The sequence below is a fragment of the Lithobates pipiens genome, unplaced genomic scaffold (assembly GCF_037356315.1).
Source record: "Lithobates pipiens isolate NorthernLeopardFrog02 unplaced genomic scaffold, aLitPip1_a1.2 Scaffold_28, whole genome shotgun sequence".
Taxonomy (NCBI): Eukaryota; Metazoa; Chordata; class Amphibia; order Anura; family Ranidae; genus Lithobates; species Lithobates pipiens.
This window is the reverse complement of record NW_027507789.1, coordinates 20,201,260-20,343,943: the sequence shown is the minus strand read 5'-3', so window position 1 is coordinate 20,343,943 and position 142,684 is coordinate 20,201,260. Positions and strand designations below refer to the sequence as shown.

Genomic DNA, 142,684 nt, shown 5'->3' with positions numbered 1-142,684 from the left:
GGCTGCAAAAATGCTTCTTGAATCCGAACAGCATCCTGGGCAGTTGAAGGATAACGTTTGCTCACCAGGGGGCGCTACCATTCATGCTCTGCACTTCTTGGAAAGCGGAGGATTCCGGTCTCTTCTTATTAATGCTGTGGAAGCATCCTGCATCAGGACCAAGTCAGTCATCTCCTGAAAAAATTAATAAATATGATATGAAACAGAATTGGGAGGAGACTGATGACCCCCTCAGTATTCTGCTGCTCCTTTATTATCTAATCACACACTAGGAATGTGTTTTTGTTTTGTTTAGTTTTTTTTACCAAGCTGTGCCACTGCATTTGAAATCTGGGTTCTGGTTGTGTGTTGGATATGAGTTTCTGGAATACTGAACCAAATTGCAAACCATTTGGCAAGTAAAACGGTTTCTTTGTATGTGCAGTTCAGCTGCATTTTTGGCTTCTTGCCTGAAGTTACAGATTTGGTAAAAAAAAAAAAAAAAAAATATATATATATATATATATTATAGAGTTTAAGTCTTTTTTTTTTTTTTTTTTTACTTCTATTATATCCGTTTTCTATTGTAAAATTCTCTACTACTTTTCCTGGTATAGATTTTGCCCTGGTAAGTACAGTAGAATGTGTCGCCACCCTGGTACATGCTAGGAAATTGCTAGTGTTGCATGCAAGGTGCTTAAGGCCCAACTCCAGCCAAAACTTTATTTTTATTTCTCTCTATCTCTATATCTGGAAAACCTGGAAGCAAAATTATTGCTAAATAACAGAACATCATAATTTATAAATGACTGCATTGCCATCAAGTGGTCAATTGTTGTATTACAGGGTGACTCTCACTTTTTGTCTATACCAGGGGTCTCCAAACTTCCTACCCAAAGGGCCAGTTTACTGTCCTTCAGATATTAGGGTGGCCAGTGGGAGTAGAAGATCTGGCATCAGTCAGGGCAAGGCTTTGGTGGTCTGTGGGAGTGAAATAATTACATAGCGTATAGTACCACATTGTTGGTGTCAGTGGCAGAAATAGTGTCACGTCATTGGTGTCATTGGAAGGAATAATGCCCCATTGTTGGTGTCAGTGGATGGAATGGTGCCCTATCATTAGTTCACAGTGAGAGGAAAAGTGCCCGATCATTGGTGTCAGTGGGAGGAATAGAGCCCCATCATTGGTTTGCAGTGGGAGGAATAGTGCCCCACCATTGGTTTGCAGTGGGAGGAATAGCGTCCCACCATTGGTGTCGGTGGGAGGAATAGCGTCCCACCATTGGTGTCGGTGGGAGGAATAGCGCCCCACCATTGGTGTCGGTGGGAGGAATAGTGCCCCACCATTGGTTTGCAGTGGGAGGAATAGCGTCCCACCACTGGTGTCGGTGGGAGGAATGGCGCCCCACCATTGGTGTCGGTGGGAGGAATAGCGCCCCACCATTGGTGTCGGTGGGAGGAATAGCGCCCCACCATTGGTGTCGGTGGGAGGAATAGCGTCCCACCATTGGTGTCGGTGGGAGGAATAGCGTCCCACCATTGGTGTCGGTGGGAGGAATAGCGTCCCACCATTGGTGTCGGTGGGAGGAATAGCGTCCCACCATTGGTGTCGGTGGGAGGAATAGCGTCCCACCATTGGTGTCGGTGGGAGGAATAGCGTCCCACCATTGGTGTCGGTGGGAGGAATAGCGCCCCACCATTGGTGTCGGTGGGAGGAATAGCGCCCCACCATTGGTGTCGGTGGGAGGAATAGCGCCCCACCATTGGTGTCGGTGGGAGGAATAGCGCCCCACCATTGGTGTCGGTGGGAGGAATAGCGCCCCACCATTGGTGTCGGTGGCAGGAATAGCGCCCCACCATTGGTGTCGGTGGCAGGAATAGCGCCCCACCATTGGTTTGCAGTGGGAGGAATAGACGCTGTCACACTAACCTCCTCACCTTGGGAAGATTTCCTTTCACTGCCTGTTGGGTCTATCGGTCAGGAAGTAAAGGGACATTTTCCCAAATGGGGAAGAAGAAGAAGAGAGAGCAAATTATGCTTTAAGGTTGAACTCCAGCCTTCTCTCCAGTCTTGCACAGTTGTACCGACTCCTCTCCTGTACTGAGATGGCTTGCTCTGATTTCACTGCACACTGAACTTTTCACAATGTACATTAAAAGCTGCACAAAGTCTATAGAGCCCATCTCCTTTTTTGGCTGGAGGACATCCCAGCATCATCTAGCTCTTTCCTCCTGAGCCGAAGTGTCCCTGGCCCACCCACTTCATTCATTGGATTTCAGTTCTTTTAATAATGAAGGCTCCTCATCACACAAGGGGGTTACCTAGGGAAGTCTGTGTGCAAATGCTGCCTGCCTAGGAGCACCCACTCCTCTAGGTTGACATCCACCCATCAAGGCATATTCATATTTGCATAGCCAGTGCTTGTATCAGGGCTGGAGGCTCTTGGGACTCCTTTTTTAAGAGCCCTAAGCCCTGAATGCCCTGCACACTGAGGCAGGGAGCTGTGATGTTTTTCAGGAAGTCATCCACTGCACCCTGCTGGCCCCTCCCACTAACTATGATCTGCATTGCATAGAGAACCACAGAGGCCCTGTGATGATGTCACCGGGACTAAAATAATGGAATGAAAGCTGGTTTTATTTAAAAATTTGCATGTTCGTGAGGGGAAAATGAACTGGAGAATGCAAAGAAGCACAAAATGCACTATCTATGGTACAGTGATGTGCCGACCAATCAGACATCATCTATTTTTTATTTTTATTTTTTTAGCTAATTTGCATATTAAAAATGCAGTACATTGACCTAATTTTTTTTTGTCCCCCCCCCCCAGAGAGCTCCAGTATTACGCAGACCAGGAGAAGATCCCAGCAGCTGCCATCAAGAAAACGACGCTCAGTAAAGTGCAGCAAGAATCTCCAATGATTTTCCACCGCTTCCCACGGGGTGAAAGTCAGTCTGTTCAACAACAAGTCTCCAGGAGCCCGAAAATTCTGAGAGGGGTCAACTATTCCAGAGCAAAGCCATGGACCAGCTGGAACGGGATGGACAGGGTGTGCATGTGAGGCCAAGAGACCCCCCCCCTATATGGGCCTGATGGGCTAAGAACCCGCCCACTGTGACCGCTGTGATTGGTTCTCGGCAGATCTCTGGTTATAATGAATAGATTTGTATGCAGAACACATCAGATGTCGGCATGGCTGTACACATCCATGGTGGCCTTCACACGTTCCTAATAAACCTTTTTTATTGCCACTGATGTCATTGGCCTGTAAACAAACTCCTGGCTGCTTCAGCGGCTGGTCGTTTTATTTACATTTTCACAGCCACATGTGTATAGAAAAGGGAAAAGCGCCATCTAGTGGGCAGCTCATTAACCACTTAAGGACCGAGCTTATTTCTGAGGTTTGGTATTTCCAAGTTAAAAAGAGTTTTTTTTATTTTTTTTGATAGAAATTACTTGGAACCCCCAAACTGATGGTGAACCTTGGCACCCAGATGTTTTGGAACTACATTTCCCATGATGCTCCACTACACTGCAGAGTGCATGAGCATCATGGGAAATGTAGTTCCAAAACATCTGGGGTGCCAAGGTTCACCATCACTGCCCTAGAGAATAAACTGGTGGTGGTTGCAATACTTTCTGACACACCATATTTGAGCAGCGGTCTTACGAGCTCACTTTTTTTTTTTTTGGAAAAAAATACACATTTTTTTAATTAAAAAAACAAGACAACAGTAAAGTTAACCCATTTATTTTATTCTTTTTATATTGTGAAAGATATTACCTTGAGTAAATTGATACCCAACATGTCACGCTTCAAAATTGCACCCGCAATTTCGTGGAATGGCGACAAGTTAAACTCCACAGGTTGCATGTTTTGAGTTACAGGGTTCTAGGGCTAGAATTATTGCTCTCGCTCTAACGATCACGGCGATGCCTCACATGTGTTGCTTGATCACCGTTTTCATATGCGGGCGCTACTCGCGTATGTGCTCGCTTCTGCACGCAAGCTCAGCGGGACGGGGCGCTTTCCTTTTTTTGTATTTTTTTTTTTCTTATTTTACCTTTTTTTTTTTTTTTTTTTTTTATTTATAAAAAAAAATTAAGTGTCACTTTTATTCCTAATACAAGGAATGTAAACATCCCTTGTAATAGAAAAATAGCATGACAGGTCCTCTTAAATATGAGATCTGGGGTCAAAAAGACTGCAGATCTCATATTTTACACTAAAAGGCAATAAAAAAAATAATCATTTAATTGTCCTTTGAAAAAAAAAAAATGCCCCTTTTTTTTAAGGGCTATGGGCGGAAGTGACGTTTTGCGCCTCTGGCTTGGTATCGTCTCCCTACCAAGCCAGAAGAAGGATCCGATCGCCTCCACCGCTAACGACGGCTCTGGTAAGCAGCAGAGGTCACCGGAGCACGGCGGGAGGGTGCCCCTCTCCCGCCACTGATAAAAGTGATCTCGTGGCGAATCCACCACAGAGACCGCTTTTATCTGAAAGCAGACCGTCCGCTGAAGAAGAGGATACCGGGGTTATGATAGCTAGTTGCTGCCATAACAATGATATTCCTCTTCAAAGTAGCAACATAAAACAAAGGCAGGCGGTCCAGAAGTGGTTAAAAATGTTAGAACTCTCAGTATATATCTGGCCAAATGCAAAATCTGCATAAGTGTCCCAGGCCCGCTGATGGCGGCAAATCACAGGCCGCTGGAGGTGCTCACAGGGCTGGAAGAGATATAGAGGCAGTCCGCCCCCCAAGCTGACATCACTTCTGCTCTATACACAGGGGGGCCCCGAAATGTCCCCTCCAGCTCTGTGAGCACCTCTGGCGGCCGTGATTTGCTATCATCGGCGGGACCGGGACACCTATAAAGATTTTGCAATTGGCCAGATATATACTGTGAGTGCTAACATTTTTAATAAACTGCCCGCTAGATCGCGCTTTTCCCCTTCTACGCACATACGCAGAAATCGCATGCAATTCGGACAGGAATCGCATCGCATTCCTGTTCAAGTCACATGCGATTCTTTGCAGTGCGATTTGGAGCAATTTTTTTCCCGCATTGACGCAAAACTACTAAAATGAATGGGTGCAAATCACACTACAAACAATTGCACATTATGAGTATCTTAACTTTATAGAACTAAGCCCTCCAGTGCCGCAATGTCAGCGCTGAGACAGCTGACCTCTTCCCACTGGTCTTATTACCGGGTTCACGCCCTCCGGCTACATGAATGGCCGGGAGCGTGATGACGTCACTCCAACGTATGTGCACATAAGCCGCTGTTTCCATCAGGGCCTCTGAAGGTCGGGCACTGTAAGCTGGACTCTCGGAGCGCATGTGGCGATGATGTCATCAGCTGCATGCACTCTGAATATATTTTTTAAATGGTGCAAGATTAGGAGATAGTCAGTACCTACAGGTAAGCCTTATTATAGGTAGTGGTGCCACCTACCCTCTCCCCCAGCTTGCTGATTGAATAATAAAGGACCAGCAACATACTGATAAGTCATCAACTTTTCCCACCCATCCTGCATGTATGTCTCCTGTTGGCACAGGTATGTACAGTACACCTGATTGGCTCCTGACGCTGCCCCGCCCTCTCACAGTGCTGCTGTGTGGGTGATTCTGGTACTAATGATAGTCGTGTGTAACAATTGCATATGTGCAATTCGTTTTGTGCCGAATTAGAATTTTTTTGACAAATTTGTTAATTCGGAAACATCCGAATTAATGAAAACCTGGTTAACTATTTATTTGAAAATTCAAAATGATAACGAACGTTTAAATTATAGGTAATGGAATTTCCTTTCAAAGGAAAGCTGGCTGTTGGTGAACGTAACTAATACCAAGTAAGTTACCAATTATCTGAAATAAGGAATGCTACATCTAAACGAATGGAATGAATTTAATAATCCTAACAAAAACATTTTTTTTTATTATTAATTCGTTACATTAAATTAGTTCAGATATGGCATTTGTTATTTTGGATAAATTTGTGTTCGTTACGTTAACTAACGGCCAAATTTAAAAGGAAATTCCACTACCTATAATGTAATAGTTATTATTAGTTTAGAAGTTATTTCAAATTTTCCAATTGTGATTATAATGAATGACTTGAAAAACTAAAAAAAAGCAGTGCGCAGGTCTAGTAACACTACATAATGTCCAGCATAATAATAATATATATATTTATTTCTTTTTAAAAAAATGCATATATATAATAAAAAAAAAAAAAAAAAAATTATATATATATATATATATATATATATATATATATATATATATATATATATATATACATTTTTTTTTTTATTATTATTATATAAAAAATGTCTTGTATTTCTGCAGAGAACCAGTTATGGCTGTCAGAGTTGGCACAGGTCTGGGCCTATCGTAGCCAGGCTCTGGGGGTACATGGGAGGTGTGTGAGCATGTCTGCCCTGGCTCCTGTTCTATTTGGATCTTCTGTTTTTTTGTTTTTTTTTTCCTTTTATTATGTCCAGGAAGTGATTTAAAATATTTTGGTTTTTTAAAAACCTGTTTATTCCTAACCTAACGGTTCAAAATGAATTTGGTACATTTGGGAGTTGAAAAAATAAATTTTGTAAATAATCCACTCCTTTTTTCCTGTTTCATTCACTGGGAAATCTGTTAACATTTTATACATATAAGGATCAGAAAGTTCAAGGTACTTTAAATCTGACCTCCCAGCTTTTCCTTCAGTCTTGCACGCTGTGAGCTTCTCACAATATGCACTAAAAGCTGCAACAAGTTAGATAGAGCCCCGCCTCATTTCCTGGCTGGAGGACACCCAGCATCATGTGGCTTCTTTCTCCCCAGCCTGACTGTCATTGGGTCATATCATTTGTTGCATTTCAGTTCAATCATGGAGGCTTAGCATCACAAGTAGATGTACAGAATTTTCGGCGGCGGAAAGAAATCGTCTGAAAATTGTGTTTTTTTTTTTTTTTTTAAGAAAAGAAAAAAGTACTGATAATGACACCAAAAATGCATGCAATTTTACCACGCTTATGGTGTGTTTTTCACAGGCCATGTGACTGCATCAATACAGGTGTGGTCTTGTGTTTTTCAAAGCATTTCAATGGGGAGGTGCATTTTTAGTGCAGGTGTTTGTTTTTTTTTTTGTGAGAGAGAGAGAATGAATATTATTTATTTATTTTTTTTTTTTAAACGTAGTTTTTCGGCCAAGTGGACAAAGCTGAGGAAGAAAAATACAGTGCATCTGGAAAGAATTCACAGCGCTTCACTTTTTCCACACTTTGTTCTGTTACAGCCTTATTCCAAAATGGATTCAATTCATTATTTTCCTCAAAATTCTACAAATAATACCCCATAATGACAACGTGAAAGAAGTTTGTTTAAAATCTTTGCAAATTTATTAAAAACAAAAAAAATCCCATGTACAGAAGTATTCCTAGCCTTTGCCTTGCCATTTAACCACTACAATACAGGGCACTTTCACCCCCTTCCTTCCCAGCCCAATTATCAGCTTTCAGCGCTCTCGCGCTTTCAGTGACAATTGCGCGGTCATGCTACACTGTACCCAAATGAAATTGTTATCATTTTGTTCGCACAAATAGAGCTTTATTTTGGTGTTATTTATTCACGACTCCGTTTTTTTTTTTTTGCGATATAAGCGCAAAAATAGCGGAAATTTGGAAAAAAAACAATATTTTCTTTTTTCTATTTGAAAAGAAATCCAATAAAATCAAATTTTGTCATAAATTTAAGCCAAAATGTATTCTGCTACATGTTTTTGGTAAAAAAAATTCCGTTAAGTGTATAATAATTGGTTTGTGTGATCACGGACATATGTACGCAAATGATCATGTACATATGTGTGCAGGTGATCACGTACATATGTGTGCAGATAATCATTGGGACATGTGATTTTAGTGGGACATATGTGGGGGACATGTTTTTATTATTAGGGACATGTGTTTTTATTATTTGGGGACATGTATGTTTTGGGGACATATGTGGGGACTGTGTTTGTACTGTGTGGTGTGTTGTGTGTGTACACTACACTGATGATCAGTGAGTAAAAAGCAGCCCATACTCACTGATCATCAGCCGGCTGCAGCGTTCTGCTCTCCTCTCCTCAGCGGTGACTTCCGTGTGAGGAGAGGAGAGCCGATTGCCTAGCAACCGGCTGTTTGTTTACATCACATGACGGCCGTGATTGGACACGGCCGTCATGTGATCAGGAGGGCCAATCACAGAGCCCTCCTGCCGATCTGAGATGTGCCGTGTCCGGGTGACATGAGCACATCGGGATCGCGCCGCTGCGCGGGCGCGATCCCGCTACTCCTGAATGACGTTCCTGAACGTCCTATCAGGAGTAGACGGCTCCCACCCGGCCGTATATATGCATTGGCCGGGTGGGAAGTGGTTAAAGATGAGCTCGGGTCCATCCTGTTTCCACTGATCATCTTGGAGATGTTTCTACAGCTTGATTGGAGTCCTCCTGTGGTAAATTCAGTTGATTGGACATGATTTGGAAAGGCACACACCTGTCTATTTAAGGTTCCACAGTTATCAGTGCATGTCAGAGCACAATCCAAGCCATGAAGTCCAAGGAGTTTTCTGTAGACCTCCGAGACAGGAAAGTATGGATATATATATATATTTTTTTTTTCCTAAAAATTTGCATTTGAGAATCGGCTGTGCAAAGATTGGGTGAAGTAAAAAATTGCAACAGCAACCATTTTGTTCTGCAGGGCCTCTGGTTTTTTTTTTTTTTTTTTTTTTTAAAGGGAAAAAAATATATATATATCGTTTGGGGGGTTCTAGTTAATTTTCTAGCAATAAAAAAATAAAATAAAAAATGCTAATTGTAACGTCTTTGAGAAATGTCAAAATTAGCCCAGGCACCAAGTGGTTAAAGCCTGTTGCTATCCCTGGAGTTTACAAATATTTTAACTGTGCAGCCTGACGTGAGACAAGTCCACTTTGACAGCTTGGCCCACCAACAAGATGGCGGCGCTGCCGCTAGGTGTCGCTGGTCTGAATCCCAAGCGTCTCCCGCTGTCCCTGCACCTTACGTCACGCGGCTACGCCCCTCCCTGATCGGATGACGCTCAATCAATGGCGTCACGTGACCCAAACATCAGGTGACGTCTTCCCCGGCGTGAGGACTCAGCGCTTCGGGCTCCACGCCTGACCTGCTCGTCGACTTCCGGGCCCGAGAGTCACATGATCCTCTAACCGGGGACTGCCCGGTCTGACGTGAACGCCCCCACCGGGCTCCTCCCACAGTGGGAGCGTGACGTCACCTGGGAGATGAGGTCATGAAGAAGGCGAAGGGGAGGAGTTGTGATTGACAGGTGCTTATTGGGGTGATTGGGGGGGCTGAGCGCGGGCGGGGGGTGTCCCTGCCGGGTCACCTGATGTGCAGTGTGTGCCGCTTCTGTCATTGTGTGTTCAATCCCCATCACTACCCATCCCCCCATCATCATAGGTGGGTCCCCCCTCCCCCTATCATCATCATAAGTGCTCCTCCATCATCATCATAAGTACCCCCCTCCTCCATCATAGGTGGGTCCCCCTCCCCCCATCATCATAGGTACCCCTACTCCATCATCATCATCATCATAAGTGCCCCCCCTCCTCCATCATCATCATCTTAAGTACCCCCCCTCCTCCATCATCATGGGTACCCCTCCTCCATCACATCATCATAAGTACCCCTCCTCCTCCATCATCATCGGTACCCCTCCTCCATCATCATAAGTGCCCCCCCTCCTCCATCATAATCATAAGTACCCCCTCCTCCATCATAGGTGGGTCCCCCTCCCCCCATCATCATAGGTACCCTTCCTCCATCATCATCATCATCATAAGTAACCCCCTCCTACATCATCATAGGTACCCCTCCTCCATCATCATAAGTGCCCCTCCTCCTCCATCATCATCATAAGTACCCCCCCATCATCATAGGTGGGTCCCCCCTCCCCCCATCATCATAGGTACCCCTCCTCCATCATCATAAGTGCCCCCCCCCTCCTCCATCATCATAGGTACCCCTCCTCCATCATCATCATAAGTGCTCCCCCTCCTCCATCATCATCATAAGTACCTCCCTCCATCATCATCATAGATACCTCCTCCATCATCATCATCACCATCATCATCATAGATACCTCCTCCATCATCATCATAGATACCTCCCCTCCTCCATCATTTATCTTCATAGATGCCCCCCTCGTCCATCATCATAGGTACCCCCACCCTCCTCCCATTATCATCATAGTTACCCCCCTCCTCCATCATCATCATAGGTACCCCCCCTCCTCCATCATCATAGATACCTCCTCCTTAATCATCATATGTACCCCCCTCCTCCATCATCATCTTCATAGATGCCCCCCCCCTCCTCCATCATCATCATAGGTACCCCTCCTCCTCCCATCATCATCATCATAGGTACCCCCCTTCTCCCCAGCATCATCATCGGTACCCCTCTCCTCCCATCATCATCATCATAGATACCTTCCCTCCTCCATCATCATCATCATCATCATCATAGATACCCCCTCTGTCATCATCATAGGTACCCCCCTCCTCCTCCATCATCATCATAGATACCTTTTCCATCATCATCATCATCATAGGTACCCCCCCTCCTCCATCATTATCATAGATAACCCCCCTCCATCATCATAGATAACCCCCCCCCCATCATCATCATCATAGGTACCTCCCCCATCATCATCATAGGTACCCCCCTCCATCATCATCATAGGTACCCCCCTCCTCCTCCATTATCATAGGTACCCCCCCCCTCCTCCTCCCATCATCATCATCATTTGTACCTTCCCTCCTCCATCATCATCATAGATACCTCCTCCATTATCATCATAGGTACCCCCCTCCTCCATCATCATAGATACCTTCTCCATCATCATCATAGGTACCCCCCTCCTCCATCATCATCATAGATAACCCCCCTCCATCATCATCATCATAGATAACCCCCCTCCATCATCATCATCATCATAGCTAACCCCCCTCCTCCCATCATCATCATCATCATAGGTACCTCCTGCATCATCATCATAGGTACCCCCCCTCCTCCATCATCATCATAGATACCCCCCTCCCCCCATCATCATCATAATCATAGGTACCCCTCCCCCCCATCATCATAGGTACTCCCCCCTCCCCCCATATCATCATAGGTACCCTGCCCCCTCCTCCCATCATCATCACCATCTTTAGTAGCCTGCCCCACCAATTTCCTCAAATGTTCTAATTATCCTCCTGTGTACCCTGAGTATGTCTGTACACCCAACATCCTTAGATTTAAAGTAGAACTTCACTTTCCCTCATTAATCTCATATGTACTCCTCCTCATTCCCAAATTATCCTCCAATGTCCACAGCCTCAATCATCCTCATATACTCTATGTTGCCCCCATTCCCAGACAGCACATGTATGACTCCAGATCCACCTTCTTCGTGTACTCCGGTGCTCCCTGCACCCCTCTCTGTGTCTTTATCATCCTCCTACCTCCTCCTTGTCCCATTTCCTTCCTCTACACTTTTGTGTAAAGGAACATTTTAGTATTTTTCTTGAAATAGTATTTATAAATCTGAAAAATCATTGACCTGTATATACAGTGAGGGGAAAAAAAGTATTCGATCCCCTGCTGATTTTCTACGTTTGTCCACTGGCAAATGATCAGTCTAAAATTTTAATGGTAAGTTTATTTTTTTACAGCGAGAGGCAGAATAATAACAAAAATCTCCAGAAAAAAGCATTTCCAAAAAGTTACAAATTGATTTGGATTTCAACCACTTCACCCGCGGAAGATTTTACCCCCTTCCTGACCAGGGCACTCTTTGCGATTCGGCACTTTAGTCGCTTTAGCTGACAATTGCGCGGTCGTGCGACGTGGCACCTGAACAAATTTCCCCCCCCCCCCCCCCCCCATAAATAGAGCTTTCTTTTGGTGGTATTTGATCACCTCTGCGGTTTTTATTTTTTGCACTATAAACAAAAAAAGAGCAACAAGTTTTAAAAAAACGCAATATTTTTTACTTTTTTGCTATAATTAATTTCCCCCAATAATATATATATTTAAAAAGATTTTTTTTTTTCCTCAGTTTAGGCCGATACGTATTCTTCTACATATTGGTAAAAAAAAAATCGCATTAAGCGTATATTGATTGTTTTGCGCAAAAGCTTTAGTGTCTACAAAATAGACACTATAGGGATAGTTTTATGGCATTTTTATTCTTTTTTTTTTTTATTAGTAATGGCGAAAATCTGCGATTTTTATCGTGACTGCGACATTATGGCGGACACATCGGACACTTTTGATGCTATTTTTGCTTTGCCTGGATAACTGTCCACTTCCCATAGCAGGCCAGGCTGCCCAGTAAAAAATGACAGTTGAAGGAAAAGCCATAGAACACTACATGGGAGGATTCCAACGCTCGGCTTTTATTTATGTTTTAAATCTTTTTTTTTTTCCCCAAAAAAAAACAAAGGCTGTTCCTTAGGGCCAGTTCACATCACATGCAGGCCAGTGCGTTTTTTTCTTTTTTTTTTCCATCAGAAACGCAAGGATAGTAGGTTATATGGCTTCCAGTGGCATAGTTCACACCAGTGCGGTCCGGAATCCAGAAAAAAAAAAAAAAAAAAAGAACACGCTGCATTTTTGCTGCACTGAACTGTAATGGAACGCGGTAAAACGCTAACAGAAAAAAAAAACACACTGGAATGCACCTAAACACACCAAAACGCACATGTCCCCATTTAGGGCTGATTCATACCGTGGCCCCCACACATGTATCGCACAGGAACAAGCTGTGTGTTCTTGCGCAATTCACATATGGTTCTTGTACACTGCACCTAAAGTAGTGCATGCACTACTTTTTAAATCGCACTTTAACCGGATCGTATGGTACAAAAGAACCATGCGATCCGGTGAGGGGAAAACGCATTGCGTTTGTAACCCGCGTTTGGTGCATCGTTAGCCTTCTATTGACACCCGCTGCAGATCGCAAATGGAGTGTTTTGCATGCGGTCTGAAGCGCACACAGGAACTGACAGTACATTGCTGTGTGATTCGTGTGCGGGCATGGTGTGAACCGGCCCTTAAAGTGGAGTTCCACCCAAAAATGGAACTTCCGCAGATTGGATCCCCCCCCCTCCGGTGCCACATTTGGCACCTTTTCTGGGGGGGTAGGGGAAGCGGATAACTCAAATCCAGGTATTTTCTCCTGTTCCGGGGGAACGATGCAATGTCCGCCCCCCCCCCCCCCCCCCCCCGCTGCCTTCTGAGAAATACACAGATCCCAGAGGACAGCAGGAACCATTTAGAAAGCGCAGCGCGACTCGCGCATGCGCAGTAGGAAACGGACTGTGAAGCCGCAGGGTTTGACTTCCTGTTTCCCTTAGTAAGGATGCCAGAGCCTCCACCCGGAGCCGAGGGGAGGGTCAGCTTTGGGTGCCGGCATCGCGGGCTCCCTGGACAGGTAAGTGTCCTTGTATTAAACGTCAGCAGCTACAGGATTTGTAGCAGCAAAACGAATACTCTTGCGTGCAAATGTGTTGACCAGGTGATCCAAAGTTCAGAGTGGATAATATCTTTAGGCCTTGCTTCCCCTCCAGGATAGGGGTATCCTAGCTGTCAAAAAAGAGAATAGAAAAAAAGAGGGAGCACCAGCCTTGTGCATTATCCTTTGATATATTTATTAAATTTACAAAATACTCACAAGGATGGAAAGAGAACCACAATGTAGCATTCTTTGGCTTATGACAATCCGTCTACTGATAGCAGCCTCCAGATCCTAGAGAGAGGATGTGTGGACCACTGCTGGCTGACGCATTTCGAAGGATTATTAATACAATATTTGGATGAGTTGAAGAGTTTATGCCAACATAAATATTTTATACACACACACACACACACACAGATATCTCTCTCTATGTATGTATGTATATATATATATATATATATATATATATATATATATATATATATACACAAATGCAGATCAAACAACAAAGGGTCAGCCGTCAACCATGAAAATATATGATTGACCGTCAATAATAAACATGTATAGGCAATTCGATTTTACTCGAATCACACATCTCCATCCCTGGATTCTGGTATAGAAATTTAAAGCAAATTGGGACTTTAAATGAAGGGTGTGATAAAGAGCGAGCACACACTTCCATCCCTGGTATACATTGAAGAAAAGGGGAAATTTGGGACTTTGTATGAGATGTGTGTTACAGAAACAAATAAATCAATTACATAATCAAAAGAGGTTTATTCATAACAATGTGCATGGGACATGATACATAGGAAGTATGACGATCTGGTGGGCATATAATACATATAAAAATACATTGTTGCACAAGCTTGATAAAATCTAAGGAAGATTACAAACATGATTGAATAAATAAACTGCATTAATAAGCTTGACGCGTATTGAATTGTATTGTAATTGCACTGGCTCCCCTAGTGTTGTAAAGCGCTGCGTAAACTGTCGGCGCTATATAAATCCTGTATAAGAATATTCTAAGCCCTTGTACACACGGTCGGACATTCCAACAACAAAATCCGTCGGATTTTGTCCGAAACTTGTGTTGCATACACAGGGTCGGACAAAGTTGTCGGAAAATCTGATCGTTCAGAACGTGATGACATTATTTTTTGTTACGACGGGACTACGTTCAGGCTAGTAGCCAATAGCTTTGGTCTAGGAATTTGATCTGAGCATGCGCGGCACTTTGTCCAATCGGAATTCTCTACAAACGATCGGACGAAGTCCCATCGGATCATGTTGTCAGAAAATTTTATAGCCCAGCTCTAAAACTTTGTCGGTTGGATATTCCGACGGAAACAGTCCGATGGAGCCCACACATGGTCGGATTATCCGACAACGCGGTCCGATTATCCGACAACACGGTCCGATCGGACATTTTCCGTCGGAATGTCCAACCGTGTGTACAAGGGCTAACAGTGTAGAAAACTGGAAAGACCCATTAAATGTAATTCGATTTGCTCGCCCCATTTATTAATAAATCATTTTGATCGGAAAACAATTGAATAGAACAGCGTCCATTGTCGCAGGTCACCTCTCCATTGGGGATCAGCTGTTGTTTTGGAGTTATTTTTAGCAGAATATAGATAGATCAGAGAGGTGTCCAGCCACACACACACACAGACTATTCCGGGTATTACTTGTAAGATCAGCAGATCTGCCTTCAGAAGAAAAGCAAGCCTCCTGGCTGTGTTGCTCGTGCCTTTGTATGTATATATAAGCACACACAGGATACTGCATGCTGCCGTCTGATACACACACTCTGCTGACTCAGCATGACTCGCCTGCTCAGCACTTCTTCCCCTCCCAGCTTATTTTTAAAGTTAGGTTCCCCCCGGGGGGGATTGTTATTGGTGAGCGTCCTCGGTTAGGGAAAGTCCTCATTAGCGGAGGTGGCTCGCCAGGACTCAGGTCATATGGACGGGACTAGGTGAGCGAAGAGAAGTATTTGTGAAGTGCGTCTGTGCCTGTCATTCTCACACATTGACTGCTCTCTTGTCTCTCTAGTTTGCTGACACACGGTTCCCAGGGCATGACGACTCTCATCAGCAAGGGAAACAGCAAAGCTCTGAAGGTAAGAGAGGAGTATGGCCGCAAACGTGGCGGAATGTCTGGTTTTGGTCACCTGTGTTTATAAGCTGTCAGAATGACAGCATGCATTTAAAGCGTATGTAAACATAAGAACAAACTTGTCATATGTTACAGCTTACCAGTCCTTCCATGTGGTGGTTGCATTTATTTTTTATTTTTTTTAGGCTATTTGTTCTCCTGGTGATCCTGCCAGTAACACACTTCCTGTCCTAGGGTGACAACGCTTGCTTACCATGCTTTATCTATGGAGGAGCAGCATTGTCACCCAAGGACCGGAAGTATTTGAAGGCTAAAGAACACCTCCCTCTATTTCCTCTCTAAGCTATTTGTTCTCCTGGTGATCCTGCCAGTAACACACTTCCTATCCTAGGATGACAATGCTTGCTTACCATGCTGTATCTATGGAGGATTAGCATTGTCACCCAAGGACAGGACGTTTTTGAAGGCTAAAGAACACCTCCCTCTATTTACTCTCTAGGCTATTTGTTCACCTGGTGATCCTGCCAATAACACACTTCCTATCCTAGGGTGACAACGCTTGCTTACCATGCTTTATCTATGGAGGAGCAACATTGTCACCCAAGGACAGGGAGTACTTCCTCTCCATAACAGAGAAGGAGGTATTCTGTAGTCCTAAGAGAATACTGGGAACTATGTTGACTGATAACTTCCTGTGCTCTCTCCCTCTATTGGCGGTTATCACCAACAAACTTTGTCAGGATCCACTGGCATACTTAAGAGGCTCGGGGTGGTAGGGGTGCAGCCCACTCCAGGTGACGGCCAGCGGGCCGACCAACAATTTTTTTTGTGTTTTGCAGTGCAACAGCTGTATTTGGACAGGGGGTATTTGAAGGCTAAAGAACACCTCCCTCTTCTTCTTCTCTAGGCTATTTGTTCACCTTGTGATCCTGCCAGTAACACACTTCCTATCCTAGGGTGATAACGCTTGCTTACCATGCTGTATCTATGGAGGATTAGCATTGTCACCCAAGGACAGGAAGTATTTGAAGGCTAAAGAACACCTCCCTCTTCTTCCTCTCTAGGCTATTTGTTCACCTGGTGATCCTGCCAGTAACACACTTCCTATCCTAGGGTGACAAGGCTTGCTTACCATGCTTTATCTATGGAGGAGCAGCATTGTCACCCAAGGACAGGAAGTACTTGAAGGCTAAGGAACACCTCCCTCTTCTTCCTCTCCATAACAGAGAAGGAGGTATTCTGTAGTCCTAAGAGAATACTGGAAACTATGTTGACTGATAACTTCCTGTGCTCTCTCCCTCTGTTGGCGGTTATCACCTAACAAACTTTGTCAGGATCCACTGGCATACTTAAGAGGCTCAGGGTGGTAGGGATGCAGCCCACTCCAGGTGACGGCCAGCGGGCCAACCAACAATTTTGTTTGTGTTTTGCAGAGCAACAGCTGTTGGCAGAGCCAGTGCGGTGGTGCTAGCATTATAGGCACTGCAGCACCACTTCTGCCTGTCTGACAGCGACAGTTCAGAGACAAGGAGAGGCTCTGCCTCGGTTACAGTCACATGACACTCTAAACTGCCACTGCATCTAGTAAGAGGAGGGAGGTTGGCATTAAAGCGGAGTCTGTACTAAGAAGTTAGGCTGGGTGGGGGTGAAGTCTGTACTAGGAGGGCATCTGCATCGCGGGGGTTTGCACTGGGGGGGGGGTGTCTGTACTGAGGGAGAGAGTATACTGGGGAGGGGGGATACGCTAAAGGGTTAAGTTGGGAGTCTGTACTGGGGTGGGGGGAACTGTACTGTGCTAAAGGGTTATGTTCAGAAGGGGTGTATGTACTTTGGGGGTCAAGTGGTGTCTGTGTTGGGGGGGATCTGTTCTGAAGGGTTAAGCTGGGAGGCAGATTTTGTACTGGTGGCGTCTGTACTGAGGGATTAGGCTGGGAGGGGGAATCTTTGCTTTGGGGTTAGGATGGGTGGGAGTGTCTGTAATGGGGAATTAGGGTCCGATACTGAGGGGTTAGGCTGGAAGGGGGGGGTAGGGGGGGTCTGTATTAAGGAGTTAGGCTAGAGGGGACTCTGTATTTGGGGGGCTGGTCGAAGGGGGGTATTCTGAACTGAGGGGTTCAGCTGAAAAGTGTGTGTGGGGGGGGGGGGGGGGTGCTTGCATTTAGGAATTAGACTGGAAGAGGGGGGCTTGTACTGAGGGGTTAGACTGGGGACTGTACTGAGCTGTTGGGCTGGCAGGGGGGTTTAGAGCTGTAGGTGAAGATCTGTACTGGGGGAGATTGGGGCTGTTATGTGAGATAAGAGGAAGGGGGGGGATGTGAAAGGGGTAATTTATGCTTGTATTCTGTGCGACGGCCTTTGCATTAGACACACCTGAAAGTGTGTGTATAAGTACATATGTGTGTTGTGTATACAGTAGGTAGGCTCAGGTTATGTTCCGAATGACTAAGCTCAAAGGGCGGAGCCAAATGCATTGGGGCGTGGCCTGGTTAGAGTCCAGGCTGGGGTTGCCACACACACCCCAAGGATGCCATGGATGTGCGGCCATAGGGAGACTTTCTCTTTACTCTGAGCCATTGCAGGAGCCGGGATGAGCTCCCTCCCATACCAGCACTCCCAGTGGTGGATGTCATAAGACTTGCACCCCCTCCAATAGAGCCTGAGCGGCACACAAAGCAGATCTTGGTTCTCAGGTTGTATTTAACCATTGCCCTTTAAGCCCCTTCAACTGTTAGCTCAATTTGGCCACACCCACAATTTGGTATGGCACGCACCAGTTTGTTCCTTTATTTCGTTTCTTTTTGGGTTTATATGTGTAGGGGTGGGGGCTTATTCATACTTGAGTGTTGCGGCAACGCTTGCTCATCCCGGCTCAGAGTGAAGAGAAAGTCTCCCTATGGCCGCACATCAATGACATTCTTGGGGTGTGTGTGGCAATCTCTGTCTGATGCATTGTGGTGCCCTTTATTGTCAATGGTACCACAACACACTGTACAGTAAAGTGCAATGTATGACACCGCACATACCAAGTTCCAAACACAAAGCTCATAACAGTGAAAAATGTGTCCCTAGTGACTACATACGAGATGCCCTTATGCTTGTTAAGTTTGACTCCATCTGTTTTGCATACAGGTGAAAAGAGAGCCAGGGGAAAATGGCACGAGTCTCACCGATGAAGAACTGGTCACCATGTCTGTGCGGGAGCTGAACCAACATCTTCGCGGCCTATCCAAAGACGAAATCATCCAGCTGAAACAGCGGCGGCGCACGCTGAAGAACAGAGGCTATGCCGCCAGCTGCCGAGTGAAACGCGTCACCCAGAAGGAGGAGCTGGAGAAGCAGAAGGTGGAGCTGCAGCAGGAGGTGGAGAAGCTAGCCACGGAGAACGCCAGCATGCGACTGGAACTGGACTCCCTTCGCTCAAAGTACGAAGCTCTTCAGAACTTTGCCAGGACTGTCGCCCGCAGCCCTATTACTCCTTCAAGAGGACCAATAACGCCTGGAGTCAGGCCCCTCATCCCCGGCAAAGTGGCCGCCACAAGCGTCATTACCATAGTCAAATCTAAGACAGAGGCGCAGTCTTAGGGGTGTGAGAAACCTGGATCCCCTGCCCCTCCTCCTTCACCATATGTTCCCAAAGCACAAGTACCCAAAGATTACCGTAACATAAGAGGAGGAACATTAATACGTGATGTTCAGGAGGCTCCATAACATCAGAGTGAATTGGTTTGGGTTCTGTGGCAGGGAACATAGGTTGTCCACATTTGAGCATCCGCAGTTAAGGGGAGGTGACACTTGGTGACAGGGTCTCCCAATGCCTCATTCGACCCATCATCTAAGCACTCTGACCCTCAGCCATTACGAAGACAAGAGGAGAGGCTGCAAAGCCATCAACATCTTCCAGCTTTGGTTCCCCTGTTGGAACACTCACTGGTCCTCATGTACAAAAGTGTCTGGCAAAAAAAAAAAAATGCCCATGCTGCTTTTGAAAGCCAATCAGGTTTCTTGTTTCAGTCTCCCATAGAATGAAAGATGGTTGGTTGCCATAAAAAAAAAATTGGACTGTCTACTTTTACCTGAAACCGTGAAGCTAGCTGCTATGGTTTTTTTTCTCAGTCTGTTTTTGCATCAGACTTAAAAATATAACCATTCAGCCCTTGGCAAGTGTTAAGAGCTGGAGGAGAGCGCGCTGCAACCAACCAAATTTCAGTTGTCATTGTAAATAATCACCTGATTGGTTGGTTGCCAAGGGCCAGAGTCCAGTTCTCAACAAGTGATGGGAGATGGAGGAGTGTTTGCTGCTCTTGGCAGCCAACCCAAATCCAGTTGCCATTGTAAAGGAGCACCTGATTGGTTGCCATGGGCCAGAGTTTAGTTCTCAACAAGGGATAAGAGATGGAGAAAAATTTGCAGCTCTTGGCAACCAATGAAATTCCAGTTGTCATTGTAAAGGAGCACCTGATTGGTTGCCATGGGCCAGAGTTTCGTTTTCAACAAGGGATGGGAGAAACATTTGCAGCTCTTGGCAACAAATCAAATTCCAGTTGTCATTGTAATAGATGTTAGATGGAGGAACGTTTTCTGCTCTTGACAACCAATCAGATTTCCATTTGTCGTTGTAAAGGAACCCCTGGTTAGTTGCTATAGGCCAGAGTTCAGTTCTCAGAAAGTGATGAGGTCTGAATGTGCTGCTTTGGGCCACCAAATTTACATTTTTATTGTAACGGGGCACCTGATTGGTTGCCATAAGTTCAGCCTTCGGGAAGTTATGGGAGCTGGGAGGACAGTATGCATTTCTTGGCAACCAATTACATTTCAGCTATCATTTGTAAAGGAGCACCTGATTGGTTGACATGGGCCAGAGTTTAGAGTTGGAGGAAAGCATGCTGCACTAGACAACCAATCAAATTTTAGTTGCCATTAAAATGGAGCACCTGTTTGCTATGGGCCAGAACTGGTTTCATGGTGGGTCATTAGGCTGCAAAGCCTCCTCATAATTAGGTTCTCCCACCCTTATGTATCCTACCAATAGCATTTCTTAATTAAATTTACAGTACCCTCCACTCCGGTCAGCATTTGATGCCAGCTCTGCCTAGGGCAACCAATACCCACATCTTAATCTCATTGGTTGACTTTTTTTTTTTTCCCCGGACACTTTTGAACATGGCCGTGTTATATGTGCTCAGTTTCCCATGCTGTCCAGCTGTCAGGGTCTCTATCAGTGTATAGTGTGACGTAAGATTGTAGCACTTGTTGTGGGTCAGTGTGTGTGTGTGTGTGTAGTTGAATCGTGACGTATGCAGTGCTGTGGCCCGGTCTACGACGTGACGTCTGGTGGTCCTTTGCTTGTCTGTGGAATCGTGACTGACAACTTCCGGAGTGTCTGTGTGCAGGTTTTTCCTCTTAGTCTATACACGTGCGTGCCGTGTACTTTGTGATCTGAGACTATGCTGCTCTTTTTTCGGGGTCGTTGTGTAATTTCGTGCCGTGAGATTATACAGCTTCTGGATTGGTATGTTGTTCCCGTGATGTCCGTACGTGTCCCATCGTGGTCCGTGTGCAGTTTTGACGTGGGTTCCTCTTGCTGTGGGTGTTTTTTTTTTTTTTTTTTTTTTTTATAATGTGTTGGAGGCATTTTGACGTCCGGTGGTGTCTTTGTGCCAATGATAGATTGCAAGATCTGTTGATCGTAGGAGGCTTTTAAAAAAAAAAATGCATTATTGCTCACAACATTTGGGTACATGAAGCTATCTTGACTCAGTCGTTTATGAAGCTTGCGTGATGCGCCAGCATCTAAGGGCACCAAGACTTTAGTAGCAGACATAACGCTGCAGATGAGGGTTGGGGGAGGAGAAGCTGCACTTGGTTCTTCCAAATTAAAATGTGTAGTGTTGCCATAACAGAACTAGGAGTTTAGGTTGTAGACGTTATGAAGACTATACATGGATCGAAATTTGGATGGTTCAGCAGGGACTGGCCAAATTCCAATCCATGTATGGGAGGTGTGGTTGTACAGAAGTTGATTGGTAGATGAATTTCTGTACAACTGCCCTGTTGGATTTTTACAGCTCGATTAGCGCTGCCAGCTATAGCCAGCAGTGCTGATCAGTGTATTTTGATGGCGGGGAGGATCTCAGCTCAGCAGAGAGAATTCCCCCATCCACCTTCAATGTGTGGATGGGGGGAATCTGGTTGTTTTGTTTTCATTCATCCCATTGGTCGAATTAAAAAAAAACGGAATCATCTATTGGCTGCTTAAGGCTAAACTGGCTTAGCTGCTAATATTGACACCCACAACCTAGTTGCCTATGAGCTGCTATGCATGTGTGTAGGGCCCTGTGGATAAGGGGGTACCACCGGTCCTCCTGTATGGGGCCCTGGCAGCTGGGTGAATCAGGTGTGAGCAGAGAGGGTGATTGGGGGAGGGGGGGGTCAGTTACAGGGACTGACCCCCCCCCTGTATGGAACTCTCTGCAGCATCCGGCTTCTTCTCTCTCTCCTGCCGGATTTCAACTAGTGCAGAGAAAGCCATACAGGGGATCGGTTCCAGTAATCCCCTCCTGCCATACCAATCACCCCCCCCCCCCCCCCCATTTGCACCATATGTTTTATCCTTGCTGCCCAGGCCCCCCTGTGCGCCCCCCCCCCCCCTTTCATCAAGCTTCCGGCTTTCTTCCTCTCCTTCCCACTGGCAGCTGCAAAGACACAATAGGATCCTTCAAGATGGAGAATGGGGTAAGGATCCAGTAAATATGTCACATTTACCAGCCCCTTTCTTTCCTGGATGAACACAATGCGTGATCAGTACCGATCACTCACTGTGTACATTCATATCTGAAGCATAGTAAACTGTGTTTATTTGGCAAGGGGGAAGGCCATTGGCTGAGAGCTGCCGATCAGCAGCCCTTTTTTGGTCATGCTTTTGCGAAACTACAAGTCCCATCATGCCTCTGCCTGTGGGAGTCATGCTTGTAACTGTCAGCCTTGCAATGCCTCATGGGACTTGTAGTTTCGCAACAGCTGGAGGGCCGCCGGTTTGAGACCCCGTGCCTTAGACTCTGTCGGACCGGCTGCCGTACACCTGGGCCAAATGCCGTCCGATATTTGGCCCGTGTGTAAGGCTCTTTAGACTCAGTTCACACTACTATGACGCAAAATTGATTTGATTTGCACTGCAATTATGTTACGTTTTGGATGTGGCTTGCATATTCTATGGGGCCAAATCGCACTGTAAGTTGCACCAAAGCAGCGCCGGACCCTTTCCCAAAGTCGCAGCGTAACTGCGCTGCTTTGATGTGAATGGGCACCATTGGAAGTTATTTCCATTGTCATGCGATTCAAGTCGCATCATTTGAGGGATTAACCCTTTGAGAATACACTTAATCTCAAAATACAACCAATAAGGGCATCAACCATGAAAAAGATGAAGATGCCGGCACTCCAGAAATAAAGCATCTTCTTTATTGAATTATGCCAATAAAATGCAAAGCAGGAAAAAGATATACACACGGTCCATGGACAGCCAGTAAAACGTGTTTCACACCTCAGTGCTTTATTCATTACTGATGAAACGCGTTTATTGGCTGTCCATGGACTGTGTGTATGTCTTTTTCCTGCTTTGCATTTTAATTAGAGATGTACTAAAATTTTACTGGTCGAAAATTTTATTTTTGGCATTTTGCCGATACAGAAAAAGGTGCTCATAATGGTGCCGAACCTAAAACCACATCAAGAAACGTAACACAGGTGCGTTATTGATGCGTTTTCAGTGCATTTCAAATGGGAAGATGCATTTTTAATGCTTTTTTTTTTCTTTTAACTGACCGCAATTGCAGCAAGCAAGATTTTTAACACAACAGAAACCCAAAGGACCAGTGTGAAGACACACGTAGAATTTGAAGGGATGTATTTTTCTTGAGCTTTTCTTGCGCTAAAAGTGCTGATAATGGCCGACAATAAATTCATATTCACTTAAAGTGGTTGTATACTCGAATTTTTAACTTTTACCTACAGGAAAGCCTATATTAAGGTTTACCTGTAGGTAAAAAAAATATCTCCTAAACCGGTACGGTTTAGGAGATATTCCCCTCGGTATGCGCCGCTGACTGCAGCGGCGCATGCGCACAAGGGGATACTCGGCCTGAAAATCTGGCAGTGGCCGACCGGCCGGAATGAAATCTCCCGCACGCATGCGCGGGAGTGACAATATCGCGGCTCCGGAGCGGCCACTCACAGCGCTGGAGCCGCGATACCCGGAAGAAACGCCGAGGGAGCATGTCAGCTGGATCGGGCCAGATGTCGGGGCCTCGTTCTAAGGTAAGTATTTCATAATGAGCTAGTATGCGGTGCATACTAGCTCATTATGCCTTTTGCTTTGCAGGTTTAAATAAAAAAATAAAAAAATTGCGGGTTTACTACCACTTTAAATTCATTAAATGAATTAAAAAGTTGGATATAATACAGTTCTATATAAAAACATATATATTTAAAAAAAAAATTGGGTTTCAGCTAAGTGCATCCTCAATTATCGGTTTCGGCACCAAAATTTCCATTCGGTGCGCCTCTACTTTAAATTGCATAATTCAATTATTCCTGGGGTGCCGCCATCTTCATCTTTTCAGGTTTGATTTGCGAACCAGGCAGGTGTTCTATCAGATAGTCGCTACCCATCACAAAGCCGCTACCCTTCCTACTGCGCATATGCGATGCACAGCCAAAGTGACGTTGCCTTCGTGGCCATCTTGGTACACCCCGCAGTCGTCCGCAGTAAGCCTGGAGTTAGAAGTCGGCAAGCGGACATCTTTGTACACCCACCAGAGTCTTGCTTCTTTTTACAGTTATTTTTAACAGTTAACTCAGCTTATATAGTGAAATGCAGTATTTTTAAGTCTGTCGCACTGTTTTGTTGTTGAATTTTAAAAGCAGCGGCGTTCGGTCACATCAGCAAACCTGTGAGATCAGCAGGCTTCCCACTGGTTTTAAAATTCAACATCAAAACAGTGTGATGGACTTAAAAATACTGCATTTCACTATATAAGCTGAGTTTACTGTTAAGAATAACTGTAAAAAGCAAGACTCCAGTGAGTGTATAAAGATCTCCGCTTGCCGACCTCTAATGCCGCGTACACATGATCGGACTTTCCGATAACAAAGTCCATGGGATTTTTTCCGATGGATGTTGGCTCAAACTTGTCTTGCATACACACGGTCACACAATGTTGTCGGAAATTCCCGAACGTCAAGAACGCGGTGACGTACAACGAACCGAGAAAATTGAAGTTCAGTAGCAAGTGCGGCTCTTCTGCTTGAGTCCGAGCATGCGTGGAACTTTGTGCTTCGGAATTGTGTTCACACGATCAGAATTTCCGACAACGGATTTTGTTGTCTGAAAATGTGAGATCCAGAACTCAAATTTTGTGTGTTGGAAATTCCGATGGAAAATGTCCGATGGAGTCTACACACGGTCAGAATTTCTGACAAAAAGCTCCCATGGAACATTTTCTGTCAAAAAAGCCTACCATGTGTAACTCTAGGCTTACTGCGGACGAGTGCGGGTGTACCAAGATGGCCGCGAGGCAACGTTGCTTGGGCTGCGCATCATGCGGACATTGCATTTTCATTAAAAGGTCTGAATTCTGCTATGGCAGCCTGCACGAGTAAAGGGGGGCGGTGCTTAAAATGCTCAAAATACACCAGAACCCTTCAGACCGGTGCCTGCCACTCCCATGATCCTCCTGTGCAGCATAATGTCTTCTACACAACAATGGACCGATCTTACTTGACTTTTGCGCAGTTCGCACGGAAAGCAGCATATCTTATGTGCACTGAACCTTCCATCCTCTTCCAGCCATCTCTGACTTTCAGGATGGTGACACATTCCCTTGTTTACTAGTTTCCTATCCGGTCAGCTCTCAGAAACTACCTCTTCTGTTTTCTGATTGGCTGCCTAAGGTAACGGGCAGCCAAAATAGCCAGTTACAGAACGGGGGAGATTTTATTTAAACTCGACTGGAGGAATGTGCAGCTCAATGGAAGATCCCTTTAAATTGTCGAGTTTTTGTGACTATATATTTTTTTTTGTACTTGCTGCTGCTCTGGTATTCACCATTTTTATTGTATTTAATGATGATTTTTTTTTTCATTCAATGTGACAGTTGCTTGTGTGGCAGACCTACGTGTCTGTTTCAGTTACCTCTGGGCTTCAAAAAAGGAGACATTTACACCTTAAAGGGCAACTCCAACTAAACAGGAAATACTGAAAGTACATAGGAACTGTTTTATATGCCAAAAAGAGATTTAGAGTAATGCAAATACTCTTCAATTTCCTCTCCACCCCCATCTGTTATAGGGAGAGTGACCACTATACTCAGGACCTGCAAGCTGTGCAGACTTAGTGCCACTGCCCCACCTACATTTGCCCCTCTTTGGACCATTGGTATGCACAGGTGATGCCAATCATGAGATATATATATATATATATATATATATATATATATATATATATACACACAGAGCCTATAAAAAGTATTTACGCCCCCAAAAGTTTTTAAGTTTTTTTTTTGTCATAGAACGTTCACTGTGGATTTATTTGTTTTTTGACTAATAGTGAGAAATTGTCAATTGGCGAAGGATCTGTGCACAAGGATTAATCGCAGTAAAAAAAAAAAGGCAGGCTGGCGTATTGCATAAGTGTTCACCCCCTTCTGGTCATTATTCAGAAAAGCCTTTTCCAAATCCAGCCATAGGTTCTCTATCGAGTTCAGATCTGGACATGGACTCGGCCTTTCCAAGACATTAGCAATGTTATTTTTAAAGCATATCTATACCCAAAAGACAAAAATATAATATATTGAAGCTTACCAGCCTTGGATGTGATGTCTGCATTGTTTGTTTGGCTTTTTTTTTTACTTTATTTTTTTTTATCAGTGACACACTTCCTGCCCTGGGTGACAACGCTCACCCATCGTACTGTATCTGTGGAGGAATAGTGTTGTCACCCCAGGTTGCTCTCCTGATTAGGACTTCAAACACCTCCCCCTTCTCCTAATCCCATGTTGGGGCGTTCTGTAGTTCACAGTAGAGAACCGGGAGGGCTGATAATATTGTTTGAGATCTCAGTTGAGCTCGCAGGAAGTGACAGGCATTGGATTTCCGGTTGGATCAAAAGATATTTTCTGTACTTGCAGAAAATATTCTTGGCCAGAAAAACAGGACTACAGAACCCCACCCCTCCAGATTAGGGAGAAAAGCAGAGGGGGAAATGGAACTTGGCCTGAAAAATAGAAAACAAATGCCGCCACCACATCTAAGGGCTTGTAAGCTGAAACATATTACATTTCTGTTCTTCGGTTTAGATCAGTAGCCTCCAAATTGGCCTCCGGAGGCCAGATGTAGCTTTTTTATTGCCTTTATCTGGCCCTTGGGCCACTATTCCTCCCACTGACACCAACAATGGGGCATAATTCCTGTCACTGATACCAACAATAGGGCACTATTCCTCCCAATGACACCAACAATGTGGCACTATTCCTTCCACTGACCCCAATGATGGGGCACTATTCCTTTCACTGACCCCAATGACGGGGTACTATTCCTTTCACTGACCCCAATGATGGGACACTATTCCTTTCACTGACACCAATGATGGGGCACTATTCCTCCCATTGACAACACCAACAATGGGACACTATTTCTCTTATTGACACCAACAATGGGACACTATTTCTCCTACTGACATCAATGATGGGGAACTATTCCTTCCACTGACACCAATGATGGCACACTATACCTTCCCCTAATACCAAGGATGGGGCACTATTCCTCCTACTGACACCAATGAGGGGCCACTATTTCTCCCATTAACACCAACAATGGGGCACTATTCATCCCACTGACACCAATGATGGGGCATTCTTTACTCCCACTGACACCACAGCATTTTCTACACCCACTGGCCACAGTCTGCCCCCTCAAAGTCCGAAGGACAGTAAATGGGCCCTTTGTTTTAGCAAGTTTGGAGACCCCTGGTTTAGATAATCCTTTAAAGTTCACTTATGTAGTTTTGACTTTATGCTTGGGGTCAGACATAAAAGAAAATCCACTGTGATTTGATGTTCTATAATAAAAGGGCAAATACTTTCCATAGGCCATTTTAGTTTTATATATATATATATATATATATATATATATATATATATATATATATATATATATATATATATATATATATATATATATATATATATATATATATATATAATATCACTGTATATGGATTTTAAATTAAAACTTTTTGTTAAAGAGACATTGTCACTCTGCCCAGCCACATTCCCCCATCACCTACCCGCTGCAGATGGCATGGCATGGCATCCACCATGTGACAGTGAGGCCTGGTGATTTGCGGCACAGGCCCACATGTTGGAGAGGTCCTATTCCACCCCATAGCCATAACGCCCCCCCCCCCCGTGCTAGAAGGGCTGTAGCAGAAGTAAGAGATTGTGGCTGGGTAGGTATACATGCCATGGGAAGTGGGTTATATGCAGACAGTGTCTCTTTAAGATATTCCATCCACTTTAGATGTTAAGATAGACCCGCTTGTGCACTTATCTCTCAGATTGAGTACTAATTTAGAATAAGAGACATTGGATTTATTGCATCCCATTAATCTTGCAGAGTAAAACTCCCAGTGCCGTGAACATAATCCCATGATTGGGATGCCATATTCCATACCATAGTGTCATTTTACTGCAGTCTTCTGAGAGAGGCATTGAATTATAGTAGAAAGAAAGGCTAAAATACCCCCCTGTTTTAAACATTGCCTCCCCACTGCTGTTATACTTTCTGCATACACTGCCTTACACACGTATTCCTTTCAATGGAAATCATCTTCCAAGTGGTCCCATGACTGCAAAGCTCCAGGGAGTATGTCCATCTGTGCAGTCCCTGCAAAGAAAGCTGTGTTTTTATCATCCCCGCCCAAACTAGGGCACACGGCTGTAACATGCTGCAGCCATGATGCTTTGCTTCAGCAAAAAATGTAATGGCATGTTGCATTTGGCAGGAATTAGCACTGATGAATGCAACCCATCTAATTAAATTGGGCTGTGCCGCAACTGCGCGCAGTGAATACGGCAGTGGAGCAGTGGGTTAAATGGGTGGTGATATATCGCCTCCTCGCCGCCTGTCAAATGCAGTCCACCACGAAGAGAGGTGGCAGTGTGAGCGAACTCCTGAAGTTGTGACGCCACCCAACCGGTGTCCATTGCTCTAAGGCAAGGATATGCAATTAGTTGACCTCCAGCTGTTGCAAAACTACAAGTCCCATCATGCCTCTGGGTGTCATGCTTGTGGCTGCCAAAGTCTTGCTATGCCTCATGGGACTTGTATTTCTGCAAATAGCTGGAGGCCTGCTAATTGCATATCCCTGCTCTAAGGCATTGTTGACCAAGAATGAATTAAGGCCTACCAGCCGCGTTGGCGGACACTACCAATGGAGTTTTGCGGTCATGTGACTGCTTGAAAAACGACTGTAAATCTTAATGGAAACACCTTTTCTTTTTTTTTTTTAACAGCAGTGGGAAGACCATACTTAAAAAGTTGCTTATTTTAGCCTTTCCTTCTATTTTAATTTAGTGGCAGGAGGGCAAGAACTCTGTCTACCTTTGTTGAGGTTTCAAGGAAAAGAAATACAAGTTTTTGACAAAAAGTTGTCATAAAACATTAGTTGGATGAATGTACCAGACATTTGTGCAGGCTGGATAATTTTCCCCAGTATTTTCTGTAATAGATGAATTCCTTTGCTCGTCAGCGCCATCTACTGGCCATAATGTGGTATATTTTCTTTTTCTTCAGAAAACGGTACTGCATTTTGGCCACTAGAGGGAGCTGACGATCATAGGAATTAATGCATTACAGTAAATACAGGGAAATGTCAGCCTGCATGACTTCGTCCAATAAATATCTTACAAATAGACCCTTTAAAAAAAATAGTAGCTGCTGATAGAAATGGAAAATGCATTTTTAATAACTATTATAACAACACGGCTTGTGTAACAGTTATATACAGAAAGTATTTAGGAGATTTCCTTTTTGTGGGTGAATGGGGAAACGTTATATAGACGACGTTTAATTCAGTCTCTGACAGTTCCTTAGAGAGAGAGGAGTCTGGATATCGTGTGACTTTCTGCATTCCATCGGGTCATTATGCTATATTTTGGATCCTCATTAAAACAGTTCTGCCTGTTCGGTACGCTGAGTCCCTGTAGGGCTCAGTTTGCAGTAGGCTGTTATTACTCACCTTCCCGAAAGTCTATAGACTTTATTATAAAGCTGAATTCCAGGTAAGGCAATTTGTACATAGAGCCATTGGTCTAGCTTGGTGCCCTACCTATGGCATCCTACAGTAGCGATACCTACTACAGTGAATTTCCAGCTTCCAGGGAGATCCCATATGTGTGGTACATACATGCTGGACGAATATAACTATGTAAAAAAAAAAATAAAAAAAAAATTGCGTTACTTTGAATACATCTTTTAGCAGCCAATCAGAACTCCTCTTCCTTTGCTCAGACTCCTCTGATTGGTTGCTCTGGGTTAATGCACACCATTGCTATTTGCACTATGTTATACGTAAGCCTCTGTGTCTCCAAGAGTGCGTCTTCAGCCACTGGTACAAGTCGTATCACAGAACATATGCTAGTACTTATTGCTAAATTATTGTAGCATCGGCATCTGTAGATATCTCAAGAAGTGTATATGATGTTAATTTATTCCTGTATATTTGGAAGTACTCGCGCCCAGCACAGGGATGGTTTTAAAGGGCCACAACTGATCTGCCAGGGGCTGATTTATAAAAATAAAAAAAAGGAAGCGGATCTGTTACCCAGTACATGTCCTTAAAGTGGGGTGCCCCTGAAAAAAAAAAAAAAATTAAAAGTCAGCAGCTACAAATACTGCAGCTGCTGACTTTTAATAATCAGACACTTACCTGTCCCAGGGTCCAGCGATGCGTGGGGAACGAAGCCCCCCCCCCCCGTTCCCCGCTCCGCTCGCGTCATTCGTACTGTGGGCACCCGGCTGTGGCTTCACAGCCAGGCACCCACTGCGCGAGCGGCGCAGGGCGCCGTGATACGCCGCACAGTCACCTGGGACACGTGACAGGTCCCAGGTGACTGTGTGGCGCGAGGGGAAGTGATGTTACCAGCCCGGGCAAGGAAGAAGGCAGACTACGAGGGACCCCCTAGCAATAGATATTTAGGTGAGTAAAAAAATTATTATTTTTTTAAAGAATTTTAAACAATTTTTTATTTTTTGGTGGCAACACCACTTTAAAGGCAAGCGAGAAAAGTTTCATAAGGCTAAGTTTAGACTGCTGTGCCTCTGAAAAGCAATCTGCATTTGGATTGCTTTTCAGAGGTGTTTGACGGCTGGTGAGGAGGCGATATAATGCCTTCTCAGCCCGTAAATGCTGCACCAGTGCACTACAATTGCGGCACTGCACGTCCCCATTCACTTGAATGGGTCATGTCAGGCAGCAGTACCGAACGTGATAGGGACGATCGTTTTTGCCGCAACCACAGCAAACGAACACCCAAGCCTGCTAAAGCAAAGTACAGAATCGACAGACAAAAGTCATGCAGGTAAGTAGCCTTGGCGTCAAAGCAGGTGGAGTTCAGGCAGAGGTCTGGGTAGGCATTGGAAAATAAAAAAAAACTATTCAGGGATTGGGCTTGTGTCAAGAAACAATCGCAAATGGAAGTGCCAGAAAAAAAAAAAAGCTTAATTTATATGGGGATCGATAAAAATAATCGATGGTGCCTATTTGGTTGCTGCAGGTAGCAGACACAAAGGGGCTGATTTACTAAAACCGGAGAGTGCAAAATCTGGTGCAGCTCTGCGTAGAAACCAATCGGCTTCCAGGTTTTATTTTAGTTGAAGAAGCTGAAAGATGATTGGTTGCGCAACTGCACCAGATTTTGCACTTTGCAGTTTTAGTTAACTCCATACTGCTTATTTATTTTGTAAATCAGCCTCCCCGGATCATGTGTAGACCTACCTGCCTTGCTGGGTTTAATCCTATTGTATATTATGTATGTTTGATATAAGGTCTATTTTATATTGTATATTGCCATTAAACATCTTTTAAAAATTTGAGTTTTTGTATATTCATTGTCTGCTCCTTTCTACTTTCCTTCTTGATTTTCATTGATTTATTATATAACAGATCTGAAAATCATTAAAATCCCATTATGAAATTTGTGAACGCACTAGAGTTGATTGAATAATTTTCTGCCTGAAGATTGCAAATACCCCCAAAAACATTATATTGTTTCTGACACCCTAGATCAGTGATGGCGAACCTTGGCACCCCAGATGTTTTGGAACTACATTTCCCATGATGCTCCTGCACTCTGCAGTGTAGGTGAGCATCATGGGAAATGTAGTTCCAAAACTTCTGGGGTGCTAATGTTCGCCATCACTGCTCTAGGGTGTCAGAAACTATATAATGTTTGTGGGGCTTTTGCAATCTTCAGGCATAAAATCATGTGATGATTTTTAGGTGACCTGTTCTCTTTAATGAGACATCCAGGGTCTAAAATGTGTCCCCTAAGCTCCCTTCCCTCTACCTGGTGGCATCTGCTAAGCTGGCCCAAGACCAGCAAAAAGGCAAGCGAAGCCAATAAAAAAAAAATGTCCCCCTTCAAGACCATTGGGGCGGAAGTGACGTTTGACGTCGCTTCCGTCATCCAATGGTATGGAGCCGAGTGGGGGCCATCTTTCCCTCATTCAACTCCATGTCTCTCAGAGGAAAGGACCCCATTGGCTATGCCGCTACTGACGGCTCCGCTAAGTGGCAGACACTACAGGGGAGCGGCGGGAGGGGGAAGGCCCTCTCCCGCCCCCGATAAAAGTGATCTCACTGCGAATCTGCCACAGAGACCACTTTTATCTGAAAGTGGACTGCCCGCTGTTTAAAAAGATACTTGGGGGTTATGGCAGCTATCTGCTGCCATAATCCTGGTATTTAATGTCAAACAGCCGCTGTATAATGACAGCGGGTGGCCTGCAAGTGGTTAACCACCTCGATACCGGGCACTTTCACCCACTTAATGTCCAGGCCAGTTTTCATCTTTCAGCGCTGTCACACTTTGAATGACAATTATGCGGTCATGCAATACTGTACCCATATGACATTTTTAGCATTTTTTTTTTAGACAGAGCTTTCTTTTGGTGGTATTTATTCACCACTTGGGGGTTTTATTTTTTGCTAAACAAATGAAAAAAGACTAAAATTAAAAAAAAGGAAAAATTATTTTCTTAAATTCTGTTATAAAATTTTGCAAATAAGTAATTTTTCCTCCTTCACTGATCAGGCTGCACTAATGAGCACTGATAAGGCTGCACTGATGGGTACTGATCCGTATTGATCAGGCTGCACAAATGGGCACTGGTCAGGCTGAGCTGATGAGAACTCATCAGGCGGCACTAATTGGCACTGATCAGGCTGCACTGAAGAGCACTGATCAGGCGAGACTAATGGGCACTGATCAGGCGGTACTAATGGGCACCGATCAGGCGGCACTGAGGAGAACTGATCAGGCTGCACTGATGAGCACTGACCAGTTGGCACTGATCAGGCTGCATTGATGAGCACTGATCATGTGGCACGGATGGGCACTGATCAGGCTGCACTGATGAGCACCGATCAGGTGCCACTGATCAGGCAGCGCTGATCAGGAGGCACTGATGGGCACTGATCAGGCGGCACTGATGAGCACTGATCAGACGGCTCTGTTGGGCACTGATCAGGCGGCACTGATGAGCACTGATCAGGTGGCACTAATGGGCACTGATCAGGCTGCACTGATGAGCACTGATCATGTGGCACGGATGGGCACTGATCAGGCTGCACTGATGAGCACCGATCAGGTGCCACTGATCAGGCAGCGCTGATCAGGAGGCACTGATGGGCACTGATCAGGCGGCACTGATGAGCACTGATCAGACGGCTCTGTTGGGCACTGATCAGGCGGCACTGATGAGCACTGATCAGGTGGCACTAATGGGCACTGATCAGGCTGCACTGATGAGCACTGATCAGGCGGCACTAATGGCACTGATCAGGCGGCACTGATGGGCACTGATCAGGTGGCACTGATGAGCACTGATCAGGCAGCACTGATCAGGCTGCACTGATGAGCACTGATCGGGCTGCACTGATGAGAACTGGTCAGGCTGCACTGATGAGCACTGACCAGTCGGCACTGATCAGGCTGCATTGATGAGCACTGATCATGTGGCACGGATGGGCACTGATCAAGCTGCACTGATGAGCACCGATCAGGTGCCACTGATCAGGTTGCACTGATGGGCACTGATCATGCAGCACTGATCATGCAGCACTGATGAACACTGATGGGCATTGATCAGGCAGCACTGATGAACACTGATCAGGCGGCACTGATGGGCATTGATCAGGCGGCGCTGATGTATGTGTGATGGTTGCTATGGGATACAAATGGTGTTGTGTCATGTCCAATATATATTGTGGGATGTAACTGTGAACAACCAATCAGAAGCCACCATGAGGTCTGCTACTTGGTTGCTATGGGATACTAATGCTGTTTTGTAAGCTATAGCAACCAATCAGATGCCACTCTAGGCCCTGAAGCCTAGTTGCTGTAGGATGTTAATAGCGGGCTGTAACCCAGAGCAACCAATCATAAGTCACTGTATAAACAAGGCCACTCTAGGCTCCTGAAGCCTCTCTGCACTTGCTATGGTATACTAATGGATTGTAACATAACAACCAATCATAAAGCACTATTTATAAGCCAGGCCACTCTAAGCTCCTAAAGCTTGCCTCTGGTTGCTATGGGTTACCAGGTCGCTGGTTGTTAGCAGGGCAGGGGAAACGTCATGTCCGGTATTAGCTGTTGCCGGAAGCGGAAGCCACTGGTGTTGTTTTTTCGGTGAATTTGCCGGTAGAATGGGCAGAGCGGAGCGGAAAGCGGAGATGCGGGAGGAGATCGTGCGGCGGGAGCAGCAGAGGGACCGGAGGAGGCAGGTGGGAGGATTCGGGGATCGGGCTGGGAGGGTCAGGAAGGACGGAAATAACGGGAACTGTGTGCCTTCTCCCCGCAGATCTCCCGTATATTACACAAGGCAGCGGCCGAGAGGAGCCCCGGGGAGCGGCAGCTGCTGGAGAGCTACGCCGAGCTGGTCCGGGACCTGGAGAGACACCAGCAGAGGAGGGAGAGGGCGCGGCACCGGGTGGAGGAGGTGTGTGCACCGGAGACACAGGGGTGCAATCACTGGGCACAGCACTGATGGTGCATCGAGGGGTGCAATCACTGGGCACAGCACTGATGGTGCAGGGAGGGGTGCAATCACTGGGCACAGCACTGTTGGTGCAGGGAGGGGTGCAATCACTGGGCACAGCACTGTTGGTGCAGGGAGGGGGGCAATCACTGGGCACAGCACTGTTGGTGCAGGGAGGGGTGCAATCACTGGGCACAGCACTGTTGGTGCAGGGAGGGGTGCAATCACTGGGCACAGCACTGTTGGTGCAGGGAGGGGTGCAATCACTGGGCACAGCACTGTTGGTGCAGGGAGGGGTGCAATCACTGGGCACAGCACTGTTGGTGCAGGGAGGGGTGCAATCACTGGGCACAGCACTGTTGGTTGCAATGAGGGGGACAATCACTGGGCACATCACTGATGGTGCAGGGAGGGGGGCAATCACTGGGCACATCACTGATGGTGCAGTGAGGGGGGGCAATCACTGGACACAACACTGATGGTGCAGTGAGGGGGGGCAATCACTGGACACAACACTGATGGTGCAGTGAGGGGGGGCAATCACTGGACACAACACTGATGGTGCAGTGAGGGGGGCAATCACTGGGCACAACACTGATGGTGCAGGGAGGGGGGCAATCACTGGGCACAGCACTGATGGTGCAGGGAGGGGGGCAATCACTGGGCACAGCACTGTTGGTGCAGGGAGGGGTGCAATCACTGGGCACAGCACTGTTGGTGCAGGGAGGGGTGCAATCACTGGGCACAGCACTGTTGGTGCAGGGAGGGGTGCAATCACTGGGCACATCACTAATGGTGCAGGGAGGGGGGCAATCACTGGGCACAGCGCTGATGGTGCAGGGAGGGGGGCAATCACTGGGCACAGCGCTGATGGAGAAGGAGTGCAATCATTTAGCACAGCACTGATGGAGAGGGGGGGGTGCAAAACTGGGCATAGCATTGATGGAAAGGGGGGTGCAAAACTGGGCATAGCGTTGATGGAGAATAGAGGGCAGTCACTGGGTATCTCCCTGATTTGGGGAGAGTACATGGGGGGGCATTTATCATTCATATCAATGATGGGTATCCATCATAATGACAGGAGGCATCTGAATCATCTGATGCATGACATGTGAACGATGAGAAATCGGCTGATCATAGCCACCATATAAAACACTGCTAGATACAGGGATGATAACAGTCTTCGTAGGGAATTATTGTGGGTGGAGGGTGGATAACAGCCATTATATAGATCACTGATGGATGTTTCTTTGTAGTATGTATACTTACTTGGAGATTATGGCAGAGATTGTTTATGTTGTTTCAATTAAAATTTTTGGTTGTCTTATTCAGATTGTTGACACTGATGAAGTGCTGCAGGAGAAGGTGCTAGAACTTGCAGATGCTGTACATGGTGCTAAAAACCTGGTCATCTACACTGGAGCTGGAATCAGCACGGTAAGTAGGATGAACTGTCCCTTGACGTGGTGTGAATGGCCTTGCTAAAGCATAATGTCAACCTAAAGGTTAACCCCTCCAAAAAAAATAAAAAATTCTGTTCCCTTCAAGCATGTTATACAGCACAGTGCTTGTGCTGTGTATCACCTGTAATACCTGGCTGATCTTGCCAGTTTTTACCCTCCCCCTGTATGCTGACTCCGATGTATCAGGGCTGCTGAGTAGGGATGAGCTCAGGCGTGTTCGCTTGAAACAAGTGCGGAGCCCGCCAGGAAGTCGGCGCAGCGCTGCGCTAATCACAGGCAGTGAGACATTTTCCCGATGCCCGATCTCTGCAGCCGCGCAATGTCTCACTTCCTGTGATTAGCGCAAAGCTGCGCCGATTTCCTGGCGGGCTCTGCATGTGTTCTATGCGAACACGCCTGAGGTCATCCCTACTGCTGAGCACAGACACCGGAGTCAGCGTTGTTAACCCACTAATGTGGGTTGCCTCTGTCATCCGCAGCCTGCTCTGTGTCTCTTGTGTGCCCTCTTCCCTCTCTGACTTACAGCTCCATGTCCGCGCCGCCTCGTCCAGCTGCTCAAATTGCTGTGTATTTTTCATATAAACCTCCTGTTTTTTACTGTAATGCCCCCCCGTGACTGTGCTTTATGAAAATAATGCTGTATATACCTTGTTTACAGAGCGCTGATCTGTGCTCATTGACCTGCCGCCTCTCCCCTCTCCTCCCCCCCTCCTGACTGACGTCAGCGTGGGATCCTTGGGCCACGCCCACTGCATCTGTCAGGCCAAGAGAGAGGAGAGAAGCAACGGGTCAATGAGCACAGATCAGCGCTCTGTAAACAAGGTACCGTATTTATCTGCGAATAACACGCACTTTTTTCCCCTTAAAATCAGGGAGGCTTTCGGCCACCTTCCTCCTTTCTCGGCGGCCGAAAACCGCAGAGAAGGGCCAAGAGCGGCCGAACGCCGCTGAGTACGTCTGAAGGCGGCCGAAAGCTGCCGAGTACGGCAGAAAGCCGCCAAGCACTACCGGGCGCCGCTGAGATACACAGGACATCTCGGTGGCGCCATTTTTAAAAACAAAAGCTGACATCACTGAGGGGATAACGATTCACAAGGCTGCAATGACGGACAGGCTGCAGGACAAGGCTGCAATGATGGACAGGCTGCAGGACAAGGCTGCAATGACGGACAGGCTGCAGGACAAGGCTGCAATGACGGACAGGCTGCAGGACAAGGCTGCAATGACGGACAGGCTGCAGGTCAAGGCTGCAATGACGGACAGGCTGCAGGTCAAGGCTGCAATGACGGACAGGCTGCAGGACAAGGCTGCAATGACGGACAGGCTGCAGGACAAGGCTGCAATGACGGACAGGCTGCAGGACAAGGCTGCAATGACGGACAGGCTGCAGGACAAGGCTGCAATGACGGACAGGCTGCAGGACAAGGCTGCAATGACGGACAGGCTGCAGGACAAGGCTGCAATGACGGACAGGCTGCAGGACAAGGCTGCAATGACGGACAGGCTGCAGGACAAGGCTGCAATGACGGACAGGCTGCAGGACAAGGCTGCAATGACGGACAGGCTGCAGGACAAGGCTGCAATGACGGACAGGCTGCAGGACAAGGCTGCAATGACGGACAGGCTGCAGGACAAGGCTGCAATGACGGACAGGCTGCAGGACAAGGCTGTAAATGACACTGATAAGGCTGCATTGATGGGCATTTAAATGTAAGTTTTTTTTTTTCCTTAAATTTCCCTCCTAAACTTGGGGTACGTGTTATATGCCGATAAATACAGTATATACAGCATTATTTTCATATAAGCACTATCACAGGGGGGCCATTACAGTAAAAAACAGAGGATTATGAAAAAATGCATTGGTGGGTTAACAACCACTTTAATTTCGCCGTGGTCAAACAACGGCTCATTGGAACCATGGTCTATGAGAAACTCACATCTATCTTAACAGATACCCAAGCTAACTTCTTTTTTTTTTTTTTTTTTATTTATTGAAAAAGCCAACTTTTATTGAAGTACGAATGCTTGGTACATAAATCGACGGAGGCCAACATGGCCAAAACAATAGCACATATATAGACACATTTCAGTAACCGTGTAGCATAAAGCAAACTACCCACAAGAGGTAGAGCCATCACATAGTATATATGTATGTATAAAAAGAGACAAAGGAAAGGGGGAGAGACAGAGAGGGAGGGGAGAATAGAGAAAAAAAAAAGGGGGAAGATGAAGGGCGAGTATATCAAGTACACGTTTCACCATCTGCCAACCATCTACCCCAGACTTTTTCATATTTAGGTGAACACCCCCTATGCACATAAATCAGCTTCTTATATGGAAGAGTGTAATTTACCTCTTTTTTTTCCCCACTGGATTGTGGGGGGCAGGGCCTGCATCCACCTTCTAGCCACCGCTTTCCTTGCCAGGAATAGGGTCTCATGCAAAAAGGTGCGAAGAGATTTATCACCCAAGCTAACTTCTAAGAAGATTTGGGACTTGTGGATTGTCTTTAATGATAAACTGAACCTGGACCGCTCTTTGCTATCCATATGACTGCTCATATCGTTTAAGTGGGTTACACGGCAGACTGGATCGTTCAAGAAACCTCTCGCTTTGCTTTTCCCCTCTCCCTTTTCTCCCCCAGGCAAATCTCTTTGGTCCCCCCCTTCTAACCACAGGTTCTGTGCTGAAAGCAATCATTTTACAATCGGCCATTTAGATAACACCTCTTCACTGTGCTTATTTACACTCAAAGAACTGAAGACCCTGATCATAGCTGCATGCTTTTTGTATTGAGTTGCAGCCACCTGAATTGTTCTTTATGAGCTGGGGTGACTGATCAAGCGGCCCCTTGAATCCACTTTTGATTCAGAGTTGTTAGGTGTGTGTGTGTGCGTGTGTGCGTGACACTTCTGTTTGCTTCCAACAGGCTGCTGCTATTCCAGATTATCGGGGACCAAGTGGGGTCTGGACTCTACTGAACAAGGGCAGAAGTGTGAGGTGAGCAGACACAAGTGTCCCATTTTTATAAAGAAGCAGGGTGCTTTACTTTGGCTATACTGCCACATTTATGAAGCACAGAGCTTTGCTTTACAAATGTGTTGGGTGGGGTGCCAAGAAAATAAGTCCATTCGCTTGAACTCTTAAGCATCATTCACATAGGTACAGTGTACACCCGTGCGAGGAACATGTTTGGCTGCATGGGAATGCACAGGTGTTCTGTACATCTCCATACAGGCAGTCCCATTCATGTCAATTGGGATGCAGCGGTTACACTAAAACAGCTGTTGCACTCAATTTGACAACTGTGTTGGTGTTGATGTGGGTGCTCGGCCCCATATGCACACTATCTGTGTTCAGGGCCTAGCACATGCATAATTTTCAAATTGGGAGCGGCTGTGTCCAGGCAGCTGCCACGTCCCAATTGATGTGGATACTAGGACTGCCTGCAGAGGGAGCTTGATGAGACACGGCAGGCTTCACAGTACTGCCTGCACCGTTAAATTGCCATAATTACGTGACGTGTAGAAGTGAACGGTCTGCATGCAGATTTTGTCACGAATGTAAAACCAGCTTTAATATAATAAGTAGAGGATTCACAACATATATTTTTGTCTGTCCACCACCCATTCCAACGTGTTTCACCCCACAAAGGGCTTAATCGTGGAGTTTCTCTATGACATTGTCCATGATTAAGCACTGGTGGGGTGAAACATGTTGGAGACTATGGGGTTGATTTACTAAGGGCAAATTCACACTTAAACTGCATGAAATCACAGAGCAGCTTGAGCAATTCGACGCTCCAACTGCTCTGCGTTTACGGCTCATTGCACTACTCGTGTTTTTTTTTGTTTTTATGTACAAGCTTTATTATTACTAAGCGTACAAAACGTACACTTCATTCACCGCAATGTTGGGCAACGCACTGCGTGACATGGCCCTGCAATTTGGCCCATCACACTCCGATAAATGTGTCGATCTGAGCAGAGATGGGGATATGGGCGCTGTGATTGGCCTCCCCAATCACATGACAGCTGTGTCCAGTCACAGCCGTCCTATTGTAAACAGACGCGTGTCTCTGTGACATTTCTCATCTGCAGCTCTGTGACAGCTCTCTGTGAGGATGATTTTATACAGAGAGCTGTTACAGATACCCCCCAAAAAACAGTATACCAAGCACCACTGATACTCCTGTCCCCTTACATGTGTCAGTGTCCCCATAAAACATCTGTACAGTGCACAAAACATCTGTCTGTCCCCCAACACCAAATAAACCCTAATTTTGGCTTATTTTTGCCCAAAAAAGTAGCAGCATCATTTTTGGCAAAAGTCATGAAGAGAAATTACTTATTTGCAAAATATTATAACAGAAACTAAGAAAAATACGTTTATTATTTTTTATTTTAGGTCTTTTTTAATTTGTAGCGTAACAAAAAAAAAAAAACCCCAGTGGTGTTTAAATACCAGCAAAAGAAAGCTCTTTGTGTGAAAAAAATTACAATGTAATTTGGGTCCATTGCTGCATGACCACGCAATTCTCATTCTAAATGCGACGACAGCGCTGAAAATTGGTCTGGGAGGGAAGGGGGTGAAAGTGCTCAATATTGAAGTGGCTAGCTTTTTTTTTTTTTTTTTTTTTTTTTTTTTTAACATTAGAGTTTTTACAGCTTTATCTTATTGGCACATTTTTTTGGGCCCAATGTGATGGGGTGTTTTTTTTTTTTTTTTTTTTTTTCTCCTTGGCGACCATATAAAGCTAATTGAACACTTTTTTTTTTTTTTGTTTTATTTCTGTAGCACTGGTGATCTAAGTGAAGCTCGGCCAACCTTCACACACATGTGCATTGCTCGACTCCACAGAGCAGGACTGGTAAGTTACCTTTCTTTGTACATGTTCTTTACCTGTAATGGCCCCTACACACAATACGATAATCAGACGAAAAATACCGCTTTCAAAGCGATCGTACGATAATCGGATCGTTGGTACAGAGCTTTCAAGAGCCGATCGCGACAGTTCATACGATATTATCTGATCAGACAAACACCAAAAATTTTCTTGTATGATACCAGTTGATTCAATTTTTGTTTAATCAGTATAGTTGTCGTCCAAAAATACAATAGAAATACACTACAACACATGACATCACTTCCGATTTTATTTATTTTCTGATTTTCGGATCGTGTGTACGGGCCATTACATCCTCCCTTGTGTAGACATCTAAAAGACTGTTGCTGCCACCTTGCATATGGTCTCGGCAGACGCAGATCTTTCCCTCATGCGACACTCTAGTATTGTTCTTCGCTCCTCTCCTGATGGCTACATTAAAAATTTTTGTACATTTAAAGTTTTTTTTATTTTTATTTTTACTTTTGTTGTTGTCACAACGAATGTAACATCTTTATGAAAGTAGTAGGCAGCGACAGGTAGGGGATCTATAGGACCCCAAACCCCTCCTCTGCACTCAAAATTATAAAAAAATTAAAAAAAAAACGACTTAAAGCAATAATTGGTACGTTTCTGGCCGATTCCAATACTTTAAAAAATGTACCAACCCATAGTGCAAGTGCAGAGGAGAGGTTTGGGGTTCTATAGACCACAGATCCCTCCATAAAAGAGTACCTGTCGCTCCCTATTACTTTCACAAAGATGTTACATTCCTTGTGAGGGCAATAAAAGGGATTTAAAAAAAAAAAATAAAAAAAAAATTAAAAGGACAGTGTAAAAATAAAAAACTTTAAATGTACAAAATATCGGGACCAGATATCGGCTATTGGCCAGAAAGGTGGCCGAAAAATCTGTATCGGCCTTGAAAAAAACGATATTGGTCCTTTTTCCTTCAAGCCCCAATGTGGCGGCTGGTGAAGTATTTGGATGGGGGGGCGCCAGACCCCACCCATCATGATCCCGCCCATCATGACCCCGCCCATCATTTTGGCCCCTCCCACTTCTCATAAAACACGCCCCTTATGTAATCTGAAAAAAAAATTGGCGTGGGTTCCCCCCTCCGAGGGCATACCAGGCCCTTAGGTCTGGTATGGATTCCAAGGGGAACCCCCTACGCCGAAAAAACGGCATGGGGGTCCCCCCAGATCCACACCAGACCCTTATCCGAGCACGCTACCCGGCAGCCAGGAAAGGGGGTGGGGACGAGCGGGCGCCCCCCCCCCCCTCCTGAGCCGTACCAGGCCGCGTGCCCTCAACATGGGGGGGTGCCTTGGGGGAGGGGGGCGTGCGGCCCCCCCACCCCAAAGCACCTTGTCCCCATGTTGATGAGGACAAGGGCCTCTTCCCGACAACCCTGGCCGTTGGTTGTCGGGGTCTGCGGACGGGGGGCTTATCGAATCCGGGAGCCCCCTTTAATAAGGGGGCCCTGGATACCGGCCCCCCACCCTATGTGAATGAGTATGGGGTACAATGTACCCCTACCCATTCACCTGTGAAAAAAAAGTACAAAAAAAACACAACACAGGGTTAAAATATTTTATTGCACAGCTCCGGGGGTCCTCCGTCTTCGGGGGTCTTCTCGCCGGACTCCTCCGCTATCTTCTTGTAGCTCTTTTGCTAGCGGAGGAGTCCGGCTTTCTTCCTCGCCGCCGGCCTCTTCTCCCGACTTCGGGGGTCTTGTCCCCCTCTTCGGTTCTTCTGCAGGGCCACCGCGCCTTCTTATAGCTCTTTTACAGGCGGTGGCCCGGTCTTCTGTCGCCGCCGCCGCCCGTTCTTCTTCTTCTTCTTCTTCTTCTTCTTCTTCTCCTTCTTCTCCTTCTTCTCCAGGAGATGTTGCCTCGACGATCTCCCTGGCCGGAATGCCAGGGACGCGCTGCGCTGCCACTTATATAGGGACAATGGGGCGGTGTCACATGGGTTGATGTCACATGGGTTGGTCACATGGGTTGATGTCACCTGGCGACTGTGACATCAACCCATGTGACCAACCCATGTGACATCAACCCGTGTGACACCGCCCCATTGTCCCTATATAAGTGGCAGCGCAGCGCGTCCCTGGCATTCCGGCCAGGGAGATCGTCGAGGCAACATCTCCTGGAGAAGAAGAAGAAGAAGAAGAAGAAGAAGAACGGGCGGCGGCGGCGGCGATAGAAGACCGGGCCACCGCCTGTAAAAGAGCTATAAGAAGGCGCGGTGGCCCGGCAGAAGAACCGAAGAGGGGGACAAGACCCCCGAAGTCGGAAGAAGAGGCCGGCGGCGAGGAAGAAAGCCGGCGAGAAGACCCCCGAAGACGGAAGACCCCCGGAGCTGTGCAATAAAATATTTTAACCCTGTGTTGTGTTTTTTTTTTGTACTTTTTTTCACAGGTGAATGGGTAGGGGTACATTGTACCCCATACTCGTTCACATAGGGTGGGGGGGCCGGTATCCGTGGCCCCCTTATTAAAGGGGGCTCCCGGATTCCGATAAGCCCCCCGCCCGCAGACCCCGACAACCAACGGCCAGGGTTGTCGGGAAGAGGCCCTTGTCCTCATCAACATGGGGACAAGGTGCTTTGGGGTGGGGGGGCGAACGCTCGTCCCCACCCCCTTTCCTGGCCGGCCGGGTAGCGTGCTCGCATAAGGGTCTGGTGTGGATCTGGGGGGGACCCCCACGCCGTTTTTTCGGCGTAGGGGGTTCCCCTTGGAATCCATACCAGACCTAAGGGCCTGGTATGCTCTCGGAGGGGGAACCCACGTCAAATTTTATTTCAGAAATTTGGCGTGGAGTTCCCCCTTCAGAGCTCATTCTCTGATTGGCCACGGCAAAAGTCGCCTGGCCTGGGGAAACCTTTCTGGCTGTGAAAGCTTTTTGCATTCATTCAGCTAAATGCATGAACATTCTCAACAAAGTAGAAACTAGAAAGCCTTTATGCGGTGACTCACCTGTCTCACTGTCTGGCAGCTCCGCTCGGGCTAAGGAACGGAGCTGCCGACGTCACTTCCGGGTTTTGTGAAGCAGCCGGAAGTGACTGCCTGTCTAAGAATGACAGTGCTCCCGCCCGTAGAATCACAGTGATTTTACGGGCGGAAGCTAGTCGGCGTTCTGCAGTGCGCCGCAAGGCGAGTTTTTTAACCCGCAAATGAAGCGCCATGGATGCAATCTTGTGATTGCATCGACGTGGCGCTTCTCATAGTGCACTGTGACCGGCGCCACAGTACACTATGTCAAATTGTTAAATGACATTTTATTTTATTTTTATTTTTTTTAATGTCTTAAAGGGCCCGTTTTTTTTTTTTACTTTTTTTTTTTTTACACCTAGGGAGAGGGGGGGCGGCGCCCGGGCGCCCCCTATGGGCGGGCCGCCACTGTGTGGCAGCACTTGAGTCTGACAATAGACCAGTCCTAGAACTGAGCATTATGGGAGGTTGGGGGTGTAAATGTGCGCCCCATAATTACATCGCCAAAAATCCATATAAGAATAGGTCAAATAGGAGCATCCTTGACTATAACAAGACAGACAATCCAGTTCTAGTATTTTGTTCGCTCTTTTACAGGTGAAACATGTTGTGTCACAGAATTGCGATGGACTTCACCTCCGCAGCGGATTACCTCGAGAAGCCACTTCTGAAGTGCATGGAAACATGTACATTGAGGTAAGAACGTCTATGGCAGTCGTCTCCGAACTGTGGCCCAGGGGCCGGATGTGGCACTTTGCTTCCCTTTATCTGGCCCTTGGGGCACTATTCCTCCCACTGATACGAGACATTATTCTGCTGTCTGACACCAAAAATGGGGCACCATTTCTCCCACTGACTACAATAATGGGGCACTATTCATCTGTATGATACCAATGATGGGGCACTATTCCTCCCCCTAATACCAAATGTGGCACTCGCACTGATGACGGGAAAATTTCCACTCCAGCTGGCTACAGTCCGGCCCTCCTAAAGTCTGAAGGACAATAAACGGGCCCTTTTATTTAGAAAGTTTGGAGACCCCTGGTGTATGGGATATTTTATGTCCACTTCATTTTTCCTCCATACCTTTCAACCAAAGTGAGATGGCTAATTGGGTGGGTAAACCTTAAAAATGAACTTCCCTTAATGGCTCCCCCTTCTTTTTTTTTTTTTTTTTTTTTTTTTTTTTTTACATATATCATAGAAAGCTTTTTGTTGTATCTGTTCCATTATAGTATAACTAAAGACAAAACTTTTTTTTTTTTTACGTTTTGGCTAGAGTAGAGAGGGACTGGAACGCTTGTAATTTTTTATTGCTGTCTGAGTTCCCGTTAAAGAGGAAGTAAACCCTGATGGGTGTTACTTTCTCTTGTTTCCCTGCAAAGGTAAACATAATGGGCTACTATGCATTGCATAGTAGCCCATTATGTGACACTTACCCACAGGAGAAGCCCGCGATGTCCCAGTCTTCCTCGCTAGTAGCGAGCGTCCATTCTTCACCTCTCTTCCTTACTGGGCTGCGAACTTCGGCTCTGTGACTGGCCGGAGTCGTGTGATGTCATTTCCGCGCAGGTTAAAGTGGTTGTAAAGGGTTTACAACCACTTTAAAGCGGGATTCCACCCTAAAGTGGAACCTCCGCTGATCGGATCCCTCCCCCCCCCTCCGGTGTCACAATTGACACCTTTCAGGGGGGAGGGGGGTGGAGATACCTGTCAAAGACAGGTATTTTCACCCACTTTCGGGCATAGACTCCCGTGGGAGTCTACGCCATTTCCTGCCCTGCCGCGCTGTCTGCTGGGACACACACGGGTCCCAGTGACAGCGCGGAGATTTCCTATTGCGCGGCTCGCGCATGCGCAGTAGGGAACCGGAAAGTGACGCCGATTCGCTTCACTTCCTGATTCCCTCACCTAGAATGGTGGCAACAGCAGCCGAGAGCCGAGCGATCGATCGGCCTCGGCTGCCGGCATCGTTGGAACCCGGGACAGGTGAGTGTCCATTTATTAAAAGTCAGCAGCTGTAGTATTTATAGCTGCTGGCTTTTAATATTTTTTTTTTTTGGTGGAATCCCTCTTTAAAGTGGGGTGCCCCCTAAAAAAAAAAAAAAAAAAAATGTAAAAGTCAGCAGCTACAAATACTGCAGCTGCTGACTTTTAATAATCGGACATTTACCTGTCCCAGGGTCCAGCAATGCGGGGGAACGAAGCTCCCCCTCGTTCTCCGCTCGCGGCGCCGGTATTCTTACTGTGGGCACCCGGCTGTGGCTTCTCAGCCGGGCACCCACTGCGCATGCGTGAGTGGCGCCATGATACGCTGCACAGTCATCTGGGACACGTGACGGGTCCCAGATGACTGTACAGCACGAGGGGAAGTGATGTCACCAGCCCGGGCAAGGAAGAAGGCAGACAACGAGGGACCCCCCCTAGCAACAGGCATTTAGAGGTTGTTGTTGTGTTTTTTTTTTTTGCAACACCACTTTAAGTAGATTCTCCTTCTATTTGTCCTGTTGAGAATTATTATTGAAATTAAAAGAAAATCTAAAATTTCGAGTTGTCCCAAGAAAAGTAATCTTGCAATGGGGACACAAGTTCTGGTGACCTGGGGGTCCCCAAGGAATTCCCTTTTAATTTGCAGGGATTTCCTCTCGCTTCCTGTTATGGGACAGGAAGTGAAGAGAAATCTTCACAATGGGTCATAGATGGCAAAAAAAATTCTCACAGGGATTCCATCTCCATCATACATAAAAGACCATTGTCCTAGAAATAGATCATAGCCTAAAAGTACACTACACAATGTGGCATAAAATCTCGTCCTCCATGTTTATGTGACTTTCGAACAGAGTGGTATGATAATAAATCCAACTGAGCTAAAATCAAATAGACTGTCTATATAAGATGCATCCAGATATGCCCGACATGTTTCATGGCTAAAAAAAAACACTTCCTCAGGGGAGGGTGCATATACGAACGAAGCCTGAAACCTGCAAGACTGTCTATAGTGTCCATGCCGGGAACTGTGGTAGATATTGGACCCACCAGTAATACACGCACACAAGTACAAGGGGGAATGAGATGGTGGAAAAGATTTATCTCAAGGTTACTGTGAAATTGTGTGAATGCATCAATGGAGTGCATGTTATCTCAGCTTGCAGAGCTTTGGATTCGTTTGAATGAGTTTACCAAAAATGTAAATATTGCAGAATCTACAGCCTCATGCTACATAACTAAGCTCCATTTCATGCAGAATAAACTCAATTATTAATATAACTTAAATAGAAAACTATCTTTAGATAGATTTTTACTCAAAGCATTTTATTAAAATAAATTTGATAAAATCAAAAAAATCCGATTCAATTATTTTTTTTTTTTTTTTTTTAATCCACCCTGGCAGGAGGTGAGATCATAATAGCTTTGTTTTATGCCTTAACTGTACAGAAAGCTATTGTGATCTCACCTCCTGCTACATTCAGTCTCATTCAGCGCTTCTATGCACTAGATATTGCCCCTCTGCTACATTCACCCACGTGTTCTCACACTGCTCCCCCCCCCTTTCACAATCTGCATTCACCACTGCCGTACACAGGATGTCACCTCCTGATCCAGCCACGTGTTCCCACTCTTGCACTCCTTGTGATGCCGCCCTCTGAGTTCACAGAAACCACAACTACAGAGGAGGCATCGGGTGTGCACTGTCAGAAAACATTATTGGGCAGACTTGCATCCACCATTATATTAATTTGCAGTGTAACCCCTTTTGATAAACCTTGTGTTATGGAATTTCAGAGTGGTGCAGGGAAGCATACTGTCATTTAATCCACTGTTTTTTCTCAGGTCACGGTGTTCTGTCTGTCCAAGGCTCTTACGTGTGATATCACCTGGGATGGACGAGAGGAGGGCTAGTGGGGATCAAGGGGAAAGGGCATGTTACAAAAGCAGCTTCCCTGTGCTGCTCTGCATTTTAACTGATCAGATCCAATGTTCTGTGAGCTGTAAAAAAAAATGTCAGGGGTTCTCCGAGATCTTAAACTTTTTGCAGAGGGTTCCTCCATGGTAAAAAGGTTGAGAGACGCTGGGTTAGGTGATGCTGAATGCCCTCTATCCTGTAAATGAGGCAGACTCCATCTGACTTGCTGCAGCTTCTAATGCACATTGTGAGAAGCTGACAGTGTGCAGGGAAATCATAGTTGGTCATTGCTGGACAGGAGCCTGTACAACTGTGCAAGACTGAAGGGAAGGCTGAGAACCGGCTTTAACGTTTTTCCTTTTGTTTTATGTTTTTTTTTAGGTTTGTACATTGTGTTCCCTGCACAGAGAGTATGTGAGGTTATTTGATGTGACGGAACGCACTGCTCTTCACAAACACAACACTGGACGTCATTGTCACAAGTGCGGAGGAGAACTAAGAGACTCTATTGTACACTTTGGGGAGCGGGGAAAGCTGGCACAGCCACTGAACTGGGCTGGGGCCGTGAAAGCTGCAGAAAAGGCTGATGTCATCCTGTGCCTGGGATCCAGCCTAAAGGTAGTCTGACCACTCCTCTGTTGTGTGAAGATAATCTCTAATTGCATTTGTTTGTATTCAAAGCCAAAAATGTATGGGGACCTCAAAATAAGCTTAGAGTGCCGCTTGAAACCAGGGACTTTACTCCTATGGTCCACAGGAACTTATGGGGGCAGGTGTGTCAGTGCGCTCATCTGACACAGTAAGTAAAAACGCCACTCTGCCGACCAGCCAGTGTGACATAAAGGTAATGAATAGCTCCAGCCTACATGTCTCTGCCAAGAAGCCATGCCCACTGCCCAAGTGGTGCACAGAGAAGAACGAGGATTCCATGGACCTCCGGAAACCCGGGGAGTGCGGAAGTTGTATGGTGTTTAGTTCAGCTTTTACATTTTTTTTTTTTCTGTATAGGTGAACTAATACTCTAAAGGCCAAGTTCACCTTTAAAGGAGTTGCAAAGGAAGAAGGTGTGTTTTTTTTTTTTTCTTAAGGCATTCTATGCCTTAAGATAAAAAAATCCTTCTGTGTGCAGCAGCCTCCCCAGCACCCCTCCCCCTCCCCCTCCCCCCCCCCCCCCCCCCCAATTACCTACCTGCGCTCCTTCTCTCTCCAGCAATGTCCACAATCCCCCTCAGCCATCCAGTACACTCCTCCTGATTGGCTGAGACAAAGCAGTGGTGCTATTGGCTCCCGCAGCTGTCAAAGTCAGTCGGCCAATCAGGGGAGAGAGGGGTGGGGCCAGGTCAGGGCTCCGTGTCTGAATGGATACACTGAGCTCTGGACTTGGCTTGGGTGACAACCTGTAGCAAGCTGCTGGCTGAGGGGCACTCAAAGGAGGGACGGGCCAGGAGCAGCGAAGAGGAGGATCTGGGTTGTTGTGTGCAAAAGCAACTGCACAGAGGAGGCAAGTATAACATGTTTATTATTTAAAAAAATTAAATAAAAACAATTGACTTGCCTTTACCATCACTTTAAGCAGCACATTTTGGGTGTAACATGTTCCTATTCACCTACTGCCAGCGATCATTTCCCCCCCATCCTGTGACAGCAGGCGGGGATCTTTCCTCCACATCCGCTGTGCGGAGGGTCTCCGCTCACATGGCTAAATCATTCATTCATAGTTTCCTGACGTATTATTCATCTATTGCGGCTGAAGGCTTGTAGTTCTCAATGAACTGCGAGGGTTCTGATGAGAATTCTCATAGTTCGTTGATTTCTTCCTGCCATTCAGTAACTGCCTGCCCTTATCAGAGGTACAAGCAGACTGTGTACAGCAGGGGTGCCCAACCTTTTGAAGAGTGAGGGCCACTTAAGCAACTTAGTAACCAGCCGTGGGCCACACTGAGCAGATGACAGTTCTGTGCCCACTTTGCGTATGCAAAGCGGACACAGACACAGCCAACTCTACTCTGTGGGCCCTCTCATCTGATCAAATGGAAGGGGATGGATCCACTTTCCATTTTTGTAGCAGATTGGATTGGAAGGAGGCAGGTGTAAACGGACACAAGTCTGTTTACATCTGCCGCTCCATAGAGGTGAATGGAGGGTCCGATTGGGTCAGACAGATTATGTTAAAGTGGCCTAAGGCTACTTTTACATTGATGGTCAGCGGTCTCCCCACACCTATGGCTTTCCTGCAGGTTAACTGTTCTTTGCCATAGAATTCTATCATATCCTGCAGGTGTGGGGCACTTTCTGAACGTGTGCCAAACCCACAGGTAAGACCAGAAGTCTATGGCTCGGTGCAGGTAAGCCGCAGGCACACTGCGCTACACCTGTGGAACTGTTTAAAAGCAGCCCAGTAACTACTGCAGAACAGATATGTCCATATATACACTGTGATTTTAGTAATAAACTTTCTGTCCCAGGCAGAGTGCATTTGGTATCACTCCACCTATGACAGGAGCCGGTGCTATACAGTAAGCATTGGCGTATGCGGCTCTGCTCCGCAGCTGCTTGCTTCATTCACAACACTGATGCTCTGGCATGGTGGGTAGACAACCTGCAATCTGGGCTTGCCAACCCACCATCCCAGAGCAGGAGGTCGCGGCCCCCGGGCCACTGGTTGGGCACCCCTGGTGTACAGAGTCTGCAGGGTCCAGGCATTGCACCCGTTATCTTCTGATCTATTGGCTTCTTTTGTAGAAAAAAAATAAATGCACATTGTTTTGTTTTTTACCTGCAAAAAGATGTGCATTCATAATTATTATTTTATTTTTTTCACAAAAAAACGTAGACTTTTAAGGTACCTTCTTCCGTTCTGGTCAAATTTTTGTTTATAGGCCCTGAGCAGTAATCCATGCACAGAGGTGAATTCCCCCCAGTAAATTCTTCACTGCTAGTGATCTACGCAAGGTTTGCAAAAACAGCTGCTGACTATTCCAGTTCAAGATTAACCACTTCAATACCAGGCACTTTCACCCCCTTCTTGCCCAGGCCAATTTTTTTCCGCTTTCAGTGTTGTTACACTTTGACAATTGTGTGGTCATGCAACATTGTATCCAAGCAAAATGTATTCTATTTATTTATTTATTTAATTTTTTTTAGAGAGCGATAGTCTTTTGGTGGTATTTAATCACCACTGAGTTTTTCATTTTTGGCAAATTAACCACTTGCCGCCCGCCCTATAGGCAATTGACGGCGGCAAAGTGGTTTCATAATCCTGACCGGACGTCATATGACGTGATCAGGATTATGAGCCGCTGCGCGCCCCCGGGGGCGCGCATCGCAGCGATCGTTGTTGCGGGGTGTCAGTCTGACACCCGGCAACTACGATCTTGGTAAAGAGTCTCCGACGGAGACTCTTTACCATGTGATCAGCCGTGTCCAATCACGGCTGATCACAGTGTAAATGGGAAGAGCCGGTGATCGGCTTTCCCTCACTCGCGTCTGTCAGACGCAAGTAGAGGAGAGCCGATCGGCTGCTCCTCTGACAGGGGGGGTCTGTGCTGATCGATTATCAGCACACCCCCCCGAGGATGCCCACACTGGACCACCAGGGACGCCACCAGACCACCAGGGAAAAGGTAATAAAGGTCATAATCCTCCCTAGACCACCAGGGATGCCAGTCAGCACAATGGGTGCCAATCAGTGCCCATAATGGATGCCAATCAGTGCCCACAATGGGCATCACTGATTGGCATGCATTATTGTTTGGCACTGATTGGCATCCATTACTATAGTATAACACCTGTGCGGCCTATGAGTGCCCACCTGTGCGGCCTATGAGTGCCCACCTGTGCGGCCTATGAGTGCCCACCTGTGCGGCCCATCCATGCCCACCTGTGCCGCCCATCCATGCCCATCCGTGCCAGCTATCAGTGCCAATTTGTGCCACCTATCAGTGTCGCCCATCCGTGTCGCCCATCCGTGTCGCCCATCCGTGTCGCCCATCCGTGTCGCCCATCCGTGTCGCCTATCAGTGCCACTTCATTGGTGCCACATTGGTGCCCATCAGTGCCGCCTTATCAGTGCCCATCAATGTAGCCCCATCAGTGCCCATCAGTGAAGGAGAAAACGTATTTATTTACAAAGTTTTGAAACTGAAACAAAAAAAAACATTTTTTTTTTCAAAATTTTCGGTATTTTTTTATTTGTAGCGCAAAAAATAAAAACCGTAGAGGTGATCAAATACCACCAAAAGAAAGCTCTATTTGTGGGAAAAAAATTATAAAAATTTCATTTGGGTACAGTGTAGCATGACCGCGCAATTGTCAAAGTGCGACAGCGCTGAAAGCTCAAAATTGGTCTGGGCAGGAAGGTGTTTAAGTGCCCTGTATTGAAGTGGTTAAAAAAGACACAAGATTTGGGGAAAAAAAACACATTTTTGTTTTCTTTGTTGTTTATAAAAATTTTGTTAAGTAATTTTTCTCCTTCACTGATGAGGCAGAACTGATAAGGATGCACGTCATAGGCTCTTTACCATGATCCAATTGCAGCGCTATGTGCCCCCGGTGGCGCGCACGAGCGGCTTGTTCTGAAGGACATCGTATGTCAGAACATGAGGAGCCACCTCCCGGCCATCATTTTTACTATAGCCCAAGCGGATATGGTTAAATAGAATTTTCATCCTCCCGTGTTTTTTTTATTTTATTTTATTTTTTATTTTTTTTAACCTCTACTCACCTGTTGGTGAGTTCTGCTAAGTGTAGATACTTGCCCACCCAGCGGATCCAGCACTGTCCAGCTGAGAACCTCCTCTCTTCTGGCCATGCCGCCATGTTTCCCTGTGATGTCATTGCTAGGCTGCTGGCTGTTCCGGTGTTCTGCCAAAAACTGTCCCCCTCCCCTATTGGGTAGTGTCTGCCCCGTACTGCGCAGGCACAGCGCTTGCGCAGTATGGAAGACAAGGAGACTCCTAAAGTCTCCGAAGATGCCTACGCACTGAGTCCAGGTTCAAGCCCCACCATCCAAGTGGACATATGGTAGCACTTAGTAACGGCCCCTCTTCGCTTCGCTCTGCAATTTTTTGTTCTAATTCTATGTCCACTTGGATGGTGGGGCTTGAACCTGGACGCAGGCGCCGTTCATCTTTGGAGACTTTCGGCGTCTCCTTGTCCCCCGTACCGTCCGGGTGACAGTATTATACACAATACCTTTTTCAATCGGCAAGCCCACCCCCTCTTCCTTTCCTCAATGAAAAGCTATGTCTTCTTGGATATGGGATGTGCATGTCATTCGCCTAGGCAAATAACGTGCAAGCAGGGTGGAGTGGACTTTTTTTTATTTAAAAAAAATAAAAAAAATAAAAACAGCCCTCCTATTGCTATGGAGGACAGGAGAAGGGGTGGAGTGGAGGGATCGTTATCTGGAGGGTGAACATCTGCTTTAAAATTAGGAGGCACGTCTACATCCTTCATATTTATTATATGCATTAAAGACGCTTTATCCAGTTAGGGTAGCCAGGGCTTACTTACATCAATTATCTCAACTCGCAGTCCACCCAAGCTGGCTAATAATCGCTTTGCATTTTCGAATTCTGACACCCGTATTGTAAAGTGTTTAAAAGGAGTCTACGCTCGCTCCGTATCAGTCCTGCTTTAGGAGCTACAAATCTCCAATCTTACAATTGCGGAGCCAGGGTTTCCTTCCCAGCATCCCTGTAGGGCAATTAACAATGGTTACGTTTTTATCCAGCCCAAGTATATCACATAAGACTGTTTTATTCAGGCGTCTGATTGATGTTGAGCTGCATACTAAGTTACTATTGTTATCTGCCTAAGAGCAGTGCTGGGAAGGAAGCCCACATTCCACAAATATAACAGAAAACACTTGTTGCAATAACTCTGATAAGGGAGAGCTGACATTGAGGGAGTGTGGAGTGTTATTAAACCCCAAAAAAAAAAAAAACACATAATGCTGTTGATCTCAGCACTTAAAGCATAGGTTCATCTTTCAATAGCAGGTTACATCCATAATTTGTATGTAATGTGTAACATACTCCAGACTTGCCCCCTGCAACCCCGATTTCCCCCCACTCCTGTGACAGTGAGTATGGGTGGTTCTCCCCCCAAACCCGCTGTCACATTTTAAAAATTGTGCGGCTCCACCCTCATGGCCACGACATTCATTCACAGTGACCTGTGAATGAAAGCACTACAAGTACCGTCGTCCATTGTGGCTGACGGCTTGAAGTTCTCAATTGTGATGAGCACTCTCGTAGTTTATTCACAAGCCCTGCGGCTTGTAAACAGTCAGTCCATAATAAACACACAGGCTGAAGTCTGCAGGATCCTGGCATCATGCGCCCAGGATTTTTAATTTATTTATTTTTTGTTTTTTTCCCCTGTCAAAACGTGTATTTATTTATTTTTCCCAAAAGGTGAACTTAGACAAGCATGGAAAAAAATATAACGGCCATCTTTTTGAACCTGTTCCCGCCCACGCTATAGCCGAAAAACGGCTACAGCATGGGCTTACTTTGCTGGGAGTGTGTCCATAGACATCCTCTCGTGATTGCGCTGCCCGAGTGCAGTAATTGCTGCGTCCTTGGGAAGCAGCTGATCACAGGGGAGATCGAGGGAGGAAAAAAGCCAATCACAGCGGCTCTCTGTGATCATCTGTGTCCAATGACAACTGATCATGATGTAAATATAAGCCAATTATCGGCATTCCTTTCCTCACGCTGACAGCGTGAGGAGAGGAAAGCCGATAACTGGGTTGTGTTAAAGGGACGTCTACACTGATTGGGGCAGTGATTATCAGTGCAGTCCCAACAGTGCCCACCAGTGCGGCCCATTAGTGCAGCCTCATCAGTGAAAGGGAAAAATTGCAGTTTTGTAAAATATTATAACAAACTATGAAAAACTATTATTTTTATTTTTTTTCTATTATTTATTTTTGTTTAGCAAAAAATAAAAACCCCATTGGTTATTTAATACCCAATATAAGAAAGCTCTATTTGTGTGGGGAAAAAAAAAATGTTTTATATAGGTACAGTGTAGCATGACCACGCAATTCATTCAAAGTGTGACAGCGCTGAAAGCTGAAAAATTGGCCTGTGCCTTCCCACCCAGTCACACTTTGAATGACAATTGTGCGGTCATACTACACTGTACTGGCCCAATGGTGCAAAAAGTTGACATTGACCATGTAGTTTGTTTCTTTGTTGTTTTTTTTTTTCTATTTCATCATTATTGAATAACTACTATTTTCAGGTGCTAAAGAAGTACCATTGTTTGTGGGGAATGAATAGACCTGCAAGTCGACGTCCAAAGCTGTACATTGTAAATTTACAGGTAATTTTATTATTTATTTTTAATTTTAAGTGGTTCTAAACCCATAATAGCCTCCCAAGAGAACACATCAGGTGGGGCCGAGGATGACCATTTCATTCGAATTATTATTATTTTTTTTTTGGCATAGTAAAGAAGATATGATTTGAGAAGTTTAGAATGCGAAAACATTTCTCGTCTAGAATTCCCAGTAGGGCTAAGTATGGAGTGGGCAGTAAGATAAACCTCCTGCATATTTGGGGGGTCCATAGTAACTATCCAGATGATCGCGTTTATTTTTATGCTGCATGATAGCCGAATTCTGGTAGGTTTACTGTAGGCAATGAAGACTTTTTCCTTTTCTAAAATGTGAAAACATGCTGACCCCTGTATATTATAAACCACGATGATTTTTTTTTTTTTTTTTTTTGTGCAGTGGACACCCAAGGATGCTCTGGCTAAGCTAAAGATCCATGGCAAGTGTGATGAGGTCATGAGGCTCCTGATGGAAGAACTGAAGCTGGATGTCCCAGAGTATGACAGGTGAGTACATGTGGTTTACCATTGATCGCTAGGCTTCATCTTTTCCATATATACTTGTGTGTGGTGTTTTTTTGAGTGTTTGTATTTTTTTTTTTTTTTTATTCTTCTTTATAAAGAACTTTTTTAGCAGCAGTACATGTTAATTGATGTTTTAGGAGACACAGGGATTATTTACTAAAACTGGAGAGTGCAAAATCTGGTGCAGCTTCCATTTTTTTTTGTTTTTTTCATCAAAGCTTAAGCTGGCCATACACCTATAGATTATCTATAGATTTTCTATGGTTAGATGGAAAAAGTTGGAGATTCCTCCATCCACACAGTTTAGCAAACATTGAGAAATCTGTTGCACTTTTTCCATCTAACCATAGAAAATCTGCAGATAATCTATAGGTGTATGGCCAGCTTTAAACAAGCTGAAGTTAGAAGCTGATTAGCTACCATGCACAGCTGCACCAGATTTTTCACTCTCCGGTTTTAGTAAATCAACCCCACAGAGATGTAACGGATACAGCTTATTGACTAACGTGGCGTGTATTCCAAGTACAGAAAATCCATTATTATGGATGTGAGAGGCAGTCAGACATGAGATTGCATTGCTTTATAACCACTTTGGCTCCAGAAGGTTTTACCTCCTTCATGACCAGGCCATTTTTTTTGATTTTCGGCACTGCGCTAAATTAACTGACAATTGCACGGCAATGCAATGCTGTACCCAAACAAAATTTATTTAAAAAAAAAAATGCACACAAATGGAGCTTTCTTTTGGTATTTAATCACCTCCTGTGTTTTTTTTTTTTTTTTTTTTTTATATCGTGTGTGTGTGTGTGTGTGTGTGTGTGTATGTATGTATGTATGTGTATATATATATATATATATATAATGTGTGTATGTATGTGTGTGTATATGTGTGTGTGTGTATATATATATATATATATATATATATATATATGTATGTGTATGTTTATGTGTGTGTGTGTGTGTGTGTGTGTGTGTGTATATATATCTCTATCTATCTATCTATCTATCTAATCACACACATACACGCAGTCCAACTGCAGCGGGTGGTCCGTAACTAGTTAATTTGCAGGGATTTCTCGCTTCCTGTTTTGGCTATGGGACAGGAAGTGAAATCTCCCCAATGGGACACAGATGGCAAAAAAAAAAAAAAAACTGACAGTTTAGAGAACCCTCCCTTACTCTATCCAAAAATGTGAAAGTTTTTTTTGCCTATATTTCTACTTTAACTACTTCCCACCCAGCCACTGTATATAAACAGCTGGGTGGGCGCTCTCTCCTTCTGAGAGGACATAGAATCAGAAGGAGGGAATCGCACGCGCAGTGGCACTATCACAATGTACTTGTGTCACCCGGACATGGTGCATCTGTGATTGGCCCTCCTGATCACATGACGGCCATGTCCAATCACAGCCGTCATGTGATGTAAATACAGAGACGGTTGCTATTCAATAGTCTCTCCTCTCAACACAAAGTTGTTGGTGAGGAGAGGAGAGCAGATCGCTGCAGCCGGCTGGTGATCAGTGAGTATGAGCTGTTTTTACAGCTTTTTACTCACTGATCACCAGTCTTGTGTCCCCACAATGTAAAAAACACAAAGTAAACACACATGTCCCCACATACTAAAAACACCTGTCCCCCACATATGTCCCACTAAAAATCACATGTCCCAATGATTATCTGCACACATATGTCCGTGATCACCTGCACACATATGTACATGATCATTTGCGTACATATGTCCGTGATCACACAAACCAATTATTATACACTTTTTTTTTTTTACCAAAAACATGTAACGGAATACATTTTGGCTTACATTTATGACAAAATTTAGATTTTATTGGATTTCTTTTAAAATAGAAAGAAGAAAAAAATTTTTTTTCCACAAATATTCACTTTTTTTTTTTTCCCCTTATATCTCTCTATTTGGGTACAGCAAAGTGGCCATTATTGATGTGGTTAAGCCTTGATTTAAAAAAATAAAAGCTGATTTGGTTTCTATGCAGAGGTGCACCAGATTTTGCACTTGCCAGTTTTAGTGAATCAACCCCAGCATTTTACTGTCGGGGGGGGGGGGGGGGGGAATCATATTCTAGATCACAATGGATCATTTAGATTAGAGGATTTTAGGCCTGGTTTACACCTATGCAGGTTGTTGTTGGTGCATTTGGTGTTTTTTTTTCAGTACATGTTTTTGATCTATTGAAGTCTATGGAACCAGAAACACAACCTGCTGGTTCCGGGCCCTTTCCATAAAACGCACAGATGTGAACATGACCCATAGGAAACCATGCTAAATGGACTGTACTGTGTTTCTGCAAAACTGAAACCACACAAAAAAAATGCATAGGTGTGAAGCAGGCCTAAGGCCTACTTCACATCTATGCATTTTTAGTGCATTTTGCAGATTTTCTCTACAGAACGTGTTCCATAGGAAACCATGTTAAATGAAGTGTAATGCAAAAAGCACAAAGTGCATAGGTGTGAATCGGGCCTAAAAGGGATTGAGTTAAAGTGAAGCAGGAAAAAAAAACGGTTCTTTGTAAATTGGGAAGCCTGATAATTTCTGAATAATAGCATGTACGTGATCCCCAAAATGACGCTTCTATATATTTATTTATTTATTTCTAGATCTCTAGATCCAATATTTTCTATAGCCATTCCACTGTGTCCAGGAGAAGAAAACAGCCATTCTCGCAAGCCCATCAAGGCAGCAGAGATCCAGAAGCTTCCAGAACAGACAAAACAAAGCTGTGAGCAGCCTGTCAGCGGGGGCTGGTTCGGTAAAGGCTGCACCAAAGGAAGAAAAACGAAGAGATAATTTTATAGCTTTTTTTTTTTTCTTGCCTCTAACTTGCCCTTTTATCTGCAAAAAAGAAATCCTGTGGTGCTAATCATGGAAAAAAATGGAGCAAAAGTAGAGTTGTTTCCCACAAGCTGCTCTGCTGGTTATCTAAACCCAAGAACAGAATATTGATATATTATAGATATATATGTAAAATATATTGATATATTGCAGTTTAACCATCCTCAGTGGTGGTGGATAGTGGTACTTTTACTACTTTTACTTTTTCAGGCTAAGAACATTTTTAGTAAGTACAGAAGATGCCTGTCGATCTTGCAGAATTACAGGGTCCCTGTCACATCCTGTGATCTTTAAAGAAAGCACAAACAACCTCATCTTTATTGTGTAAAGTACTAGTTGTGTCAATCTACATGAACAATGTTTCAAGTCCAAGCCTGGGTGACAACCATGGCAACCTCCATAGATACGTTGAATTAAGTGTAGACCCAACAGTGTTGATTTACTAAAACTGGAGAGTGGAAAAATCTCTGGTGCAGCTCTGCATAAAAACCAATCATCTTCCATATTTTATTGTCAAAGCTTAAAGCGTAGTTCCACCCAAAAATAGAACTTACGACGCTTTTCGGAATCCCAACTGAAACAACATGCACAATTGCCCCAAATTTTACTTTAGCTTTAGTAAATCTCCCCCAAAGGGACAGGAAATGTGTAAAGCTGGCCCTACACCATACAATTTTTTTTTTTATTCAATTTACTTTAGATTTACCTTCAACTGTGTAGTACAATGGCCGGCCTGATTGCACACAAACTGAAAGTGTTTAGATTTGACCTCATATTATATGGTTTTGGTTAATCTAAAGGAAATCTATAGAAGAAAATTGTATAATGTATGGCCAGCCTTACTGGCAAGATCAAAAGGTGAAAAATGTAAGAAAAAAAAAAGAATGCAGCCACTGCATTTGAGGACTGGTAAACTGCAATATATTACATTTTGTTTTTTGGGTTGTGAATATGCTTTAAAGCAGACCTTGCACTCTATTCAAGATCTACGTAAAGGATCATCATCATCATCATCATCATCATCATCATCATCAATCATCTCTCCCGTGTCCTGCTGCTGCGTCCATTCACACAGACAGCAGGACTTGGCCCTGACACCCCCCCCCCCCCCCCCATGCCATTGGATTTGGTTGGCAGGAGCCAATGGCTGCACTGCTATCAATCTATCCCAATACACCGGCTGCATGAATTTTGGTAGATCTAAAGGAGATTGTAAAATGTGTTGAACTTCCATCATGTAATGCAAGGGATTGTCCTATTTAATATAAATTCATACCTCCCAACATTTTGAGATGGGCATGAGGGACACCTACTAGCAAATGTATGTAGCCATAGGACACGCCCCCTGCCACACCCCTTTAAAGGAGAATTAACCCAAAAAAAGGTTAATTAAATCGATCTTTTTTTTTTTTTTTTAACCACTATCACCTTTTTATATTGGCTTTTAGAATTCGAATGAAAGGTTTAGTCCTGGAAAACACTTTTTAAAAGATAAAAAGTGCATTTTATACACAACTATAAGATAAAATGAGGGACAAATAAGGGGGACAGGGGGACATTGCTCCAAATCAGGGACAGTTGGAAGCTGAAAATTCAGTGGATCATTTTGGGTATATCCTCATTGCATAGTTTTGGTAAACCTAAAGGAAGTTGTAGAGGGGTTAAACAATCAGATTGTATAGTGTGCAGCCAGTTTAAGGCTTGGCTCAGATATATGTGAATTGGATGCATTTAGAACTGCATCCGATTTGCATAACAAAGTGAACCAGACTGACTTTCAATAGAGGCAGTTCACATATATGGGGGACGGTTGTGCTGCAAATTTTAAGAGGGTTGTATGCATATGTATTCTAGTGCGTTTTTTTTTTTTTTTTTTTTTTTTTAAGTTTCAAATTCTCACCTGAACTGCTGAATGGAAACCGCACCAGACTCCTCAGAGAAGCCGGCTCTGCATATATGTAAGCAGAGCCTTAAGGGTCCATTCAGACAAGTGATCTGGACAGATCTCCCTGTCTGATTTTCAGGAATATCTGAATAGAATCTTTTAGTCTCATGTAAATAGATGTATGCCAGTTTTACATCTGACAAACTCTGGATTGCAAGTAAAAGCATGTAAATAAATGCATGCTGGTTTACATCCGCCCACCCATAGGCCTAATATGGGCCCTTAAAAGAGGCAGGAAAAAAATGACTGCAAAAAGTGACATCCCCTCTGTTCCCATTCAGCCCGGGATCTGTTCAGGAATCGCTTCCTGGTCAGAAGGAACGCCAATCTGCATTTTCTTACAGGTGCCATTAACACTTTCTTAGCCTTCATCTAGACCAGTGATGGCGAACCTTGGCACTCCAGATGTTTTGGAACTACATTTCCCATGATGCTCAACAGCACTGTAGAGTGGATGAGCATCATGGGAAATGTAGTTCCAAAACATCTGGGCTGCCAAGGTTCGCCATCACTGGCCTAGACTTGTATGCACCTAGGAGCAGTTCTGACGCTCCATACACCTATTCCGATGATCTGATTGGTGGGCAGCAGCTCTACTTTTGCCCCATGTATAAGAAATCGTCAATGTGACTATTTTGCCGTTTGCACAATGTTTTCCAATTTTTGTGTTTTTAAATTAAATAAAAATTAAAAAAAAATTAAAAATGGTTTGTAGTAAACTTTTTGTGTGTGGGTGATTTTATGTTCTGCCTGGAGTAAAGATGGCCGCAGGAGGAGGAAGCGTTTGGCGTTGCTATGGTAGCGCAAGGGTGAGTCACTTCCGGGGGAGCGTCCGGGTCGGCTTCCGCTAGGTTGACACCTCATTAGAGCCCAGGATGATTCGGAACGGACACGGTTACTCCGTCCCAGAGAACGAGCCTTCCCGGCGGACTATACGGGTGTGGTGCGATGGATGGTGAGCGGCGGCCGCGGGGCTGCATTCTGATTGGCCCGATGACTCATACGCAACGTTCACATTTAGGGTGTTGGGGGAATCCGATCTGATCCCGGAGTTACGATGTAACACCGATCCGGGGTCTGCTATTGGCTGGACGGAGACTGCTGATCGCGTGCAGGACAGTCCCCTCCACCAATGGGGTCATAGGGGGAAGAAAAAAATGTGTGTGTATATAGATTACAGTATATATTGTGTGTGTGTATATATATATTATAAAATCATTTCTCTGCCACCAATGATCTGATCTCTATAGACTGTCTCACATTTGTAAGATTTATCACCAATTTTTTTATTTAATTTTTTTGCCCGGCACAAATTGATCACAAATTTGGTTGGGTTTGCATCTACAAAATAAATAAATCCTATACGGTTTTTTATTTATTTATTTTTTATTTTTTTTCTTAGGAAAAAAAAAAATCAAATACATACACACTTGTAAGAAAATAAAAAAATAGTATTATATATATATATATATATATATATATATATATATATATATAATATAATTTTTTTTTTTTTTCTTGGAAACATGTGTGTCCGCGTTCATCCGATTCCCCCATAGAGGAGAGCGGAGAGCTGACAGGGCGGTCCCTGCACAGTGTGCCGGGACCGCCCTGTTATCCGCTGGCTCAGTGAGGACAAACGGATCGATCCCCGCTGAGCAAGCGGATCATTACTGATCCGTCCCGTGTGAAAGGGGCCTAAAAAAATAAATAAATAAAAAACCATCACCACCCCATGTGCATTGCATTGCTGTGGTCTGCTTTGAAAACCAGTATGGCATCTCATACGTCTATTACCAGTGGGTTGTGACCCAAAGCACCGCTGCAGTGAGTGGAATTCTCACGTGTGACATTTTAGACCCCTTTCACATTGGGGTGGTTTTCAGGCACTTTTAAAAAAAAATAATAGCGCCTGAAAACCGCCTCCCCTGCAGCCGCAGTGTGCGAGCCCGAGTGCCTTCTCACTGGAGTGGTGCGCTTGCAGGACAGGGGAAAAAAAAAAAAAAAAGTCCTGCAAGCAGCATCTTTGGGACGGTGTATACAGCGATCCTGCACCGCCCTGCCCATTGAAGTCAATAGGCGGCTCTGCCAAAGCGCTTTGGCAGTGGTGATTTTTTTTTTACTGCGCTTTTACCCCCTTCTGGGGGGTTAAAAGCACCCCGCTTAAACAGCGGTAAAGTGCCACTAAAACTAGTGGTGCTTTACTGCTGACGCCCCACTGTGAAAGTAGTTTTACAATAAGGTTCTATATAAAAAAAAATAATGGTGTGATGTACCGGGTGCATTGCCAAGGTGTCTTCAGAGTGTTCAGTGCAAACGAGCCCTTTACGTCTCTAAGTGCCGGTTCACACTAGTGCAATGCGAGAACCCTGCGAATCGACTGCGCATTCCCGCATCTCACCCGACACGCACGGCAGTTCACACTGCCATATGCAAACTGCTGGGGAGTGTCATTATATGTTAATGACACCCCCCCCCCCCCCCATTTCAGCTCATGTATCGCACTGCGAACTGACCGTTCAGACATGAATCGGATCGCATATGTGTGAACACACATGCGATCCGATTCTGGTCCGAACAGAAAAAAGGGTCCTGTGTGTGTTTGGAACTGAATGCGGTTTCGATATCAGCCATACTATCTGTATGATTGACATCGCACCGCACAGACGTCGCATGTAATGTGAACAGCAGTGGCGCTGCGAATAGGGGCCAGTCACACCAGGTGGGGTGGGACTGAGTTGGGCGGCTATTCTAGCGATCTGAGGGGCTGTTAAGAAGAGGGGAAAAAAAAACTGATGGTACCCGCCCCCAAAAAAAAAGAAATAGTAAAAACACTGGCTATTTAGTGCCCGTTCACACTACCGCGACTTGTCAGGCGACTTAGCCGCCTGACAAGTCGCTCTCCGTTCTGTACTATGGAACCGTTCTAATAGGAGCGACTCAAGTCGCTCCGACTTAGAAAAAGGTTCCTGTAGTATTTTCGGGGCGACTTCAGGCGACTTGCATTGACTTCTATACAGAAGTCATTTTGCAAGTTGCCGCTGAAGTCGTGTGCAGGTCGCGTCTGTGAGTCGCGCTGCAAGTCGCGTCGCCCCTGTGTGAACGGGCACTTAGATTGTGTGTGGGGGAGGGGGGGGGGGGGGCTGTAGTGAAAGTAATTCTGTTGTGTGATGTTGTCTAATTTTTATATAATATATATATTATTGCAATGCGCTGGGTCCAGTGCCTCACCACTGTGCCCTCCAAGCAATCGGTGTGATTGAGCCCTTTACACACCCAAGGGTCTATTTACACCAGGTGCACAGGGACTGCGTCAGATGGGTATTCTAGTGCAGTCCTTCCGCAAGATGAGGCAAAATGCCTGAAGCTAGAAGCCGATTGGCTCATCTGTGCCCGGTGGTGTGCGGTGAAATGAGTGCAGCAGGTCGTACTTTTTTATTTTTTTTTTTTCCAACCCAGTGCAATGCCATCCACCCACTGCTTTGCAGCCAATTGAAACTGAATGAAATGTCACTGTGTGATATTTCAATAAAGTTTGTTTAAAAAAAAAAAAAAATTAACAGTGCAATGTGATGTGATCCTGCTGAACTGCACCGCCCAGGCGCACACCAACCTCTGCATTACAGCACAGAATTGTCCTTCAGTGCATGTTTACAGAAGCACTATAGCAGGGATATGCAATTAGCGGACCTCCAGCTGTTGCAGAACTACAACTCCCATGAGGCATAGCAAAACTCTGACAGCCACAAGCATGACACCCAGAGGCAGAGGCATGATGGGACTTGTAGTTTTGCAACAGCTGGAGGTCCGCTAATTGCAGATCCCTGCACTATACTGATCACATGCATGAGCCTATCTGGTGACTCCACCACAGGGCTATATTCACACAGCAGCTTAGCAACTAATTGGGTTCTGCAGAGTTTTGGCCGCAGCTAATTGGACAGTTTGCTGGAGCACGATCGTACATTTTTGGCCCCATAGATTTTTAAGTGGGGCGTGCCCAAAAAAAAAAAAAAAAAAAAAAAATAAAGGATCGATTGTCCATTACACAGAGATCTGTTTTAGATGCTATCGGTTGTAGCATCGTGTGGATTATTGCACAGTTGAAGTCCTGTGGTGGCCATACACACTTCACTAAATGATCAACTTCTTTTACCGATCAATCTTTTTCTATATGATTAGTCGATCTATAGTTGGCAACCCATCGATCGATATGCCACACACGCGGACTTGGATATTGTCAAAAATTTTATGATCATAAGTTACAGTTCTATATCCTATCAATCGAATCGCGCTGGCTACACCGTTCAACCTCATAATCTGGTTGATTTAAAATGTGATTGTATTCGTGATAAGTATTGGCGGTGCTGCCAATCGATCGATAATGTGCCGCCCTGGCTGCTCTACTCCGTTGGATCGAAATTGAGTCTAAGGCCCGGTGCACACCTATGCAGTTTGCTTCTGATCTGTTTCTGCGGTGCGTTTAGCATTTTTTTTTATGCTTTTTGCGTCTTATGCTTTTTTTTTTATTTATTTCCCCCCCCCCCCCCCCCCCAATTTGTTGAAGGGCAGATTAACCACTTCATTACTGGGCACTTTCACCCCCTTCCTGCCCAGGACAATTTTCAGCTTTCAGAGCTCTCACACTTTGACAATTGTGCGTTCATGCAACACTGTACCCAAACTAAATTTTTTATATTTTTTTTTGATCACGCCTGGAGTTTTTATTTTTTTGCTAAACAAACTAAAAAAAAACTGACATTTAAAAAAAAAAAAAATAAAAAAAAAAAGTTTATTTGTTTCTGTTGTAAAATTTTGTTTTCTCCTTCACTGACGGGCACTGATGAGGAGGCATTAATATGTAGAATTGATGGGCACCGATAGGCTGCACTGATATGTAGCTCGTGGCACTGATAGGCGACACTGATGGGATCTGATGGGTGGCACTAATGGATGGCACTGGGCACTAATAAGTGGTACCGATGGGTACGGATAGGTGGCACTGATGAGGTACTGACAGGCATTTCTGATGGGCATCTGTGAAGGGCACTGACAGCTGTTACTGAATGGCACTTTGGGCACTGATTAGCGATTTGGGTGGGCACTGACTTGCAGCTGATGGGCACTGATTGGCATTGTGGTGGGCACCTCTGAGGGGGGCTACACTGATGATGTGCTGATTAGCAGTGCATAGCCCCTCTGACAGGAGAGACGCTGATCGGCTCTTCCTGTCAGCGCGAACCAAGAAAAGCCGATTACTGGCACTTCCTGGTTCACGCTGTGATTGGCCACAGCTGATCACGTGGTAAAGAGCCTACGTCATAGGCTCTTTACCACAATCGAAGATGCAGTGTGTCAGAGTGACACACCATGTCACCGATCGCCGTTTTGCCGGGGCACAATTGCAGCTTATATAGCTGGATGTCATATGACACCCAGTCAGGATAACTGAACCACTTCCTGGCTGTCATTTTGCTATAGACCGGGTGGGAAGTGGTTAAAAAAAAAAAAAAAAAATGCATGTCTACCACATGCTTTTGCCTTTTTAATGAAATTTGTGGCGTCACATGACCTATGAAAAGCACACCATAAGCACAGTAAAATGGCGGGCGGTACCTTTTTTTATTTTTTTATTTTGGCACCACACTTAAAACGCAGATAATTTTCAGTGCATCACTAATAGCACACTATGGCTAAAAGATGGTGAGGCCAAACAATTTTAGTGGAGGTTTAATTCTGCTTCTGGCTGTGAACCCTTACATACAGAATACCAAGTGAGGAAGTGGCTGGCCTCAGGGGATACGCAGAGTTGAAACAAATCCTCCTACATAAGTTGTACCTGCCTATCTGCAGTCTTCTCTTCTCTACATCTGTTCAAAGCCCAGAATTTCTTAAGTTTGGCCGAGCTTCCAGAAAAAAAGGGAGAGGGGATCTGAACTTACACTCTGCAGAGCTCAGTGAGGAGAACTCTGAGAGCTGATTGGAGTAGAGGGACACACCCCCTTCACACAGGAACAGAGCTGAGGCTGTCAATTAGCTGGCACACCCTCCCCTGTCACCTTTTTTTCTCTTGGTGCCAGGAAAACTTGTCATAAATGATCACATGCTGATAGCAGAGGAATGAAGCAGCAGACAGAAATGGCACTTCGTGCTCTGGATTGAGACAACTGCACACTATAGAGGGATAGGCTTTGTTCATATTTCGTGTCTGAGGTTTACAACCATTTTAAAGCCAAAAGTGAATCTTGATTGTATAGATAGCAGCGCAGCCATAGGCTCCCGCTGCTGTCAATCAAATCTAATGACACGGGGGGCGGGGCCGAGTCCAGCATTATGGACGCAAATGCTGGACTCGGGAGCACCCGCAGTGTAACCCCCCCCCCCACCCTCCGGGAGAGCACTTTTTAGCAATGCGAGGAGGAGCCGCAAGCACTGGTGGGGGGACCCCAGAAGAGGAGGATCAGGGTCACATTGTGCAAAATGAACTGCACGTGGAGGTAAGTATGTGTTTTTTGTTTTTGTTTTTTAACCATTTAAGGACCGCCGCATGCCAATGTACGTCAACAGAATGGCATGTACAGGCTTGCCTTCCAGCTGGTGGGGGGTCCTATCGGACCCCCTCCCGCTGGATGCGGCGGTCCGTTTCGCTTCAGGAGCGATCCAGGATGAGGGGATGGCCCTTGGTTTCTGGCCGTCCCCTCTCGATCGCTCCTGGCCAATGAGAAGCTTCCCCCGCTGTGTATAGTAAACACAGGCAGGGAGGAAGTGATGTCATTCTCCTCGGGCGGTCTTTTTGACCGGACTACGAGGAGAAGAGAGAAAGTAAGTGTGCACCAAACACTACACTGACATGTAGGCACACAACCCCCCCCCCAGTCACAGTGTCGCTGATTGCAGTGATCATTTATTTTATGATCACTGCATTCAGTGTCGGTTGTAAAAGTAAAAACTGTCAGGGCAGTTAGTGTTAGGTCCAGGGTAGCCCCCTATCACCCCCCAATAAAGGTTTAACCCCCTGATTGCCCCTAGATTTAACCCTTTCACCCCCTTTTGCCAGTGTCACTACCCTGTTTCCCCTAAAATAAGACCTAGCATCAGTGTCGGTGATGGCTGCAATATAAGCCCTACCCCCCAAATAAACCCCATCCTCTTTCCCCAAAAATAAGCCCTACCCTGAGAATAAGACATAGAAGGACTTTAACTAGGGCTTATTTGGGGGGTAGGGCTTATATTGCAGCCATCGTCGACAATCACGCTAGGTCTTATTTTAGGGGAAACAGGGTAAGCGATCATTTTTCTGATCGCTGCATTAGTGTCACTGGTGCCGCTAAGTAGCTAATTATTTTTTTAGGTTCACCGCCAGGTTTTTATAGCGTTAGGTACCCCCATATACTACCCAATAATGGTTTTAACTCCCCGATTGCCCCTAGTTAACCCTTTCACCAGCGATCACCGTATAAGTGCCACTGGTGACGCTGGTTAGCCAGTTAGTTATTTAGGTTCCCCGTCAGGTTTTTATATAGCGCCAGGGACCCCCATTCACTACCTAATAAAGATTTTAACCCCCTGATTGCCCCTAGAGATAACCCTTTTACCAGTGATCACCGTATAAGTGTTACGGGTGACTCTGGTTAGTTAGTTTGCTTTTTATAGCATCAGGGCACCCACCATTTATTACCCAATAAAGGTTTAACCCCTTGATCACCCAGCGGGTGATATCAATTAGATTTTAGTGTCAGGGTCTGCGTCGCCCCAGGCAGCGCTAAGGTTAGTGCCAGTACCGCTAACACCCACGCGCAAAGCATACACCTCCGGTAGTGGTATAGAATCTGAACAGATCAATATCTGATCTGATTAGATCTATACTAGCGTCCCCAGCAGTTTAGGGTTCCAAAAAAACGCATTGTTAGCGGGATCAGCCCAGATACCTGCTGGCACCTGCGTTTTGCCCCTCTGCCCAGCCCACCCAAGTGCAGTATCGATCGATCGCTGTCACTTACAAAACACTAAACACATAACTGCAGCGTTTGCAGAGTCAGGCCTGATCCCTGCGATCGCTAACAGTTTTTTTTCTGTAGCGTTTTATATTTAAATCCTGAAGGCGGTGCTTGGTTTTCGGGGTCCCGTATGTGGCCAGACTCCCAAAAAGTCCCCCACATGTGGTATCCCCGTACTCAGGAGAAGCAGCAGAATTTATTTTGGGGTGTAATTTGACTTCTGCCCATGGCATGTGTGAGCAATATATCATTTAGTGACAACTTTGTGCACAAAAAAAAAAATTGTAATATTCCTGCAAATTGTGGCAAAATATAAAATATTTCATGGGCTCAACATGCCCCTCAGTAAATAGCTTGGGGTGTCTACTTTCCAAAATGGGGTCATTTGGGGGGGTTTTGTGCTTATTTGGCATTTTATGGCCTTCTAAACTGTGATAGGTAGTGAGGAGTGAAATAAAAAATTTGCACCCTTGTGCCGCGTACACACGACCGGACTATTCAACATCAAAAGTCTGACGGAATGATTCCGGCAGACCATTCGATCGTGTGTGGGCTGCAGCGGACTTTTGATTTGCAAAAGTCTGACAGACTTTAGAAATGGAACATGTTTCAAATTTTTCCGCCAGAACTCCGCCGGACCCAGTTCCTACCGAGAAATCCGCTCGTGTGTATCTGATGGACAAAAACCGATGCGAGGGCAGCTATTGGCTACTGGCTATGAACTTCCTTATTCTAGTCCGGTCGTACGTCATCACATTCGAATCCGTCGGACTTTGGTGTGATTGTGTGTGGCCAAGTCCGTTCATTCGGAAAGTCCGTCAGAACTCTGTAAGAACTCCGTCGAAAGTCTGTCGGACCTAAGTCTGGTCGTGTGTACGCGGCATTAGAAATCCTGAAGGCAGTGATTGGTTTTCGGGGCCCCGTACGCGGCTAGGCTCCCAAAGAGTCCCACATATGTGGTATCCCCGTACTCAGGAGAAGCAGCAGAATATATTTTGGGGTGCAATTCCACATATAACTATGGCATGTGTGAGCAATATATCATTTAGTGACAACTTTTTGTAAACTGTTTTTTTGTTTGTTTTTTTTGTTTTTTTTTGTGTCATTATTCAATCACTTAGGACAAAAAAAAAAATATTCAATGGGCTCAACATGCCTCTCAGAAATTTCCTTAGGGTGTCTACTTTCCAAAATGGGGTCATTTGGGGGGGGGGGGGGGTTGTACTGCCCTGCCATTTTAGCACCTCAAGAAATGAGATAGGCAGTCATAAATTAAAAGCTGTGTAAATTCCAGAAAATGTACTCTAGTTTGTAGACGCTATAACTTTTGCGCAAAACAATAAATATACGATTATTGACATTTTTTTTACTAAAGACATGTGACTGAATAAATTTTGCCCTAAATGTATGACTAAAATTGAGTTTATTCAATTTTTCTTATAACAAAAATTAGAAAATATCTTTTTTTTTCTCGAAATTTTCGGTCTTTTTCCATTTATATTGCAAAAAGTAAAAATCGCAGAGGCAATCAAATACCATCAAAAGAAAGCTCTATTTGTGGGAAGAAAAGGACGCAAATTTCCTTTTGGGTACAACATTGCATGACCGCGCAATTACCAGTTAAAGCAGTGCAGTGCGAAATTGTAAAAAGACCTTTGGTCCGGGGGTGAAATGGTTAAATAAAATGGGTTTACAACCCCTTTTAATATACATACCATATCACAGGACCGTGGCCCTCCCATAATTTAGGCGTCTGCATTCTGTATGGGTACTGGATGTTTATGCCGTGATGTGAGGATTAAGACGCCGGCAACGCTCATGTTACATGATTGAGTTACAGTCCTGTGAATGTCACAAAGCTGGAACACCCCCTTGTGATAAGTGGTTTATAGCTGTGTATTCAGGGATCCGAGGGGGAAACGGATCAATCCAAAAGTGGATAACAAATATTAATCCTTCTGCTCAAACAAAAAGCTGGTCCTGTTGTCTTAGGCTCCCGGCCATTTTCTCCTGTGTTTGTAGTGCAGGGAGAAAAAAAAAGGAAAGAGAGAATGTTCTGGCTTTTGACAAGTGTACCCAAGCTGTCTACAGGTCTTACATTTTGTCAGATTTTCAAAATTTGAGTTGTGGGCCCTGCCAACACCAACCGGGTGAGGAATCGAAGGAGTCGGGCACAAAAAAAGTCAGCCGAACCGTGACTGCAGCCAATCAGATTCCATGGGAAATTCTCTTTCTTTTTTTATTGTTTAGCATGGACATATACGCAACGCTCAACATTCACACATGCTTTGAAAATGTGCTTCCTGTTTTTTATTTTATTTTTATTTTCAAGCAGTTTTTTGCAAGCAGTTTTTGAACATTTGTGACCACCCTTCAGTTGGGAAATTGGAAGGTTGCACCGTGTTGCGGCAGTTGCAATGCTGCTGCTTCTGTTTTAAGACCGAGTACAAGTACCGATACTTTTTTTTTTTTTTTCAAGTACTCACCTATACCGATTACCAATACTTTTTTTTTATTTTTTTTTATTTTTTTTTATGTCATGTGACAGTGGACTATTTTGGTAGTTTTTTTTTATAATTTTTTTTTTTTTTTTTTTTACTAATATATTATAATTTTTTTTGTTTTTTTGGGGGGGGGGGGGGGGGGAGTGGACGATGTCTGTATGTTATTTGTGTTTTATTTATTTATTGTTTCTATTTATTTTTACAATTTTACCTTTAAATATTTATTAAATTTTTTTTTTTTTTTATTAAAATGTATTTATATATGTGGCTTTGTTGAGACAGAGAAGGCGACTGAAGATACAGATTCCCCAGTCCCTTTCTCTGCAGCCTCAGCTGCACTGAAGATGAATGGACAGGAGACCGAGGCTCCTCTCCATTCGTAAACACAGATTATGATGCCAAGTTATGTGAATGTACAGAGTCAGTGATCACTGTGCATTCAGAAAGTAAGGAGGCGGTAAATTACATCTTTACCCAGCTCCTTCCTCCGCTCTCCATCCTGACAGATCCAGGAGATGGCGGGGGAGCGGAGGATTAGGGAGGACAAAGGAGGACATGGCGGGGGGACCGGAGGAGCAGGGAGGACATGGCGGGGGACCGGAGGAGCAGGGAGGACATGGCGGGGGACCGGAGGAGCAGGGAGGAGATGGCGGGGGACCGGAGGAGCAAGGAGGACATGGAGGGGGACCGGAGGAGCAAGGAGGACATGGAGGGGGACCGGAGGAGCAAGGAGGACATGGCAGGGGACCGGAGGAGCAAGGAGGACATGGCGGGGGACCGGAGGAGCAGGGAGGACATGGCGGGGGACCGGAGGAGCAGGGAGGACATGGCGGGGGACCGGAGGAGCAGGGAGGACATGGCGGGGGACCGGAGGAGCAGGGAGGACATGGCGGGGGACCGGAGGAGCAGGGAGGACATGGCGGGGGACCGGAGGAGCAGGGAGGACATGGCGGGGGACCGGAGGAGCAGGGAGGACATGGCGGGGGACCGGAGGAGCAGGGAGGACATGGCGGGGGACCGGAGGAGCAGGGGGGACATGGCGGGGGAACGGAGGATGATACAAGGGACAGTCAGGGGTGATTGGTGCAGTGGTGGGCAGGAGTTACAATCGCCTATTTCCCTGTGTAGATTTAAATAAATCAGAGCCCGTGAGGGGGGGCAGGAGAGAAATCGCCTGTCAGCTGCTTTATTGAAATATATACAGGGAGATTGGTTATTGTAACTTGCCGCACCGATTACCCCTGACTGCCTAGGTATCGGGTGAAGCATCAGAGAATTTGCAGGAGTAAAATGCTCGGTAACGGCACCAATACTATTATCGGTATTGATGCAACCCTAGTCCTACTTTTTATGGTTTGCAAGCAGTTTTTGAACATTTGTGTTTTTTGGAATTGGAAGGTTTAATACACGGTTGGTAGGTGGTTTTTGGGTGTCCCTGTTTGCTTCCAGTGGAGGGGAGCACTAAGAGGCAAATTACTAACTTAAACCACGGACACTTGATAAGCTTGGCCCAATTTTTTTTCTGTCCCTTGGTCTTTAGCGTGGGGAAGTCCTTCAGGTGGTGCCCATGTTGTTTTCTGCTTAAGCCAACACTGCCCAATGGCGGCTAGAAGTATCCATCACAGGCTCCTCCAGTAGCAACTTCATGACGGAAGGGAAGGCAACAGGACCAATCAACTGGCATAAAGTGCAGCTTCCAGTTGCCACTTTAGTTTTTGAAAATGGTGCAATGGATTGCCATATAATCTAGGTATGTGAAAGAAGATGCTGGAAGCTTTTTGGTTTCCAAAAATGAATAACTAGAAATTAGTGGGGGACGTTGGGACTTTTTTTTTTTTTTTTTTTTTTTTTTTCTGGATTTGGACTTTAGTTTACTGACTTGGGTCTGTTCAAAAATGTATTTTGAAATTGTGAAGAAGGGTTCATTCTACTGTATTTACAGGATCCTTTTAAAGAGGAAGTGCTCCTCGCCACTCTTAGCCCCTGTAAACACGGTCGGAGATTTCCACAACCAAATCCGTTGGATTTTGTCCGTCGGATCTTGTCCGAAACTGTTGCATACACACGGTCGGACAAAGTTGGCGAAAAATCCGATCTTTCAGAATGTGATGACGTAATTTCGTTACGATGGGACTACATTCAGGCTAGTAGCCAATAGCTTTGATGTAGGAATTTGATCTGAGCATGCGTGGCACTTGATCAAAATTCTCTACACATGATCGGAGTATGTCCGACTGGCCCAGTTGGTCGGGAAATATTTCCAACATGTTGGAAAATTGGGTCCGACGGATATTCCGACGGAATCAGTCTAATGCATACCACACACAGTCGGATTATCCGACGACATGGTCCAAAAGGACACATTCCAACGGATTCTCCGACCGTGTGTACAAGGGCTTAGAGGAAGATGCTGCAATTGGGGGCTCTCCACTAGGATAGTCGAGTGGGCAATCTGTCAAGATAGCTAGAAATGGCTTCCTGTGCAGGAAACAAAAAGTGGAAACAGGAACCCGTGAGGCCTTGCTCTGGGTCAGTAAGGGACAGGTTACTACGACAGCCATGTAGCTAGCATTTTCGGAATTCAGCAAGGGCAGCTCCCATATTTTTCTCAGAAAAAGTTTCTTTGAATGCAACCCTCGTATGAAAAAAAATTGTTCAAACCAGGCATGCCTGCAACATATTTACCTACCGACACTTCCAAAATTCTCCTCTTCTAAAGTTTGCATTGAAGCAGATTCCTCTGGTAGTGTCAATCTCCTGCATCCCCTGCAGCTCTAAGCCCTTGTACACACGGTTGGAGATTCCGACAACCAAATCCATCAGATTTTGTCCGTCGGATCTTGTCCGAAACTGTTGCATACACACGGTCGGACAAAGTTGGCGAAAAAATCCGATCTTTCAGAACGTGATGACGTAATTTCGTTACGATGGGACTACGTTCAGGCTAGTAGCCAATAGCTTTGATGTAGGAATTTGATCTGAGCATGCGTGGCACTTTCTCCGATCGGAATTCTCTACACATGATCGGAGTATGTCTGATCGGACCAGTTTGTCGGAAAATATTTCCAATAAGTTGGAAAATTTGGTCCGACGGTTATTCCGATGGAAACAGTCCGATGCAAACCACACACAGTCGGATTATCCAACAACACGGTCCGATAGGACACATTCCGACGATTCTCCGATCGTGTGTACAAGGGCTAACTAGTCATCTTGCTGACCTCCACATCATTATTCTTAGCAAAGGTCAGCAGTAGGAACCAGTGAGAGCTTTGGGGGTCTAGGACATTGACACTACCAGAAGAGTTGGTTTTCAAGTTCCCTCACAGCTCTCACTGGTTCCTCCTGCAGACCTTAACTCAAAATTTAAGTAATGGTGTTGAGGTTGGTTCCTGGTTTCTTGGGTCCCTCACTAGTATTCTGCGTGAAGGTCAGCAGGAGGAGCCAGTGAGAGCTGTGGGTAACCCAGGCACTTGACTCTCTCAAGAAATAGACTGTTAAACCAGCTGCTGACAAGGCCTGTGATTGTAATCGCACTGGAAGAAATAACAAGGTCCAGCTCAATTCTAGTTCATTCACATTGCGTTCACTCAGGACCTGATGGAGGGGGCATTTTTGGATTTGCATTCATTTCCATTTATGTTACTGAACAGGAAACAAGCACTTTTGCTAGTGTCAATATCCAGGGTCCACCACAGCTCTAAGGCCCCTTTGATACTGGGGCGGTGCGGGCGTCGGCGGTAAAGCGGCGCTAAAAATAGTCATCGTTTTAGCAGCGGTATGCGGCCGAAAAAGGGTTAAAACCACCCGCAAAGCGCCGCTGCAGCAACACTTTGCCGGCAGTATAGCTGCGCTGCCCCATTGATTTCAATGGGTAGGAGCGGTGAATACAACGCTCCAAAGATGCAGCTAGCAGGACTTTTTTCACCGTCTTGCTAGCGCACCGCTCCAGTGTGAAAGCCCTCCGGCTTTCGGACTGGAGTGAAAAGGGCCAGATATTTTTTACGCTGTAGCGCCTGAAAAACGCCCCAGTGTGAAAGGGGCCTAACTAGTTCCTCTTGCTGAACTCTACCTCACTACTTAAGTGAAGGTCTGCAGGTAGAACCAGTGAGAACTATGGGGGACCCATAAGATCTACCCTACCAGGAAATCAACACTTCTGGTGGTGTTGACCTCTTGGTTTTCCTGCAGGTCTCTGGTTCCTCTTACTGACCTCCATATCACTACTGTATTCTGTAATGAGGGAAGTTCGGCAAGGGGAACCAGTGAGAAAGTGATACTACCAGGAGTATCTACCAGTATCCACACTACCAGAAGTATCAGTATTCCTGTAGGCTTAAGCCCTTGTACACACGGTCAGAGATTCTGACGGAATGTGTCCGATCGGACTGTTTTGTTGGATATTCAGACTGTGTGTGGTCTCCATCGGACTGTTTCCGTCGGAGTATCCGACGGACCAAGTTTTCTAACTTGTTGGTAAAATTTTCCGACAAAGTGCTCCGATAGGACATACTCCGATCATATGTAGAGAATTCCGATCGGACAAAGTGCCACGCATGCTCAGATGAAATTCCTACACCAAAGCTATATTGGCTACTAGCGTGAACGTAGTCCCGTCGTAACGAAATAACGTCATCACGTTCTGTTTCCGACAACTTTGTTCGACCGTGTGTATGCAAAATCCGTCTGACAAAATCGGTCGGACAAAATCCGATGGATTTGGTTGTCGGAATGTCCGACCGTGTGTACAAGGGCTTAGAGGAGGAGCATTCTGGTTGAGTGGGCAGATAATTTGCCCTGGTGTCATTAAAGGGGTTGTAAAGGTTTGTTTTTTATTTTCTAAATAGGTTCCTCTAAGCTAGTGCATTGTTGGTTCAATTACCTTTTCCTTCGATTTCCCTTCTAAATGTTTTTTGTTTTTTTTGTTTTCTTTGTCTGAATTTCTCACTTCCTGTTCCTCCTCAGTAAGCTGTTCAGTAAGCTGTTCAGGCTGACTAACCACCAGCTCAGATGATGGTGAGAAGTTTACTGAGGAGAAACAGGAAGTGAGATATTCAGACAAAGAAAAAAATCATTTAGAAGGGAAATCGAAGGAAAAGGTAAGTGAACCAACAATGCACTAGCTTAGAGGAACCTATTTAGAAAATAAAAAACGAACCTTTACAACCCCTTTAAGACACAAAATTTTCCAAATCGGGGGGGACAGCAATAGAAACCCGATAGAGGTTCTCTTCCTTCCCCACCCTATCCAAAACAAAGAAAATTGTGGTTGAAGTTGGCCTTTAATGGCCTACGTAATGGACTGCCCAGGACCTAATGCCCTGGAAAAAGGGTTTCTGTCCTTACCCTCTCAGCTACAAATATAGCATACTGTACATAGGCCTACAGTATTTGTTTTCATTCAAGGTTGCTTCTTTGAGTTGCTTGGTTTAGGTGGCCAGGTGAGATGATGGTATTAGGTGACATTCCTTAATTAGCAAAGTGTGCCTTTGAGCATGCGTGGGCCGCCCTGGAAAACACACCACCTCATGAAAGGTTGCTAATTGGTTATTGACTGAACTTTTGGTCGAGCAACAGCAAAGCGAGTACGTGTCCTGGGAACGCGTACTTTGTGCTTCTGCCGTTCTGAGAAGATAAACATTAATTAGCCTGGCTTCACCCAACAATCACTATGCTGTTCCAAGTTTTATGAGTCTAGAATGAGTTAGGATAATATCACTTATCTATCTGTAGTCTGAAGATCTATAAATCTATTTTATCTCTGATACAGATTCTTCTCAACCAAAGTGTAGTGTTTGACTAGCAGATCTGAAGTAAAACCGAAGAGTCCTATGTATCTTCCCTACTAGCTTTTCTAGGGCTGGCCCGGTAGTATAATGGCATAGAATTATTATATTATTTTTATATATATATATATATATATATATATATATATATATATATATAAATTATTATTATTATTATTATTATTATTATTTTTTATTTGCCTAAAGCTCATCTGTAAGGCCCCTTTTCACACGGGACGCATCAGTAATGATCCGCCCCGTGATGATCCGCTTGCTCAGCGAGGATCGCTTCGTTGTCCCTGCTGAGCCGGCGGCGGACAGGGCGGTCCTGGCACACTGTGCAGGGACCGCCCTGTCAGCTCTCCGCTCTCCTCTATGGGGGATCGGATAAACACCGACCGCCTGTCCGTGTTCATCCGATCCGCTCTGCAGACTGATAGAAAAATAGGATTTTCCTCCTTCTGCAGAATCGGACAATTGCGGAGGCGGACGATAGCGGGTGTCTGCGGATGCTCATCCGCAGACACCCGCTATCCCATAGGAATGCATCTATGTCCGTATTTCATCCGCAAACGGATGGATGAAATACGGACATAATGTCCGCATGTGTGAAAGGGGCCTAAGCCCTTGTACACACGGTCGGACATTCCGACTGAAAATGTCCGATCGGACCGTGTTGTCAGATAATCCGACCGTGTGTGGGCTCCATCGGACTGTTTCTGTCTGAATATCCGACCGACCAAGTTTTAGAGCTGGGCTATAAAATTTTCCGACAACATGATCCGATCGGACTTTGTCTGATCGTTTGTAGAGAATTCCGATCAGACAAAGTGGCACGCATGCTCAGATCAAATTCCTAGACCAAAGCTATTGGCTACTAGCCTGAACGTACTCCCGTCGTAACGAAATAATGTGTCATCACGTTCTGAATGATCTGATTTTCCGACAACTTTGTCAGACCGTGTGTATGCAACACCAGTTTCGGGCAAAATCCTTCAGACTAAATCCAACGGATTTGGTTGTTGGAATGTCCGACTGTGTGTAGAAGGGCTAAGAAACTTGAAAATTCCTCTTTGCTCCAATGGTAGGCAATGGTCTCCAAACTGTGGCCCTTTGCTTGCCTTTATCCCGCCCTTGGGTCACTATTCCCCCCCCCCCCCCGCCCCCTGACACCAACTCTGGGGCACTGCTCCTCCTACTACTAATGATTGGGTACTAAGCTTTCCACTCACACCAATAATAGGGCACTATTCCTTCCACTGATACCAATTATGGGGTATTATTCTTCCCACTGACACCAATGATGGGCTACTATTCCTCCCGCTGACATCAACATCTGCCCCCCCCCAAAGTCTGTAGGACAGTAAACTGGCCCTTTAAGAAAGTTTAGAGACCCATGGTCTAAGGTCCTGACATAATTTAAGACCATAGCCCTCCATTGGACAAGAGGACACAGAGGGACAATCCACCTCCTGGAGCATGGTGGAGTGTCGTCTACCAGGGGAGCGGAGATTCAGGAAAGAAAAATGCTTTTACTTATATATGCCCTCGTAGTCTGACAAATTTGGAGTGTTTTTGCAAAGAAGAGTGGGCAAATATTGCCAAGTCAAGATGTGCCATGCTGATAGACTCATACCCCAAAAAGAGTGCTGTAATAAAATCGTAAAAAAAGGTGCTTCAACAAAGTATTAGTATAAGGGTGTGCACACTTATGCAACCATATTATTTTACTTTTTTATTTTTACTTTCCTCCAGCTAAAAGATTTCCTTTTTGTTTTTTCAACTGAGTTGTACACTTTAAAGGTGGAAAAAGTTCTGAAATGATTTCTCTTAGTCTCATTTTATTACATCACAGAAACCTTTCATTTCAACAGGGGTGTGTAGACTTTTTATATCCCCTGTAGATGTAAATATGGACCCTTAAAGAGGAAGTAAAGGCTAAAAAAAAAAAAACACACCCTGTAAGGCAAAGGCTTAATGAGCTAGTATGCATAGCATACTAGCTCATTATGAATAACTTACCTGAGAACGAAGCCCCCGAAGCGGTCCTCCGTCTTCATGCCCACCGCTGGCATGGATCCCGGAGTGACTTCCAGGTCTCTCTGCTCCGGCGCTGTGATTCGCTGGAGCAGCGATGACGTCACTCCGGCGCATGCGCACGGGAGCCAATACTCGCGGTATAGCGCAGCAGTCTGCGGGCCTGCACAGTGCGCCTGTGCGCCGCTGTCTATGGCGCATGCGCCGTAGAGAGCAGTGGCTGTCTTCGGGTAAATATCTCCTAAACCATATAGGTTTAGGAGATATTTCTTGGACCTTCAGGTAAGCCTTAATCTACGCTTACCTGTAGGTCAATATTGGTTGTAAGGGTTTACAGCCACTTTAAAACGACCGTTCACTGGAAACACCTGAACTCAGTCATTCGGAGGGGGATACATCTAATTGTAGCCTTATAGGTAGGGGTTATAGCCAGGTGTCTACAAACTGATGGCTATATGGTTAAGCCACCAGGAACAGGACCTGATATAAAAGTTCTAGGGACTGTGTAAGCCAAGGTTTCCCAACCAAGGTTCCATGGAACTGTAGGGTTCCTCCAGAGGTTGCTAGGGGTTCCTTGAGCAATTTCTGCCTCTCGGATAAGTTCACCCTGACACCATTGATCTTTTTAGCTATTTGTAAGGGGGTAACTCTTCCCAATGACCACAAGTGTGAGGAGCATTCTTCCCACCGACCATCACACTAATGTATCATGAGTTGTAGACATAGTATTCTTTTTATTTTTTTAGCAGGGGTTCCCTGAGACTGGAAAGTTATATCAATGGTTCCTCCTGGGTTAAAAAGGTTGAGAAAGGTTGGTGTAAGCTTCTCCAGGGTTTGTTGGAAACAGTAGGCAAAATTAAAGTGGTTGTAAACACTTAGAACCAACTTTAACCTACGGGTAAGCCTAGATTAAGGCTTACCTGTAGGTCCAAGAAATATCTCCTAAACCTACACGGTTTAGGAGAGATTTGCCGAAACACAGGCACAGCTATCTACGGCGCATGCGCCGCAGACATCAGTGCACAGGCGCACTGAGTGCGCCGCTGTCAACGGCGATATGCCACGAGTGGCGGCTCCCGCGCACACGTGCGGGAGTTACGTCATCGCGGCTTCGCCGAATGACAGCGGCGGAGCAGCGAGACCCCACCGAGAAGATGGAGGCTCCGGACTACAGGGGACCGAGGTGACATCGCTGGCTCCTGTGTCAGGTAAGTGACACATAATGGACTACTATGCGATGCATAGTAGTCCATTATGCTTTACCTTTGCAGGGAATCAAAGAGGAAGTAAACTCATCAGGGTTTACTTCCTCTTTAAACTATGGAATAAATACAGAGTGACTGGACTCTCTCTCGGCAATGGTGGGATTTGATATCCTGTGGATCAGGGCTGGACTGAGACAAAAATTTGACCCTGGACTTCATCCAGACCAGCCCACTTTAATTTTGTAAACAAGCGCAAAAACAGTATATAAAACTATATGTAATTGTGCAAAAAAAAAAACATAAGTAGCATAACATTGGGAGTCCTCACTAACCTCTTTTATTATTTCACTTATTCTCCTCTGTATTTTTCTCATCTTTCTCACATCACTGCGTGAAGTTGAGGGCAAGCCGTACAGCCATTACTCTGTCACTGAAACCGGTGTCTTGTAAAATAGTGTCCCCCATCAGATGCTGTCCCCTGCGTACTGCGCATGCGCAGTACACAGGAACACAGATTCCGAAAATTGGCGAGGATGAACGGCGCCTGCGCCGTGAGTCCAGGTTCTATCCCCACTATCCAAGTGGACATAGAGTTAGAATAAAAAAGAGCGGAGCGAGGCCGAGCCCGAAGCGTGGCGAGCGAAGCTCGCCCGCGAGGGGCCCTCTAAAATTCTTAACCCTATGTCCGCTTGGATAGTGGGGCTACCTCCTCCACTCACGACGCAGGCGCCGTTCAACTTCGGAGTTTTTCCGAAGCTTCGGCTGCTCCGTACTGCGCATACTGAGCGGACAGCATTTGATGGGCGGACTGTATTAGGCAGAACACCGGCCCACTGAGCCATCGGCCCACCGGGAAACTCCCTGTAGTCCCAATGGCCAGTACATGCCTGCTGTGGATGTTAGCAGAAAGAACAAACAGATATAATTATGAAGTTCAACTGATAAGTGGGTGCAGATTTGTTCAGGATCTGTTTTGACTTTGCCGGTGATCTAATTATTATTATGACCTTGTTAGTTGCATGTTAAGGGCCGCGTTATAATTTCCTGGTAACTAAATAAGGTTGCAGCTTCTGGGTTCTCAGAGAAACTGCTATTGAATGATGTCACACTTCTGTGCAAGGTCTTCTCTGTGGATTCTTCTTATCTATTCCATCTCGCATGACCAAGCTGATGACGTTTTGCTGTTCTCCAAACAGGTGCTTCCCTTCCATGCAGACGTCTATTCCTTCCAGTGCAAACAGTTGTTTAAGTGGTTGTAAACCTGTTAAAACCACTTTTTACTACAGGTAAGCCTATAATTAGGCTTACCTGTAGCTACACTGGATATCTTATCAACTTGAACGGTTTAGGAGATATCCCTGTATTTGCATGTGCAGACGTCATTGGCACATGCGCACTTAAAGCGGAGTTCTGGGCTTTTTAGGTTTATTAAAGCGGAGCTGCACCCTAAAGTGGACCTTCCGCTCATTGGAACCCTCCCCCCCTCCGGCGCCACAATTGGCACCTTTCAGGGGGGAGGGGGGGTGCAGGTACCTGTACAGTACAGGTATCTGCACCCACTTCCGGCATAGATATCCGCAGAATCTACGCCCCTTTCCGCAGAATCTACGCCCCTTTCCGCAGGTCCCCCGCTGTCTGCTGGGAAACACACGGATCCCAGAGACAGCGGGGACCATCCTTATTGCGCATGCGCAGTAGGGAACCGGGTAATGAAGCCGCAAGGCTCCACTTCCTGATTCCCATAGCCAAGATGCCAAGAGATCGGCTTCGGGGTGCCGACATCGCGGGCGTGCTGGGCGGGTAAGTGTCCTTATTTTAAAAGTCAGCAGCTGCAGTATTTGTAGCTGCTGGCTTTTAAAAAAAAAAAAAAAAAAAAACGGCGGAACTCCCGCTTTAAGTCAGCAGCTACAAAAAGTGTAGTTGCTTACTCTTAATAAACAGACACTTACCTGTTGCTCGGTCCAGCGATGCGGCTTAACGGAGCGTCCCTCCTCTCAGCCGGCGCCTCCATTGCCACGCCGGGCACACACGGTGCGTTCGGGAGTCGCGCTGCGCTCCCGGAGTGGACAGCCGATCTCCTGGGACCGTGTCCCAGGAGATTGCCTATCGCAGGGGTAGGGAACCTCGGCTCTCCAGCAGTTTTGAAACTACAAGTCCCATGAGACATTGCAAGACCCTAACAATCACAGGCATGACTCCTAGAGGCAGAGGCATGATGGGATTTATAGTTTTAAAACGGCTGGAGAGCCAAGGTTCCCTACCCCTAGCCTAGAGGGAGGGGCCGCCTAAGGCGAAAGGAGTCGTCTTGGCGGTCCCTGGGCGGAAGGAGGAAGTGGGGCAGGAAGTCCCCCCCCCCCCCCCCTTCTAACAAAAAAAAAATGACATGCCAAATGTAAGGGGGTGAGGAGTGCTTAAAGCGGAAGTTCCATTTTTGGGTGGAGCTCTGCTTTAAGTAAACTAAAGCAATGGCACGTACATGCCGTTGCTTCATTTGTACTGTTCCATTACCCTGAGGCTCCCCTGCGCATGCGCGGGAGTGACGTCTTAGCGGCTCCGGGCAATCACAGCGCCAGAGCCGCGATACCCGGAAGTAACTCCCCCCGGGGAGATGTCGGCTGCCGGAACGGGGAACAAGGACCGCTGCGGGGACTTCGATCTCAGGTGAGAAATTCCTAATGAGCTATTATGCTAGATTTTATTTTTTTTATTGTTTTTGGAATGGGTTTACAATCACTTTCAGGAAGAAAGATAATAGGGTTGATTTACTAAAGGCAAATAGACTGTGCACTTTTGCAAAGGGCAGTTGCTCCAGACCTTAGTAGGTGAAGTTTCACTTTGCAAAGAACAATCAATCACATGCAAGGGGCTTCTGCTTATTTACTAAGCTCGGGAGCAACTGCACTTAGCAAAGATCACAGTCTATTTGTAAATCAACCCCAATGAGTCAATTCAGGAGTATGAGATGTTGGATGTCCCTTTTTAACCACCTCCGCTCCAGAAGGTTTTACCCCCTTCGTGACCAGGTCATTTTTTGCTATTTAGCACTGCGCTATTTCAAGTAGTAATTGTGTGGTCATGCAATGCTGCAAAGCCAACCATACGGGGGGGGGGGGGGGGGGGTATACATATATCGTAATACTTTGCTTCTCGGTAAAAACGGTTTGCGTTTGGCAGGTATTACACCTGCCGAAGTGCCCTATTTACTTGTGGTGGTGTGGACTTTGAAGGGTTATGACAGGTGGTGAGGAGGCAACGTATTGCCGCCATGATTGTGCTTTTCAGAGATCTTCCACAAGTGTGTCAATGAGCCCTGGGCATATGGCATGTCATCTGATCGGTATACCGCAGGAAGGTAGGGCTTAAACACGTGTTTGAAAGAAGTTTCCTGTTGCTTCGCTTTCACCTGCTGCAGGTTTTACTGCCTGAAGGACATCACACCAAATAACCTGCTGTAGGAATGTGGAGAACATTCCGATGAACGGGATGAAGGCATGCACTCATGTTTAACCTGTTTGGTGAACTTCTAGTTGACGTACATGGATATAGCCTTCCATTACTGCTGATTACAATCCAGGTCTTATGGACGGGGCAAAGACATTTTATTTTATTAGGTTTCACATGGATGGAGCATATGTATTGTATGTATAAGGTTTAGGAGTGTGTCTATGGGAATGTTTCACCATTCTTCCAGAAGCGCATTTGTGAGGTCAGGCACTGATGTTGGATGAGAAGGCCTGGCTCACAGTCTCTGCTTCTAATTCATCCCAAATGTGTTCTGTCGGGTTGAGGTCAGAACTCTGTGCAGGCCAGTCAAGTTCCTCTACCCCAAACTCTTATCCGTGTCTTTATGGACCTTGCTTTGTGCACTGGTGCGCAGTCATGTTGGAACAGGAAGGGGCCATCCCAAAACTGTTCCCACAAAGTTGGGAGCATGAAATTGTCCAAAATGTCTTGGTATGCTGACGTCTTAAGACCACTTTCACATGTGCGGATCATTATTCAGACATCTGCCTACTCGGCAGGGATCGATCTGTTGATCTCCCGCTGAGCTGATGGATGACAAGTCCATCTCTACACACTGTACAGAAACAGACCTGTCCGCTCTCCTCTATGGGGGGGGATCGGATGAAAATGGACCGCCTGTCTGTTTTCATCTGATCCAATCTGCCAGATTAGGGTTTCCATCCGTCTGGATTTAGCAGAGCGGATCAGATTAGGGGGAGATCGAATGTCAGCGGACATGCTTTTAGGGCATATTATTGAACACAATTTACAGGGATTTAGGAAGTAGTAGAGACACAACCACACAGGTTGAACTGTGTGTGTGTGTGTGTGTGTGTGTATGTATATATATATATATATATATATATATATATATATATATATATATATAATATAAAATCTGCCAGGGAAAGAGTGAAGGGAATACTATAGAGCAGGGATAAGCAATTAGTGGACCTCCAGCTGTTGCCGAACTACAATTCCCATGAGGCATAGCAAGAATGACAGCCACAAGCATGACACCCAGAGGCATTCTGGGACTTGTAGTTTTGCAACAGCTGGAGGTCTGCATATCTCTGCTATAGAGCAGTGATGGTGAACCTTGGCACCCCAGATGTTTTGGAATTACATTTCCCATGATCCTCATGCACTCTGCAGTGTAGTTGAGCATTATGGAAAATGTAGTTCCCAAACAAATGGGGTGCCAAGGTTCGCCATCACTGCTGTAGACCGTCACTTGAGTGACAGCTCTGGCTCTGCTGGGGTTACTGACATCACATCCAAGATGTCGGCTCCCAGCAGCAACCCCTCGGGGCTTTTAGATGGCTACACAAGAAGGGGTTTGATATTTAAATACTATGCATAAAATATACTAAATGCCCATTTAATCTTGTGGGAAGATTGGAATGAATGGCGGCAGGATCTCTTCAGCTGTAAGTTCATTTCTGGGGCTGGATGAAGGTTTTTAGAATGATCTTGTTGCACAGAGTTTAATTCACGGGAGTATTTAAACATTATTCTCACTCCAGTAGAAGTCAGTGGGATCATTCTGTGCTTCCGTACCCCCCCTCTTTAGCTGCCAGCCATTCTCTGTTGAACTGTCCTAGCTGGGCTTTTGTGTGGGTAACTCAATGACATTCTTCTCCTTCTTTTGTTCTTCAGCTATGACATGGTTCATTATGGACATTCCAACCAGCTCCGTCAGGCACGGGCCATGGGGGATTACTTGATCGTTGGCGTGCACACAGATGGTAAGTGTTGAGCTCGCCGCGCCCTGTGCCTGCTTGTGACCCCCCTCCAGCCTTTGAAGTGCTGGAATGCAGCCATGAAAAAAGAGGAGGGAGTTGCATAGTTACATAGTAGGTGAGGTCGAAAAAAGACACAAGTCCAACCTATGTTGGAGTGAAGTGGTCATGTCTCTTGCACCACTTGTTGACCTCTATGGAGGTGCTGTACAACTTCAACTTCCACAAGCACAATTTTTTTTTTTTGGGGGGCTTTCAGGCTGGCCCTGCTGACAAGGAACATGCTGATAGAAGAGCAAGGGTGGAAGCTCATCAGTGTGTTTCAGATTCTTAGTTGTCCAATTACAGGCAAGGGGTGGGAGGTGACCAAAACGTATTACTTAAAGTGGTAGAAAAGTCAATATGTTTATTTTTTTCCTATAGGTAAGCCTATATAAAGGGTTACCCATAGGTACAGTACATGCACCGTACTTTAGCAGCAGCCGGTGACGTCACCAGCGCATGCGCTGTGATGTAACGGCATACCCGTGCTGTTCCTTCAGAGCTGTGTGCCACGGCCGAAGCCCACAAACCTAGAAGAAAGACCGGGTGAAGATAACAGCCCCATGGCAGCACCCCTTTGGAGGGCTTTGTTTTCAGGTAAGTCTGTCATAATGTGTTAGTATGCTGTGCATACTAGCACATTATGACTTAAACCACCCAGGGCAGCCAGGCAAACAGTGGGCGCAGAGTGAGTAACCAGGTGGGCGGAAATTTAATTGGGGGACCTCATGGGGTAACTGGTGAGTGGACCAGACTCGCGTGACCAGGAGCCGCGTCACCAGAAGTGGTGTGAAGACACTCTGAAGGGTGACCTGAATCGCTGGAAGCGTCTCTGATCTCCAAGATGATGTGTTTCGAGGCATGTCCTCTTTGTCAAATCTTCAATTGACCTGTGTTTGAAGTTTTGGGCTGGGCTTTATGACTGCGGTCTTTCAAGGGCACCATACTAATAACATCAACATTACCGATATGCCATCCATCGTTTTTGGAGGGATGTTTAGAACTTTCATCCTACAACTCCCTTTTGAGTTATTGCTTTCTATTATTTATCCTTAAGATTCCATGCATGTTATTGCTATTTCCCTTCTGGTTCAGCTCAGTTGAGATGCACGTAGTTGCAGGAGATTGTGATATTTAATATCGACAGATGATTGTACATGCAGGTCCTTTGCAACGTTGGTGTTAGTGGGTATTACTCTCCTCTCCTCTACATACTCTTCTCCACTTTACACTCCACTGACATACCCCCACACTCTTCTCCTGTACATACTGGCCACTATTAGACGCTCCGCACTGTTCTCCTGCACATACTGTCCTGCCTCAAGCCCTCCAAACTCATCCATTGCACATACTTCCTGCTGTCATACCATCCATACTTGTCACCTGCAAATACTGTCTTCTGTCATACCCTATACCCTCCTCTCCTGCACATACTGCTCAATATCTTACCCTCCATACTCCACTCCTGTATGTACTGGTCACTGTCATACCACCACATTCCACTCCTGCACATACTGTCCTCTGTCATGCCCTCCACAATCTTTCCCTGGACATACTGGGCACTGTCATACCCTCTGCACTTCTGTCCTGTACATACTGGCTCCTTATCCCCTTCCATGAGAGAAGAACTTATTGTTTTGCTCCCTAATGCCAGCAAAGATCTGTTGTAGTGTGACTTATGTACACTTATTAGTATTTCATGATTATTTGTTAATTTTCAAATGCCTCATTATAATGTTGGAACCAGGGTGGTGGTCATTCGATTCAGTGCAATGACCATATCATTTTTTAACTCCTGTACATACTATTGTCAGTCATACCCGCCATACTCCACACCTGTATATACTGGCCTTTGTCATACATCCCATACTCCAATTCTATACATACTGGCCAATGTCATACCCTCCATATGCCACTCCTGTACTTACTGGCCATTGGCATACCCTCTGCAGTCCTCTTGTATATACTGCCCATTGTCATACCTTCCATACTCCACTCCTGTACATACTGCCCATTGTCATGCCCTCAGTACTCCACGCCTGTACATACTGCCCATTGTCATGCCCTCAGTACTCCACGCCTCTACATACTGCCCATTGTCATGCCCTCAGTACTCCACGCCTGTACATACTGCCCATTGTCATGCCCTCAGTACTCCACGCCTCTACATACTGCCCATTGTCATGCCCTCAGTACTCCACGCCTCTACATACTGCCCATTGTCATGCCCTCAGTACTCTACTTGTTTACATAATGGCCTTTGTCCTGCCCTCCATACTCCACTCCTGCCCATACTGCCCTTCGGCATTCCCTCCATACTCCACTTCTGTACATACTGGCCATTGTCATAGCCTCCATACTCCACCCCTGCACATACTGCCCATTGCCATACCCTCCATGCTCCACTTCTGTGCATACTGGCCATTGTCATACACTCCACTTCTGTACATACTGCCATTAGACTTTCGCTAGTTAATAATAATAATAAAACAATATTTTTTTAAATCTTTCTTCAGAAGAAATAGCCCGTCACAAAGGGCCGCCGGTCTTCACCCAAGAAGAGAGATACAAGATGGTGCGCGCCATTAAGTGGGTAGATGAGATTGTGCCTGGAGCCCCCTACGTCACCACACTGGACACCCTGGACAAATATAACTGTGACTTCTGTGTCCATGGAAGTGAGTTGATTAGTCCATTGCCGACCAAGGCAATCCCTGCAAAACACACACAGTACACTACTGAGTTTATATAATGAAACAAGTCAAAGGAGAGTGATGTACAAAGTGTAGTAACCCAAAGGAATCAATCAGACTTTACTTTGTAGCAGCCTGAACAATGAAAGGTGAATTTTGATTGGTCACTGTCATTTGCTACCTTATTTCAAATAAAAAAAAAAAAAAAACCCTGTGTGAGGTTTTAGCTGTATTCATAGCGGATAGGAACAATACGGTCAGCTGCACATCTAATATTCAGCTTTATTGGAAATCCTCTTCAATCAAATCAATCCATCCAACATCAGAGGAAAAGGTTAACACAACAGCTAATGTGTTTTGCTCTTCATAATGGCTGCTATGCTTAAAGCGGGGTTCCACCCTAAAGTGGAACTTCCACTGATCGGACCCCCCCCCCCCCCCTCCGGTGTCACAATTGGCACCTTTCAGGGGGGAGGGGGGTTCAGATACCTGTCAAAGACAGGTATTTACACCCACTTCCGGGCATAGACTCCCACGGGAGTCTATGCCTCTTCCTGTCCCTGCGCGCTGTCTGCTGGGACACACACGGGTCTCAGAGACAGCGCGGACAATTCCTATTGCGCTGCGCGACTCGCGCATGCGCAGTAGGGAACCGGGAAGTGAAGCCACAGAGCTTCACTTCCTGATTCCCTCACCTACAATGGTGGCGGCAGCAGCCATGAGCCGAGCGATCGATCGGCCTCGGCTGCCGACATCGCTGGACCCTGGGACAGGTGAGTGTCCATTTATTAAAAGTCAGCAGCTGCAGTATTTGTAGCTGCTGGCTTTTAATATTTTTTTCCACAGTGCAGTCCCACTTTAAGCCCTGATTAGGCATGAAACGAGTTAGCTGTTGTGTTCTGCTTTTTCTCCTCTGGATGATTTTATTTTATTAAAGAAGATGTCTAATAAAGGTGACATTTATATGTGCGGCCGGCTGGGTTGTTCCTTTCCTCTATACCAGTGATGGTGAACCTTGGCACCCCAGATGTTTTGGAACTGCATTTCCCATGATGCTCAACTACACTGCAGAGTGCCAGAGCATCATGGGAACTGTAGTTCCAAAACATCTGCAGTGCCAAGGTTCACCATCACTGCTCTATGATATGCTCCTGAAGTTCTGGTCTCCGCTCTAGAGGCAGAATCGCATGTAGCCGATGTGCCTGCCCCTTCCCTCCTCCTGCCCATTCATTTATGTGATCTCATTCACAGAATACAAGGGGCTCCTGTGAATAATCAGTTGACAGGAGGGACGGGCAGAGATGTTGCGTGTGAGAACACAGGGAGCGTAGTGATGGCGTGTACTTATGGAGCTTGTAAAACAAAGATAAGTCCAGGAGGTGGCATGTACCTCTTAGACCTAACTCATAGAACTCATAGACCCCAAGACCCATTACAATTTAAAAGGTGAACGAAGGTTCGCAGTACAAGGACCACGGCTATGGAATTCTCTACCCGCGGACATCAGCTCGGAGGAAAACTATCTGGCCGTCAGGAAGAAGCTCAAGACCCATCTCTTCTGAAAACCCAGACAGATACTGGCAGCAAAAGCATCCTGAGGCAATTTAGTTTGCATATGTAACACTATACGAGTTATTCATTCATTCATTCATTCATAGTATGCCAGCAAATTTAACACATTTTTTTATTTGGCTAAATTCTTGGATTTCAACTTTAGCCCTCGTTCACACTGAACACGGCTTTGAAATTGTGCAACTTCATCTGAAATCGCACGATTTCCAAGCTGCGACTTCGGGTGCATCTTGAAAGATGTCTATTGAAGTCACACCCAAAATCGGCAAAAGTAGTGCATGAACTCCTTTTGCAAATCGGTGTGACGCCGCACTGATTGACATGGTGCCATTGCCGGCAATAGGCTGCGACTTGTCATGCGATTTGACAAATCACTTCAATGTGAATGAGGGCTAATTAGACTCAATACGATTAATACAAGATCACGGGACCGCTCTGAATTTCTGGCAGAATTAACAGGCATTTGTTTGCACTTGGTGAACAAATATAACAAAACCCTTTTAATGGTATATTTAACGGACCAAAAAGGTAGCAAATAAGAAAAGAACATTGATAGGTTTTATTTTAACTTTTTTTCTATTCGGTTGAATGACTCTGTAATATTTCGTGCTCTTCTGCAGATGACATTACACTGACAGTGGATGGTAAGGATACCTATGAGGAGGTGAAGAATGCTCAGCGATACAGGTTAGTAGCAGTCTGTAGGGATTTAATTGGATGGAAGGTTTTATGAAAAACGTTGACCAGTCGTGGCTTATGTTGTCTAGGGAATGCCAGCGCACTCAGGGGGTGTCCACCACAGACCTAGTAGGCCGTATGCTGCTCATGACAAAGGCCCATCACAGTGTGGTAAGTACTGGACCCGCTGGGTGGGTGACATAAACGAGGGTCTCTGGGATTGGGAGTACAATTCTGCTTCAACTCTGCTGAAGTGTTTCTGCTGCTCCTTTTTTGCCTTAAGACCTTAAAAAGCGGACCTTCAGTAATTTTTTTCAATTTTCCATCTATTAAATCTTCTGCCCTTGTTGATTCAACTTTGGATAGTAAAACATATTTTTTTTTTTTTTTTTGCCAGTAAATACCTTATACAGCCCACTTCCTGTTTCTTGTCTGGTCATTAGCCTAGGCTAGTGATGGCAAGCCTTGGCACCCCATAGATGTTTTGGAACTACATTTCCCATGATGCTCCATTACACTGCAGAGTGCCAGAGCATCATGGGAAATGTAGTTCCAAAACATCTGGGGTTCCAAGGTTCACCATCACTGGCCTAGGCTTATGACATCATGCACTGTGCTCTTTCTCTTTCTCCTTTCTCTTTCTCCTTTCTCTTTCTCCTTTCTCTTTCTCCTTTCTCTTTCTCCTTTCTCTTTCTCCTTTCTCTTTCTCCTTTCTCTTTCTCCTTTCTCTTTCTCCTTTCTCTTTCTCCTTTCTCTTTCTCCTTTCTCTTTCTCCTTTCTCCTTTCTCCTTTCTCCTTTCTCTTTTTTCTCCTTTCTCTTTTTTCTCCTTTCTCTTTTTTCTCCTTTCTCTTTTTTCTCCTTTCTCTTTTTTCTCCTTTCTCTTTTTTCTCCTTTCTCTTTTTTCTCCTTTCTCTTTTTTCTCCTTTCTCTTTTTTCTCCTTTCTCTTTTTTTCTCCTTTCTCTTTTTTTCTCCTTTCTCTTTTTTCTCCTTTCTCTTTTTTCTCCTTTCTCTTTTTTCTCCTTTCTCTTTTTTCTCCTTTCTCTTTTTTCTCCTTTCTCTTTTTTCTCCTTTCTCTTTTTTCTCCTTTCTCTTTTTTCTCCTTTCTCTTTTTTCTCCTTTCTCTTTTTTCTCCTTTCTCTTTTTTCTCCTTTCTCTTTTTTCTCCTTTCTCTTTTTTCTCCTTTCTCTTTTTTTCTCCTTTCTCTTTTTTTCTCCTTTCTCTTTTTTTCTCCTTTCTCTTTTTTTCTCCTTTCTCTTTTTTTCTCCTTTCTCTTTTTTTCTCCTTTCTCTTTTTTTCTCCTTTCTTCTTTCTTTTTCTTCCTTCCTTTTTTCTTCCTTCCTTTTTCTCTCTCTCTTTTCTTTCTCCCCCCATAGAGTTTGCCAGGAAGGGACAGGGAAGTCATAAGAGGGCCAGTGAAAGCTGCAGAGCTGGAGGCGTGCCTCTGTAAATCCATGAAGTGAACAGGCAGCAGCTTCAGCTGCCCACAGTTAAAATGGTTGCAGCCAGACTCAGCGGAGGGAGATTTCTGCAGCATATTTGGCAAGCACAGAATTGCAGTATATTTAAAATAATATGCAAAGTGGTTGGAGGGAAGCTTCAGAGTGGCAAAGATGTTTTTATTACAAATTATGTGAGCAGACTGCAGTTCCTCTTTAATGAATTCAGAGCCTCATTAGGTTGTGTTTTGCCTTGTAAATTAACATTACCCAGCCTGCCATAACCATATGACTAATTTATTGTCACTCTTACAGGAAGCTACACAAGACTATAAACGGCACCAAGACAACTTCGGTAAGGTGAGTAGTCTATTGCATGCATGAGTGACAAGTGTCTAGATCAGTGTGGCCCCTTTCTTGCTTTTATCTGGCCCTTGAGCCATTATTCCCCCCCACTGTCAGCAGCCGTGTGTGTGTATGTAAAAAAAAAAAAAAAAGTTTTATATATATATATATATATATATATATATATATATATATATATATATATATATATATAAATATTATAAAAAATATATAAATTTTTTTTTTGGTCAAAGCTTTTATTGAAGATGCTTAACCACTTCCGGACCACGCAAACCGATATACGTCCTAACTTTGACGGGGGATATAATTGTTATGACAGCTAGCTACCATAATCCCGGTATCCTCGTGTTCGGCCGGCGGTCCGGTTTCTGATAAGAGAGGTCTCTGCGGCGGATTCACCCTGAGATCACTTTTTTTATCGGCGGCGGGAGAGGGCTCCCCCACCGCTCTCCGGAGCCCTTCGCCGCTTACCGGATACGTAGGCAGTGACGGAGGCGATCGGCTCATCACCCTGGCTGGGCATGGAGAAGAGTGAGGGGAGGGTGGCCCCCACCCGTCTCCATAAAAAATGGGGGGCGGAAGTGATGTCAAAACGACACTTCCGCCCACACATCTTAAAGGGACATTTATTTATTTATTTATTTTTAAATATCAAATTTTATTTATTTTATTGCATGTAAGTGTAAGTATGAGATCTGGGGTCTTTTTGACCCCAGATCTCATATTTAAGAGGTCCTTTTTTTTATTACAAGGAATGTTTACATTTCTTGTAATAGGAATAAAAGTGACCCAAATTTTTTCTTTAAACCAGTGTAAAAATAAAAAATGTAAAAGGTAAAATTAAAAGAAGAGAAATTTTTTTTTAATTTTTTTTTTTAAACGTACCCAGTCCTGCCGAGCTCGCATGCAGAAGTGACCGCATACGTGAGTAGTGCCAACAAATGAAAACTGTGTTCAAACCACACATGTGAGATATCGCCACGATCGGTAGAGCGAGAGCAATAATTCTAGCCCTAGACCTCCTCTGTAACTTAAAACATGCAACCTGTAGAATTTTTTTTTTAAACGTCGCCTATGGATATTTTTAAGGGTAAAAGTTTTTGTCGCCATTCCACGAGTGGGTGCGATTTTGAAGTGTGATATGTTGGGTATCAATTTACTTGGCGTAACATCTTTCACAATGTAATAAAAAATTGGGCTAACTTTATTGTTGTCTTATTTTTTTTTTAATTCAAAAAAGTGTATTTTTTCCAAACAAAAAGTGCTTGTAAGACCGCAGTGCAAATATGGTGTGACAGAAAGTATTGCAACCACCGCCATTTTATTCTCTAGGATGTTAGAAAAAAAAATGTATAATGTTTGGAGGTTCCAAGTAATTTTCTAGAAAAAAAAAATGTTTTTAACTTGTAAACAACACATCTCAAAAAGAGGCTCGGTCTAAGTGGTTAAGTTAGAAGCTGATTGGCTACCATGCACAGCTGCCCCAGATTTTTCACTCTCCAGGCTTAGTAAATCAACCCCATAATGTATATCATCTTCCACAGGATGCCAGAGGTCGCAGTCCTTGGACAGGGGTCTCTCAGTTTCTTCAGACATCTCAGAAGATTATGCAGTTTGCTTCAGGGAAAGATCCGGAACCTGGAGATACTATAATATACGTCGCTGGAGCCTTCGATCTTTTCCGTATCCTTTTTAAGATGAATGCTAACGGTGCCTTTGATCGCTTCCGTACTTTGGTTGTTGTCGTTTCCCATAAGACTGCGTCCTACATGACTTGACTCCAGGCCAACCCAACAATGACCCATAAATAAGGCTATTTTACCTGCCAAAGAATTTGTATTTCTTTTCATCCAGCCCTAACATTTACAAGGCTGTGCCCACAGCGCAGCCCTGTCTAGTAGAGGAGAGAACCTGAACATTCTCAACTGCAGTTTCACTTTCACTTACCCATACCTCCCAATGTTTTGAGATGGGAATGAGGGACACCTACTACCAAACGTATGTTGTCATAGACCATACCCCTGCCATCCTCCTTAACCACTTGCCGACCACTGCACGCCGATATACGTCGCCACAATGGCAGCGGTGGGCAAATGGGCGTACCTGTACGTCCCCTTTAAGTGGTGGGGCTTAGGGGCACGCGCGCACCCACCACGTACAGCGTGACCATGCCTGTGGGTACAGAGGACTCTATGTCCACCGGTGTCCCGCGATCGTGTCACAGAGCCGCAGGACGGGAGATGACTATGTAAACAAGGCATTTCCCCGTTCTGCCTAGTGACATGACAGGGATACACTGTTCCCTATCTCCGGGAGCAGTGATCGCTGTCATGTGAGTAGGGACACTAGGATATATATATATATATATATATATATATATTTCTTTATATATTTCTTTATTTTCATGTTTTATTCCGTTTTACACTCATATATTCTTTTAACCATTGAACCTTTTACAATCCTTATTGACATTACATTTATTACCACAATTTCCTGACCTTCCCTCCCCCCTCCCACCAAAGGGAAAAAAAAATTCATTGTTGTCCCCTCCACCTCGCTCACTTCCTTCCCTCTCTATCAGCACTATCTCTCCATTAACCGCAGGTACCTCTCCGTTTTCCCAAATACTAGTCATTGACACCATGTCCTGTGGTATTCCCCCCCCCCCTGTGTCTTCTGTCATGTGTATAGAATCTTCAATAGTTCTTGGACACTAGGACACACTTAACCCCTTGATTGCCCCCTAGTGTTAACCCCTTCCCTGCCACTGTCATTTACACAGTAATCTGTGAATTTGTATAGCACTGATCGCTGTATAAATGACAATGGTCCCAAAATAGTGTCAAAAGTGTCTGCTGTGTCCGCCATAATGTCGCAGTCATGAAAAAAATCGCTGATCACCGCCATTACTAACGATACAATTAATAATAAAAATTCCATAAAACTATCCCCTATTTTGTAGACGCTATAACTTTTGCGCAAATCAATCAATATATGCTTATTGCAAAATATCTCCTAAACCTGTACGGTTTAGGAGATATTCCCCTCGGTATGCGCCGCTGACTGCAGCGGCGCATGCGCACAAGGGGATTCTCGGCTGAAAGCCCGGCAGTGGCCGGACCCGGCCGGGATGAAATCTCCCGCGCGCATGTGCGGGAGTGACCATATCGCGGCTCCGGCCACTCACAGCGCCGGAGCCGCGATACCTGGAAGAAACGCAGAGGGAGCATGTCAGCTCCCTCGGCGTGGATAGGGCCAGATGTCGGGGGCCTCGTTCTAAGATAAGTATTTCATAATGAGCTAGTATGCGGTGCATACTAGCTCATTATGCCTTTTCCTTTGCAGGTAGAAAAAAAAAAAAATCTGCGGGTTTACTCCCGCTTTAAAAATAAAAATAAAAAATGATGTAGAAGAATACATTATCGGCCTAAACGGAGGTAGGTATTGATATTACAGTACTAATGTGCTGACTGATTTCATCTCTACATTTTTCCCCTTTTGGTAATTGGCTTCTTCAGGAGAATTAATTGATATCGGGCACAGTGAGCACTAGAAGTAAACAGAATTTTTTGAAAAATAGGACAATCAACAGTCAAAAAAACATCAGAGATATTTAACACAGATTAAAAAATTGAAAACATTCCTTGATTGGAAAAATGCACAATGCCAAAGCCGTAATTGGTCATAGTGATTCCCTGTATATTCAAAAGCTATTTGCATATACAGTAAATTGAGGCTCCAAAGTCATGGAGATATGAAAAATCGGGTCATCAGGTATAGCCATAGAGGGGGATGTATCTAAAGTACAGCCACTGGTAATGGTCCAGAAACTAAAGGGTAGAGTGATGAAAACAATTAGACATGGGGCAAAAAAATTATCCCCATGGGACAATTAGACCTGGGATGTCTAATTGTTTTCATCACTCTACCCTTTAGTTTCTGGACCATTACCAGTGGCCGTACTCTAGATACATCCCCCTCTATGGCTATACCTGATGACCCGATTTTTCATATCCCCATGACTCTGAAGCCTCAATTTATATGCAGATAGCTTTTGAATATACAGGTAATCACCATGACCAATTATGGCTTTGGCCTTGTGCATTTTTCCAATCGATGAATGTTTCTAATTTTGTAAATCTCTGTTACATATCTCTGATGTTTTTGCGACTGTTGATTTGTCCTATTTTTCTAAAAATTCGGTTTACTTCTAGTGCTCACTGTGCCTGATATCAATGAATTCTCCTGAGGAAGCCAATTACCAAGACGAAACATGTAGAGATGAAATCGATTAGTACTGTATTATCAATACCTACCATTTTGTTTTTATTTCTACCTATTTATAAATGATTTTGTTCTAATTTAGCACCTTAAAAATCTCAAATACATCTTTAAATTACCTTTAAAGGGATGTGGTGCTTTATCCTTTATTAGATGATGAATAAAATACCTTCTCTCCTACTGCTTCCCTTTGTTTGGCTAAGAGGTGGGGGGGCCAATGAATTTTCAGAGAGCTACTTAAACTCTGATAAAATGGACACTGGTGAGTGTAGTACGCAGGGGCGGACTGACAACTCACTGGGCCCTCGGGCAATAGGAGATTATGGGGCCCCCAGGCAATGAGAGATTATGGGGCCACACAGTAGACACAAACACACACACAGTATACAATCACACAGTATACACAGACATCTTTCTATTACCTGAGAAGGTACTGGAGAGGTGGGGCAACTATAATCTCAGGATTTTTAGACCAACTGTCCCTGGTTTTACTGAGGCTGGCAACCCTGATGGGGCCCCCTAGTGCCATGGGGCCCTCGGGCAGTGCCCAAGTGGCCCAATGGTCAGTCCGCCCCTGGTAGTACGCTTCTCCAGGCATAATGGTAACTGATTAATCTCCTGGGAATGTTTTTCTTTCTTTCTTTCTTTGCCCACAAAACTTCTTTAACAATTTGCTGCAGATATCGGCCATATAGACTTCTTGGAGAAGGCTCACAGCTTGGCTCCCAAGCCGTACATCATTGTGGGCTTGCATTTCGATCAGGTTAGTTGCAGATGTTTTGACTTGACTTTCACATTGAATTTGTAGTGGTTCTTGCTTCTCTGTGACCCTGTCTATCTGCAGGAAGTCAACCTGTACAAGAGGAAGAATTACCCCATCATGAACATACATGAGAGGACGCTGAGTGTCCTGGCCTGCAGGGTGAGTGGCAAGTTTCTCGGTCTCCATTTGCTCTTTCTAGTTGGGGTTGCCACCTTTTTTTTTTTTTTTAAAGCGACCCCCTATCTGTAATAGAATGACAATGCTGTCTGTTCTGCAGTGAAATCATACAGCAGTGTTGTTTTCCTGTGGACACCTCTTAGGTCAGGGGTCTCAAACTGGCGGCCCTCCAGCTGTTGTGAAACTACAAGTCCCATGAGGCATTGCAAGGCTGACAGTTACAAGCATGACTCCCAAAGACAGAGGCATGATGGGACTTGTAGTTCTGCAACAGCTGGAGGGCCACCAGTTTGACACCCCTGTCTTAGTTGGACACCTCTTAGATGGACATAACATTTTTGAAGGACGTTAAAGAGTAACTCCACTTTTGGGGAGGGAAAAAAAACATTCCCCTCTGGGTGATCTCTGTACATCGCAGGGATTTGAACAAACTTTGTTGCAGATTCCTACCTTTTTTGTTATTTTTTTGGAATAAATCCCTGTGTGTTTGTATGTGTCCATGTGATATATGAATTTAATGGGAGTAGTTTCACAATTATCAATCGGCTGCTGCACCTGCAGGGCTCTAATGGGGAAATCTGCATCCCTTTTAGACGTGATTTCCTATCGGAAGTATCTCACCAAAAATGAAATTTTTGTTTCAGGGCATGCCTGATACCTGACTTGTATCTTAGTGCAGACTTCTAGGAAAATCATTGAGCCAATCACACAAGCAGGAAATGATGTTTCTGGGTGGCGTTCTGTACAGACCGCCTCCAGGTAGCCATATTGCATTTTACAGAAAATTACTGCAGATTGAAAAGGAAAGGTAATTTTTTAATAACGTTCAATAGCAATATGACTTGTGTCGCAATTGTATATGCTGTATTATTTTTTTATTTGCTTTTTTTCCCTATAAAAGTGGAGTTACCCTTTAAGTAAATGAAAAAATTAAATCCCAGCTCCAGTTAACACCTTTTAAGCAGTTACAAAATTTTTTATTTTTTTTGGAAAAATGTTTAAACCATATAAATAAAAGGGGATTATTAAGCACCTTCAGTACTGTTTTATATGTTTTGTTTTTTTATGACTCCTGTGCCTGTCACTTTTGCTCAACAGCTTGACCTGCATGTAAATGTCAAGAGAAATATAAAAGCATATCAAATAAAATAAAAAGTAATTGATATGCTGAATATTACCTTTTTAGAGGTATTAACCATGTACAGCTACCAGGATACAATGTTTTTCTATTTAGTGGCCCTATAACTGTCCAAAGGACCTTTTTATTGGTTAGTCTGACATTCCACTGTTGAATGGTGGGGGTCGGGGGTGGCGCTTGGCCTTGGACAATCTCAACCTCCAATTTTATGAAAGGTTAAATTCCTTGGTCCGGAGCAACTTTTATCAGCCTTTTTTAACACATAGGAACCCTTAAAATCATTTTCGGGTCTTGGGGAATTGTTGATAAATGATTACATCTACAATTGAGACATTATACATTTCCAAAAAAAAAAAAAAGTGCAGCACAATCTCAGATAATCGCTCTATACCATCTAAAAATACCTCCGCATGATAATGCAAATCGGCCAAATGAGCCTATAATTATACTGTAATGTGATCATTTATAAGCACACAAATATTTGCAATAAATATGATTTCCCCATGATTAAGTCACGAGGAGCATGACAAAATACGTTGGGGCGGAGCTACGTGGCGTCAGCAAGCAAGGTTTTTTTTTTCTATGTGGCGATGATGCTTATATTATTTGGCTCAGTGAAACTCTTTTTTTGTAAATGGGTATGCCACATTCTTTTTTTTTTAATTCTTTTTTTATTTATTTATTTATTTTTTTGATCAAAGCAGATGCTTATTTTTTTTTTTTTTTTTTTTTTTTTTTTTAACATCCACACTGCTTTGTGAGACATATCAATTTTTAGTAATGATCATGACATATGACAATTATTAATAATGGCCCAAAATAAAACGCCATGAAAATTGTAGTGTCCTTTTTCAATTGGTGTCTAGTAGAAAAATGCCCCTTAAATAGGTGCCCACTGGAAAAATGCCTTCTTGCTAATCCGTGATTGGTCCATTACATTGGTGGCCAGTGGGAGGAGGACCCCCTTACATATAAATATCACTGATGTTGGTGTGTACTGAGAGACCGAAATTGCTGACTGTTCAAGAAACCCCAAACAACCTCTTGAGGAACCCTAGAGTTCCTCAGAATTCTGGTTGGGAGACTGGTGTAGAGTGTCACATGCAATCCAGGGGACTATGAAAGTCGCTTGTCCACATGACAAGGTACTTTGTTAGCATGGGCCTAATAACCTATACAGCCCAATGTCTTCTTTTTTGCATCTGGTTTCCATCTCTGTATTGGCACCTTCCAGTTTTTAGCATGCTATCTCAAACTCTGTTTTTCTCCTTTTCTGGGGCAGTACGTTTCAGAAGTTGTCATTGGAGCGCCCTATTCCGTCACTTCCGACCTACTGGATCATTTTAAGGTAAATCGTGGTTATCCAGAAGTAGGTTTGGATATAAGACTTTTTGAATGTATTTTCTTGAACATATTAAAGGAGCATACCCCATGTGATAGATGGTGGCCAACTTGTAGTCATGGGATTAAAACCTATAGAGAATGACCAAGTCTTAGTCAAGTGACTTGGACCACCGACTTGACTTCTGCCCTTCACTAAATTCCTTTGATCTTTTTTGCCTCGTTTTGTCCACTTTCTTTCCTCTCTTATCATTTGAGGAGCCTGGAACTCTTTGAAATGGTGCTGACTACTGGGAGTGTTTCATGCAGACACTTTGTCACCTACACAAACAATGTTGGGTGGCACAGTGGTGTAGTGGTTAGCACTCTCGCCTAGCAGTAAAAAGGGTCACTGGTTTGAATCTCAACCACGACACTACCTGCCTGGAGTTTGCATGTCCTCCCTGCGCCTGCGTGGGTTTCCTCTGGGTACCCCAGTTTCCTCCCACACTCCAAAGACATGCAGGTAGGTTAATTGGCTTCTGTCCAAAATTGGCCCTAGTATATGAATGGGGACCTTGGATTCTGGGCTCCTTGAGGGTAGGGACCGATGTGAGTGTGCAATGGATAGGGTCAATTGTAGACACTCACTCAGGTTGAACTGGATGGACTGGTGTCTTTATTCAACCTTACTATGTAACTATGTAATGGTGGTTCCAAGCACTTTTTTGCATGTCAGTTAGCTTGTGTTGTAGTTATTTTATTTGTAGAGCATGTATTGTCATCTCTGCATCAATGCAAAGTATTTGACCCTTGTACTTTCCTTTTTTCCTTTAATAAACATGTATTGCATAATAAAGGAACAAGAGACTGGCAGGAGTGAAGCTGATTTTTTTTTATTTTTTTTTTATTTAGCTTTCCAGCCATCTAATATATTCCTCATTGCAGGTGGACCTGGTTTGTCATGGAAAGACAGAGGTTCTCCCAGATAGAGATGGATCTGATCCCTATGCGGTAAGTGAGCTCTTCTTTATCTATACATTTGTCTGTGCCTTTTGATCATTTCAAAAGCCACCCCAGGTCTATAAGAGAGTTCAATTCCATTCTCCTCCCGGTGACACCAACTTAAGAGGCATTCCTAGAACTGTAAGAAACAGATGGCAATAAAAACCTACATGTATATGAAAGGGAGGTAAAGAGTTTTGTCTCATGAGTGCCTAGTGCTTTAACCATTTAATACCGGGCACTTTTACCCCCTTCCTGCCCAGACCAACTTTCAGCTTTCAATGCTGTCACACTTTGACAATTTCGCGGTCATGGAGCACTGTACCCATATGAAATTCTAAGGCTCGGTTCACACAGGGGCGACTTGTCCAGGCGACTTCGCCGCCTGACAAGTAGCGCCCCGTTCTGTACTACGGAACCGTTCTAATAGGAGCGACTCGAGTCGCTCCGACTTAGAAAAAAGGTTCCTGTACTACTTTTGCAGCGACTTCGGGCGACTTGCATTGACTTCTATACAGAAGTCTTTCTGCAAGTTGCCGCTGAGGTCGCGGCGCTGCAAGTCGTGCCATGTACTGTGTGAACCGAGCCTTATAGTTTTTTTTTTCACACAAATAGAGCTTTCTTTTGGTGGTGTTTAGCAAAAAAATGAAAAAAGACCCAAAATTTCGGAAAAAAAAGTTCTTAGTTTCTGTTGTAAAATTTTGCAAATAAGTCATTTTTCTTCACTGATGGGGCTGCACTGATGGGTACCGATGGGTGGCACTGATGGGTACCGATGGGTGGGACTGATGGACACCGATGGGTGGCACTGATGACCAGTGCCCTGATTATCAGTGTAAACAACCTACTGACAAGCTTGCCTCTTATTGCCTATCCTTTCCTCGCACGGACACCGTGTGTAAGGAAAACCCTGACGATAAATGGCGTCTGTTTACATGGGATCAGTTGTGATTGGACACAGCTGATCACCTGTTAAAGGGCTGCTCTGATTGGCCTTTTTTTATTTATTTTTTTAATCTTTATTTTTTTTTTTATTGGTGTTGCAAACACATACATGTAATTGACATATAACATACAGACAGCAGAAAGGCGGCCCATGCATGGGTCACATATGTTTATGCCCCACTGTTTGTCAGTTTAGGAAATGGTGCCTCGTCATTGGTTTCAGTGGATGGAAGAGTGCTTCACATCAGTGGGAAGAACAGTGCCCAAAGGGCCCTATAAAGGAAAGGAAAGGGCCACATTCAGGCCGCAGTTTGGAGTTCACTGAAATATAGTATTAACATATATCTATCTATCTATATCTCTAGTTTATATATATATATATATATATATATATATATATATATATATATATATATATATATATATATATATATATATATATATATATATATATATATATATATATATATATATATATATATAAATACTTTTAGATGGCCATATTATTGAACACAATTTACAGGGATTTAGGAAGTAGTAGAGACACACCCACACAGGTTGAACTGGATGGACTGGTTTCTTTATTAAACCTTACTAATGGAGGAAGAAAAAAATGGAATAATTCCACACTGGGAAAATCAAATGGTAAGTTATCTTGAAATCTTATTATAATGTTCCCAAACAATCAGAGGTAAGCATCTTCAGAGTTCTTCTTTCTAGAATGTTCCAGAAGCCTGGATCATTAATGGTTGTCGCCTCGCAAATCTAGAGTAACGGCACTTCGGAAGTAATTCAAAGACTAGACAAATTCAGCAAGAAACCAAAACAGATCCGCATCTGTTGTATGCAATACACGTTACTATCACTGACGTGTAGTCGGACATAATGACGTTCGGTCTGAACAAAATCCTCCGTTTTGTGTATATGAAGAGAGCTGATCTCTGATAAAAATATCCCAAATGTATCTGCCTCTCCTCGAAATGGCGGTTACAGTTCACTAGTAAAAAAATATCTGCCATGTTCATTCATATATGTAGTCAGACTATATATGTTGAATGTCATAAGCTGTTGTTGGCAAATTCATTGACGTATATCTTCACACTGTATAGGAGTTGCTGATAATAAACTTTAATTAGCAGATGAGAACACTCAAGCATATGTGGTCATAGAAGGAGCCTGAACAGCTTTGACTAACTTTGTAAACAGTCCTTTCCGTGATATGAGAGAGACAAACAGATAATAACATGATGAATAGATCCTCCGGATAAGACCGTTCCTTGGATGTTCAAAATCTCTAAGTTGTGCTGCTGAGAGAAATGGAAATCGTTACTTGATGGTCCGCTGATCATTTAAAAGTCCTCATTAGTCAATGTCTCTCCGGAGTGCTGAAGAGGGTCAAATAAGTACTGTATTTATTGGCGTATAACACACATTTTCACCCTGAAAATCGAGTACAAATAGCGCGTGCGTGTTATACGCCAATACTTCAATTCTAGCTGCCTCGGAGGGGACAGGGAGGGGGCGGGGCGAGCGCTGTCAGATTACATACAGCGAGAATTTCCTGTTTACTTGGCGGCCTCTGTAATGGGAAGTCCCGTCTCCTGGGCCGCCATTGGACCACTGTTCTGTCTATCATAGGGAGTAACGTATGCGTTCGCATTTGCACGTAAGCGCGGTGGGACGGGGGTTCAATTATTTTTATTATTTATTTTATACAACATTTTTAGACAATTTTTTTATAGAACTTCATAGCTATCACAAGGGTTGAACAACATCTCTTGTGACAGCATGGGCTGTGACAGGTCCTCTTTATGGAGAGATTTGGGGTCTATTAGACCCCATATCTCTCCTCTGGCCTCCCATGCAGCCGATCAGACACAAATCGGTCTGTTTGGCAGCTTTCCTGGTGCCCATGTAAACAAAGGAATGGAACTGGAAGTGACGACCTACTTGTCGCTCCCAGTTTCCAGGGTTACAAGGGCATCCATTTGCGTACCTTGGGCAGCAAGTGGTTAATACCGTTGAGTTCGTTCGCACACTTTGGGGCAGAATGACTAAAACTAGTGCACACTAATCTTGTGCATAGTAACCAATCCTCTTCTAGGTTTATGGGTGTGTTCACACTGGTAAGTAAAACACTCCAACACTCCGGGAGCACAAGTTGCATGAGGTGTATAAATGAATGATTCCCTATGAGAGTTGTCCTAACTGGTCCGACTTTGAAAAAGGTTTCCTGCACTACTTTGGTCTGACTTTGATCCTACTTCAGCCCATTGAATCTCATTGAAGGCAGATCATTGTCTTAATTGATCCGACATTGGCGTGCGACTTGTGTTCTGATCTTGAAGGGGAAACCCATGCCAAAAAAAAAAAAAAAAAAAAGCAGCATAGAGTCCCCCTCCAAGACCATACCAGACCCTTCGGTCTAATATGGAATTTAAGGGGAACCCCAACGCCCAAAGAAAATGGCGTGGGGTCCCCCAAAAATCTATACCAGACCCTTATCTGAGCACGCAGCCCAGCAAGTCAAGAAAGGGGGTGGGGACGAGCCCCGTAACAAGGGGGGGCCCCCAGATCCCAGCCCCCCACCCTATGTGAATGAGTATGGGGTACATTGTACGGCCTGTGGTGTGAGCTGGCCCTAAAAATGCATGCACAGCAGTGGCGTCAGGAGTGGGGGGGCTGACGGGCCCCGAGCCGCGGCAATTGGGAACAATCTACCGCGGCCGAGTGACGTACAAATATCCTGCCTCTGGGACCCAGCTCCTATTACGAAGGTCACGCTCGTCCAATGCCGAGACCATGGGACGTGTGACGTCCATTCATAGGGGTGCTGCTGGGTCCAGGAGGAGGCTGGAATGACACTGCGGCCTCGATGGGCACTGGGAGATCCACGCTGAGCCGCTCGCTCTGTGTAAATGGGCGGAGCGGCTCGTCTATCCTGCCTCTGGCTTCCTGCCTGGTGCTTTCAGGGCTGTCTGAGTGGTGGACGTGGACGGTGAATTCTAAGGCCCGGGATGAGTGTACTTGCACACTACAGGACAGGTAAGACTGAGCAGCAACAATATGTGTATGTCAGGTAGGTCAGTCAGGTAAGTCAGTCGTGTATGTCAGGTAGGTCAGTCATGCATGTCAAGTAGGTCAGACTTGTCGGGTAGGTCAGTGTATGTATGTCGGGTAGGTGAGTTTAGTGGTCAGCATTGATGGGCATTGGTAAGCCAGGCAGCAACCAGCAAGTGAGCTTACCCCAACGCCGCACGACCCCACCACCCAGCCAAAAAAAACCTGCACCACTGCTAACCCCCCGCCCCATGGCGGCCTTGGACTCCAAGCTGAAGCCCCTGGTCTTTTTGCCACCTAGCAACGCCCCTGATGCACAGTGTTTTCCATGTATTCCAATGGCTCTAGTTCACACAGTCAATGCAGAAACTGACTGGAAACTTACTGGAACTGACTGCATTGGTGTGAACTAAAGCCATTGAAATACATGGAAAACACTGCATGCATTTTTAGTGCAAAAAAGTGCAAGGAACTGCATCTGGTGTGAACTGGCCCTGAACATTTTTTTTTACCTTCCTCCATAGAATGCAGGAAAGTAAAAACCTTCAACCTTTTAAGCCCCATACACACCATGAGTTTTTCCTTCAGATTTACCAAAACCATATAATATGAGGTCAAACCTTATGAGTTTCAATTTGTATGCAATCAGGCAGGCCCTTGTACTACATGGTTTTGGTAAACCTGAAGGAAAAAGGGTACAGGCTTGTCCGGAAAGTGTTGGGCGAGGGGGGCATGTGGCCTTATGGTCAGGTTCTCTCCTTCCCTTTGAGGAGCTCCTCCTAGTACATGGGTAGACCTTGCTTCAGCAGGTCCCGTTTAGAATGGGGTCCAACCAGACTTGGCTGGGTGAACCACGAGTATCCCAGCCCCTGTCAAGATTCTGGGGGGGGGGGGGGGATCAGGGTCTGGGTTCTTTCCCTTTTTCGAGTTTGCACCTTGTTCACTTATTTATTTATTTTTATTTACATTTTTGTGTGCTCAATTTTTAGTGCACCTAGTGTTTAGATCTGAGTGTGCGCACAACACCATGGAGCTTTAAAAAAAAAAAAAAATGTGCGCAACAATGTCTTGTATATATGATCTGTGCATTAGGTTGATCTTTTTGTCTCTCCATATCATAAGAGGATTGTTTACTAACAGTACATCATTTAAATCTATTGAGACTCCTATTCTGTGACCACATATGGTTAAGTGTTTTCATCTGGTAATTGCAGTTTATAAGCACCAGATCCTATACAGTGCTGACCGTTAATCGTGATCGAATATGCCAATGGAGGCTTATGGCATTCCACTTGTATAGAGTCTGACTACGTATGCGGGTGAACGATATGCCAGATATTTACTACTGAACTGTAATTGCTATTTTGAGGAGAGACAGACTCATTCTGGATATTTACTTAGACATCAGCTCTCTTTTTATATACACAAAACCTGAGGATTTTGTTCAGACCAAGATCCCAACTTCATTTTCTCCAACTACAGATGTCTGTGATATAAACGTGAATTGCATACAACAGATAAGGGTCTGTTTTGGTTTCTTGCTGAATTTGTCTAGACCAGGGGCCTCAAACTGGCGGCCCTCCAGCTGTTGCAGAACTACAATTCCCATGAGGCATTGCAAGGCTGACTGTTACAAGCATGGCTCCCATAGGCAGAGGCATGATGGGACTTGTAGTTCCGCAACAGCTGGAGAGTTGCCGGTTTGAGACCCCTGGTCTAGACACTTGCTGACGAGGTCTTCTTTCTTCTTCTTTCTTCTTCCTTCTTCTTCTTCCTTCTTCTTCCTTCTTCTTCTTATTCCTTCTTTGTTCTTCTTCTTTGTTCTTCTTCCTTCTTTTTCTTCTCTAAATACAGTGTGTGAATGGGGCCATAGGAGTAGATAACTTGATCTATCCGCAACTAAAAGCTCAATTCTATCCGCTTGTGTGAAAGGGGCCTCAGTTAAAATCAATGTGGAATATATCCGAGGAGAGGATGTGAGTGATGATGGATATATACGGGCTCATCAGGTCTGGGAATCCTCAATAACATGTGGAAAACAAAAGTGGCCACAGCGCAAACATCAATATGAGCCTATATCATTTAAAGTAACACTAAAGGTTGTGTTTTTTTTTTTTTTTTTTTTAAATAACAAACATATCATACTTGCCTCCACTGTGCAGCTCATTTTGCACAGAGTGGCCCAGAATCCTCCACTTCTGGGGTCTCCGGCGGCTCTCGTGGCTCCTCCCCACATCTGGTTAACCCCCTAGGAGAAGCGCACTCTCGGGGTGGGAGGGTTGTCCATAGACGCCGAATGCAGGAATCGGCCCCGCCCCCCGGCAGCCACGTCATAGTATTTGATTGACAGCAGCGGGAGCCAATGGCTGTGCTGCTATCAATCTATCCAATCAAGAGACGAGAACCCCAGGCAGAGAGACGGCGCGTCCCCGTTGTACAAGTTTGAGGGTTCAGGTAAGTGAAATGGGGGGGGGGGGGGAAAGGGGTCATTGACAGGTGTTTTTTCACCTTAATGCATAGGATGCATTAAGGTGAAAAATAAAAAACCTTTACTACCCCTTTAAGCCTAAATCAGATCAAGTCAAGCCAAGAGCATTGGTCACAGTAGTCTTCTAACAAAATGATGTACAGTAGGTGGCCATTTATCTCTGAAGGGAGAGGTGGCAGAACTTGGTAAGTATTTTGTAATTGAAGACCGGGCAGTATAGGATATTTCGTTCTTAATTTTGACACATCTGCTCGGCAGTACTATAACAGTAAATGATAAAACATTCATAATGCAGATTTTGTTTTTCTCGTCTCTATCACCCCCCCCCCCCCCCTCATTCCTATTGCATCTTATTTACTGCATTCGCTTTTAAAATTTGTAGCCTGAGGGAGCAATAATTTAGATATCACTTCCAGTCTCTGTTTTATTATCTTCATTTTGTTTTTCCTTTTTTTAATTTTATTTTTTTTCCCCCCTTTGGGCTGTCTGGATGGTTGTTTATTTGCTTGTTGTGTTTGTAATATGTCGGTGTCTTGATCAGACGTTCTGTACCTAAATGTTCTGATCCTTAAAGGCGTATTGTTGTTTTTCTGCGATCGGCCACATTGCACTGTGCAGTTGCCAGGAAAAAAAAAAGCACTTTCTGTGAAGAACATTGTCCATGGCTTTATATAATGCTTTGCCAAATGCATATAGGGGAAATTTATAAAAATTACCTTTTTGTCACCACTTCTCCGATGTAATCTGTACTGTTAGCATAGTGCAGCCCTTTTCAACCAGGTGCCTTGAGGTTTCTTCTGGGGTGCTGCTCCATTATTAGAATACTTTTTTACATTTTAAAATGGGGTGCCTCAAGGCCGTCCATAATTTTGGAGTTTGCTCTCTTTTATTCAAATGACATTGTAATTGATTACTATATTTATTGGCGTATAACACTCACCTTTTCACCATGCGAATCGGGTGCAAATAGCTTGTGCGTGTTATACGCCAATACTTCAATTTTAGCTGCCTCGGGGGGGACAGGGAGGGGGGCGGGACAAGCGCCATCAGATTACATACAGTGAGAATCTCCTGTTTACTTGGCGGCCTCTGTAATAGGAAGTCCCGTCTCCTGGGCCTACATTGGACCACTGTTCTGTCTATCATATAAGATTCTCACTGTACATAATCTGTCGGCGCTCTTCCCGCCTCCTTCCCTGTCTGCTCTAGTCTGCAAATGAGCATCAATCAGGCTGCACTGATGGCAATGGTGAGGCTGCTGCATTGATGGCAATGGCAAGGCTGCTGCATTGATGTGGACTGATGAGGCTGCATTGATTGCAATGGCGAGGCTGCTGCATTGATGTGGACTGATGAGGCTGCATTGATGGCTATGGCGAGGCTGCTGCATTGATGTGGACTGATGAGGCTGCATTGATGGCAATGGTGAGGCTGCTGCATTGATGTGGACTGATGAGGCTGCATTGATGGCAATGGCGAGGCTGCTGCATTGATGGCAATGGCGAGGCTGCTGCATTGATGGCAATGGCGAGGCTGCTGCATTGATGGCACTTGTGAGGCTGCAGATGGGCATTGTCATCAATGAGCAGCCTGATCAATGCCCATCTGCAGCCTCACAAGTGTCATCAATGCAGCAGCCTCACCATTGCCATCAATGAGCAGCCTGATCAATGCCCATCTGCAGCCTCACAAGTGCCATCAATGCAGCAGCCTCACCATTGCCATCAATGAGCAGCCTGATCAATGCCCATCTGCAGCCTCACAAGTGCCATCAATGCAGCAGCCTCACCATTGCCATCAATGAGCAGCCTGATCAGTGCCCATCTGCAGCCTCACAAGTGCCATCAATGCAGCAGCCTTACCATTGCCATCAATGAGCAGCCTGATCAATGGTGAGGCTGCAGATGGGCGCTGACCCTTATTTTGCTTCAAAGTTCCTTATTTAAAATGTTATTTGTTTTCCTGAAACTTCCCTCTTAAAATGAATGTGTGCGTTTATATGCCGATAAATACAGTAATTTAATTTAATTTCGTGATTTCAGCAGCTACTTATTTGAGAACAATGTCCTGCTTTTATATTTAGATCAATTTTTAATATTTCAGGAGCCCAAACTCCGTGGTATATTCAGAACAGTGGAAAGTGGAAGCAACTTGACAACTGACGACATTGTGCAGAGGATTATCAAAAACAGGTCTGTATAGTAATGCATGTGAGTGTTTATATGATACATATATTTTTAGATTCAATATAGGATCAAAGGTTTGTTGATATCCCTCCATATTATTGAGTTTGTGGTATGGTTAATGCCCCAGCATACAAACCATTTTTAAATCGGCCTATCACAGACAGGGTTACTCCAGAGGTTGAGGAATTTGGTGGGGGGGGGGGGATTTGTCTTCCCAGTGACTACCAGTGTTATGGGCCTTTCCCCAATGACCAACCTTCCAAGGGGGCCTTCTCCACTGAAAAGGGGCAGTTCACTGACCAGCAATGTAAGCGGGCATTCCTCCAGTGATCACAGGTGTAATACGGCAAGACTAAACTACACTGACCACCAATTTAAGTGGGCACAACACTCACCATCCATGTCGAGACTCTACACTGACCCCCAATGTAAGGAGGTCAGTGTAGCAGGCATTCCACCACTGATCACTGGTGTAATAGGGCAGAGTAAAAGTAAACACTGACCACCAGTGTAAGAGAGCACTACAATGACCAACAATGTAGGGGGGGGCACTACACTGAGCATCGGTGTCGGGGGGACTCTGCACTAACCCCCAATGTAAGGGGGTACTATGCTGGCACACTGTAAGAGAGCTCTACACTGACCCCCAATGTAAGGTGGTCAGTGTAGCAGGCATTCCACCACTGATCACTGGTGTAATACGGCAGAGTAAAAGTAAACAACACTGACCACCAGTGTAAGGGAGCACTACAATGACCAACAATGTAGGGGGGGCACTACACTGACCATCAGTGTCGGGGGGACTCTGCACTAACCCCCAATGTAAGGGGGTACTATGCTGGCACACTGTAAGAGAGCTCTACACTGACCCCCAATGTAAGGGTAGTACCAAGGATCACTACCCTAATCGCCAATGTGAGAAGTAGGGATGAGCTTTATGTTCGGGTCGAATAGCGAATAATTTGGGGTGTTCACAGCAAAGTTGAAAGCCAAATGACCCCGCCCCCCTCTGACACTACGGGAAAACCATAGGGATGTCCCCGTACGTCAGAGGGGGGCGGGGTTACCCGGCGACGTCATCGCGTGGCCCTGCCCTCAGTTATAAAAGAGCTGTCACCTGAGAGGAGGTCATTACGGCGGGTGCCTCCCATGGAGGCAGATTGGTGTCGGCATGCAGCTTTTTTTTTTTTTTTTCTTTTTCCTCTGAGCGAGAAGAAGATGATGAGTGGACGGACTTCGTGGGACGCTTTTATTTTTTAATAAAGGAATTTTCCCAAGCCGTGTCTTGTGTTTTTTTACGAAATGGTAGGGGTACATTCGTACCCCGTTACCATTTCACACGGGGGACGGGGTGGGATCTGGGGGTCCCCTTGTTAAAGGGGGCTTCCATATTCCGATAAGCCCCCCCCCCCCGCTTGCAGACCCCCAGAACCACTGGGCAAGGGTTGTGGGGTTGAGGCCCTTCTCCCCATCAACATGGGGACAAGGTGCTTTGGAAGACTACCCCAAAACACCCTTCCCATGTTGAGGGCATGTGGCCTGGTACGGTTCGTGGGGGAGGGGCGCTCTCTCGTTTCCCCCTCTTTTCCTGTGGCCTGTCAGGTTGTGTGCTCGGATAAGGGTCTGGTATGGATTTTCAAGGGGACTCCACGGCATTTAAAAAAAAAAATTGTCTGTCCACTGGGAGAGCGCAACGCGACTTGCGTATGCACAGTGTGCGCCCAGCCGTGAAGCCACAAGCTGTCACGGCCGGGTGCCCACAGTATCAATGGAGGCGCCGACCGCATTGGTGGACCGTGGAATAGGTAAGTGTCTGTCTATTAAAAGTCAGCAGCTAAACTTTTTGTAGCTGCTGACTTTTAATAAACAAAAAAAGCCTGGAACTCTGCTTTAAAGTGTTTGTAAAGGTAAAATTTAAAAAATAATTAACTGTCTCTTTAAAGTATTTAGATGTGATTTTTACATGTATTTATTACATATCTTGCTACCGATGCTTTAATTTACCTGGTTGATCCTGCCAGTGCAGCTCCTCCCTCAAGAAAACTGACCACGGTAGCATGGCTGCCGATCCATGCTACCGTGGTCAGTGTACGTCTTTTATTATCCTAGTAAAGATACAGGTGCGCTGTGCAAGAGCGCAGTGCGCCTTTATCTTCTGTAGTTAGTGCAGAGCCACTTCCCCGTCCATCCTTGCTCTCGATTGCGGAAAGGAGGAAGTGAAGTTTGCCGCTGGATCTGATTATCATGGAAACTAAGAAGCTCAGTGGCAACGTCACTTCCAGTATTGACGTAAATGCCCTGAATCTGGGCATGCCCACCGGCAGGTCCACGAATTGCTGTGGAACCGAGAGCAATCACGTGACCTGCCGGCATGAAGCTGGAGAGATCTGTACAGGTACGTTTTTTTTTAAATACAATGATCAAACCATTCAAGCTTGTTTTTAGCTGCTAGCATATGGTTTTGTTACTAGCAAGGGTTACTACCATCCAGGTTCGGTGGACCTCTGTACAGAACTGCTTTTTACCTGTGTGCACTTGAAGTAATTGGATGCATTTATTGCTGTATGAGGCTTATAACCCTCTTTAAATATTTCTTTCTTTAGGTTGGAGTTTGAAGCTCGGAATCAGAAGAAAGAAGCAAAAGAACTAGCGGTGTTGGAGGCACAGCTGAAGCGGGAGAGAATCGTAGAGGGGCAAGAGAACTGAGAGGCCATCCTCATCTCCCATATATACATAATACTATCCAACTACTAATCCATGAACAATACTACACACTCCTCCGAAAGTCCTACATCCAACATCCATTCACCGCCACTGCACCCGGCATATCACACAAGTGGTCTAAGGATAACATTTAGGCTGATTTCACACTGAGGCGCTTGTAAACTGCCAGTAAAACACTGAGCCCTTTTCAGCCACTTTTGAAGAGCTTTTTAGCCACTTTTGAAGCGCTTTCCATTCATTTCAATGGAGAAGGGTGTTTTTTCAGCACCCTGCCAGCGCACTTCCCCAGTGTAAAAGCATTCATTGATTTTAATGAAAATAGGTTTTCGTGAGATTTTCATGCGCTTTTTTTTTTTTTTAGCGTGAAAGCGCCTCAGTGTGAAAGGGGTCTTCATCAGGGGATGAAACAGCGTGCAGAGAGCCGACCTGATACCAAATCTGGGTTCTCGTTTCCTATAAAGAGCAGCTGTCTTAAGGGGCAAGGATGAAACCAGTTAAGGTGCTCCTACACTAGAAGAACAGACCAGTGGGGTTGATTTACTAAAAGCTGAAGAGTTCAAACTCTGGTGCAGCTGTGCATGGTAGCCAATCGGCTTCTAACTCCAGCTTGTTCAATTAAGCTGGAAGCTGATTGGTTTCAATGCAGAGCTGCACCAGATTTTGCACTCTCCAGTTTTAATGAATCAACCTCATTATAATGTAAGAGGATCTGTCACTTTTAAAATACCTTATTTAATTCGATACAAGCTTTGACATTTTTCATATACTTTGCAGCTCCCTCTACTTAACTAGCTTGACCTTGACTGAGGTTCTTGCTCCCCACCCCCTTGTTACATAATGCTGGTGGAAAGCAGTACAAAAGTTGACGGTAACATAAAATTTATCCCCAGCCTATAAAATGTTTACCCAGCCTATAAAATGTATCCCCAGCCTCCAGTGAGCTCACCTAGGCAAGGGGGACATCATTGGGACTTCACACAGGAGACCGGGAATCCTGAGAATACACGGGGCTGGAGCACCTTCTTGTGAGATTTGGGATCCCAAACTTTTCTAAGCTCCTGCTCTACGGCCCCGTGATTCAAGTCACACTAAGCATCTGGACACCGAGGAGTAAGGTGAGTATATTTTTAAAGTTTTTATTTTTTCAGTGTTTTGTTCTTCATACTGCTTCCCTCCAGCATTTTTTAGGTAGAGGTGGGGGCCACCAAATAAATGGACCTTGTGTCTTTAGTGCGTGGAACACTTAAAGCCATTGCGCACCCTCTCCACACAGAGACCCTGTCACCTGGCCCATTCATGGTCTCTTCAAGACCTACCCTTCTAACCAAGTTATACCTTCACATTTTTACCCTGCCACTCCTTCCTCTGTAGCCACCATCTCAAAATACCAGATGTTGGCTAAGGTTTCGGGGGGTGATGTTACTTGTCCGTCTTGTGACCGTATTGAAGCATAGCTGCTGGCTGCTAGCCCCCAAGCATTGAGTAACGGGAGGAAGTCAAATACTCCCCCATACACAAAATATTGTACAGTATTTTGCAACAGCTGCAACAAAGGAAGAGGTGATGGGGTATCCTGTGAAGGTAAGTGTAACTACGTAGGGATGGCTTTGAAGAGACCTTGTCATTCTGCTCTGAGTGGCCAAGATGACGGGGTCTCCTGTAATGTGAGAGGTGGAGCTGTGCTTGGAGTGATGCAGGAGGAGGGAAGAAATACAAATGTAAATCCAAAGATGAAAATTAATAGATGTCAAAGAGGAACTTTTGCGCACCCAAAAAACGTTTGACGAACCTGTACGTTTTTTTTTTTTTTCTCTAGTGTTTTGCGGGAAAAATACAAAGGCGCTTAAATGTGTGTACAATATGCTCCTATAAGCGTTTTTTTGTGCTTTTTTTTTTTTTCTGGCAGCATTTTTTATGCTGCCTAGTGTGCATGGGCTCTTTGCCCAGGTTCACACATATGCGATCTCAGACTTCGCACCGCAGGTGCCGATCACATGCGATGTCTGCACAATGCGGGTTTAGTCATACAAATTTATGGCTGAACTCACATTAGAATTGCAGAAAAAAAGTGCAGGGGCCACCCCCCACTAAATTCGGATCACACGGGTGTTCTCACCTTTGCGATCCGATTCAAGATCGCAGTGTGAACTGTAAACTTGCACAAGAATCGGAACGCAAAGATGGGAACACCCATGTGATCCGATTTGAGTGCGGGCGGGAAAAAAGGGCAGTAAGAACTGCCTGCGGGAACCGGCGCCGTAATCGCACAATTGCACAAGTGTGAACCTAGGCTCAGTGTCTAATCACTGATCAGCAGGAATTTATTGTCTTCTTTTTTTTTTTTTTCCCCCCTATTTCTACTGATTAACATATCAATTGTCAAAAGCTGATCATGTCTACCACCTTGTGACCAGTCTTTTGCTGTTTTTCTATGAAAAGGAGAACTAACCATTTGGTTACTGAACGTGAAGGAGAACATGTATATAACTGAGACGTGCTAAAAAAAACAAGGCAATCTCTTTGCTTTTCCCCTAATGTCGAGTACACACGAATGGAATTTCGGCCAGCAAAAGACCGATGAGAGCTTTTCATCGGGAAAATGCGACCGTGTGTATGCTCCATCGGAATTTAGCTGGCCGAATTCCCGCCAGCAAAACTTTGATAGCATGTTCTAAATTTTCCTGATGGAAAAACTTTCTATCGGAAATTCCGATCGTGTGTACGCAATTCCGACGCTCAAAAACTCACGCATGCTCAGACTCAACTACGAGACAGAAGCTATTGGCTACTGGGTATTAAACTTCCTTTTTCTAGTCCCGTCGTACGTGTTGTACGTCACGCATTCTTGGCGGTCGGAGTTTGGTGTGATCATGTGTATGCAAGACAGCTTGAGCGGAATTTAGTCGGGAAAACCATCAGAGCTTTTTCCGACCATAATTCCGATTTGTGTGTGTACGTGGCATAAGGCAGTAATCGGGAACTTTAGTACCCAAGATGTTTTGGAACTACATTTCCCATGATGCTCATGCACTCTGCAGTGTAGTTGAGCATCATGGGAAATGTAGTTCCAAAACATCTGGGGGTGCCAAGGTTCGCCATCACTGCACTAAGGGATGCATTCCCTCACACCCCATTGTGCATATTTAACACACAATTTTATGAAGTAGGCCATTACATTTGCATAAAGCACAAATATTACCCAGTCAGCTGTGCTAGTTTTATACGCTGACAGTTGTTGCAGCACAGCAGATAGTTCAAGGGGTGGCAAACCTCCAAATTATGAGATCTTTTACATCTTCGGCTTGCACACAGCCCGGGCCTTATGTTCCTTTTCTCACAAAAACTGCCCTCTATTTAACTCCTATGCGGCCCGACTGTCTCCCATTGGTCACAAGCAGCGCTCAAATTTAGACGTTTGCAAATATCTGCCTGTATATGGTCATTGTCAGAAGTCGGCAAAGTCATAACCAACCCACTATCCTGCTTTTGTCTGTGTATGAGCACCTTTAATATTTCATCTGATTGTCAATGGCCACCGTAGTTGGGACCATTTTTTATTTTTTGTTTTAAATTGTAACCATACTAGTCCTAATATCCTTACACATGTGAAATTATATTTATACTAGAGGAGACTGGTCTAGGGTTGCCAGCTCATCCCTTTAAACCCGAACGCATATGAATTACACGGGTTCTGTGGCTGGTTAAGGTGGTAATTAAACGCACTTGGTGCCTTATCTGCATTAAATTAGCTCCAGAACCCGTGTAATTCATATGTGTTCGGGTTTAAAGGGATGAAGTGGCAACTCTAGACTGGTCTGCAATGGGTTTAACGTATAGGGGTTAATTCACTAAAACTGGAGAGTGCAAAATCTGGTGCAGCTGTGCATGGTGGCCAATCAGCTTCTGACTTCAGCTTGTTTAATTAAGCTTTGACAAAAGAACCTGGAAGCTGATTGGTTTCTATGTAGAGTTGCACCTTATTGTGCACTCTCCAGTTTTAGTAAACCAACCCCACTGTATTTACCCGGGAATGCTTTTGATGTAAAGCTTTTAGTGTTCTCGGTAATATTTGAATTCAATCTTAGGGGTTTGTGTTTATAAAACATTAGTTGGGGTGAATCTCACAATCACTTGTTCAGGATGTAAAAAAATTCCTTTTATTTTCTCTAATATACCTTCTCATGATTGTCAGCTCCGTCTACTAGCCAAAATGTGGTATATTTCTCTAAAATACTTTAAATGATTGTAAACCTTATATATGTTTTTTTATTATTATTACAATAACAAACATGTTATACTTACCTGCACTGTGTAATGGTTTTTGCACAGAGCAGCCCCGATCCTCCTCTTCTCGGGTCCCTCCCCCCCCCCCCCCCCCCCGCTGGCGTTCCTGGCTCCTCCCCTCTGCTGAGTGCCCCTATAGCAGTGAATGGGAACCTTGGCACCCCAGATGTTTTAGAACTACATTTCCCATGATGCTCTGGCACTCTGCAGTGTAGGTGAGCATCATGGGAAATATAGTTCCAAAACATCTGGGGTGCCAAGGTTCGCCATCATTGCCCTATAGCAAGCTGCTTGCTATGTCAGCACTTGTGCAGGCTTGTTCCTGAGCTAGCTCTGTCCATTAACACACAGAGCGTGGCTCAGCCCCTGCTCCCTACTCACTGACTGTGATTGACAGCAGCAAGAGCCAATGGCTCCTGCTGCTGTCTCTGATCCAATGAGAAGGGAAAGAGTCAAGAGAACCTCTGCTCTCATGCAGAGCGCTGGATCGAGATCGGGCTCAGGTAGGTATAAGGCAGTGGTTCTCAACTCCTGTCCTCAGGGCCCACTAACAGGTCAGATTTTATGTATTACCTTGGAGCAATGTAGACTAGAATACTGCAGTCGCTGAGCAGCAAATTGTATCACCTGTGATGTATTTCAGCTTATCTTGCAAACCTGGCCTGTTAGCGGGTCCTGAACACCAGAGTTGGTATAAGGCAGTGATGGCGAACTTCGGCACCCCAGATGTTTTGGAACTACATTTCCCATGATGCTAATGCATTCTGCAGTGTAGTTGAGCATCATGGGAAATGTAGTTCCAAAACATCTGGGGTGCCAAGGTTCGCCATCACTGGTAAAAGGAGTAGGCTGGGGGGGGGGGCTGCATGCAGAAGGTAGAAAACGTTCTGCCTTTAGAACCACTTCTAGTTAGAAAATTTACCACATGTTGGCCATTAGATGGAGCCAACGATCAAAGGAAGTCAGTATGTTAAAAGAAAATGTTAGGAAAATTTGTGCAGTCTGGAGAAATGCTTGTGACATTCGCCCATCGAATGTATTATAAATACACCCCTTAGTGTAATTTGTGATGCTGGTGTACAGTGAATATAATGTTTGCTTTTATTTATTGCAATGAAGAACAGATTTATTAGCCAGAAGGAATAGAAGAGGTTTTTTTCCCAGTTTAAAGGGAGTGGCAGAGCTTTGTTTATAGCAGACATGTTCTCATTCATTCGCATTTGTGCAATGTATATTTTTTTGCAACTCCTCCGATGCCCACAGTGTGGGTACATAATAAAAAGAGACCAGGTCAGTCTTCAACTAATCCTATCACTACCCTGCAGGACAAGAGGTAAAATACGAACCTCTGTGGCTTCCCGTAGCTTCATTCCACAGTTGCTCATATCAGCATTTGCCACTTCTGGGAGTGGTGGGTGCCTGTGTCCCCTGTGGGATGCTTTGGTTCCATCCTCTGACCCCTACATCACTGCTGTGACCTATGGGGATGCTGAAGTTGGAGGATAAAGCCACAACATGCGGCTGGCGGGAGAGAGGCAACCCACACTCTTGGAAGAGCCTGGCAGTGGCTGCAGCACTGGAGCGGAGGTAAAAAAAGGAAGCACGGATTGTTGGAGAGGATGAGTACACTTCTTCTCTTGCAGGGTGCCACCAGGATTTTAAAGCAACTGACAGGGACTCTTTAAGAAGCACTTCTGTTTACAGCAACAGCCACTAGAGGGCAGAAACAGCAACAAATAACACTAAACGCCTGACCTATCGACTGTGCTGCTTGTAACGCCCAGATTATATGTAATCAAGGAGGCGAGGAAATAAAGGTGGAGAATCGGGTTGTTGGGGGCGTGCAGTTTTCCAGGTGCTTTTAGTCAAGGTTCGGGACAAGGGGTGGGCAGAAGGGACACATGCCCTGGGCGCAGAGGTGCTATGTGGAGAGGAGGTGCTGACAAGCCAAAGGGCTCTCAGTTTTCCAGCTGCCTGAATGACCGGAGTGACGGCAGCGACACTGCGGTCATTCAGAACAGAGCACAGTGCAGGGTTGTGATTGCTGTTGGAGGGAGAATTCTGCTTCCTTTAGGAATCTCCTCCCCGTATCCCCTCCAGCAGTTTCAGGTGCTCTCGTGCAGGACAACCCCGAAATGGAGCCTCCTCTTTGCTGGCTATCGGTGCATTTGCTGGTGGGTTATTAATGCGTCCACTGACTCCAATGCTGGAGGGAGGATTTCGCTTCCTCTAGCTGCGGGACTGGAATATTCTCCCCGTACCTCCTCCAGCAGTTTCAGGTGCTCTCGTGCAGGATAGCCCTGAGATGGAGCCTCCTCTTTGCTGGCTATCGCTGGGGGGGTTATTAACGCATCCACTGACTCCAATGCTGGAGGTTGTTCTTGAGTCTGGGAATGGAGGAGCACACCCTGGATCTTCAGATATCATCCAAAACTTTTACTGCAGAAAGATCACATCGCAAAAGGACCAAGTGGAATGTTCCGGAGCCACGCAGGACCCCATTGTCAGGCATGTGATGACATGCCTGATGAAGGGGTCTTGTGTGGCTCCAAAACTTTGCACTTGGGCCTTTGTGGTGATGATGATCCACGGTGTGCTGGCGAATTTTTGCGTTTGTTTCATGACAATCCCAGTTTCCAGCACCCACTACTGATGAGCCTATGTCCAGGAACATGTGCAATGGGAATATGGACAATACCGGGAATGGGGGAGTGGGGTGAGCCCATGTCCAGGAACATGTGCGATGGAAATATGGACAATACCGGGAATTGGGGGGGGGGGGGGTTGAGCCCATGTCCAGGAACATGTGCGATGGGAATATGGACAATACCGGGAATGGGGGGGGGGGTGGGGTGAGCCCATGTCCAGGAACATGTGCGATGGAAATATGGACAATACCGGGAATGGGGGGGTGGGGCGCAATTTAGCATCTTCGCCCTGGACACTAGTTGACCTTGTCCCCACCACTGCTTTTAGTTCATGAGGTCTCATAGGAGTTGAGGTGAATGTCCCGTATCTGTGTTTTGTTCATGACCGATTTTAAATGTTTGCGTATAGCAGTGCTTGATTCCACATAGAATTCTCTTATGCAGCTCACATACAGTAGAAAATTGAATATTGAATGGGCCAATATTTTGCTGGCGCAGTGTCTTGCTTATCTGCCACTTTATACCAGTAGGGGGCACCTGTTCTGAAAAAGAACAATAGAGAGGTTAAGACTGTATTGGGTTGGCTTGCAATACTTAAAATGGAAGTAAACCCCCCCTATCAGTTTCAGCCAAGGAAGCTGCCTCTGTTTAATCTACAACTGCCATGATGCTGCACATGTGATCGGTTATGACACCAGCCATTGGATGGTTTCTCCATTTGGTTGAGAGCACAACCAATGGGAGTGTTACATTTCCGGCACGTGCCGGAAATTAAACTTTTTTTTTTTAAACTGGTAAATGGATGGGTTTACTTCCGCTTTAACGGACAACCCGATACAGATGGACCAGGTGGGGGCTCAGCAGCCGTTTTGTCAAGATATAATGGCTATTTTATTGTTTTGCATTATTCACTGCAACAGTTTAATTTTTGCCTCTGTAGCTCAGTCCTTCTACTACCTAACATCACGTAATGCCACCATCAAAGCCAATAAGGAAGCCAATTGAATGGTTGACCATGTATCGGAAAACACCTGTTTCTGTCTTATATCTATATGTTTTAAATTAAACTTAAATTAAAGACTTTTAATTGTTTTACCTGTCGTCCTGTTTATTTTGGGGGTTGTGGGATGTATGCGCCAATTATGCATTTTATTTTTGGTTGCTTTGCAAATTTGGCTCAGTTTCCAAAACTTGAGCACAAGGAGAAGGATCTGGCAATCCACTTAAAATAACTGTCACTTATTCTGGAAAATAAGGATCCTTCTCCTGATGAAGTATCTTTTTGTGAAGTGAGCCTGAAGGCTACATGTTGGCTAGAGGGTGTTTTATATGTGATAAACACAGTGATGGCTCTGAGATGTGAATCAAATATGGCCCCACAAGGGTATATACTTGAAACCCAGGGCAAAAGGAGTAATGCTGTGTACACGCGGTCGGAATTTCGACCAGCGAAAGACCAATGAGAGCTTTTTGCCGGAAAATACGACCGTGTGTATGCTCCATCGAAATTTTGCTGGCCGAATTTCCGCCAGCAAAAGATTGAGAGAATGTTCTCAATTTGACGGAAAAGGTTTCTATCGGAAATTCTGATCGTGTGTATGCAATTCCGACGTGCAATAAACTCACGCATGCTCAGTTTAAAGAAGTTCTCTGACAGGGGTCCATTCAAATTTCTCACAATAATAGTACCAACATCCCAACAACGATACATACACACAAATTTTTGGAGGTAAGGGACTTTTACGGTACCAGAAACTCAGAAAAATGAAAAATATAGTAAAAAAAGTATACATTTATTTAACAAATACTCCACATATATGTAAAATCCAACATTTAATACAATTCCCAATGGCCTATAACAGAAATCTGATATGAAAAAACAGGTAACATTCTATTAAGAACCAACATGATCTTCATCCCAATGCGTTCAACATGTTTCGCCTTAATCGGCTTCCTCAGGAACAAGGGACTAGGAGTATCCACATCACAGAAAACAATATGTAACTCTCTAAATACACATAGAGACATGAGAGAAAACAAAAAACTCAATTTAATAAATAACAATGAAAACACATAACTTTATAGTACAAATAACAAAACAATAAATGCAAAAATAGCGTATGGCATAATATTCCAAGTCAAAGATTGCAAATATGTGAAACAAGGAAAAAGAGAAAAAGAAAAAGCAAAAGACTGAGAGCATGTTCTCAATTTTTCAGACGGGAAAGGTTTCTATCGGAAATTCCGATCGTGTGTATGCAATTCCGACGCGCAAAAACTCACGCATGCTCAGATTCAACTACGAGATGGAAGCTATTGGCTACTGGCTATTGAACTTCATTTTTCTAATCCCGCCGTATGTGTTGTATGTCACGGCGTTCTTGGCGGTCGGAATTTGGTGTGGCCGTGTGTATGCAGGACAGCATGAGCGAAATCCCGCCGGAATTCTGACGGGAAAACCATCAGAGCTTTTTCCGACCAAAATTCCGATCGCGTGTACGGGGCATTAGACCAATTTACAACCCTCAGAGGTAAAAGAACAAGGAGTGATTAGTAATGATTCTTAATGTTCATAAAAATAAAGTCCATATAATATATTGAATCCAATGGAGGGAATACACTTTCTTCCTTGCTGTCCACAGTGGCCTCCACACCAGTGTAGGCTCTTCCTGGTTTTCCTCTTATGGGAGACTATAGTGTTTCTATAGCTGATTCAGTGGGAATTTAGCTTAAAACAACTTATCTCAATGTGGGTTCCTCTAGAGCAGGGATCTGCAATTAGCGGACCTCCAGCTGTTGCAAAACTACAAGTCCCATCATGCCTCTGCCTCTGGCTGTCATGCTTGTGGCTGTCGGAGTCTTGCTATGCCTCATGGGACTTGTAGTTCTGCAACAGCTGGAGGTCCGCTAATTGCATATCCCAGCTCTAGAGGTTGCTAAGGGTTCCTTGAGTAGTGAGCAATTTCTGACTTTCAGATAAGTTACCATTCACAACAATTTAGAGGTAACCGGTAAAAAAAAAAAAAGGGGCAACAGGATTTTTTTTGGTACCGTCATAGGACATTACAAAGGAGGTTAAAATTGACAAAATGTTATTGTGTACATACAATTTGCAAGACAATATAAAAAAACATATAAACACACAAGTTATAGAGCAGTGGCGGACCGTTCATTAGGGCCGCCCCCCCCCCCCCCCCCCATCCATGCATCCGGTACCCTAATCTACATTCGTGGTACCGGACACATGGAATGGGAGCCTAAGGCTCTAATAGGCTTCAAAAAAAAAAAAAAGGGGGCCCTGAGCCCACCCAGTTGTGTGACAATAGTGAATGAATATTTGCTATTTTCACAGGGATTCTCCTCCTGGCCAATCAGAAAGTGGGTCTTCAGACCTGTTTCCCGATTGGCTGAAAGGAGAAGTGATCCTATTGGCCTAGGAGGAGGAGGGAGGAGACACATGGCCAGAAGAGACACTGGGGAAGCCCGACTGACTCACCAGCCGCCACCGTCTCCAGGGATGGCTCACCCGCAGCAGCTCGGCCACCTGGAATATGCAAACTGCAACCATAGGTGTGAACCAGGCCTGAAGGGTTTAGGATATGGTTATTGTTTAGGACAGTTGAATGGTTACTGGTGTGTTTGTTTTTTTGAATGCAAAAAAATTCTATGCCAAATAACCAGTAGTAACTTCTTGCTGCTTTATCTCCTGCATTGCTCAAAATGATGATGATGATGATGATGATGCTAATTGGTTCAATTAAGTAAGTGCTTTTTGCAGCTGCTGTTTTCTAACCAATATCCATCATTATGATTAGACCCCGGTGTCCTCAGTGCGATCGACTCGCCCTACAGATGAAATGTAAGGAATGATCTTGGGAGGGAAGGTGAAGGAAACGCAGCCTGTAGGTGTAATCAGAGTCCCCCGTTATGGAAAATACTGTCCAGAAGGTACGCCTCCATCTTTAATCAGTGCGCAAGGCGGTGCAGGGTACATAGACGCAAAGGTCTTCTGTAATGAGCGGGCGAGCATGGCGACCTAGAATAAAACATGTGGGTGAGAGGGGAGTTTTAAACTGACATTTATCAAATATCGCTTTACAAAGCCGGCACTGGGTGCAAGGAGAAAACTTTCTGAATTACCTTCCTCTTCCAAATGGTTTCTCAAAGAGTCTCTCCCACTTCACTCTTCTTCCTCTTCTTCTTTTTTTTTTTTCCTCTCTGGGGCCCATGGATAAGACGCGGTGTACGCCATTTCCTCGTACGCCATTTCCTCGTACGCCATTTCCTCGTACGCCACTATTTACTAGAACATTGAAAATCCTGCTGTGTTGTCAGGAAAAGGTATTTTGTTTCCTTTGGTAAGAGAACAGAAATGCAATAGCGGAACAATTCCCCATTTTCTCTTTATTTTCCTCTCTATATCACTTATTTCTCTTTTCGTTTTCTCTCTCTTCTTTCTTCTCTCTTCTCTCTCGCGCTCGCTCTTCTCTCTCGCGCTCTTTTCTCTCTCGCGCTCTTTTCTCTCTCGCGCTCTTTTCTCTCTCGCGCTCTTTTCTCTCTCGCGCTCTTTTCTCTCTCGCGCTCTCTTCTCTCTTTCTCTTTTCTCTCTTCTCTTGTGCTCTTTTCTCTCTTCTCTCGTGCTCTTTTCTCTCTTCTCTTGTGCTCTTTTTCTCTCTTCTCTCGTGCTCTTTTCTCTCTTCTCTCGTGCTCTTTTCTCTCTTCTCTTGTGCTCTTTTCTCTCTTCTCTCGTGCTCTTTTCTCTCTTCTCTCGTGCTCTTTTCTCTCTTCTCTTGTGCTCTTTTCTCTCTTCTCTCGTGCTCTTTTCTCTCGCGCTCGCTCTCTCTTCTCTCGCTCGCTCTCTCTTCTCTCACTAGCTCTCTCTTCTCGCGCGCTCTCTCTCTCTTCTCGCGCTCACTCTCTCTTCTCACGCTCTCTTCTCTCGTGCGCTCTCTTTTCTCTCGTGCTTTTTCTTCTCTCTCGCGCTCTTTTCTCTCTCGCGCTCTTTTCTCTCTCTCTTCTCTTTCGCGCTCTTTGCTCTCCTCTCGCGCGCTCTTTTCTCTCTCCTCTCGCGCTCTCTTTTTTCTAGTGCTCTTTCTTCTCTCACGCCCTCTCTCTTCTCGCTCTTTTATCTCTCTCGCTCTTTTCTCTTGCGCTCTTTTTTCTAGTGCTCTCTCTTCTCTCACGCCCTCTCTCTTCTCGCTCTCTTCTCTCTCTCGCTCGCTCTTTTATCTCTCTCGCTCTTTTCTCTCGCTCTCTCTCTCTCCTCTTGCTCGCTCTTTTCTCCCGCACTCTCTCTCTCCTCCTCCTCCTATTTTTTTTTTAACACTCCCACCATATACGGCCATTGTCCCTCTTCTCCCACAACCCCTCCAACAGAGCAATGGTTACTCTGGTGGATATTTATGTGCTTTGGTAGGTGTTATGTACCATCATGATAGGTATTTATAGTTCATTTCAATATTTTCTCTTTCCCATGCTCGCTCCAGTGGGCACCAAGCTCCCTTTCCCATTTTTCCACATAAGGCGAGGTTATTGGCTCAGCCATTGAAATCAGATTAAAGAATATGCACATCCTGTCTCTACAATCGTATATAAGCTTTAATATGCCGATGCCATTTAAAAAATGTATTTTAAATTTGAATCTTTCAATGAAATGATTCCAGCTGATCCTGCCATATGAAGTTCTTGTGTAGGTAATTCTGTTATATGGAGACAAAGGGGCACAACCTAACTGTGCATCGCATTAAAGGTGGTGCTGCTGGGCAACGAACAAAAGATTATAGCGCACATGTGTATGTACAAAAATGTCATTTAAATCCTACAAGGCTATGTAAAGCACCTAAACATTAAGCAAATAAGCAAAAATATGGGGAGAGAGATTTGGCTGCTGAATGACCAGGCCATTTTTTGCGATTCGGCACTGCGTCGCTTTAACTGACAATTGCGTGGTTGTGTGACGTTGCACCCAAACAAAATTGACGTCCTTTTTTTCCCCACAAATACAGTTTTCTTTTGGTGGTATTTGATCATCCTCCTGCGTTTTTTTTATTTTTTGCGCTATAAACAAAGAGCGTCAATTCTGAAAAAAAAACATATTTTGTACTTTTATTTTATTTATTTTTTTAATAAATGGTCTTTATTGACTTATTTGGACCGAATATGAAAGCACAGAAGCACTTTGATATATTGCTGCTTAGGGGGTTATTTACTAAAGGCAAATCCACTTTGCACTACAAGTGCACTTGGAAGTAAAGTCGCTGTAGATCTGCGGGGGACATGCAAGGAAAATACAAAAACAACATTTTAGCTTGCACATGATTGGATGATAAAATCAGCAGAGCTTCCCCTCGTTTCAGATCTTCCCCTTCAGATCTACAGCGACTGCACTCCCAAAGTGCACTTGTAGTGCAAAGACAATTTGCCTTTCGTAAATAACCCCCTTAGTGTCCAATTTGTCCGCCGCAATATCGCAGTGCGGCTATAAGTCACTAATTGCTGCCATTACTAGTAAAAATAAAAATAACATAAATATATCCCATCGTTTGTAGACGCTATAACTTTTGCGCAAACCAATTGTTTTACGCTTATTGGGATTTTTTTAACAAAAATATTTGGCAGAATACATATTGGTTTAAAATGATGAAGAAATTTGATTTTTTTTTTTTATGGGCTATGTCTTGTTTTGTTTTTGTTTTTTGTTTTTTTTTTGCAGAAAGTAAAAAAATATATATATATTTTTTTTCTCAAAACTATCGATTTGTTTATTGCGCAAAAAAAAAAAAAAATTGTGATCAAATACCACCAAAAAAAACCACCTATTTGTGGGGGGGGAAAAAAGGACAACAAATTTTATTTTGTTACAGTGTCGCACGACCGCCAATTGTCGGGTAAAGTAACGCAGTGCTATATAGCAAAAAATGGCCTGGTCAGGAAGGGGAGTAAATTTACTGGAGCTGAAATGGTTAAAGTGACTCTGGTTATTAGGGATGAGCTTCGTGTTCGACTCGAACATCGGCTGTGTTAGGAGATTGTGCGTGCTGTCTGCGTGCTTTGAACCCAGTATACACCGCTATATCCACCTATATAGCTAACTATCTTGCTCGTTTTTAATAGAGCTTGCAGTCAGCGGTAGGAGATTGTGCGTGCTCTGAAAAAGACGGACGGCAAAACAAATTATACAGGGGTGATAACCCTTCCCTATGTTTTCCAAAAAGCTTAAAAATAGTTTTTTTGACTGGAGCTACACTTTAAAAATGTACCAGTTGAAAATTACAAACAGATTCAACTTAACACAACAAACCTACACAGTCCCTGTCTTGTTTGCACCGCCTGTATACTGCTGTTCTGAGTATATAGGGCCTGGGGGCCACACGCATTTCCTTTTTTTACTATGGGTACGGGGTTCCCCTTAATATGCGTACAAGACCCAAAGGGGCTGGTAATGGGCAGGGAGGGCTACCCATGCCATTTTTCTCAATGATTTTCAATCATATTGCAGGAACCAGATATAACATTAAAACCGCAAGCAGTTTTAAATGACGTTATTTCCGTTAAATGTCATTTTGTGCAGGGACTGTTCTAAACACGGGAAACACGTGGCACTTCACAGGCATACTACAGACACCCCCCAGGCACCATATTTAAAGGAATATTTCACTTTTTTTTTTTTCACTTTAATCGTCATTAAAATCAGTGCTCCCGCCAAAACGGCCGTTTTTAAAAGTTTTTTTTTTTTGCATTGACCCATGTCCCCTGGGGCAGGAGCCAGGTCCCCAAACCCTTTTTAGGACAGTATCTTGCATATTAGCCGTTAAAATTAGCACTTTTAATTTCGAACGTTCGAGTCCCATAGACTTCAATGGGGTTCTAACGTTCGTACGAATTTGGGGTCCGTTCGAAAGTACTGGTGCGAACCGAACCGGGGGGTGTTCGGCTCATCCCTACTGGTTATAGTCTTCCTTTTGTAGAGGTTTAGGTGTTTTCTGAAGTCTATTATACCCCATCGCAATGATTTAATTCACTTTTTTTTTTCTTTTTTTTTTTTTTTTTTTTTAGAATGAGGTGACCTTTATCAATGCACTCGACCTTGAGGCAGATACTCTGAAGAGGTCTACTGTTCTAATGTCCTTATAATGTACACAGTAGGGAATCAATTTCTATTTTCATATCTTATGTAGTAAAACCAGCCATGAGCATATTCTATCCATATATCCAAAAGCTCGGCCTGATCTGTCGGCACATAAATTAGCCCAGCAGTAATTATAAAATGACATGAGACAGATATAGATATGAGGGGCAATGACCTCTAATGAGCATGACAAATAGTTATTATGGCAAAGCGGCAGCCGGTGCAGGGTAATAGTCTGCATGCAAGAGGTGTAGTCTATGGTTAGCAATGTAGCAACCAGAAACCAGAGGGGTCAATTTAGATCATTTAAAAAAAAAAAAAAAGGTCACAGTTCCCACGAGAATGCGATTGGTGAATATTTCTCACCATTTAGTACATGCTTCTCATCAAGGGTGTAAAACACAAAAAAGATTAACGACACGGTGCGTAGAAGCTTGGTGTGCAGTAACCCACAAGAGCCAAGGATCAAGAAGTCTTCTGAATGGTGAGAAGGTCCTTGGCTATATGCAAGCTCTGATCCAGACCAGACATAGATGTGTGCAGGGGGTGTGCCGGGTGTGCCTGGGCACACCCTAATCACTCTGTGCTGTGCAGACTTCCCCTACTGCTTGGGCTCCCTACTCCATCTAGTTCTCTTTAGTTGCTACTGCTGTAATCTAGCACCCACACAAAACTGAAAACACCACATGGCCAAATCCCTCCAAATGACTGAGTTCAGATGTTTCCATCGCAGCTTGCTGTTAAAGTGGAAGTTCAGGCAAAACATAACACTAAACCTGCTCTCTGCCACATTCTAAACCTAATCCAGTGATTCTCAACCAGGGTTCTGTGGAATCCTAGGGTTCCTCCAGAGGTTGTAGGGGTTCCTTCAGCATTGGGCAATTTCTGCCATTTAGATAAGTTCCCACCGACACCATTTATCTTTTTAGCTATCTGTAAGGAGGTAATTCTTCCCAATGACCACAAGTGTAAGGACCATTCTTCCCACTGACCATCACACTAATGTATCATGAGTTGTAGATTTCTAATTTTTAGCAGGGGTTCCCTGAGACCGGAGAACTATTTGAAGGGTTCCTCTGTGTTGAAAAGGTTGGGAAAGGCTGTCTTAATCTATTTAAAGCGGGAGTCCAGCGGGACTCCGCGTTTTTTTTTTTTTTTTTAAAAGCCAGCAGCTACAAATACTGCAGCTGCTGACTTTTAAATAGTGACACTTACCTGTCCAGCGCGCCCGCGATGTCGGCACCCGAAGCCGATCGCTCGCTCGGCTGCCGGGTCCCGCCGCCATCTTGGGTATGGGAATCAGGAAATGGAGCCTTTCGGCTTCATTTCCCGGTTCCCTACTGCGCATGCGCGAGCCGCGCGGCGCAATCCGGACGGTCCCCGCTGCCTCTGGGAGCTGTGTGTTTCCCAGCAGGCAGCGGGGCACTTTCTGAAGGGGGCGGGCGCTTGCGGAACGGAGGCGTAACCTACGCTCGTTCCGCAGAGCGCTAGCCCGGAAGTGGGTGCAGTTACCTGGATTATCCAGGTAACTGCACCCCCCTCCCCCCTGAAAGGTGCCGATTGTGGCGCCGGAGGGGGGGGGGATTCCGATGAGCGGAGGTCCATTTTAGGGTGGACCTCCGCTTTAACCCTGTAAAGCAAAAATCGCTATACATGCCTATTTTGCAGCCAATCGGATCCGGTCCCAGCATCAGCAGTGGCTTCAGTGTGGCAAGGGAGGCAGCCAACAATGGAAGCCTCATAGTAACTCTATGGGCGAGGTCACTTCCCAAGCATTTCAGAGCCGTTGACGGTCCTCTTCGGCACACAGCTCCTGCCGCTGGAAACCAGACTGGATTGACTGCAGAATAGGTACCCTGTTTCCCCTAAAATAAGACCTATGATTGTCGGTGATAGCTGCAATAAAAGCCCTACCCCCCAAATAAGCCCTAGTTAAAGTCCTTGTAGGTCTTCTTTTCAGGGTAGGGCTTATTTTTGAGGAAACAGAGTAGGGCTTATTTGGGTGGTAGGGCTTATATTGCAGCCAACACCGACAATCACGCTAGGTCTTATTTTAGGGGAAACAGGGTAAGTACAGCAATGTTTGCTTTACAGGGTTAGATAGATTAGATTTAGAATGTGGTAGAGATCAGGTTTAGAATTAGTTTTTGCCTGGGCTTCCACTTTAATGTTGCAGCCATAGAATGACATTTTAGACAATTGTGTGCTTCCAACCTTCTAAGAAATATTGGGCAAGGTCATCTCTTGTCCCAGTATGACCTTGACCTTCTCCCTGACGTTTGCTTCATAAAGACAATGTTAAGGCTCGGTTCACATATATGCAAATCGGATGTGAATTGGACCGGCTTTCAGTTCACGCAGGGTGGCCATGGTCCGTTTCTGAAAAGGGTCTGGGCGATTTCTGGTTTGGTTTAGATGCAAAATGGTTTAGTAAAATGTGTACCGGAACCGGTGCACAAAGCCACACCAGACTCCGGACCGTGAACCCAGCCTTAATGAGTTTGGAGGAACTCGAGTGTCCTGGACAGACCCCTGACCTCACAACCCTACTGAACATTTTTGGGATGAATTGGAATGCTTATTGCAAGCCAGGTCTTCTCCAACATCGGTACTTGACTTCACAAATGTTCTGTAGCCCAGTCTGCTGCTCTGGCAGATAAAGGACTTTGTATCTGTGTAGCAGTGGAGTGTTTTACACAGGCACAGCTAAGGGAAAGGACCCTTACTGTAGCGCTGTGTACAACCAGTATTGAGCCTTATCTCTACCCAATAGGAAGGCACACAGCATGTGGATTGCAAGGATTGTGAGAGATTTCGTTTTGACAGACTTAGCTGGTTTAGGGAGCTGGAAGGAGTAAACTATAAATCCCACAAGGCACTGGGGCAAAGAGGAAAGATGAAAGTTGGTTTCCTGCTGTTTTCCCGGGCTGAGGAGAAGATGTGTGGAGGCTGTTTCTGAGACGACTCTGTGGCCAAATCCACATTACGCTTTGATAAAAGAGGGAGTATCAGAGTCAGTGTCGTCATCATCAATGCTTAATGGGACAATACCCTGAGCGATCTGACATAACAGTTGGGCCCCAACGAGCTGGCCAGCAGAAGAGAATATATTACAGACTGCTGAACTGTTAGAGTGGTGTAATTTTCTTAGTTAGGATTGCCATAATATAGGATGTAGCAGAAGTTGCTCTCGACATCCATTGCTTTTACAGCATACCGTTCTTTCTACTGTTCATCTATTTGCAATATGTTCCTTTTTAACTGTTTGCTGTATCATTGCTATTGTTTCATATCTCTTATGCTACCAAGGTACTGCATAAAAATCTGCAATAAATAATACCCACCCAGCCAGGTGTGTCAGAATGTATAGTGCTATATGCAGAGTTGTGGGTACAAGAACAGGGGGACCCCATCCATCCATTGGGGGGGTAAGCACTACTGTTTTTTTTTTTTTCACCGAATGGACATACATTCTCACAGACACCCTTCCAAGGTCTTGTGGAAAGCCTTCCCAGAAGAGTGGAGATGGGTAAAGCTGCAAAGGGGGCCAACTCCATTTAAATGCCCGTGGTTTGGAATGGGATGTCCGGTGTGACGGTGCACCATATAATGTATCTACTTTGAGTGGAATGACTCTGAACTCTATCTGTTTGTTCCTGTCAAAAACTATTGCAGGCTGAAAAAGAAATATATATATTTTCAATGTACAAACTCCCTTCAAGTCTCCATCTCTGACTTCTTTTTCTTGACTAATTAAGAAATGATTATCTCTTGGGTAGGCAGCAGAAATTGCCTTTGGTAGTCTGAGGATTTCATTCCTACACCCTCCGCCCCCGCCCTAGTCAAGGTGACAGCAATCTGGATGTATTAATATGCTGTTTTCTCCATCATTCCAATCAGAAAGTGTAAAATTGCCTCAGAATTGATCTAATGATTAAAGTGACACATTAGATGTACCGTGACCCTCGTGATCCGTCTGCTAATCACTGTGCCGGGCACTAACTGATAATGTCACCGAGTGTCCCCAAGGTGCAGGGTGGGCTTCTGCGCTAACCAGAAATAATGATTGTCTGACAACTGCTGGATGCAGAGATATAATTAAAAAGAGGTTTTTTTTTCGCAAAACAAAACCCTTAGAAGTATTTCTTATGACCTGTAAAGTCCTTTAATTTGTTTGATGGTTACTCCTTGCTTCTGGTGGTTCCTCCAACTCATTGCAGTGATGGTGTGATGTTTGGGGGGGGGGGGGGGTGACAAACCTAGGTTTCTAGCCTGGAGTACCAAAAAGTTTAAAAACATCCCTGATCGGATAGTAGGGAGCAAAAATGCAGCTTTGTTCTTCATAACTTGTAAAATCAACGAGCATTTCATGTTTCATAATGTTAGATAGTGGGGGGTTCCTGCACCTCAGTCCTGGAACAACTGCTCACTTAGTCCACTCGAGTGCAGCTATTCTCAGCCTGGGTTCTGTGGAACTCTACAGTTTCTCCTGCTGTGGCTGATTGACCTTCTATTCGATGGCGTCTACGTAGTTTTTGGGGCAATCCCTTTAGGGGCATTCTTCCCACCATCAGTGGACACTAATGATCTTTTTAGCTGTCCTTAAGGGTGGTGTTCTAACTCCCCCATTAAAGAGGGCATTCTTCCCACTCACCATCAATGTAGGGGGCATTTTTCCCACTGACCACCAATGTAGGAGCATTCTGCCCACTCACCACCAATGTAGCGCCATTCTTCCTCTTGACCACCAATGTAAGGGTAATTCCCCCCAGTTACTACCAATGTAGGTGGCATTTTTCCCACTGCCCCCAAACGTAGGGGGGCATTCTTCCTACTCAACACCAATGTAGGTGCCATTTTTCCCACTGCCCCCAAACGTAGGGGGGCATTCTTCCTACTCAACACCAATGTAGGTGGCATTTTTCCCACTGCCCCCAAACATAGGGGGGCATTCTTCCTACTCACCACTAATGTAGGGGGCATTCTTCCCAGTGACCCCAATGTAAGGGACATTCTTCCCACTGACCCCTAATGCAGCAAGCATTCTTCCCACTGATCCCCAATGTAAGGGAATTCTTCCTACTCACCACCAGTGTAGTGGGCATTCTTCTCAGTGACTTCAATGTAGGGGGCATTCCTCCCACTCACCATCAATGTAGGGGGCATTCTTCCCACTTACCACCAATGTAGGCGCATTCTTCCCACTCACCACCAATGTGGGGGCATTCCTCCCACTCACCACCAATGTAGGGGGCATTTTTTCCTCTGACCCCCAACATAGGGGGCAGTCTTCCCACTCACCACCAATGTAGGGGGTATTCTTACCACTGACTCCCAATGTAAGGGAAATTCCTCCCACTGCACACCAGTGTAGGGGGCATATTTCCTACTCGCCACCAATGTAGGGGCCATTCTTCAAAGTGACCCCCAATGTAAGGGGCATTATTCCCAATGATCCCCATTCTTCCCATTCACCATCAATGTAGAGGGCATTCTTCCCATTCACTACCAATGTAGGGGGCTGTTCTTTCCACTGAACCCCTAACGTAAGGTGCATTCTTCCCATTAACCACCAATGTAGAGGGCATTCTTCCCACTGGCCCCCAACATAGGGAGCATTCTTCCCACTCATCGCAAATATAGGGGGCTTTCCTCCCACTAACCCCAATGTAAGGAGCATTCTTCCCACTGACCCCCAATGTAGGGGGCATTCTTCCCATTCACCACCAATGTAGGGGGCATTCTTCCCACTCACCACCATAGTAAGGAGCATTCTTCCCACTGCGCCCGATGTAAGGAGCATTCTGCCCTCTCACCACTAATGTAGGCAGCACTTTTCCCACTAACCCCCCAATGAATTGGTTAAGCCAGGGGTTCCTTGAGACCTGGATATTATTTTAGGGGTTCTTCTAGGGATAAAGAGGTTGAGAGAGGTTATTCTGTCTCTCACCCTCATCCCTGCAGTCTCACCCCTGGAATGGAGTTGTGATTTGTCTCTGGCGTAGAGCTTTTGGCAGGTGTCTTTTTATGAAAGAATATTTTATATTAAAAAGGCATCGAGGAAGAATCTTTTATTTATTCATTATCTGAGTTAAAGCAGCTCGGAGACAAACAAATGATATCGTCCTTGTCGTAAATCAAATCACATCAAACAATAGGAAATAGGCGGCAGAGGGGGAGACATGATTATGTCTAGTGGTGTCCCTGCAGCGGGGAGCCAGGGGGAGCGCAGGGGGGAGGAGGACAATTTACATGATGTACAGGAGAGGATTCTGCGCTGCTGTCACTTTCACTTCCCGGGTCTGGGATATATCAATATGTGTTACATCTCCCCGTCCGGAATTATCTACACGCTACTTCTTTATGCGTTTTTGTCCCACGGGCAACTGATTGAAATTTTTCTCATTATTGCCAGATTTACATATGGAAGGCCTCGGTGGTGCTAGGCAATATCAACAACCTTTAAGAGAACCATTCACAATTTTTCTTTATGTGTTTATTGAAATATTCGGTCATTAAAGATGACAAGAAGAAACCAGAAAACGCAAAAATACAGAATAAATCGATTATTATAATTGGCCAAAAAAAAAATTTTTTTTTTATGCCATAAAACGCATCCAATAAAAAAATGAGAAAAATCTTATTTCTTCATAAATTTAGGCCAATATGTATTCTGCTACATACTTTTGGTAAAAAAAAAGAAAAAAAATTGCAAAAAGCGTATATTGATTGGTTTGCGCGAAAGTTATCGCGTCTACAAACTATGAGATATTTTTATTTCATTTTTTTACTAGTAATGCCGGTAATCAGGGACCGCGATATTGCGGCGGACAGTTGAGACACTGACTGACAAATTGGGCACTTTTTGGGGACCAGTGACACTAATACAGTGATCAGTGCTAAAAATATGCACTGCCACTGTACTAATGAGACTGGCTGGGAAGGGGCTAAACAGGGCGATCAAAGGGTTAACTGTGTGCCTAGGCAGTGTTTATGTGCTGTGCGGGAGGTGCTTTTACTAGCAGAAGGCATTGATCCATATTCCTGCTTTGCAAGAACACAACATCAATGCCTTCCCTACTGACAGAACTGCGATCTGACTTGTTTTACATAGGCAGATTGCTGTTCTAGCTCTCTGCCTAATGATCAGTGGGTGCCGGCGGACATTGAGTCCGCGCTACCCACAGATCAGCTCCCGTAGTGTCTTATCACAGCGGGAGCAGGTCGCCAGCGGCACGCATATGCGCCCCAAACCCAGAAGTGTCGGATCACGTACTAGGTACGTGATCAGGCACAGAGGAGGGAGAGTGCTGACAGAGAGGAGGAGGGGGGGTTGACAGAGAGGAGGAGGGGGGATTGACAGAGCGGAGGAGGAGGGGTTGACAGAGAGGAGGAGAGGGGGGGTTTGACATAGAGGAGGGGGTGGGGATGACAGAGAGGAGGAGGGGGTGGGTTGACAGAGAGGAGGAGGAGGGGTTGACAGAGAGGAGGAGAGGGGGGTTTGACATAGAGGAGGGGGTGGGGCTGACAGAGAGGAGGAGGAGGGGTTGACAGAGAGGAGGAGAGGGGGGGTTTGACATAGAGGAGGGGGTGGGGATGACAGAGAGGAGGAGGGGGTGGGTTGACAGAGAGGAGGAGGAGGGGTTGACGGAGAGGAGGAGGAGGGGTTGACAGAGAGGAGGAGGAGGGGTTGACAGAGAGGAGGAGAGGGGGGGTTTGACATAGAGGAGGGTGTGGGGCTGACAGAGAGGAGGAAGGGGTGGGTTGACAGAGAGGAGGAGGAGGGGTTGACAGAGAGGAGGAGAGGGGGGGTTTGACATAGAGGAGGGGGTGGGGATGACAGAGAGGAGGAGGGGGTGGGTTGACAGAGAGGAGGAGGGGGGGTTTGACAGAGAGGAGGAGGAGGAGGGGTTGACAGAGAGGAGGAGAGGGGGGTTTGACATAGAGGAGGGGGTGGGGCTGACAGAGAGGAGGAGGAGGAGGGGGGGTCTGACAGGAAGTGGGCTGACAGAGCAGATGAGACTGACCTCAGGAGCCACACAGCATGAGGCGGGACCCCGGGAGCAATCGGCGGGTGCGATTATGACACGTTCTGTTCGGCCAATTACACAGGGCACCCGCTGGGCTCAGAGTGCACCGATGTACCTGCACTGTGTGATAGTGGGAACGGGATGCGCGGTGCCTCTCGATATCCTCTGATACTGGCCACAGGACGGTGGTATGTGTGCCTGGTTTTCCGGCGGGTGGAAACCCAGGCACGTGTCAAAACCCGGACTGTCCGGGTCAAAACCGGACAGGTGGTAACCCTAGCCCCAACCCCATCTTGGCTAGTACTGCATTGAGGAAACCCCAGTCTATGTGATCAAACGCCTTCTCAGTATCAGTAGAGAGAATCAAGTATCCATTCTGGTGCCTAGCTTGGTAGTGTCATTCTGTAATTTTGGTCAGTTGATCACGTGGCCGCCCTCCGTCACTAAAGAAGGCATTTATGGAGCCGTGGGTGGATTTTGCGGAGCCCTGTGGTTGTGATTGAGCTCTGCGGCGGTAAGACATCCCGGTTGCAGCTCTGGGAGGCTAATTATCCCGGTGTAAGGGGTGGTAAGTTCCCTTCGGCGAGGAGCTGCGGGGACACACAACCTCCCTCTCTCATTTCCAGACCACGAACCCAGAATGTTGGTCTTTTAAGGGGTTGTTGGAGGGTTAATCAATTCAGGAATGAACTGGCTCTTTAAAGTGGAGGTCCGTCAACCGCTGCCAAAATGAAAAGCCAGCAGCTGCACATACTGCATACTGCCAGACCCTGCCCCGATGCCAAGGAGAAAGAAAGCAGTGCGGAGGAGGGTAGGCGGAGCTTAAGGCTCCACCTCCGCCAGTCACCGGCCGCTTATGGGGGCGTGAATCACATGCCCCCGCCCTCACTCTGCCCATAAACAGCGGCGCCGATACAGCAAGCCAGCTGCCATGGGCTGCATGTGTGCGGGGAGCAGCCTTGGGAATCGGGAAGATGGGTGGGGGGGCTTTTTTTTTTCTCATGCGACCCCCCCCCCACAAAGTGTTGGCCTAGGCCAAAAAACAGCCCTGCCCCCAACAAGCCGTGTTTGCAGGTTTTCCTTTATCTTGCACAGGTGCTTTAAATCAGAGTCAATGGCTTGGTATTTCGGGCAGCTACTTTAGCTAAGAGAAATTCCCAAACCTTGGCCTGTTGGGGGTACCCGAGGACAGGGTTGAGAACCACTGCTCTATAGTATGGACTTACCTCTACCCTAGATCTTTTTTGCCACGTCTTTAGAAATCCCAATCATTAGACCAGTCCTGTCAGGGTCTATACAGGTATCCTCTTCATGAACTGGCCAGCCAAATCCCCTGCTCACTGGTGGTTGGACTTGCATGGTGTTAAAGTAGTTGTAAACCTCAGACATGAAATATGAACAATGCATATCCCTCTATAGTGTGTGCTTATCTCAAATAAGAGCACTGAGTGTCATTTCTGTCTGCTGCTCCATTCCTCTGCTATCAGCATGGGTCACTTCTGACAAGTTTTCCTGACACCAAGAGAAAAATGGTGACAGGGGAGGGACCTCCAGCTGATTGACAGCCTCCACTCTGTTCCTGCATGCTGTGTGAAGGGAGGTGTGTCCATTCCCTCCAATCAACTCTCAGAGCTCTGCTCACTGAGCTTAGCAGAGTGTAACTTCAACTCTCTGCCCCCCTTTTATTTTCTCGACAGCTCAGACAAGCTTTATAAATGCTGGACTTTGAAGGGATATATGAAAGAGATACCTGCAGATAAACAGGTAAAGCTTATGTAGGAGGATTTGTTTTATCTCTATCACCTGATGCCAGTCACTTCACTGGGTATATGAAAGGGTCTACAACCACTTCCAGTCTATGGTTGGTCTTAAGTTGGCCATACACTATATCATTGTTAAACAACTGATACTACTCCAAAATAGGGGGCCTCAAATATGTCCCCAATATCACCCAAAGATCGTACATAATATTTAGTGAGCTTGATTCGGTGGAAAGCTGTTAGAAACAGAAGACATGTTATAGGAGCTGATGGAGACTAGAGATGCACTATATTGTCAAAATTATTGGGACGCCTGCCTTTACACCCACATGAACTTTAATGGCTTCCCAGTCTTAGTCTGTAGGGTTCAATATTGGGTTGGCTCCGCCCTTTGCAGCTATAACAGCTTCAACTCTTCTGGGAAGGCCGTCCACAAGGTTTAGGAGGGTGTCTATGGGAATGTTTGATCATTCTTCCAGAAGCGCATTTGTGAGGTCAGGAAGTGATGTTGTATGAGAAGGCCTGGCTCGCAGTCTCCGCTCTAATTCATCCCAAAGGTGTTCTATCGGTTTGAGATCAGGACTCTGTGCAGGCCAGTCAAGTTCCTCCACCCCAAACTCACTCATCCATGTCTTTATGGACCTTACGTAATATGAAGACAAAACTAAACCATCCATTCAATTTGTATAAATCAGGCAGATCTTTGTATTGCATAGTTGATGATAGATATAAATTACATTGTACAATCAGATTGTACAGAGGATATGGTCCCCGTTATTGTCATTTACCTTCTTTACCTTATTGTTCTTGATGCTGAGATGTGCAAGTTGAATGGCCAGTCAGAGACTACTGCTGGAATGTGTCCAGGACAAGCCCCAGCCTTGGATAGGTTAATGTTGGTCAATTTTGGGTCCCTGTAGATCTGTTGTTGCCTTTAGGCACTTTTACAACAAATGTGATATCTTGGTACAGCCCAAGCTCTGTTATCTTGTGCCCAGTAAGGATTGATAGAACATTAACTGTAGACACGTGAAGGAACATTTGTTAATGCAACTGCATCTCAACTCAGCAGATCATGCAAATATGTAAGAATTCATCTTTACATCTGGTTTGCAACCAAAGTGACCGTTTTTTCGTTTTGTATAATAATGTGGCCAAATGGTGACGTTCTCTGAACTTTCAGCAGTCACTAGTTTTGGCCGTGGTCTGACCTTTTCTCCATTACTGGACTTACCACACCTTGTTCTGAAGTGAGTCTCTGTGTGGAGGTGGCCATCTTGGTAGAGGCAGGGCTTTGCTTCCTCATGTTGGAGCCTCCAGCAAGGAGAACACTGAGCAGCGCAGTAGTGACATCACCAAACCGGAAAATCCCACCCCAGACCTCACAAGCCTTAGATCTCACACTGCACATGTACAGCTATGAAGCTGTAGACCAGCCTTTTTTTCGACCAGGTTCCATGTAACCCTAGGGTTCCTCCAGAAGTTGCTTTGGGTTTCTTGAGCAATTTCTGCCTCTCAGACAAGTTCCCACTGACACATGGATCTTTTCATCTATCTGTAAGGAGGTAATTCTTCCCAATGACCACATGTCTAAGGTGCCGTCTTCCCACTGACCACATGTGTAAGGTGCCGTCTTCCCAATGACCACATGTGTAAGGTGCCGTCTTCCCACTGACCACATGTCTAAGGTGCCATCTTCCCAATGACCACATGTCTAAGGTGCCGTCTTCCCACTGACCACATGTGTAAGGTGCCGTCTTCCCAATGACCACATGTGTAAGGTGCCGTCTTCCCACTGACCACATGTCTAAGGTGCCATCTTCCCAATGACCACATGTCTAAGGTGCCGTCTTCCCACTGACCACATGTGTAAGGTGCCGTCTTCCCAATGACCACATGTGTAAGGTGCCGTCTTCCCACCGACCACATGTGTAAGGTGCCGTCTTCCCAATGACCACATGTGTAAGGTGCTGTCTTCCCACTGACCACATGTCTAAGGTGCCATCTTCCCAATGACCACATGTCTAAGGTGCCGTCTTCCCAATGACCACATGTCTAAGGTGCCGTCTTCCCACTGACCACATGTCTAAGGTGCCGTCTTCCCAATGACCACATGTCTAAGGTGCCATCTTCCCAATGACCACATGTCTAAGGTGCCATCTTCCCAATGACCACATGTGTAAGGTGCCGTCTTCCCAATGACCACATGTGTAAGGTGCCATCTTCCCACTGACCACATGTCTAAGGTGCCATCTTCCCAATGACCACATGTCTAAGGTGCCATCTTCCCAATGACCACATGTCTAAGGTGCCGTCTTCCCACTGACCACATGTCTAAGGTGCCATCTTCCCAATGACCACATGTCTAAGGTGCCATCTTCCCAATGACCACATGTGTAAGGTGCTGTCTTCCCAATGACCACATGTGTAAGGTGCCGTCTTCCCACTGACCACATGTCTAAGGTGCCATCTTCCCAATGACCACATGTCTAAGGTGCCATCTTCCCAATGACCACATGTGTAAGGTGCTGTCTTCCCAATGACCACATGTCTAAGGTGCCGTCTTCCCAATGACCACATGTCTAAGGTGCCATCTTCCCAATGACCACATGTCTAAGGTGCCATCTTCCCAATGACCACATGTGTAAGGTGCCGTCTTCCCAATGACCACATGTGTAAGGTGCCATCTTCCCACTGACCACATGTCTAAGGTGCCATCTTCCCAATGACCACATGTCTAAGGTGCCATCTTCCCAATGACCACATGTCTAAGGTGCCGTCTTCCCACTGACCACATGTCTAAGGTGCCATCTTCCCAATGACCACATGTCTAAGGTGCCGTCTTCCCAATGACCACATGTCTAAGGTGCCATCTTCCCAATGACCACATGTGTAAGGTGCTGTCTTCCCAATGACCACATGTGTAAGGTGCCGTCTTCCCACTGACCACATGTCTAAGGTGCCATCTTCCCAATGACCACATGTCTAAGGTGCCATCTTCCCAATGACCACATGTCTAAGGTGCCATCTTCCCAATGACCACATGTGTAAGGTGCTGTCTTCCCAATGACCACATGTGTAAGGTGCCGTCTTCCCACTGACCACATGTCTAAGGTGCCATCTTCCCAATGACCACATGTCTAAGGTGCCATCTTCCCAATGACCACATGTGTAAGGTGCTGTCTTCCCAATGACCACATGTCTAAGGTGCCGTCTTCCCACTGACCACATGTCTAAGGTGCCGTCTTCCCACTGACCATCACACCAATGTATCACGAGTCATAGATTTTGTCATTTTTAGCAGGGGTTCCCTTAGAATGGAAACTTATTTCAAGGGTTCCTCGAAGGGTTGAGAGAGGCTGCTGTAGACACAGGCATGCCTAGGCACCAGGATGCGCATGGTTATCTTTCAGGAGGAAATCCAGGCAAAAGCTACCGCTTAGACACATTTACCAACTTCTAGAAGTTCCCTACACTTTTTTGAGTTCATTTCCACTCGGAGGTTTCCTTATGTAGTTCAGAGAGCAGCATTTTATGTACATTTTATTAAAATGACCTGTTGGCTGAAAAATTGGTGGGCAACCCTTATACCTGAAGAGAGCGCAGTTGGAAAGCTGCACCTCAATATACCCCGATTAGGTGGCAGTTATCGGAAGATTGGAAGACAATCGTCCAATTTTTTTGCCTACCCTGTCCCTGACCCCGGCTTGCCTTTAGACTATGCACCTGCCTACTGATCTTGTCTGCTGATCTCCCAGTACCAACTCGGCTCGTGACCTGACCGCCCATCAGTCTGCTGTCGATGTCTGATCTGTCCGATTGTGACCGACCTGGCCTGTCTGACCCTGCATCTCGTTCATCCAGTCTGCTACAGCTTCCAGCCCTGCAAGACTGCATCTGGTGCCTGCTCCCTGCTGATCATTCCAGCCTGCCACCAGTCAAGCATCGTGCCAACTCATCTGGCACCAGCCTGCTGACTGCTGCTGCTACACTGACTTACAGGAACTCGTACCCTGCCGTGCTCCTGTGGCTTCTGTGTCACTGCCAGTAGCCCACGAGCCGGAGTTGTACGAGAGGTCTTTCTCTGCTCATCAGGCTCACATCCCAGGTACGTAACAGTTTCCCTTTATAGCCTGGACGGTCTGCAGACTTACTCTTTATATCAGAGCCCACAGTGTTCCCCTTTACATCAGGGTTTGCAGAGTTCCCCTTTACACTGTAAGGGAGAACCTTACAGACTTTGATGTAAATGGGAGCTCTGTGGACTCTGATGTAGGGGAGAACTTTGTGGACTGTTATGTAAAGGAGAACTTTGGGGACTGTGAAATAATGGAGAGCTCTGTGGACCCTTGGGAGGGGGGGGCTCTGATGACCAGAGACCCCCTTACTTCAGAGTTTCCCTTTACAACAGATTCTGCAGAATTCCTCCTTAGATGAGTCAACAGATTTCTCCATTATATCAAAGTTCACAGCGTTGCCTTTTATATCAGGGTCCACATATTCCCCCCTTACATCAGAGTTTCCCCATTACATCAGGGTCCACATACCTCCCCCTTACATCAGTGTCCACATAGTCCCCCCTTACATCAGTGTCCACATAGTTCCCCCTTATATCAGAGTTTCCCCCTTACATCAGGGTCCTCATAGTTCCCCCTTATATCAGAGTTTCCCCCTTACATCAGGGTCCTCATAGTTCCCCCTTATATCAGAGTTTCCCCCTTACATCAAGGTCCACATAGCTCCCCTTGCATCTGTTTCCACAGAGTTCCCCCCTTGCACTGCAAAAGGAAAAATAAGTTTTTTTGCTTTTTGTTTTATCTTAAGCACATTGCTAATCTCACTAGTTAGACCCCTTTCACACAACACTGCCCTTTGCGTCGGCGGTAAAACGCCCCTATTTTTAGCAGCGTTTTACCGCCAGATTTGCGGCGCATTTCGGGCGCTAGCGGCGCGCTTTTACCCCCGCTAGCGGCCACGAAAGGGTTAAAACTGCCGGCAATACGCCGCAATAGCGGCGTTTTGCCGGCGGTATTACAGCGCTGCCCCATTGATTTTAATGGGGAGCAGCGGTGGAGGCGCGGTAAACACACCGCTCCTTTACCGCTCCAAAGAAGCTGCTGGCAGGACTTTTCCCAACAGACAATGGTGCAGCTTCTTTCGGGCAGATTGCAGGCTCTATTTCTAACGCTATAGCGCCTGCAAAACGCCCTGGTGTGAAAGGGGTGTTACATGTTTGTAGCTTAAAGAGGGATTCCACCAAAAACAAAAATATTAAAAGCCAGCAGCTATA

General features: G+C 45.2%; 4 protein-coding genes across 5 annotated transcripts in view; all 4 read left to right on the top strand.

Annotated features, from left to right (window-relative positions):
- PYCR1 (pyrroline-5-carboxylate reductase 1) overlaps positions 1–3,257 on the top strand; it is a 24,766-nt gene extending 21,509 nt beyond the window's left edge. Inside the window, exons 6-7 of the mRNA XM_077458869.1 lie at positions 1–162; positions 2,811–3,257. The exon at positions 1–162 is cut by the window's left edge and continues 2 nt beyond it. Coding sequence (XP_077314995.1) covers positions 1–162; positions 2,811–3,042 — 394 coding nt within the window. The 3' untranslated portion in view covers positions 3,043–3,257. The remainder of the gene's footprint in view (positions 163–2,810) is intronic.
- Positions 3,258–9,113: 5,856 nt separating this feature from the next.
- Positions 9,114–27,785, top strand: MAFG (MAF bZIP transcription factor G). 2 transcript variants are annotated; one of them, XM_077458867.1, is made up of 3 exons: positions 9,114–9,337; positions 15,581–15,647; positions 18,773–27,785. In XM_077458867.1, exons 2-3 carry the CDS (start codon positions 15,606–15,608, stop codon positions 19,223–19,225), a joined length of 495 nt encoding a protein of 164 aa, XP_077314993.1. In that variant the 5' UTR covers positions 9,114–9,337; positions 15,581–15,605; the 3' UTR covers positions 19,226–27,785. The 2 variants fall into 2 exon arrangements, with proteins under 2 accessions (XP_077314993.1, XP_077314992.1); XM_077458866.1 differs by lacking the exon at positions 9,114–9,337 and adding an exon at positions 15,385–15,503.
- Positions 27,786–34,553: 6,768 nt separating this feature from the next.
- SIRT7 (sirtuin 7) lies at positions 34,554–61,598 on the top strand. Its single transcript, XM_077458859.1, has 10 exons — positions 34,554–34,706; positions 34,784–34,921; positions 36,293–36,397; positions 39,353–39,423; positions 41,221–41,293; positions 44,904–45,002; positions 48,592–48,828; positions 55,465–55,545; positions 55,958–56,064; positions 58,714–61,598. The coding sequence occupies exons 1-10, from the start codon at positions 34,629–34,631 to the stop codon at positions 58,901–58,903; spliced, it is 1,179 nt and encodes a 392-aa protein (XP_077314985.1). The 5' UTR covers positions 34,554–34,628; the 3' UTR covers positions 58,904–61,598.
- A 124-nt stretch (positions 61,599–61,722) lies between these two features.
- Positions 61,723–116,913, top strand: PCYT2 (phosphate cytidylyltransferase 2, ethanolamine). The gene is made up of 13 exons (XM_077458858.1): positions 61,723–61,848; positions 85,586–85,674; positions 88,227–88,388; positions 90,596–90,662; positions 90,743–90,824; positions 92,407–92,451; positions 94,002–94,140; positions 97,419–97,501; positions 97,583–97,660; positions 100,099–100,164; positions 101,085–101,150; positions 109,738–109,826; positions 112,424–116,913. The coding sequence occupies exons 1-13, from the start codon at positions 61,769–61,771 to the stop codon at positions 112,524–112,526; spliced, it is 1,149 nt and encodes a 382-aa protein (XP_077314984.1). The 5' UTR covers positions 61,723–61,768; the 3' UTR covers positions 112,527–116,913.
- The last annotated feature ends 25,771 nt before the right edge of the window (positions 116,914–142,684 follow it).

Bases quoted from the DNA above. Each gene is read 5' to 3' on its own strand.
- MAFG (XM_077458866.1), top strand. The intron at 15,648-18,772 runs GTAAGAGAGGAG...TTTTGCATACAG, and splicing joins GAAACAGCAAAGCTCTGAAG to GTGAAAAGAGAGCCAGGGGA.
- SIRT7 (XM_077458859.1), top strand. From the start codon at position 34,629: ATGGGCAGAGCGGAGCGGAAAGCGGAGATGCGGGAGGAGATCGTGCGG. The intron at 41,294-44,903 runs GTAAGTTACCTT...GCTCTTTTACAG, and splicing joins GACTCCACAGAGCAGGACTG to GTGAAACATGTTGTGTCACA. The intron at 56,065-58,713 runs GTGAGTACATGT...ATTTATTTCTAG, and splicing joins GATGTCCCAGAGTATGACAG to ATCTCTAGATCCAATATTTT.
- PCYT2 (XM_077458858.1), top strand. From the start codon at position 61,769: ATGATTCGGAACGGACACGGTTACTCCGTCCCAGAGAACGAGCCTTCC. The intron at 61,849-85,585 runs GTGAGCGGCGGC...TTTGTTCTTCAG, and splicing joins CGGGTGTGGTGCGATGGATG to CTATGACATGGTTCATTATG. The intron at 97,502-97,582 runs GTTAGTTGCAGA...GTCTATCTGCAG, and splicing joins TGGGCTTGCATTTCGATCAG to GAAGTCAACCTGTACAAGAG.